Source organism: Pinus tabuliformis, chromosome 2_2 (assembly GCF_031772625.1).
Source record: "Pinus tabuliformis cultivar Carrire ecotype Pingquan chromosome 2_2, CPIR1, whole genome shotgun sequence".
Taxonomy (NCBI): Eukaryota; Viridiplantae; Streptophyta; class Pinopsida; order Pinales; family Pinaceae; genus Pinus; species Pinus tabuliformis.
Window position 1 is genome coordinate 768,834,224 of NC_142300.1, and position 144,179 is coordinate 768,978,402.

Below are 144,179 nucleotides of genomic sequence, written 5' to 3' on the forward strand. Positions count from 1 at the left end.
AGGGGGAGAAAGTAGTGGAGAATCTGTGATGGAAAGGACTTTGGTGACCCATCCCATGAGATGTGTGGAAGGAGCTTGAGGTTTGGCCATATGTTATCAGGAAATATAGTGTCTATTCAGAGCTGCTAGTCCCACTAAGACGGGTAGCTATCTTAGAAACAAATAGATTAAAGTCACTTATTTTTCCTTTACAAGAGAGAGAGATGAGAAAGAAGCAGAGAGTACCAACCTCAGTCTTCCACTTGGCTCCTTTCTTGTTTCCTTTCCCCTTTGACAGAATCTCACCACTGCTTCCTTACTTGACCAGCTTCAAAGAGCACCAATAGATTCACAGCAACATAATACCATCAAAGCATAGAGATCTTTCACTGTAAACAATATAGGATCAGATATATATTGACCATATAAATGCATATAACAACACAATGTTCAAGGATACACAAGAATATGGAGGAAAACTCAAATAGCTTTATTAGTAAAAGTCATAGAAGAGAGGATTAAAACCACTTGGTCTGACCCAAATGCCATCCTCCTAGCTTGAAAGCCCTCTTCACCTCACACAAAGCAAGATCACCCAACAATGTCTTCAAAGAGAAACCAACAGCACCTCTTTGCAAATTACCAAATTCCAACCTCTGGATCTCTTGGATGAGGGATCCATTTATAGATATTTGCAGGGGGGTGAGTCAGCTTCTGGGATTTTGATTAGTGTCATCTCTCTGGTAGTTCTTAGTTCCACATGGAGATTTTAGATCTCTTACTCATCCCTAGGTGAACTCAGAGAGGCAAGTGTCAAATGAGCAGTTTCTAGAAGATTCTCTGGGTTTCCACCTAGCAAACTTCTTGTGCCATTTGTCTGCTCTCGCTCATCGCACCCTATAGAAGGGCTTTCCAGTATGCATCACACTTTTTGCATGTGGCAGGTGAGATGCATCGCACCTTTAGCACTGGGCAGTCTGTATGGTCCTGCTTTGACCAATTCTGAGTAGCTTTTCATGGAGAACTTCTGGGAGATGATGTAATCAGTTGACCTTGCTCCTTTAGGGTATGAAACAACACTTTTAGGGACTTAGAAGCCCTTGGTTTATGGACATATTTGATTAGGGTTGCAGTGCCCAAATATGTCTATAATAGTTGCCCCCTAAAGCATGAGGTCGTAAATCTTTTGATGTTGGGTGAAATGCTTTATAATGAGGATATGAGTTTTTTCGCACTAGAAAGTGACCTGTAATAAGATACAATAAAATACATTATCTTCATAATGTTTTCATGATCTGGCTGAGGCGGGCATTCCCATGCTCAACTTGGTAAATTCATTTCATGTAAATAGGATAGACAACCGTCTGTGTGCAAACTGATGATTCTGGTAGAGCCATCATCCCTTAGTTTGGATGATTATCTGTGCAACAATGATGTACATTTGATGTCTTTATTTTCCTTATTATATCGCAGCCTAGATGGATGAAACTAGATCTGGGGTATTCTAAACTCGTTCGATCTTCACCTGGAAGTACAAGTCGATCCATGTGAAAAGATGTTCTGATGCCGAACATGGAAGGCCATCGCCTGATTACTAGCCAATGATGTAAGTTGTTAACAGACGCGAGAGGAATCACCGATGATGATGATGACCCTCAAGGTACTGTAGTACAATTCACGTGGTGTGAATACATGAGTTGATTTCGAACACCACGCAAAATCTTTCGGTCGAAGGCCATTAGTGTAAACCTGTCGTCGGAAGTGAGAAACTTGCCATTGAGGCATAAAAACTTCAAAGTACTGGAAGGGTTGTCCCTAGGTCAGCTTCTTGGATAATGAGTTGATGTTGACAAGAAGTGACCTGTCGTAGGAGGACATTAATGGATCCCTCATCTACGACAAGGAATGGAGAAAATGATTTTGTAGATGTGAAAACAATCTGATGATACAATATTCAGGATGGCGGTCATGAAAGAATGAAGCATGAAGGTATTGCAGCAGATGAGACACAAGCTAGGTAGGTGAATTCTTTGAGCGACTTCTCCTGAACATATTGGCAACACTAAAATGGATTGGTAGCATTAACCCCAAAAGTGGATGGTATGGTGGACCAATGGTGATATCACTGGTGAACGGAATAACCCAACCCGACTCAATCATGGTGATGGAGTGAAAGTGTCATGTTCAAGAGCGACCTGCTACCAATAAAGTTTCTTCAAGTTTTCTTCCCAATTTTCCCCAAACATTTTTGACTAGTACCTCTTTATTTTTGTCAAGCTTGAGGAGGATAGCATATGCTTGTTCTATAATTTTCCCTTCGAGCAAACCTGTCGCTATGTTTTAATGAACCTAGCGACAGTGAAACTCGTTCTTGTCTGAATGGACAAGTTTGTCGCTATTGTTTTAACGAGTTTAATGACAAGGATAACTCAGTTCTTTTCAATTTTAGAGAGTCTGAAAAGAGATAGAAAGAAGACTCCAATATTCCTTTTTCGTAATGTAATCCATTAAGTCTTAAAAAGTATAAAAAAATGCGAAAGGGATGACGTTTCGATAGTTTTAATGAGCCGAACAAGACAAACGCTCGATCTTTTTGTGTAATAATCCCTCCAGTCCAAAAAGATTAAAATCTAGAGGAGGGATAGCACTTCCAATCACTTTAACGAGCTAGAGAGGCCAATCTCTTGGCAACATTTTCATTTTTTACAAGTCAGATGAGAAGAGCTTAAAGGAGACTCGCTTTTTGAGGAACGAGTGATGTTTTCAGATAGCAGCTAGTTCCAGGTAAGGTTTGGAACTTTGCAATCACGTTAGTGTAAAAAGGTGGCTAATAGGATCACTCGTCGTAGTTGTTCCTCAAAAAGGGGTAAATAATCAAATGGAGGCGAATGATCGGCAACAATAGAGTGGAGATGATGGTAAGAACACGACCAAGGCTCAAAAGCTGATGATAATGCATTCATGATGGTTATTTACCGGAGGTGGGTTCATTTCTTAATGAGCTTAAACTCTTGTGGAACATATTCTCATTGTTAGGTTTAATTTTTAATGAGCTTGAACTTCACATAAAACTGCTCGTGCCAGTGGTATAATAAGGATGTCTCATTGATAGGTTCATTTTTTAGGGCGCTTGCACCATTCAAATTTATGCTCTGACTCCTTTTATTATGTAAGCTAGGAATAACCAATCCTATGAGTTTAAAGGGTTAATAACCTACAAAATAAGAAAATAAATGGTCGCTTTTCACTTTCACGTAAAAAGTTTTCATACCCCTAGGTATAGAAAAATAGAGTTTCCGAGGTTACCCCTCAATTTGTAGACAAAACACTTGTTCTATCGGGAAAGGCCTACCTTTCTAGGTTACCCTTCAATTTGCAGACAAAACATTTGCTCTATCGGGAAAGGCATACCTTCTAACAAAGGTATCTTATTTCGATCTAATCCCATTTTCCTAAACGGACGGGTGTGTCAGACCAGTCATATATCCTTTGTGGAAACCTACCCTATACCTAAAGTTTTCCTGCCGAAGCAGGCCAGGGTGCATGCCCCCTAGGTTTCAGTCTTGACCACAGAATCACTCGCGCTCATCAGGTGGACAGACTAGAGATTGATGAGACATTCCTTGTGCAAAAAGACCTGTTAAGGATGGCATTTGACTATTAGCTATGTGTGAACCGGGGAATGAAAGCTGGTCTACGAGCTGGACCACTCTGCCTTCATGTGGAAAACACATTACTCGAAAGAGTGAGGAGATGATGGCTCCCATGATATAAATGTAGTCGTGCCCAAGGAGTAGATTGTAATCTAAAGGTCCTTGGACTACCATTACATTCAGATAAATGGTTTTCCTTCTCAAAGTTATAGGAAAACTTGGAAGGATCCCTAATAGTCGACTGGTTCCTTTATCGAAGCCTGTCAGCTATCGCATCTCAGGCAAAAGCGATGGAAAACCAAGCAATTTCCAAGCATTTGAGGAAAGGATACTCATAGAAGCCCATTCATCTATGATGGTACCAACCATGACCATTTTGTAAGTTTGCACTATGATTCGAAATGGTACATTAGATGGTAAACGGGGTCTGCCTAGTAGATTCCAATCGAAGGAAACGATTACGTCGCTTGGAGGTGGGACCAAATAAATGTTCGGATACAACTTTGATGAATTCCCTTCCTGTGGTAAAGGAATGGACAGATTACCCCCATGTTCATCGAAGTCTGTGTTTACGAAAAGAATTTGAACGGTGTCGTTCTCATTCTCTTCGGTGACTGTATCATCTGAAGGTAAATCTTCTGAAGTCAAGATGGGGTTGATTGCCGTCTCGACTTGTTGACTTTGGTTTGATGTGGACTCAGAGGGTTTATCTTCAATTATAGGTGCTTCGACCGGCTCCAATGGTGGGTCAATCGGATTTTCAACTAGTAATAGATTCAGCAAGAGTTTCTTGTACCCAGGAGGAAGTCACTGTGGTGATACAGGAAAATTATCCAAGACTCCTTTAGCTTCATCCAGGAACGGACAACGGTGGAGTGCATGATTGCCTTCACACAGTATGCAAGGAAATTTAGATTTTCCTTTTTTTCCGGTGACTTCACTTTCACTAGTTGACAGTGCACTTTCAACATGATTGTCAGAGGTTGATAACACCCGATTGTGCAAGCGGGGAGACCAGTCCCTTAGGATCCATGGGATGCAAGGAAAATCTCGGTGATAGTGGTCTCCTTTGCAAATGACACATGGAGATTTAGGTTTGGATGGTGCAGTGTGTGGATTTTCGCTAGATGATGCTTGGTTTCCCCTTTTTGTCATTGGCTCCTTCTTCTTCTTCTCCTTCCCCTTCTTCTTCTTCTCAGTTACTTGGTTTTTAGTTTTACTATCTTTACCAAGCAAAGAGGAAGAAGGATAGGGAAAGACAAACGAAGTAGAATGTTAGGGGGAAACTCTGGTATCATCTAGCTGCTGATTCGATTGTTCGGGAATTACGGTGCTCTGAACGACAGAGGTCGAGAAAAGCCATACCGGCAAGCCAATTGTCAGTCCTAGAAGGGACAATGTGACCATATGAGTTGCACCAACATCTCCCCAAGAGGAGAAAGGACTAAGACTTCCCCCAAGGGGAAACCCTTGGTTGGTGGACTCCATTTTCTCAACCTAAGACCAATGTTGGAATAGTGATGTTATTCCGATTAAAATAAATTTTAGATGTTTTGACACAACTTGCTTTTTCACTTTTTAAGAGTCGAGAAAAAGCTAAATATGACTCTAGTCGCCTTTGATTTTTAATGAGCTTGAAGTGACAAGTGCTCAGATGGACCTTTTCCTTTAACGAGTCTGCAAAGGAACAAAAGAGACTGCTCTGGAAATCTAGATAGAGGGATTACCAAACCAATCACAAAACTGCAGAATACTTTCTATGGTACGGTAGTCAATCTTCCCGAATGCTGTGTTCAGTGCATTGCGATCGATAGTGTGGCAGACACGGCTTCCTAAGGATAAAGGATATATCCTATTGTGGTCTCCCAAAATATACTTGATGGTACATGGGAGCACAAGTCCATACTGGCACTTATCATCTCAAAGAGGAGGAATCACCCAACCTACGATGAGAGTGACAGTTACCAGGCTTTACGATGCTGGAATACATCTCTAGCCTAGACTTCTAGATGTTGTGCGTTAGGTTCCAAAGCGTTTTTATGTTCAATAAATTTATTTTACAGTTGATATTTCTTTAGAGATTTTCCTTTCAGGTTCACTGTGTGATGTAGATATACAATTCCTAAAATGCAATCTAAGATGATAAACAGTCATTTAATCTTCCTTTTGCAATGAAATTCCTAGCTACTAAGGAAAGAGAAATGAAATTCTTTCAGCATAGAGCAGAGAGCACACACTAGATGCACTGTCCTAAATCAAAATCAACAAGTAGTCAAAATGCAAATGCACATGCATGTATTTGTTTTCCGCTTTCTTAATGTGTGAATGACAAAAAGAATGCTAAATAAAAATCTGAATTATTTCTTCTTTCAAAGTGACAATACTAACGATTTTCTTTTCAAAAAATGACAGGAAGATAAGACGACACTTTGCAATTTTGAATTGAAAACTGCTTTCGACACTTGAAATACTTATAAATTCAGATCAAATACAAGAGTAATAGTACAATCGACTATCAAGAATAGTAGGATTCTTTTCTTTGACTGAAAACGACACTTGCGACACTTCCAAATCAAAAGACGACAGTTCGATTAAGCTACTTCTTTGTAAAAGAGAACTGTAAATGGCGCACAATACATAAAAACATTCACAATTATTTGTACAATAGAGGTTGGATGATGCAAAGAAGGGGGTTGCAATAGTGACCTCTCCTGATCATAGATAGCAAAACTCCCAAATAAAACTGAAGAGACTAAAGAAAAAACCAAAATCTGGAGGCAAATTTAGTCTTTTCTAATCATCGCACCTGTAACACAGGGAAACAGGGATGCATCCCACCTACTGCACATGGGAGGTGTGATGCATCCAGATTGCCAAGAAGAAAGGGTTCGATGGTCACAGGGTCAAGACTTTGACTTGGTTTTTGGTCACAGTTTGTAGTTTAGTCCAGGGATTTAGGCCAAGCAAATGATAGTCAGTAACTACAAAGTATAGGGCTAATATAATGAGGTTACTCAAGCTACCTCTAGGGCACTTAGGATGTTTGCAAGTCAATTGTTCAGTTCATAAACAAACCCAGAGATTGACTGAAGCAGTGTTGATCTACTTTGCACTTGCATAACAAATGTAGTTCGAAGGCTAGTTGGCTTGACTTCAGGCTCCATCTGTGGTTTATGAATCAAACAAATAGAGACAAGCAATCAAACTAATTCCTCCCCAGTGGAGTCGCCATTTTGTTATCGGTAAATCTAGTGTCTATTCAGAGCTGTTAGTCCCACTAAGATGGGTAGCTATCTTAGAAACAAACAGATTAAAGTCACTTGTTTATCCTTTATGAGAGAGAGATGAGAAAGAAGCAGAGAGTACCAACCTCAGTCTTCCGCTTGGCTCCTTGCTTGTTTCCTTTCCCCTTTGACAGAATCTCGCCATTGCTTCCTTACTTGTCCAGCGTCAAAGAGCACCTATAGATTCACAGTAGCATAATACCATCAAAGCATAGAGATCTTTCACTGTAAACAATATAGGACCAGATATATATTGACCATATAAATGCATATAACAACACAATGTTCAGAGATACACACGAATATGGAGGAAAACTCAAATAGCTTTGTTAGTAAAAGTCATAGAAGAGAGGATTCAAACCACTTAATCTGACCCAGAACCATCCTCCTAGCTTGAAAGCCCTCTTCACCTCACACGAAGCAAGATCACCCAACAATGTCTTCAAAGAGAAACCAACAACACCTCTTTGCAAATTACCAAATTACAACCTCTGGATCTCTTGGATGAGGGATCCATTTATAGATATTTGCAGGGGTGTGAGTCAGCTTCTGGGATTTTGATTAGTGTCATCTCTCTGATAGTTCTTAGTTCCACATGGAGATTTTAGATCTGTGACTCATCCCTGGGTGAACTCATAGAGGCAAGTGTCAAATGAGCAGTTTATAGAAGATTCTCTGGGTTTCCACCTAGCAAACTGCTTGTGCCATTTGTCTACTCTCGCTCATCGCACCCTATAGAAGGTCTTTCCAGTATGCATCGCACTTTTTGCATGTGGCAGGTGAGATGCATCGCACCTTTAGCACTGGGCAGTCTGTATGGTCCTGCTTTGACCAGTTCTGAGTAGCTTTTCATGAAGAACTTCTGGGAGATGATGTAATTAGCTGACCTTGCTCCTTTAGGGTATGAAACAACACTTTTAGGGACTTATAAGCCCTTGGTTTATGGACATATGTGATTGGGGTTGCAGTACCCAAATATGTCTATAACACCATCACTTGGAGAAAAGGATTGTGCATTTCCATCAATGCCAAAGGGGTAGATCGTTGGATAGTTGGAATTTTGTGGATGTCCAGTGGCCTTGAGAAGGCATCTACAAGTGTGTTGGCATTGATGTCAATAGTCATGGTGAGGAGTTTTTTTGGAAAGCTGGTTTGCCTAATAGTTGGCAGGAGTGTTGGCATTGATGTCAACCAGACAAGTTCAAATATTCGTTGCAGTAGATGTTGGTAGCTGTGGCCTGGGAGGAATCTCAAGGTAGTTTTGGGCTTCTTATAGAGAATAATCACAGTAGCAGGCTTACTGGAGAGGCCAGAAAATGATGAACTATAGTGATGGCTCAAGAGGAATGATTCCTATGGTAGCTACAAGCCTTAAGTAGAGGATCATAATAGCACCAGGATTAGTGGAAAAACCATATAATGATCAACTACTATGCTAGTCAGGATGGAATCTCAAGGTAACAATAGGCCTCATGCTAAGGGAACATTGTGGGTGTGTTTCCTAGCTGTCTGGAGAGCCAAGGAGCAGAAGGATGGGAGTGAGATTGAAGCTATCATTTGAGGTATCAGATGGTCTCAGTGGCTAATAAAACTCATTTAATTGGAAAGTGTTATGCAAGATCTTTCCAACACTATGCGGAAGTCTAGAAATGGACTTGTGGTTCAAAAGATATGTATTTCTGAAGTTTAAGGTAATCAAGGCCTTAAGCAAGGAGGAAGATCAAAGATCAGAGGCCTCGCATATCGAAACCCTCGCAAGTCAAAGATCGGATAATCAGAGGCCCCAACAATCAAACTTCAGAGGTTCTAAGGAAAAACACACAACACGTGTAGATCGTTGATCAGTGAATTGCGAGATCGATAGTCAGAGGTCTTGGCATATCAAAGATTGGAGAATCAGAGATGAAAACACAGTGGCATATTGACATATCGACAATTAGAGACTCCAAAGTGTGGCGCAAACAACTATTGTGAATCACCAACTAGCAATTTGTGACTTCACAATATTAGAGAACCAGGCTAGTTTCGCAATCGACATTCGACACTTTTGAAGAGTGTCATGGGTGACAAGCTAAGGCAAAATGTCAATCTATGAACATTGATGCAGCTAAATGCCAAGGATGGTGCATCCTATGCTAAATTGCCATGGAGGTCGAAATATTCTTATAAAGTAATTTTCTACAAAATAGGGAAGGCAAGGCCCTTTCTCTCTCCTTTAGGAGGACATGTGGCAGTGTCTAGTTGGCTCTTATAAGGATAGATGACAGCATCAGAGGAGCTTTGATAAGGACACATGGCAACATTTGATTGCTTTCGATAAAGGACATATGGTTGTTGACATCAACTTGATGTCGTGGTATGGAGGGACACGTGGTAAGTTGTTTCAATGTTTTTAGGTGGCCTAATGGGCCATATCTGGGTGACACATGCCACTAGTCAGAAAGTGCCACGTGGGAGGATTTGACATCATGTCGGCAATCGACGATTGACGATTGACGATTTGTGATGGAAAACACATTTTCACAATTTGGAAATTGCTGATAAGGGGTTTTCAATGTGGTAAGGACCTGGTCGTGTAAATACTTAAGAAACCAAGGGCACAAAGCTTTATAAAGGGTAAAAGGCCCTAGAACAGGAGTCTATAGGCCTTAGCACCTTCAGACTAAGCCCTAGGTCACAACCGTCAGTCCTATGGTAGGAAATGTGTGGAAAGTGCTAAGCAACAGGGGGCTAATCGTAGATAGATGATTGATGATGTATTATTGTTGACATATGTGGTACAAATGGAAAACACCAATAAGGGGATCCGATAGTGTTATCACCTGGTCTAGAAGAAACACAAAAAACCAAGGGCGCAACACTTTATAAAGGAAGAAAGGCCCCCAGCAGAGTCTAAAGGACTTATCACCTCAGGTCTTGGCACTCGGTCACAGCCCTTGGTCCTATGAAGGGAAATTTGAAAAAGGGGCTTGTACAAGAGGGGCCAAGGACAATCAGAGTTTGTTATTTTCATATGGATTTTTAGCATAAAAGAGACGATGGAGGAAAAGGCTAAGAAAGTGAACTGCGAAGTAAAACCTCTGATAATACACAATATAGAGTACTGAACGAGGCATGGGTTGACAACTGTAGGTTTGATTGCTGAGCAAAGGAACTAGTCGTAGAAGATATCTATGCATGCATTGTAGAAATAAATGAAGAATAATGATGCCATGCCTGATGTACAAAGAAGCCAGGATGGAATGTTTTCAAGCTCTGATAGCCTTGAACATGTGAGATTTGCAAACAGAGAGGATTGTGTCTAACTTGAGCAAGAAAGTGGACTGAGAATTAATTCTCAGTGTGGAGAAAATAGTCAGGACAGTTAGAGGCTCATTCTTAAGTGAATGCAGTGGCAGAGACCAAGTCTGATGTAGACAATAGAATGTAGGGCCATGTCGAAGTACAATGCACAGTAATGCCTAAGGAAAATGTTACAACATCAACAGAGGCAACATCGATTGGGGTGAACAGCATAGGAACAAAACCCAGAGCTCTAATGAGCAATGGAGAGGAATGCAACATAGTTGCAAGTGAGCCTTAAAGAAAACTTCTCTGTGTGTGCACTGCTAAGAGAGGAAAAGGAAGATCCAATTCTATGTGTAAATACTGATAGTGCCAAAGCAGAAGAATATACACTGCTAGAGAAACAAGTTGTGTGTGAAAGGCAAGAGTTTCCTGTGCAGTTGTGAGCTTGAGTTTACTTTGTGATCTATGAGCTATGTGTTAAAGGGTGAAGTTTCCTGAGCTGTGTGTATAAGGTTTTCTGTGTGCCTTAGAGAAAAAAATTGTGTGCTATGGAAAGAAGTGAGGCCGAGAGTAGATTAATTTCTATTGAGAGAAAAGAGCAGAGGGTTGAGAGTGATTGTTGTTGAGCAGAGCAGAGGGTTGAGAGTGATTGTTGTTGAGAAAAGCAGAGGGTTGAGAGTGATTGTTGTTGAGCATATCACAGGGTTGCTGATGAATGTTGCAGAGAGCTGCAAAGTGTAGCAGTGTGAGCAGAGATCAAAGATGATATTAGGCAGAGTTGCTGCCAAATCACATAGGACTATCAATTCTTAATTGAGTTTGGGTTGGTTCCTGCAGACAGGAAGTTGGTGCTTCCATCTCTAGTGGAGCTTGGGAAGGATTGGGGGTTGGTGCCTCTTGCAATTTGGTGCTTGAATAAATCCAAGGAGTTGCAAGTTGGTGCTTGCAACAAATCCATGAGGTCGGTGCCTCATATGGTGCTTCTAGTAAGCTAGACAAGTCTACAAACAGAGGGAGTTGGTGCTTCCTACTAGTTGGTGCTAGCAAACAAATCAAAGGGAGTTGGTGCTTCCTATGAGTGTGTGCTCATAAACATATTGATGTAATAGAGTAGGTGTTTCTATTTACATTAGTAACAACAACAAGCTTTGTATTTTTTTCCCAAAAGGGTTTCCATGTGAAAACGTTGTGTCTAATGTGTATGATGCTTATGGTTTGCATGCTTGTGTTTTGAGTTAATGTTGCTGCTACATTATAGATTGCTACTGGTTATATGAATGAATTCCATGTTTAAATAAGGAAAGTAAACTGGCATAAAGAAGTAAAAATTAGCCTTAATATTGATTCACCCCCACTCTCAGTATTAACATTGTTTCCAACATATGAATCACATTAACAAATTAGATTAAGATATTATAAAACACACATGCACATATATATAAATATTTAGACTGCTAAAGATATATTGGTTGGAGCCTTCGAAACTCAATATTAGCTAATATCCCATTGTTTGCACGTAGTAGGAGGTTAACAATTTGTTGCAAAGGATAATGTGAAACACTTTTATATTGTCTCATTCTTTGTATTCCCATTATTATTTACATTTGGTTGATATTTCATTCGTTTCTAGTCAACATGGTTGCTTCTCCTCTTCTTTTTAATTATATTTTTTTGTCTTTTTTTAGTTTATAAGTTCAATATTCTATTAGGTTTAGAAAATTAAAATCTCGACAACCATTTCAAGATTTATTTTAGTTGATGAAATGAGAGGGTTAAGGAGGTCGTTTTAACAATGAAAAGGGATATTAGTTTTGTTATAATTATTATTAATTTAAAAATTATATTTTAATTTTATGGAAATATTTCAAATTATTTTTAATTTGTTAAAAGTCTATGTTCTTTGGAAATAAGTAAATAAGTTAAATCTTTAAGAGTGAAAATATATTTTTATAAATTACTAATAAATTATTTTAACTGATGTGGTTTTCTTGGAATAATAGTGATGAGTTAGTTTACATTATCAATAGTAATAACAAATTATAATTATTTTTACCCATTAACAAATGAATTATGATAGAGTTTGCCACATTCTTAAAAAAGAAGAAATTAAAGTTGTACTAAATTACTTTTAAAATAAATATAAAAATAGTTGTTTGTGTTTTTGAGATTGAGGAGGTTGTTTTAATGATAAAAGAGGATATTGGCTTTGTTATAGTTATTGGTAATTACAAATAATATTTTAATTTTATAGAAATAGTGAAAATTATTTTTAATTTGTTAAGAGTTTATGTTTTTGGAAGAGTGAAATTCTGTTTCTTTTGTAAGTTATTAGTAAATTATTTTAATTGATGTGGTTTTCTTGAATGATGATAATGAGTTAGTTTACATTTCCAAGAGCAATAACAAATAAAAATTATTTTTACCCATTAAAAATGAGTTATGATAAGTTTTACCACCTTTTTGAAAAGAGAAGAAATTAAAGTCGTAATAAATTACTTTAAAAATATAAATAAATGTAGTTATTTGTATTTTACTAATTAAAAATTAACATTTACTAGCCTAGATCCATATTAACTGCTCATATACCAAGAACCAAGTATAAATAAATGTAGTTATTGTTGGACACCTAATCCTAAAGGGTTAGTGTGGAATTTGTATGGACAAAGCAGTCCAAGAGACCTTGGGATCTGAATCCCAAGAGTCACATATGTGTACTATAAATGTATATCTATTGTTAATAAAAATGTACTCACTGATTTATCTTTCCTATTGTTTTCCTATCCATGTGAGTTTAACATGGTATCAGAGCGGGCGAATTCTGGCCCTGAGCATATTTGAGTCACTGTTTGCTTGTGGCCTTTTTGTTGTGTTTCTCTCACCTGACCTATGCATTGACCATTAATGTTACGTGGGTAGTGAACTCTTGGTGATATTGCTGGTTGATTAATTTATGTGCTAGTGTTGAATTCGTTATATATATTTGTGCTGGCATATGTACAATTTTCGGTGCGTTTGAATGAATACAACAATGTATGCATTAAAAGCCCTGGCGCGCTGGCTCTGCCATCCCGACATTCCTGACCTCTGAAATCCGCAGGTCTCTCACTATTTTAAGATTCTATTTCTGACATTATCTGCATTCTGCCGTATTCTATTTATAATACCTACGCCCTATTCATCTGAATACATTTAGAATCCATACATTTCATAATTTTTGAACGTTGTCTGTCAGTCACATAAATTCTGCATAATTTTTTAGTGTCTTCCATTACCTGCGCTCTCTGGCTCCTGACTGATCATAAACGGTTCATAAAAGAAACGCTGTCCATGGTATTTTTAGCGCTGGCCTGTTCCCTTCTGCTACGCTGCTGCTGTAGCTACTCCACCTGCATACAAAACGCTCCTTCCTTGAATACTGCTGACCCTATCAGATAGCGCATCGTGTAAATATACTGAGTTTTTCCCATACGTTGCTCCTGGACTTGCCGCATCCTCTTGGACCAAGAAGCAAGACTGAATTATTGCAAGTATTGGTTACTGTGTTTGACAGCAGATACTGCAATTTACTGTAATTTTCTGCAGCATCAGGTAGTAGGAGCTGTAGTGAAGAGTTATCACAGAGCCTACGTCGAAGAAGTGTCACAGCATCTTCAATTGCTATTCTATCAAAAGCCAATTTGATTTTCGAGGAGAATCTGTGGAAAAACTAGCTGCTCGCGGGCGATCAATGCTTGTGACCAAGGGATCTCTGCGAACAGGGGGAGCGAAAGGAGCCGGCTTTGGCGCTGTCGTGGATTGAACTGCAAAGAGTCGACGTGATGCGGTAGGTTTTATGCTGGGACAATGTGAGCCAGCACTGCCCGTAAGGAAATTGTGCAGAAAGGGTGGCTCAATGGGATGGCGGAGAGCCTGGATGTTGGTGCAGAGGCCGCAAGGGACAGTCGGAGTGCAAAGGGGAGCCGGCTGTCGGAACTGAGCTACGGCGACGAGTAGTTAATAGTAAACGATGAGGAGCCTTAGCAAAATCCGAGCCTTTTAATTTCTTTTTTCTTGGAGAAATATTTGCGCCCTGAGCGCGGTTTAGAGCTGCGGAGCTTCCGATATAGGGAAGTACTTTTATGTCTTCGAGTAAATTTTGATGCTGGCTTTACCCTTACGAATCCTCCAGCTCGGGAGACGGGAATTGGTTGAGTTTTGTCATATTTAATGTAAAAGTATGGATTTTAAATCTAGATTTTCGACATAGAAAACAACATCGGGAACATTTAGAGTTCTGTACATTGTAAAGTTTTCCTGAGATGAATGTTACTCCTTTACAGGCGGCAATGCGGTTGTAACCGTAAGTCCAGGGGCGGACGTGATTATTACTGGCGTCATTTGACCTGGGCTCTTCATTGTTCACAGCCGGGAGCAAGCAGCTGGATTGCGGACAGACCGGCATTATTTCCGTCTCCTCAATGATCACTGGGGAGATACAGCAGAACGGAAATGGATGCATCTACAAGGCATTATAATATTCCCTTCCTCTGTTCTTTGTATTGCTTGCAGCGGCCGCCGCTCATATCTGTGAGAAAATTAAATGGCCGTGGGTTCAAAACCGTGAAGGATCCGACGGGGATTTAAAAGAGATCCAGAAACACAAATCGAGTTACGACGTTTTTGTCGGAGAATTGGGAAGTCGGTCTCTCAGTCTCCACGTATATTATTACAAGAAGCCGCAAAATTTGATCCCCAATTTGGCGGAGTTTCCCCATCCTCCAGACCTTGTGGGCCGCGACAACGACGAGCCTCTGAACTAGAACCGCCTGGTGCTGATCACTCTCAGAACCGCCTGGAGTGACCAATGCTTGGTCTAACCTAGCATTAGAGTGTAGGTCTTAAATTTGGCTCTTTGCCCCCATTAACTCCTGTTATTTTCCTACTCTCACTCAAAGTTGTATGTGATCTGTCTTCTCTCCACTGCATGCATACAGCTCTTTGCTCCCGCTCAAATTTTGTTTCAAATTCTTCTTGAATTTCAAATCTTTGTGCATCTGAGTACATCGAGGTCCATAAGCCAGAAAGGGAATGCACTGGGTTCTACCCCTGCATTAAATCAAGCAAAATCTCTGCAATGCATTGGAGTTATGGATTGAAGCAGCATGGGAATGCCTCTGTCTCTATGTGTGTTGTTTTTTGAAGGTCATGTGATGAATGGAGCTTGAAGAGTTTGACTGTTGCAGAAGGGAATAACGCTCGAAAGGGTCGTTGTTGCCTTGTTATATGGTGGTCATTCATATATATGTAAGTTGAATACCTTGCATTGAGTGCAGCGTGCATCCAATGTATTAGCAGTTCATTTCAGTCTCCATATGATGTCTCCTTCACGCCGTTCATTTTAGTCACCGGTGTTGGAAATGGCATTGTGAATGGTCCTGTTAATGGTGTTACGAAAAGGAATCCACCTCCTAACTGCTCAAATGCGAATGGAAATGGTAACCATGCCTAAATAAGACTGAACCGATTGAGTTTGGATTGTAAATTTTTGGTGCTTTAAGTTTGAGTGATTGTTAGCATCAATTTTTCTTTGATATTGAAATTAAGTGTTGCTTGCTCTCAAGCATTACAAAAGAGGTCCAAATCTACAATTTGCGGAACGTTCTGTACAGAAGATAGAGTGGGGCTGTGTGTTACATCAAAGATAAACTCTGGGCAGATTGCTAGTCTTGTACTGTGAGTAGATATTATAAAGTCTTGTACTTGGAGGAGCTCAAAACACAGTTATCTAGTTACTTAATTTATTGCTGCTGGCTTTCTACCATATCAGAATGAGTTTGTCACAATTTGGATGCCATTTAGAGACTATTTGTGTGGCTGTATATTCTTCTCATTAGCTGATACTAAAGTGTTGATATACGTTGAAGAGTGAAGGAGTATTTGAAGGATCCAAGCAAGTTTGCAGTTGCTGCTGCCCTAATTGTGGCATTGAACTTAAAACTCATTATAGTGCATTGTTTCTTTGATTCAACTGCTTCATAAAGATTTTGGTGAACTGATTGTAATCTTTTAAGCTGCACACTGATCATTTGCTGACATTTATAAAGGATATTGCTGTGTATTGTGAGTAGATATTATTTTTCTACATTAAGACAGATGGCCAGAATCAGTGAAGTATTAGAGTTCATGAAAACTCTTATACAATCTACTGTTGATGACACATTAAAAATCAGCAAAGGATCTCTCTCAGAAATTCAGACATGCTTATATAATGCCCAGGAAAAGATTGATTTTTTGCAGCTTGAATCACAGCTACAGCAAGAAGAGCTACATAGACATCATTCTGAACCTGTTTTTGTTCAGAACGTTGAGACAACCACCCATCAACAGCATGTTAATAATGTTACTGTTCATTCAAATAAAGCAGCAGTTGTACATGCAGATGCAGAAACTCAGTCTGCACTTCCCAAGCCCATCATCAGACCTTGGGAACAGCTTGTCCACAACAAGCACAGAACTGGTCTTGGATATGACAAGAGCTTGTCCTTTCATATTCCAGACTACTCAAAGCCCATTCAGTTTCAGAGTGCTGGATTCATTTATGACAGTTCACCTGCTCCTCATGACAGTTCAGCTTCAACTATTCCAGAATCTGCCCCTCTTCCGCAGCAACAACAACAACAACAGATCGTGAAATGCCAACACTGTGACCGAGTTGGCCATCTGAAAGATCACTGTTTTGATCTTCATCCATGTAAGCACTGTCATAAAACCAACCATTCTTCACACAGATGCTTCAGAAATAAACGTCCTGCAAGAACAAATATTCATCTTGGATGGATCGCTTCTTGGCAATGGGCATCAACAACCAAGAAGATATTCCAAACACATGTCAGAACTTGTTCCAGAGTATTGAACAGTCTTGCAGTTGAGTTTTCTCCATCTTCTCACCTTGTATCTGACAGGGGGGGAAATGATGGTCATCTACAAGCTTCAAAGTCACATCAAGCGAGCCTGAGCCACAACCTGCCACACCAGTTTCAGAGTTGCAGCCAGAGACAAAGATGCCCGTGAACAGATTGAGAACACTTCCTCTAGCAGAAGACTCCAGCTTCTTGCCAGTTTTGGAAGAGTTCAGGAATTGCATTAAGCATTCCAGAGTTGTTGGTTATCCTTAAACCATCACAGGTTGAGACTTCCCTTTTCAGGTTGAAGTTTTACCTTTTATGCGGGGTGAGACCTCCCTTTCATGGTTGAAGGTTTCCCTCTTTAAAACAATAGGATCACTTCCTCTAGCAGAAAACTTCAGTTTCTTGCCAGTATTGGAAGAGTTCCGGGAACTGCACTAAGCGTTCCAGTGTTGGTGGTCATCCTTAAACCACCGCCCTTTTTTTACCAACATTTCATAGAGCACATTCAGCCTAGTGCTGCCATGCAATTTTTTGCACATTTTGTATTACAACTCTCTTCTTGGACTCATACATAACCCTTCGGATTAAGGGGGGGAATGTTGAACACCTAATCCTAAAGGGTTAGTGTGGAATTTGAATGGACAAAGCAGTCCAAGAGACCTTGGGATCCGAATCCCAAGAGTCACATATGTGTACTATAAATGTATATCTATTGTTAATAAAAATGTACTCACTGATTTATCTTTCCTATTGTTTTCCTATCCATGTGAGTTTAACAGTTATTTGTATTTTACTAATTAAAAATTAACATTTACTAGCCTAGATCCATATTAACTGCTCATATACCAAGAACCAAGAGGGATTTGATCCATATTAACTGCTCATATACCAAGAACCAAGAGGGATCAAATTCCTTGAGGTGAAAATATCTTTTAAAGTGAAAAGAGATTTGATCCACCCTAGTATGGAAGATATGTTGTAATGTATTTTCATATTAAACATTTTGATTTGATCAAATTACATAAAAATAAAATAAAATAAAAATTAAATTAAATTAAAAAATGAAATTAATAATTAAAATAAGATTGGGTAAATTAGTCGATTTACCGTTCATAGTTTTTTGGCAATGATTTTCCCATTGTATTCTTCTCTAATATAGCCTATTTAAAGGCATAAAAATTCATGTTATATTGCCCTGCCTTGTTTTGTTAAACATTTTGACTTGGTCAAATTACATAAATAAAATAAAATAAAAATAAAAATAAAAAATAAACATTTTGACTTTGTCAAATTAAATAAAAATAAAAATAAAATATATTAATAATTAAAATAAAATTGACTTAAATTAGTCAATTTACATTTGGCGATTTTTTATCTCTAGGTTGTGACAACCCATGACTTTTGCCATGGTATTCTTCTCTAATGTAGCTTATTTAAAGGCATAAAGTTCCATAGGATTTACAATAGCCATCATTTTGTGTCATGTAAACGTTATCGATTTTCTCACTCCATGTTTTGACAACCCATGCCCTCAATTAAGAAAATGGATAGATTCAACAAATCTCAATTGAGTTACAAAGCAAGGAAAAAAAACAGGAGAAGGAAGCATGTTGCACTGGCATTCATTTTCATTAATTGAAGATTGCGATATCCAAGCTAAGGTATTCATGGTCAAGGAATTTTGACTCCTAAAAGAAAATCATATGAGGATATTACCTGCCAAGAGAAAGTTGGTTGTTTGAAGGTGTAATCGATAGCTAAAATTCATAGCCTAGAGGCCTATGGATCTCCTTCAGGAAAAGTTTCCATTCAAGTAGTTAGTTTTGTATAAGTTTAATGATAGTATCATATATAAAAAATACCTTTTTATTTAACAATAAAACTAACTCTAAGTTAAATTCTTTATAATTGAAGATTTGAAAATAAAAAATAATTTCTCTATTCACATCTAGGGCCTTTTTTCGTAAGATTTTTATGTTTAAGAGAGCTAGGTCATGATATAGAAATTTTGTCGTGGACCTAAGATTTTTTACAAAGACCATTTATCGACAAGGATTGTATGTTTAGCCTCAAAAACATAAGAGTTAGAAAATGTAGGAGTTAATTGTATATGTTTTTATATATTTTTCATTTTGTTATTATAATTTGAAGTTATTGAAAATGATTATAAGCAAAATTATTAAAAATTTATAAAAACATTGAAACATTTATCATTGGAATTAAAAAGTTTTATAAAATTGATATATGAAATTTCACAATTGATGTAAATATTCTACATTGATATCTGTAAAGATTCAAACATAATAAATGGAATTGAAGTAAGTATAAAATGTTACCATAGACTATTTAAGTTCACAAATGATATATGAAAGTTTTACCGATATGGACGTATCCAACTGACGGTCTAATTAAATACACAAATTAAATGTGATTGCAATATTTAATAATTGTCTTTTGCATCCAAAATGTGCTCTCCATTGACACTAGTGAGAGCATATCGTTGAGGAGAAAAGAATTAAAATGTTATTTTGAGTTTCCAAGAAGTAATGGATCCAAGCATATAACTTCAACCAATAAAATTCAGAATAATGGCGAATATTGATTCCAAAATAATCTCCAACATTTTTGTTTTCTTTTTTTTGTAACTTTTTCCATCACCTCAAGGAAAATATGTTCTAGCGGAAGTTATAATATAGGTTTTTAGTGTTATAAAATTGGCAAAAATTGTAAAAAAAATCCACTAAAACATTCGTTTGTGATAGGAAATATTGTAGCGGAGATTATAATGAAACTTTATCACAATTGAAAAATATGGGCATCTAGAGGTTTTAGCAGATGTTTTTCTGCGGTATGTTTCATGGAACAAGTAGAACTGTTGCGCTACATATATAAAAGAATTGAGATGCATACATAACTAAAAGCACAAGGTGTTGAATGCAAAGAACACTGGCACCTGAAATTTATATCATCTGGTGCTTATATATAAAAAACACATTGATGCGTTCTTTTAAGGAGCAACATTGGGGCACACAAAATATAATTGCAGTCCCAGTGATTTTGTTTAAACTCACTGTGCTAATGTGTATTAATTGTCTAAATTCATCAGTGTGTTAGTGGTATCAAATGACTGATATTGTTAATTTTAATAATGCATCGAGCTTGGAAATAATACTTTGTATGAATAGGGTGTTAGTTCTATGAGAACACTAGCGTGTTAAGAATTTCAATGCATGGGGGAATTAATTACAAGCAATACCGATGCTTGAAGAACTAAACGCCTTGGTGCTATCATTTTCTGAAAAGGCACCAGTCATGTAAAAAGATGTCATCAGAGTTATTTTATATAACATAACACACTGGTGCATTTTTATGTTATGGACACACTTGTTTTTTGTATGAGATTTTCTCTTTTTTTGAAACATCGACCTATGACAGTGCAATTATTGTAATATTTTAAATCTTCTATTCATTGAAAAATTGACATATTCATATAACAAAATTCATATAGATTAAAATTTTATTAGTACACTTGTACGTGATGTTTGGATTAATTTGTTATATTATCATATTTCACATCTCTTCATTATAATATTTAATCATCTATATATTTAATCAGTGGTGTAACATTTCACGGTGACATTGGATAACACAATAGAATAAAATAAAATGTATTTTATTATATATCAACAAGATTTTATTTTTCATACAAAATGAGATTGTTATTGGTAACTCCTTGTATTTCAATTGGGACACTATGTCCATTACATTAAATAAAATATCTGATTTTCATAGACAATTATTTCAAAAAATACAATAGGTTGCATTGATATCCAAATAGATCATTATTCTTTGCTGGAACTGTTGTTAATGCTTGAGTTACTTCCATGACTTGGGTTATTTGGAGGAATGTTTTGTTGATTGCATCAATTATTTTTGTCTTCTTGATCTTGTTCCATATGCAAACATAAAAATAAAGTGTAATGAGTGTATCTACATTGGTGAGAATAATGAAAATTGAAATAAATAATATACATCAATATAAATCAAATAACAATGAACCATAGCGAGAAGTGACTCATAAAATGTTCACATGGTTTCAAAAACAAGTCTCATCCCTTGTTGCAAAAATTCTTCCATTGACATAGTTCCATACTTTGTTTCCTACATGTTTTAAACCCCATTATAAATCATAAATTTAATATAAATGATTTTTTTCTTTTAACTATAAACTCAGAGAATTAAAACAACATAGATACTTACAAATTCCATAATTAATTTTTTATATCCCAACATATACTCACAACCCTTATTTAACCCAATGTCAACCAATTCTTATGATGACTCTTCTTTGTATGTTAGCACCTATTTGAAGACCTTCAAGTATGGTCACTATAAAACAACTTAAAATATACAAAAATGAAACCTTGATTTATTATAATGAAATATTAAAAATTACTCACAAACTTTGAAATCAACCCTTTTCTTCTGTGTCATCTTGATTTATGTGTTGAATGAGTTCCATTTAGATTTTTTTTTCTTTTTTTTCTTTTTTCTGCAAGAAAATACTTGAAAATTAATATTTAATGCTAAATTATTTTTTTATATGTACAAAGTCAATCATGATTACATACATTTGAAGCACATTGTTGTTGAGATGACTCTTCCTATGATTCAATTATGCCCATTTCTTTGACCATCTCCTTGAACATTTTTTTGGACATTCCTACTAGTATGTTTCGTATATCAATTAGTTGATCATTTAGGATTTTCATAATATTCTTGAAAAAAAGTAATAAACTATTTTTATATTGTTATATCTAAGACTTTTGTAATCCATAATGTATATATCAGTCTTTCGGATTAATCACATCGTTGAGATTGGGTCGATGTTTCGAACCATCTATTGTGGTTCATCTTCAGGACAAGGTGAGATCCTAACTAACAATTATGGGTCAAACCCTAGCTAAATTTTTTTATTATAATATTTAATATGATATTAAAATCACTATTCCACCTATAATATCGAGATATAATATTTATTTATCACATAACAGCAATGTTCCAGCTAAATTTATATTATCAAATTATAATATCGAAATATTAAACAATCTAACAAATTTCCTAACCGCTAACACTGAGCAGTGATGCATCCTTGCTAGTTATTCCCTTAGATCTATTGATTTCTCACCTTGTCCTGAAGATGAACCACAATACTTGGTTCGAAATGTCAACCCAATCTCAATGATGTGATTAATCCGAAAGATATATATATATATATATATATATATATATATATATATATATATAGATATTGATATATGAAAACTAAATATAACAAAACCTGTCTTAATAAATGAATGGTTTGTAGTAATATATACATATAATTATAGAAAATCATTTTAATTAGGAATATTACCTTTTGAATGATTCTTTTTTGTTGTTGCATGTTTTTTCTATTGCAAGTCTGACATGTCTCATTGAAAATTAATCTGGAAACACTTCTTGTAGTTTAGAAATAATTTGGTTCTTATAATAATCAAATCAATTTTTGTATTGTAAGTACAAAGTATGTTTATACGTTCACTCCACTAGATCCCTCATAGTTTTTTAAAACAAAATCTCCCTTTTGTTAACCTCCACCACCACTCTAAATGAGAAAAGGACCAACTCATCATCATTTACATGTTCTATAATTTTTCTTTTCCTATAATGACATTGATATTTTCCTTCAGTGTTGCTCCATATAGAAAATTAAACATATATGAATTAATGAAATGTTTGAAACATTTTATCTAATATTTTTAAGTATATTATTAATGGGAAAAAAAAAACTCATATTGAATAGTATTTTTTTCATTCACTTGATTCATCCTTCTACAAATTTTCTATCAGGATATTATGCTCTTCTGCACTTATATTAGAAATAATATTATCAACCTTCTTCATTTTGTGGCTTTGCATGAAACACACCAACCAATACATATTAGTTAAACTTACATATAGTTCAAACATATTAATTTTGTAAAGAATTTACAAATAACTTGTCTTCTCTTCTTTTTTCGATGTGTTATTATTGTGTCAAAAGATATTTCTGATACTGGACACCTTCTGAGACATTTTTTATCAATATACAACCTGTACCATTTAATACATAAGCCATTAAATATATTTTACAAATAAATAAATATCTTTTTAGCGAAAAAGAGGATTGGTAACCAGTGCATTTATCTAAATAAACGCACTGGTGTGTTTATCTCATTAAACACACCAAGCATTTAATTGTTCATCACTGTCATGGAAATTATTATTTTAAAATAATTTTAAGTTATGACGATGTGATTTCTAAGACTAAATTCACTGCACTGATTCAACAGTGCTATTTGGAAGAGGTGCATCAATGCATTATATTATATCATGAGAAATGATGAACAAACTAGACATAATCGACAACGTTATAATATATCGATGCATTGTGTTACAAAGGGTGCACCAGTGGTTACATTATACAGGGCACATGGATCTAACACAATAAGTGATTCCCCTACTTTACATGTCAAATGCCCTATCTAAAGTAAGAAAACAAACCCATTAAATCTAAAATGCTTAAAATGGAAAACACTAATTGTGGAGTGGTAAAGGAAGTTAAACCTTAAGGTAAAATCAATAGTAATTTTTTTATTATACAGGTTTTTCTTATTTTTTTCTTTGAATTGTGAATAAATGTAATTGAGATTGTAAAAAATTTAACATTAAAATTTAAAAATTTTGTTATACAGGATTTTGAGTGAATCATCATACCTTTCCAATTCTGATCTTTTTGTGGTTCCAAAATATTTTGTTGCTCCACAGTGCTCCCAATATGTCTCTCTTGCAAATTATCTCTCTTTTAATTAAACCCTAATAGAAATTATAAAAAAAAAATATTAGTAAAATAAACAATAAAATTTAAAATTTTTACTATGCAGGGTTTTGAGTGAATCACCATACCTTTTAGCTTCTGATCTTCTGAATAATTATGTTGCTCCAAAGTATTATGTTTTTGCACAGTGCTCCTAATATTTTGCTCTTGCAAATTACTCCCTTGAAATTTTAGCGAAAATAATGAAATAGTGAATAAATTTTTACTATTTAAAATACTTTATGAAATTAGATTTTGAAAAAGAAATTGATGCTCATTTTTTAATTTAAAAAAAAAATAAATAAATAAATATCCCTCTTTTTTTCAATTTATTTGACCATCGATGCATTCAATAGTCAAGCGCATTGGTGTGTTTATAAGCAAATCACATCGACATTACCTGGATGCAAATTTTTTCAATGCACTAACGTGATACAATTATTTTTTTCCTTCTTTTCCAAAATCCTGAAATGGTGTGGTTAATCTTTTTAACGCAACGATGCAATTTGTCTTTAAAATCATCAGTGCTGTAATTATTATAAGAGCACTATGATGGTTGAATTCATTTTTATTTTCTAAAATCTAGAAACAAGGGCATACTAATGCCACCTTTTTCTTAAATGCATCAGTGCATTTTTGTACAAGAGCACCGATATGATAACATATTTCTCTTTTCAAAATGCTAGAAACCGATACAAGTATTATTTAAATGCTTCGATATTGGTATTATTTAAATGCATTAGTGCACTTTTTTCTGATAAGCACATCAGCGGTGTTTAAAAGCTATATGAAATTTTATTTTCACATAAAATGGCATATTAATCTGAAATTGTCCTTGAGGATTCATCCACATGAATTACAATAGTTCATAATATACATTTTCCACTTAAAGTCGCCTTATTTTTGAAAAATGGTTTGAAAACTATATTGAAATTCAGGTTGTGGTTATATGGTTCTTGAGATTAATTTTAGATATGCACACAAAATTTTATTTCTGATTTTTCTCAAATGTAGGGACAAAATCTCAATAATATCAAATGGTCAATTCTTCAAATTCCAACTTGTTCCATATTGTTGATCAAAGTCCTTCACGAAGTTCTCCCTTTCCATCTCTAGTAAATTCATACTTTTTCTATATTTTTATTATATAATTGAATTTTTCTTTTTAATCCATGTACATTTGCATAAAAATGTATCCAAATTTGCAGGATCTTGATTCAGAATCGAGTTCAGATGCCAAAAATATTCCTCCATTTCAAAAACATCAGAAGATCTTATCAGGAGTAGCATATCGCAAGTAATTGGTAGATGAAAATGGATAGCCTCTTCACCCTACCAATTGTAACATGAAATATTCCAGCTATAATCCCTGATCAACGATGGTAATAATTGTTTGGTATAATGTAATTTCAAAAAAACAATTGCATTTATGTGCTTACTAATATCATTGATATTATACTAATGACGTTCAATATTTTTTAAAATTAGGATTCTAGTCATGATGAGCAATCCACCTACCATCTTCTAGTGCACCTCACTACAATGTCAAACAGAGAGAAGGTTGCATTAAGAGAAATACTTGGAGAGGAAGAATACAAAGATGGTTGAATCAACCACCTATTTAATTCCCACTACGTCTAGATTCACCAATTAGGAATGAGTACAACAATAGTAATTCTTCATCACAAGTTGACAATGGAGGAAATCAAATAGAGGTTGGTATGGATGATTACTTACGAGATACAACTGTTTTGGAGGCAATGTTGTTAGATGCATTCTAGAATTATGAGCTAGGGGATGATTCTCATATCAATGATACCTTATTCAAATGCCTGAATTTTTGCCTCCACCACCCCTCTCTTTAGACATAGTTTCAAGCCAAAGTCTACTCAGTTAGGGACAAAAATGTTATTGTACAACTTGAAAGAAAAGTTTGGCATGTTGAACGCATATTTCTCGACAATATTGAGGTAATTCACTTGCATGATCAACCAAGTCCTCTATATTTTGTGAAATCTTGTCACACAATTAACACTAAAAATGGCTAATATTATGAACATTAAATATTGACATTGTATAATTATATTCCCCACCATATTTAGGTTGTTCAAATATAAGGTTCTTCCGAGTTATTATGTCTTGTCGGGTAGCTGCGAAGAGGCAAAGTAGTTGTTGAAAATGTTGGGTGTTGAGTACATATCATATCATGTATATCAAAATGATTCTATTATATCTAGAGGATAATATGCATACAAAGAGATATGTCTAAAATGTGGGCATGACAGGTACCATAATTAAAAGAGAATGGGTAAATAACATGGTCCTCCTCATAAGATATTAAGGAACATTCCTATAATCTGAAAAATTCAAAGGCTCTTTTGTTACAAAGAATTAGTGATGTTGTAGGCATGGAATGCCTCACACAGAAGTGAGTCAGGAATTATGCGAATTATAACATATTCAATAGCCATGAAGCATATAGAGGATTCATAGCCTAAAAAATTCAAGGATGAAGTATGAAGTCTACGACTTAGCATAGCCATGGATGACATCAAACCATATTCCATCTAAAACACCAACTATTTCTTTTGGCCTATAGTAGTGAATAACAATATGTCCCCATGGATGTCCGTGAATAATGAACATCTTATGTCGGCTCTCATAGTCCCTGGTAGAAGACGAGTGAAGAATGTTGACATTTACTTACAACCATTGGTATATGAATTGAAGGAATTATGGGAATGGATACATGTGTATGATGTATCAAGGCCCATTGCAATAGAGAGGAGTTTTATGTTGTATGGCATATGTTCTTACACCATACATGATTATCAAGGCTTAGGAGTTTTCTTTGGTAAATTAATTTGTATTGATTTGTTTATATACATAACAATATTGCTTCACATATTAATTTAATTTTTTGTAATTGTTCTGATATTCATGGTCACTAATGTGTCGATCTATATACATTAATTTCACAGGTATTGTAACAAAATGATATCATGGATGCACATGTTGTGGACCTTGTTTGAAGGCTAGGTGGTCCGATGATGCAAGAGCTTCCTGCTTCAGAAAATCATTGTATATTAGGTTGATTATGGGGTGTGATGTTTTAGTTTATTTGTATATTTTTTAATAAATTGAGTGGAAATTTTGTGTGTAAGGTTTTAATTGTAAATATTCTCAATTATGAGAGAATATGAGTGATGATAGACTTTTAAAGATCTCATAGAGATCTTAGGGATTAGAGGATCCTATAATAGAGGATTAGTTGAGTAAATTGTGGAGTTAGAGGAATTTTAGGATTTCGTTGAGAAATCTATGGAGAAGATCATGGATCTAGAATGATCCATAATCTTCTAATTATTCCTATAAGCCTGAGATCAATAAAAGATGTAGAGGTGTGTGTGAGTGAAGGAAGAGAGAATAATTTCTATGTAAATATTTTATTAATGAATTATTTTTAGAGTTTATATGTAGATTTTTTGGTATTATCTTTTATTCTTTTTGTGTAACCTATGGCTAGATTTACAGGTCCAAGAATAGTGTGAAAATTTGTAGGTTTGTTGCATCAAAGTGGTATCAAAGCCAGATAATAGTTATTTTTTTTAAAAGCATGGAGAACAATTGGTAGTTTGGTAGAACCTTGGTGTGAAGGCGTAGTACTTGGTGCGTTAGATTCATGGCTACTGCATGAATTATGCATTGAGAAGTTGCGTGAATAAGTAGAGCACAGTGTGAGGATTTTTTTTTGAAGTGAGCACCAAATTGGCATTGTTTGCAAATAACATACGTTGGTGGAAAGAAAGGGTACCGATGCTAAGTTTTGTTTGTGTGAAAATCAAAGTATTGAGCATATATGTTTGATGCTACGTGGAAAATAATTTGTGCATGGATGAACTGACGGATATTTTGTATATAAACCATGAATCCAATGGTGTGTGCATTTGAAGATCAAGAGAGTTCCTTATTATGGCCAATCTAATTATAGATTCTTGGGGGTTCTTGAGTATTTTCAATGCAGGAAAAGATCCTTTATTGATATTGTTCCATCAATAAATCGGTTCAACCCCATTGAAATCGATCAGAATTGTTTTTAATATTGGCAAGCACCGAGTAGAGCACTAATAAGGCCAAGAATGCCAATATGTTGTTGGTGCCTTAATTATTGAAGCTCGATTCAGCTCACGCTTGTTGTGACGATTGGGTAACCGAGAAACACTATCAGATAAGTTTGTACAAAAAAACCATTGTCGTTGTTCATTTTGAGAGTCTCTTGCATTGTCTGCATGGAGAATGGCTCGAGGAAACCAGAGGGAATGCTAAGCTGATAAACGAGTTTAGAGAACTTGAAAAAAGACATATTTCTTTGTTGGAGAAAGAGAGACTCAAAGGAATTGAGTCACAGCAAAGAGGACTTGCTGAAACCCAAAAAGTCCATTGTGAAGGATTGGTGCTTGAAGCATCAAATGTGACCGAAAAGTTTTGTATTGTTCAAACTGATAACTTGTTTATGTATGCAGGCATCGTATCAGATGAGGAGTTTGTTGCTAAACCAAACTTAGATCAAAGGATCAATGAATGGGAAAAAGAATTGCAACTGCTGGAGGAATTGTTGAAAGCACCAGCAGGGAAGAAAAATCGTGATGAAGGTTGCAAAGAATCTGCAACAGAGGAAGAGAAGGAATAATTTCTTCGTGAGCCTAAAGTAAATGTTTATTCTTCATTCCATGAAATTGAGTTTTTAGATAAGGAAGCAGAAGTAAAAATTGATTACATATTTGAACCAGAATAGGGAAGAATCTTTCGAGAAGATGCTGGAAGAGATTTGATGCCTGAAACATCAAATGAGGGAAGAAATATTTATATTTTAAATTTTGATAATTTGTGTAAATATTTTGTTACAGGTGTAGGAAACCCATCTACTATTGATGTGAAGACAGAGGAAAGAAATATGACAACAAAACATCTTGAAGGAAAAATACTAAAGGATCAACAACAAAATAGAGTTTGGAATCCTGAAGGTAGCAAGTCATTGAGACTTGTAGCTGTCACATTACTACAGAAAAGTGATAGACCTCATAGACAGGAGTCTATGAAATTTTCATTTTTACATCAGGAGTTTGATGCAAGAGCATATTGCTTCAAAAAATCATTGTATATTGGGTTGATTAGGGTGTGTGATGTTTTAATTTATTTGTATATTTTTTAATAAATTGAGGGGAAAATTTGTGTGTGAGGTTTTAATTGTAAATATTCTCAATTATGAGAGAATATGAGTGATGATAGACTCGTAAAGATCTCATAGAGATCTTAGGGATTAGGGAATCCCAGAATAGAGGATTAGTTGAGTAAATTGTGAAGTTAGAGGATTTTTATGATTTAGTTGAGAAATCTATGGAGAAGATCATGGATCTAGAATGATCCATAATCTTCTAATTATTCCTATAAGCCTGAGATCAATAAAATATGTAGAGGTGTGTGTGAGTGAAGGAAGAGAGAATAATTTCTATGTAAATATTTTATTAATGAATTATATTCAGAGTTTATGTGCAAATGTTTTGGTATTATCTTTTATTCTTTTTGTGTAACCTATGGCTAGATTTACAGCTCCAAGAATAGTGTGAAAAGTTGTAGCTTTGCTGCATCATCTGACCACCTACAAAATCTAGTGTATGACTTCTCCAGGGTATTCCTCCCAAAAGTACACCCTTATAGAAGAGCGATATCGCTTTCAATGGTAAACCAAAGAGAACCTAAAGGCCCATAATAATGACACCAACTAAATTGATTAGAGCATAGGATACGGATAAGGAGAAGGAGTTTGTAGAAATGTTTGATTCAAATGTGGAGCCTATGTTTGATGATCCAAAATTCTTCAACAACTATGTTGAGAAATTTCCCATTGCGATGAAAAGGAAAATTTTCATTTATGAGCTCCCATATTTGGAGCATCTTAATATTTCCCACTTACTATATCCAATGTATATATTTAAAAATGTTTCATATTATTTATGGAGGTACATATCATCAAAAGAAAGTGACACATTGACTATTAGGAGAGATATTATTTCTTCAAAAACTAAAAAGAAACATTGGCCAAGATAAGAAGCTAGAGGAGAGGCTGGTCCCTCTTGTTATTTCAAAGAAGGTGGTGTCCGGTCGATTTTAAAGAAAGATGATATTTATTTGGAAAAGGAAGTTATAATGAATGTGAGGGTGCCTGATTTATATAGATCTTCACTATGACACTGTTTCAATATGGAAGACTGTTTATCAGGTGAAATCACATGACCATTTGAACCTTCTAAGAATGTGTATGTCAAAAACATGATTTTATTATTATTTTCTTGTTTTTATGTAATTGGATATTTTATAATTAATTTTTATATAATTTACTATTTATTGTGCAGTTTCATTATCCTATGCTCACGTGTGGTTGTGTGAACCATGACTTCCCCGAGGACCTACGACGTGCCATATATAAATTATTTTCATTTATACATTGGATCACATCAAAGGAAGTTCATATGGATAAAATTTCATGGTGTAATCAAGAGATAGTTGATATTTTTTGTATGTTTAAGAAGGAACCGTCGACGAATTTGATGGACTTGTAGGTTCATCTTGTAATTCACCTAGTAGACAAGGTTGAATTAATTGGGGTGGTTTCTTGTCATTGGATGTTCTTCTTAAAGAGGTAAATGAATAAATTGAAAGGATTTGTATGACAAAGGGTAAAACCTTAGAGGTTTATGGAAAAGGGATATATATCGTATGAGTCTTTCTATTATGAAAGTGAGTACATCAAGCAGATCGACAACACACTAGGTGTGGCAAATTTGGGACGAAGAAAGGGATGAAGACAAAAGATAAGGGGAGCTTCCCGAAGAAAATGGAAATAGTCTCATAATAAGTGTAAGTGCATTCTTATCATTTATCAGACTACTACGTAGTAACTATTCATATTGAACTTCATATTAATTCATATTTTTATCTCATACGTACTATATATATATATATATATATATATATATATATATATATATATATATTGGTTTGATTTCATTAGCGAATTCATAAATTGAAGCCATCAACAAATTCATTCTTTACAATACGTAAGTGACACAACTATTGGTCACATTGTATGAACAGAAGAGGAGGAAATGGGACAGTGATAGGAAATAATTCAAACGGTTGAATGGTAGAAGTATGCCTTATCATGATCATTTAAAAGAAAATATGCCAATTAAATGCCCTAAGAGTTGGGTCACTGATCAAGTTAGAGAGAAATATTGTGCATCTAGTCGTTACCTACATGCTGAATAGGATGCACTAAACATACAAATTGGGTGCAATAACTCGGTAATTATAATCTCTTTCTATATAGTTTTAACTTCATAATGCACCTTTGAATTGTAACACACACACACACACACATATTTGAATTATGCTCGAGTTATTAGATGCATGACACTACGATTTTTTCACTTTCTTATAGGTGTATTTGTTCCCATCTATGTGGGCATATGGACATCATTTTCGCACAGAGATTGTTGATGATGGATGCATGACACTAAGGTTGTGGAGTGAAACTCGAGTTTGACCAATCTAGTTGTGCTAGACACCATGATCAAAACCTAATGCATGGAATGTTAGGTTACGATGGAAAGATAAAAGAGATCATTCAACTGGAATTCTCTTCATTCCAATGTGTTATTTTTAGGTCAAAGTGGTGGGAAACCTTTGATTAGAATAATGTAAAGGAAGAGCACGATAGTGGACTAATATCTATCAACTATAGAAATATGTGGCATGAAGCTAGGGAGCCTTATGTTTTCCCAAAAAATTGCAACCAAGTGTTTTTTTACGTAGATGTGTTGGATAGGGATTGTTGGTTTGTATTAAGACACGACCCTAGATCAAAACATATTTTTGATAACAACAGTGTTATCATGCCAAGTGAGGATTATAATTAAGGTGATGACAATTAAGAGTGATATGTACTTGTGTTATTTAATCATTTATACTATTGTTGTATGTTTTTGTTTTCTTTATTTCGCTAATTATATTAGTTTTTTATTCATCTTGTTGGCATTTTATAATATAATTGGTAACATTCACAAACATTTTTACACACTTTTTTTGCAGTGGAAACATTTTTACACTTAAAACTAAGTATTTCCAATTGTGTACAATATCTATGATAATAAGGATTCAAGGTCACAATCCTTCTCAAATTGGAAAATGAGAAGAAAATAGTGAATTTAGAAACAACATTGAAGATTTAGTCTTGATTTAGATACTTATTGGTTTATTAATCAGTTCACATGTTTTTTCTTCTTGTTTAGTTCAAAATCAATATAAATCATCATGTAGTGATAACTCTATGAGGACTTTAACAATGAAAAATTTGTGTATTAATATGTAAGATTAAATTCTTGACATGAGAGGTAAAGTCATGTTTACTATATTTAAATTACAGTTCTTGCAACATTATGTAAACTAAAAGGAGGTCTTATGCATGTATAAAATGTTCATTACATTTTTGTATGGACCATAAGAGAAAAAAATGGGCTTACATGGATGCATGAGAAATTTTAATTTTTTCTTCATGGATAATGGAAGAGTTTTGACTTTTATTTTCAATTATAATTATAAATAGAAGTTGAATTAATAAAAAATTGGCTAAGAATTAAATGATAAATAATGTGATGGTGATTAAGAGACATTTGTTTGACTTCCAAATAGACCTGGTGATGCATTTTTCTTTCCTATTTAGATTATGTAAAATAAATATCTAATTTTATGTATTTATAAGTAAAATATTTAAAGTAGGCATGTATTTATCATTATAGACATAATGGAATATTAGTTAAGAGAAATGTGAAAAGATGAATCTTAGTGGCTATATCGTGATAAGTATGTGGAACAAATAATATTTTTGAGTTTTTCATTAAGAAATAATCAAATATATTATTTGTCAAAAGTTTAAATATATCATAGTATCATTTTTATATTATTTAACTAATATTTATTATTAAAACGAGTTAAATTTAAACCAATACAATACCAAATAAAGAACTAAAATAGCACCAAAATGTTCTATCTTTATTTCTAGAAAAACAGTTCACTTGCATCATTAAGGGAGAACTTCTAATAGAGCAAATCCCCAACTTCAAGTAACCTCACAAGCCTTATTTTACATTTCTTGATCCTCATCTTTAGAGAGAGAAGTTTCTAATTTTAATTGGTAAGAGTTGCTATAAATATTAAATTTAAATTTCTTGAAAATCTCATAACATTATTAATAAATTAAGTTCTATAAAAATAGAACTTTTTAAGTTATTTTAAATCTAAATTAATTATTAAAAAATGAATTAAGTTTTTTAAATTTAATAATAGATTGAGTGTATAAACCAATATTGAATTGGTTAAATTGTATTCTTGAATAATTTATTATTATTAATATTTTATAATAAAAATTGAATGATTTACACATCTTCGTCTTATTAAGAACTAACTAAATTATTTTACCTTCAATTATTTTTACCTTGTGAGTATTGAAATATTTTACTAATTTAGTTAGATTGATTATCAATGAACTATATAAGCAATAAAATAATATTTATCATAATTTTACAATTATAATTTCAACCATAGTAAACTTTATAATTCATAAAAATGTCTTTGCATTTTTTTTAAGTAAGGCATTTTGCATGAAATTTCATATATAAAAGTTCATCGAGACATAATCTATAATAAATATTATTTCATAAAATAAACATCATGATGATAACCATCTAATGACAAACATAAACATCATCTGATATACACGTTCAAATTCACTACCATCATCTAATTATATACACCTATAGCACACATAAATGTCATTAGCTAGCACACAAATCTGATAATCTAATAGGGCATCATCATTTTGATCACATCTAAAAAAACAAAAACATTGTAATCTAACATAATCGCCACACACATCCTAAAATTAATATACATATCCAACATGACCTAGTAATACACACATCAACACCAACATATAAATTAAATATTGAATCATGAACAAAAAAAATGTGTTGTTATATATATATATATATATATATATATATATATATATATATAAGTCAAATAAATCCAATAAAATATATGATACAACAAATTTAGTTACAGTGCCAGTTGCTTGGTATACAACAAAAAAAAATCAGAGGACATTGTCGTGGCCTGATAATAATATTCAACAACTTTTCCAAATTTGTAGGATGATGTCAGTGTCACAATAATATTATTCTAGGATTCCAATTTGAAAATTAAATTTAAATTGATTTGAATATTTAGAAAAAGTTTAATCATATTTTTTAAGTTTTGGTTTTTATTTATTTTTAATATTTTTTAATCAGTATGATGAGTATTACTGTGATGCTAAAAAGAATATATTATATACAAAAGTTAGGTAATAATAGTCATAAGGCTACATCATAAGGCATTGTGTGTGATATATATTATTAAAATATATCCTACCTAGAATGATCATTGAAGGCCAAGCGCCCAAGCCATATACATCATGTCATTGAAAGTCATGAGCCTAATCCATATACATCACATCATCGGTTTGAAGGACATAAAATTGTTGATGGTGTTGGACCAACCAACATGTTAGAGGATCTCCCTAGTAATAAGTTCCAACTAGACCTCAAACCATTTGGTGTAGGAGTCCCAACATTGGGTCGTATGGTATCGCCTTAACCGCAGTGGTGCACAGAGGCAAGTAAGATATCCCTATTGGTAGCAAGGGTGTGACATGCACAACAAGCCAAGGAAGGGGCATGAACGGTTCTAACACGTGAAAAGTGGGGTGATTGTGCCCCTTGGAAACTTGTGAAAGCATGTGTCTTGGAAGGGACACACGAGTGAAGATGCATCACACACTAGAAAGCGAATAAGCTAACAATCCAAAGTGATGGTTAAATCAACAAGACATCTCAATAAGATTCATACATACCTATATAGAAAATTTCATACGTGCATGCATAAGCAAACAAATACATGTATCATTAGAGTAAATAAGTTAGCTGAAATACAATAACAACATATTCCTAAAACGTGTTGGCTCTGTTATATTAAATGTGAAAGTTCCAATCATATAGTACAACAATGACCAACCACTAGTCCCCATAGCGAAACATTATAGTCAATGTCAAATTCTCCTCCAAAGAGATGTACTAGCTCTGCACTGTGGAGAAGCCAAGGCTCGTTACAATACTCTCCAATATTTCTCTAAGATACTCCAATCGGAAGCTTGGCTGACAAAATCTTCTACAATGAGTTATGAGGGACTATATATAGCAAAGGGTGGGGTGATCCTTAACATTACCCTTTGTGACTCTTCACCTACCCTCATGACTCTTCACCTACTACATCACTGTTACATTCAACTATCGACACTTGAACTTCCACTTGAAAAGATGTTACATACAATCTGCACATGTACCCATGTGAGACAAAATAAGCTTGAGAAAGCCATGCAAGACATCACTATGACTCAGAAAATAGTGGGAAGACCAACTCTTCGACATCCTCACGATGATCGACAGTAGCAAAATGATGCCAAGCTCGGTAGTCTGCGATGGTGTCTATGTACTATGTGGTGACATCTTTCTGGAAATTAACTTTTTCATCTGTTGCATCCGAGTACACTGCTCCCGCTCCTCTGTCCAACTCATCTAAAACATGCGCATAATTGTCTTAAGTGCGGCCAAACTAGCAACATACTGATGCATGGTGTCTACATTGATCACTAAGTTTGTGTTGGTGGTTATGCACATAAACTCGTCAAAGTACAAGTCAAGCTCCATTCATACTTATGCCTTTGTCTTTGCCTCGGTGAGTATCCCAATATATGGGATCAAATGTGCACACAACAACATCCATGCTTTTGAATACCCCTGCATGGGAAGCCTGCAAACTAGTGATGAGCTGTGGGAGTTCTTCATAGTTCCAGATCTGACTCTGAATGCGTGCCTTCAAATCGACTACTCTGGGCTTCATCATCTTGGGAAAGTGTAATGGGGCTCCCTTGTCTCTCGTTGTCCATGTTTTCATGTATTCAACAGCAGTATGCATGTTTGAAAAGATATGTGCTTTCCTAGCACATCGCTGCTGCCAACTATTGAGATGGACAACTGCCTTATGCATGATACCAAACTTGGAATATAATGCCCGCATGACCATCTCAAGGGACGATACTTCATCCAGTATCGCTTTCTTCAAATCTGCCCAGGGGGATGCTGTAATGAATTCTCCTCCCTACTTGGTCATCTGTAACTCCTTGGCCATTCGCTCATTCACATCTATCAAGAAGAAAACAATCAAGCTAGTGGCTTTAACATATGCTCTGGTAGAATCGGCCAATGTTGTTGGATGCTGAGCACGTCAGAAACGATAACTTGTTCTTCAAACTGTGCAGGAGATGTGTTGTCATCCAAAGTAGACACTCTGTGTGATTGCACAACTCAAAGTTGCAACTCGTCGAATGATATGTTGTGTTATGTCCTTCCAGATTGACTCCAAGGATCTCAGTATCTCCTTGGTCTCTTGGGACTTGCTTTGCTTCTGGATCCAGTGAAGCTGGTGAGTCAACCTCTTTGTGGTAAGGCATGAGGTCAATGTCTTTCTCTAACTCTTGTTACTCCATATTTGTATCCATCTGTTCAAGTACTCGTTCAATCTCTTGAGCAAAGTCCTGCTCCTGTGACTCCTCACCCTTTTTGCTATAACACATGTTCGAATGGATCTACTACCTGTACGAGCATAGTTTCATCTGTCTGCACATGTTGTGCCCCCTGTTGTACCTTTTCTTGATGCTCTTCCTTCTCCTATCTGCGCAACTCCTGTTCCTTTTGAAGTTTCTCCTTCAACTCATGCAACTCCTTCATTGTTTCCTCCATCCTCTATTTTTCTCTCTACCTTTACGAAGTCCTTTTGTCGCGCTATTGCCTCTTTGCATCTATTGCCAAAGTTGCTTTATGCACAAGTGGGTATGCTCTGAACTTGCAGATTTTTTTTGCCTCTACATTATCAACAATCTTTCTCTTGCCTTTGGCACGTGCCAATATGTTTACCTTTGTTGCTGCTGTTGTTGGCACTCTCCTGGATGTTGCATCACGCTGCTTCGCTAACCATTCCATAACGATGTTTACTAGTTCATTGGACTTGAAGAAGCTATAAAAATATCTCCATGGGTCTTCCTCCACCCAATAACATGCCCTTTGGATCCATAGAAACTGTACTCTCATGCAATGATCCTTCACCAAAAAATGCGGGTAATATAGATTATAGCTTCAGGTATCGAAATGATATTTTTTTATCTCCTTTGTTTCGGCATCCACATGCTTGAGATTATGTAACTCGTACAATCAGATCCACAATGGAAGAGATGTCTAAGGTGCCTTCTTCTTCCAGTGCAGCCTAGCTAACAATCTTACCGAGATGTGGTATGGCACTTCTTTCATGATGAGCTTGTCCATGGAAAACTTCAGAAAAACATGTGGAGGCTTCTCCATGTTGTACATCCATATGAAGGTGCTAGATGGTGAGGCATACCAATCTGTTATGTCGATCACTGCCTCCATCATTGCCTTCGACATGCAAGGTGGATCCTGCACAAATATCATCTTATACACTGGGGTGACAAAATGATTCGACAACTGTGTGATAACCCCTCTGAAGCTGCATTTGGAAAATAGTTTACAATAAGTATTGACAGAGGTTTCTACTGATGTCCATGCCCACTTCATGCCTAGGAACTACTGACGGGCACAGATTGCATCCAAGATGTAGGTGGACATGTAGAGTTCTGCTTGCTAACCTTTGGGTGATTGTCAAGCTCCTATTACCTGTTCCTTTAGCTTGTGAGACAACATGTTAGACCAGTTGCATGCTTTTCCTTCATTGGCCAATTGGTCTAATGCGATCACCCAACTCCACGGGAAGGTCTCCGTGCTCTCTTGGTCATACAAGTGACATGCAATGATAACAAAGTATTGATACACTTTCAACAATATCTTCATCTTGTAAATTTGGTTGGGTGTCATCTTGAATTTGGTTGGCGATCACCCAACTCCACGGGAAGGTCTTTGTGCTCTCTTGGTCATATAAGTGACATGCAATGATAACGCAATATTGATACACTTTCAACAATATCTTCATCTTGTAAATCTGGTTGGGTGTCATCTTGAATTTGGCTGGCTCCTTCACCCAATTCTTCAAGACATCCATGGAGTTGGCATTGCTGCTGGGTATGCTGAAGGGTGTCTCCATGGTGATCATTGGCTTTAGTAAGTGGTATATTTACTGATATTCCTGTGCCCTAAAGTTAGGAATCTTTGTCCCGCTGACACTTCTCAATGTCATTGTCTCGGGATTAGTGTGAGAGACGATCCAATGTATCATGTCTACTCATGGGAACATGGGATACCTGCATGCAATCTGGTACAAGAAAGACTTTTGAATGTTCACATAGACTTGGTGGTCTTCAATATCTTCCCAAAATGTGCCTAAGAATGCATCATTGACCTCTTGCCATTTCAAATTGATGTCTTTGTCTATCATCAACTTGGTGTCTTCATAGATCGGCAAACCATAGACACTCGCTCAACTGCTGCTCCAGTTGCAATTTCGTCGATGTCCTTTGACCCTACTCTCTTGGACACCATTGATCCTGAACTTCTTAGAGATGGATGAACACCTGGTATATCTGGAGATATGGTGAAATGCATGGCAGGGAATTTTTCAGTTAAAAACAAAGCAAACTTGAGGTATGACATGCAACATACTCGGGAACTGCTGGAAAGGATTGCACAATTTTCACTAGGAGGCAGGGTCACTAACTACTGAAACTGTGCAAAAGGTAGTTTAGACTATCGGTAGGTTGGTTGACTACTGGAATTGTACAATGTGTGATCTAGACTAACCTGCTAGGTGCTGAGATTGCGCAATGCACAATTTCAGCTGGCAAGTGATACAGGCCTTGGGACTACATTGCGTAATTTTTTGGGTCAGTAGTCACTCCCTCTCAGAATCACACAAAGCAAGACTGGAGGTCAATAACTATCCAAATTTGTGCATTTTCTGGGAGGAAGGTAGAACCTTCCCTCTCATAATTACGCAATACTATCCGTGTGAGGCAGAGCCCGAGCTAAGGTTGCCCAAACCCACTTACAGGCAATTAAAAGAAAATGAAGATTTTAATGCATGGTGAAACTGAGTGTAAGAAAAGGTGAATGATCATGCATGCAAACAATGAATGTGAGATTCGAAAAAAGGAACAACATGCATGTGTGTGAAACGAGTTGCCGAATCAGTGACTATTTGTGCAAAATAGTGTCATGCATTCGACATTAGTGAGATGCTAACGAAAATTGAAATGATGCTTGTACATGCTAACATGCATGCAAACGACAGCAATAGTTCATAGAAATCAAGCATATAACACTCACACAAGCCAAAATGAAAACAACGACAGAAATTTTGCAAAAGAAAAGTTAAGTCGACTTAACCAGAAATAGCTAAGATGGATGTGTCGAGGACTCTTAGACGTGTTGTGGGATGTTAGATCGCTAAGATAAATGTGACGAATGAGCTCTGAAGCATCGAATAAATAAGTTTGAGGCTCATAATGTGCATGCCACAAATCTAGGAAAAAACAACACTTGGAGGAAAGTTTCTAAAACGACCTTTGTATGTAACCTCCAGCTGCTAAAAATAGTTCCCTAAAATCTAGGGATACTTTTTGCATGTAGCTTTTTTCTGTTTCGGGAAAAAGCAGGCCATGCATGCAAGTCAAGTTTTCTTGGTCCCGAAGGGAACCAGATAACCTGAAGGCACATGCAATAACCTGCTTGAATGAGGGAGATTTTTGCGCAATTCCTTTGATGAAGTTCCGCTGGTTGTCCAGAGGGATTGCACACTTTCTTAGAGGAGTAGCTGACTTCTGCCCAGAATTGTGCAATTTCTGGACTGAGCTGCACTGCTGGGCCAGATTGTGCAGTTTTCACTAGGAAGATTATTTGAAAGGATTACGCAGTTTCTAGGCCTAGTAGACTTACAATCAGATTTGCACAATTTCTAGATGGAATTTGGGTTGGCTGTCCAGAGGAATTGCGCAATTTCTGGGAGGATTAGCTAATTGCTGCCCAGAATTGTGTAATTTATGGGCTGAGCTTCACTGCTAGGCTAGATTGCGCAATTTTTTAGAGGAAGGTTGCTTGACAGGATTGTGTAACTTCTGAGCCCAGTAGACTGCCAGTCAGATTTGCAGAATTTCTGGAGGGAAGGTTTGTTACCCTCCAAAATTGCGCAATTTTCTAAGGGAGTTGCTCAGCCAATAGCTGACCCAAGTCCAGGATGGAAACCTGTGAGGGAAGTAAAATAGACAATCATGCACAGACTGGAAAGCTTCTAGAGGACCAATGAAGCTCATGTCCTTGATAGTTCAAGACAGCTACTAAGATGGTTGGTAGGGAGGCTCTAAAACAAAGCTAAGAAAAAATTCTAGAGGGTGTTTGTAGCCGCTACAACACAACTATACGATACAACAGTGGCGTGAAAGGCACACCTACAATTTCTCACCGTGTTTGGTGTGTGACTAATAAGACCCATGAAACCTTGATCTGATATCTTTTCTCTGTACCATTTCCTTCTCATTTCACTCTTATTTTACCATTTGAACTGGTAATGTTTAAAAAAGCATACAATTTTCTTAGTTCCATTCCTAAAATCTATGGCACCATGATGGTTTGTAGCATGAACCTATGAGATCCAGATAAGAAACCTGGACTATGTATTGTAAGACAACAATTAGGTGTTATCCCTCTATCTAGCCTCCCATGGTTGGACCATATTGTATGGACCCGCCATTTTCTCCTGCTCCTGCTTCTGATCCCTTCACTGAAGTCTCTGCTACATGATTGACATATAAAATACATCAGCCTCATACATAAAATACATTTTTTTTATTAGATGAAAAATGCATTTATAAATATGGAAACATAACTTTCAATTAATAAAATACAAATAAAAATTATCGGTGCGCCCAAAACACAGTGATGCACAAGCTTTGGTGCGTTGTCAAACATAACCACACCGGAAACAGTGTGCATATATGTATGATGCACTGTTGTTGGTTCACAAATTTAAATTTTCATTGCAGTTTGTCACACTTATCCACTGGTGCGCACATATAACCTTTTCGCACCAGTACAAAATGTTCAGGTTATCGAACATATCGATCTATAGCTATATTTTTACATATTATTTTTGTGGTGTGTTTGGTAAATATAAATGCGCCTGACATAATGCACTGATGTATAATTTTTACCTTTCCTAGTGCATTTTCATTTATGAAACACACCGTAACAATAGCAATGTGTTACATTCACACCCGAACTACGGTGTACCCTATAAATTTATAGGGTGCACCACTATCAGTGCGAGCCGAACATATCGAGCGCACCACACGGGGATTTTTTTTCTTCCTAAAAAATGGAAATTTTAAGCTAATTTGCAATTCTAATCCTATAAAAAATTAAATTAGAGAGAAACATAGAAATTTCCTAGACATTTGGTCATCGAGGAGGCATTTTTGACACATAATGTAGAAAAACAAATTTTACCACAGTTTGAAAAAAACGGAAAGTCAGGTAGTGAGCATGGTACAGAAGGATGGTCAACAATAGAAGCACTGATGTCAAAGTTCTTGCATGAGGCAAGAGTCGCATTGGTGCTTTAGATATCTCCAACACTATAGATGGTAAAAATGGAATTTATGGCCAGGAGGGTTTTTTTATTTCACCCTCCTCTAGTGCATTACTATAACCACACTAGTATAGAAGATATCCAAGAGCACTGCATTTTTTTTAATTAAAAAATTTATAGTGGTACTTTTATTAAGATGCCTTAGGGCATTCTAATATGGGTACTGCACCTATGCTTTATTTTACTATAACACTGCTCTTTTAAAAAAATTAAAAGTCACCTAACAGTTTTCTTTAGGAGAAACCCCAGAGTGTACATTTACCGAACCATTGCATTGTTGGAAAATAGCAACGCATTTTTTAAAATTTAAAAACTATAGCGGTGCTCCTTCTTGGTATGCACCAGGGCATTTTATGAAGGGAACAGATGTTGTGGGTGTATATAGAACTAACAATTTTTAAAAGTAACATTTTCTAGTGCTATCAATTTTTCCAGCACCAATGCATTGTGTTATTTAGTGCATCATGTTTTTTTTATTTTATAAAAATAATTTTTCCATGATGCACCATGTTCTATGTGGCACCAGTGCTTGTATGGATAGTAAAGCATCGATGCATTTGTAGATTGTAGATGAATCATCCAAAAAACATCTGCTAAAACACCTGCCTGCCCACCTCTGCCAGTGACCTCCACTACAAACATATTTTTGGGCTATTTTTATAGGGGCTTATGCAAAAACCTCTGCTAGAAGGTCTTTTCCTTGTAGTGAATTGTTTAAATCTATCTGTAATATGGGTTTTTTATGAAATTTTTAAATTTAATTTTTACAAAATTAAAATCCAATTAGGAGATGTTAAATTAAATTTTTAATTTAAATTTACAAATATATTTAAATTCAAAATAATTTGATTAAAATTAATAAAATAATAAATAAATTTGTATTAATAAACATTTTCATTTTAAAAATAAAACTAGCCTAGATTCATCTTATCTCTGGATCTACCAAACTCCCAGAGGGGAAATCTCTTGAGGTTGCAAATCCCTTTTAGAGTGAAAATATATTTGATCCCTCTCATCGCCTAGTAGATTTAGAGTTAATGTGGATCTAGGCTGGTTTTATTAATAACTATTATATATCTATCTTAACTTATGATTTATCTAGGGTCAAAAATATTAATAACTAGTATATATCTATATTAACTTCAAATTTATCTAGGGTCGAAAGGAATCTAGGTGCAAATTTTTTCTCTAATTTTGAATTCAAAGACAAGTTTACATCTTGAGAGATGTGATGCAAAGTTAAAATTATGTGTACATGTGTGGAGAGAGAGAGTGCCCACACACATACATGTTAGACATGTTCAAAAAAAATAATAAATATCAAATTTTTATATGCTTATTAATTAAATTAAACAAAAATATTAATCATTGTTTTATTTTATATATTACAATGGAACTTAATTTACAACTATTATTTGTATTTATATATATTTTACATCTTTCTATATAAAAATATTTATTAAATATATGTTTTGAAATATCATGGTTATGAATATGAATGTGATATGCATATTACCAGCTTAGATCCATCTTAACTTTGGATCTACCAAGTGCTAAGAGGGATTAGTCTCCTTTCACTCTAAAATAGGTTTTCATGTCAAGAGATTTGATACCTCTTGATGCTTGGTAGATCCAGAGTTAAGATGCCTCTCCCCTTTCGTAGCTAACTTGTTCATGGAGGATTTTGAATGGCTTTGGCCTCTGATCAATTTCAACCAAAGTTTTGGAAATGATTTGTTGATGATACCTTCGGCATATGGCCTCATGGTAGGGATAATTTGGATCTATTCCCTTAGCATCTTAACAATCAATTAAGACCCATAAAATTCACTATGGAGTCTGAGGTTGACATGATCCTTCCCTTCCTTGATGTTGTTGTCTCTAATAAATTTGATTGTTCTTTCTCTCTCCAAATTTTTCATAACAAAACGCACACTAAGCAATATCTTCACATTGAAATTAGGGGAACTTTGAGGTCTAAAATGGGCCACCTAAGAAAAATGTACAACTAAAATAAACTTTATAAGAACCAATAGGATTCAATATGATGATGTCAACTATGGGGATGATTCACCATTTTTGGAGTAAAAAGGTAAAAAGTTTATAAAATAATAAAATAATAAAACTACTTTTTCAAGTCATATTTTCAACTTATCTCCCTAATTTTTTCTCAAATTTTGAGCAGGGGTACTCATTAGATGAAAATTTTAGTTCCTCATCCAAGGAGTACCCATGTTGCATACTTTCGATGGACCCTGCTATATCGAAAAATAAGAAATACATGAAAAAATGTGATTGCAATCACAATTTTCATGCATTTCTCATTTTTCATGTAGTAGGGTCCATCGAAAGTATTCAACATGGGTACTCCTTCGATGAGGAATCAAATTTTCCATCCAATGAGTGTTTCTGCTCGAAATTTGAATAAGCCCATAGGGAGATAAGTTGAAAAAATAGTTTTTTCTTTTTTCCCTCTAAAATTTGAGATTTAATCTAATATTATTTTATTATTTCCACTATTATTTTATAATTTCCTTAGGAGACCCTATTTATACCTCAAAATTCCCCTAATGGTCCCATCACTATCCATCCCAGAAGCTGGGTATTTTGAACACTCTAGATACTTGTGCTTTACGGGTTTATCATGAGAGTCATCTAGAGGGTGAAAAAACCCATATTCTTAATCTCTTTGAGAAGAATGGTTATAGAAGATCCCATGGTATAAAATATTTTCATAAGGTGAGCAAGGGTATAAAGATTAAGAAATAACCTAGAGAATTGGCTTCCGGTGTTCATCTTCCATTTATATGAGGGACTACTGACAAGATTTCTCGGGCTCGTAGGAAACACAATGTTGTTGCCACCTTCAAACCCTTGAAAACAATTTATAGCTCCCTACAATTAGTCAAAGACCCGGCTCATCCTAAAGACATGAAAGGTGTCTATTTGATCCCATGTTCTCGTGGGATTCCCTACATTGGAGAAACTGGTTGTTCCATTAATCAAAGAATTGAAGAACATGCAACTAACATAAAACATTGTAAGAATCGCTCCTCATATTTGGTTGAGCATGCTAAGAAGATAAAGCACCACATTAATATTGAGGATTCCCAAGTCATTTCCAAGATTGATCACTTCCATCACTGTAAGTTTAGGGGGGGCCATTGAGATTGAAAAAGGTCTAAGTTGGTGAATAGGGATGATGGTTGGAATATGATCCATTGTTGGATCCCCATTCTTTATTCCTATGTTTGTCCTTTTTAATTTTTCTCCCTCCTTTCCTTCTTGGTTTCTTTTTCTTTTTGTCTTTTTTATTTCCCTTCTCCTCTTTCTTTCTTAAACCTTTTCCTTTTGATCTTGTTAGAATTTGTTTGGTCTTCTTTACGAGCTAGTTTAGTGTTCGAAGCTAATTCCACATTAGCTATTTATAAATCGATGTTTCAAGTCTATAGCAAGACTCATCATCAAGACAAGACCTACAAAGAAGTGTGCAAAGGGAAGGAGATTAATATAGAATGGTATTAAAATGAAAGAGCCGACCAGTTAATAATTTTATTTTTACGAGAATTAAATTATCATAAATTTTTACCATATTACTTAATAGTGTAAAATTATTATAGATAACAATAAAGTGAATAATTAAAAAAATTTATTATTAATTATTATTATTAGTGTTAATTGATTAATTAATTATAATAATAAAGCTTACTAATAATAATAAAAATACTAATAATTATTATTAACCGTATTGTTATTCATTTGTTATTATTTAAGGGGATTTTATAAATTATAAATTTATAATACCTTTATTATTAGTGTTTATTATTATATTAAAGTTAATAATTGTAATTATAATTATCATTATTATAAATTATTATTATTATTAGTATTAATTACTTAATTAAAGATAATAACAAATTTAATTAATAATAATAATAATAATAATAATAATAAAGATAATAATCATTATTATTACCCTTATATTAATTGTTATAATTAAATTAAATTAATCATTGTTTGTTATTAATTTGATCATTATTATTAGAAGGGGATAGTGTTATCATTAGGTTAGCCTAGGCTAAGGTGTTATGATAGTTGAGGTGAGGAGATACTAAGGAGGAAAGGAGGGAAGTGGAGAGAGGATTAAGAGGGAAATGGATGTTGAGGAGAGGGAACGAATGAAAGGTCAAAAGTGTTAGAGGGGGCCAAGGAGAGAGGTTGCGAGACATAGATACTTGAGTTATTAGAGGGATCTAACTTCTACCAACATCCATGCCCCCATATCTAATTTGATTGTGAGGATGCTTTATAATTTGAAGGGTTTCACGAATCTTACACTTATATTGATGCTTTTCTTTGGCAATAATTTTTGTGTCTTCAAGGAAAACATGGTGGCATGTTTTTCCTGAGCGTTCTGCAAGAGTTGAAGGTCTAGATCTACCATTTCTAATGTCAACGCCATGTTCCTTCTATCTAATATTGAAGTATCTCCCTATATCACCAATTAAACATTCTCCACATGAACACACTACCTTGTAAACTCCTTTGTGTTGGAGGTGATCAAGACTGTCTTATTAGGGGTTTGAAAGAGGTATCAATGTTTTTCCTTCTAAGAACCTTGGCCATATTATCAGTGACTCGAATGTATGGTAGATAGGTCTTGTTAAGAGGTTGAGAGCTTATTAAATAGGGTCTTGCTTCATTTCCAGCTTGATCTCTTTTAATGGTTTTTATGATATCCTTATCTTTGTATCCAATGTTAGTAAATATCTTCTTCAAGTATTTTATCTCATCTTCCAAATGCTCCGAATCCGAAATCCTTAATGCTCTTGTGAAGAGGGTTTTGAGCACCCCCATCCTTTATGCTAGATGATGGTGCGACTTGGCACGAAGGTAGTTGTCTATGTGTGCTTTCTTCTTGAACACCTTGTGTCATAATGATCCATCCTCTTTCCTAAGGATGAGAATGTCCAGGAAAGGGATGCACTTATTTTATTGAACCTCCATAGTGAACTAGATGTCCTTAGATAAGTTGTTGAGGTGGTCTAGAAAGTTATTTAGCTCTTTGTCTCCATGCGGCGAATTCACACTAGTGTCATTAACAAACCTAATCTAGTATTTCAATTTCAAAGGTTAGGTATCTAGGGCTTTCTTTTCAAAATTTTCCATAAAAATATTGGCTACTATAGGGGATAGTGGAGACCACATAGCCACACCAGAAGATTGCTCAAAGAATTCACCTTGGAAGGAAAAGAATGTGGAATGAAGACATATCTCTGCAAGCTTCGCAGTATGAGAGTTTGTGACCTCTTTTATCACTAGGATAACTCCATCTAAATGATTTTTTGTGAAGAGTTGGACAATATCAAACTTAGAATTGTATCCCGGGGATCTAATTTTTTATTTTTTTAATATAATTTTAATTATTTTTAAAATTATTCTAATAATATTACTTTGTTATTTGTGTTTTCAAATTATAGTATTTTTAGTTATTTTCTTTAGGACTTTTATATTTAATTAATTTATTTTTATTAATTATTATTTATTTAAAAAAAATATTAATTTTTAATTAATTTTAGGTTTTATTTTTCATAATTTCTATATTATTTTAATTTATTGACTTGTAATTAATTTATTTTATTACCCTCTCTTTCAATTTTAGAGTTTTTTTTATTCTCTATTGTATGGCTTTTTATTTTATTGTTTTTCCCTTAACCTTAATGGTGAATATCTTAAAAATAAACAAATAATTAATTTAAAAAATTGACAGTTGGGAATTAGCATTGCTTCTCTATTATTTATTGGTTCTCTAGTTCAAGCTATCTTAGCGATTCAAAAAGCTTTGAGGATTTATAATTATAAATTTTATTTTTTGTTTTCTTATTTTCAGTGTTATGTAATTTGAGTAAAGTTAAAATGTTTTATTGATAATTATCATCATTAAATTTTTAATTTAATTTTAATTTTAATTTTATTTTGATAAAATTAAAATGTTTATAGGATATCAAATCTCTACATAGCGGGCTGCAAGTCTCTTGAGATACAAACCTCATTTAGAGTGAAAAAGATTAAGATAGGTAGATCTTGAGTTAAGATGGATCTAGGTTGGTTTAATTTCCATTTTAAATAGACTATATTCCACATGAACATTAAGGGCCAATACCATGGGTGAATATCTAGGCTGGTTTAATTTCCCTTTTAAATAGGCTATATTCCGCATGAATACTATGGGCCAATACCATGGGTGAATATCATGATGTTATTTTTATTTTAACATGATTTTTTTAATTTTTATTTTTATTTTATTTAGATCAAGTAAAAATATTTTCACGTTATTATTTTTATGATGTCAAAACCTACAACCAAGAAAACAAGGTGGAGAAAACATTTAAATACTTTCTTTTATCTACATTGTTCATAATTTTATTAATAAAAACAAAATTACAATATACAAAATTTGAATTTAAAAAATATTTATATCTATCCTATAATGTCTAACATCTAACACCTTTACATATATCATATGCTAGGTTATATATCTAATAATTTATTTTTTAGAAAAAATATCTTTAATTTTAATATTTAAAACAAATTTATACTATAACAAATTGAATTAAACTTCTTATTTTTTTATAATTTTTAACACCACTACAATAACATCTACCCCATATTGTTATTGAACTATTATACAACCAACCTAGTTCCATCTTAACTATGGATCTATCAAGCCAAGTTTAATTATTAATTTTATTTTTTAGTTTAATATTTTATTTTTATTAAATTTCATCGAGTCAAAATGTTTTAATTAATTTTTTTATTTTTTTTATTTTTTTATGTAATTTGTTGGTTTAGATTACATAAGATAACATGACATTACAACATCTCTTCCATACTAGGATGGAGAGTGTCTCTCGACCCATAAATGTAATAAAATTAAATTAAAAAAAATTATAAAATATTTTGATTGTGAAATGCATGTGGTATTGATGAGACATGGTAGGTTATCCATGGTAAAGTGGGATGAGTATCCATGGTTTAAAATCTTGTTATATTGTAAGCCTTATTTTGATTGTGAAATGAGAGATGGTTTTTTGGCATGTGGTATTGATGAGCCATCCTATTGGCCTGTTGTATGGTATAGTTAATAATATTCATGGTAAAGTGGGGGTGAATATTCATGATTGAAAATCTTGTTATATTGTAAGTATTATTTTGATTGTAAAATGAGAGATGATTTTTGGGCATGTGGTATTGATGAGCCATTGTATTGGTCCACAGTATGGTATGGTTAATAATATCCATGGTAAAGTGAGGGTGCATATCCATGATTAAAAAACTTGTTATATTGTAAGTGTTAAGTTTTTGTATGCTTATTAATGAAATTTAAATATGGTAACAAAATTATTATTTTAATTTATATGGTAAAATGGATCTTAATTTATTGCTATTAATTATATCTTATATATTTTAATGTGAGGTAGGGTGTAGGTGTATCTCAAAATTTATTATAATATTTTTTCTTTTAAATTTAATAAAAAAAAATTGTTATAAAATTAAATTCAAATAAAATATTTTGATTGTGGAATGAGATATTGTTTTGGGCATGTTGTATTACCGAGCCATGGTATTGGCCTATGGTATTGTAACAAATCCTATTTACAAGTTAATTATATCTATAGCAAAGTGGACATGAATATCCATGGTTAAACATATTGTTATAATGTAATTTTATTGTAAGTATTCAAGTTTTTATGTGCTTATTAATTAAATTTAAATTTCCATACAAAATAATTATTCTAATCTATAAGGTAAAATGGGTCTTAATTTATTGTTGCTACTTATATGTTATATATTTTAATGTAATATTTATATTATGATTATTTTTTAATCTAAAATGGTAATCGTAATTTATTAATAAAAGCAAAATTAAAATGTAGCAAATTGAATTTATTTATTTATTATTTTTAACTTTTTAGGGACACTGCATCTTGGACTCTATATTAAATGTAGCAAATTGAATTTATTTATTTATTATTTTTAACTTTTTAGGGACACTGCATCTTGGACTCTATATTAATTTTAACCGACATGTAAATGTTTACCAATATTTTACATGTTATAAATTGTACATATTAATATAAATTCCACATATTAAGCCATGTAAAAATATTTACAAACTTTTTTACATTACACCTACACATCACCCTTATACTAGGCTCTAGAGCGGCCCAAAGAAACCTTTCAGCAAACATACATGGTAAGAAAGAAAAAAAATATGGTAAAGATAGCTTATGGGATAGATTGCTTCTTCATCTTCTTGATGTATTCGGCCCTTTTTCTGTGAAGTCTCAGAATAAATGTTCCCACCTTCTTAACAAACCCCTCGATAAATAGATTATCCCAAGTTCACAAAATAGATTCTCTCAACTTCTTGACAAACCCCTGGCTAAATAGATTATCCCAAGTTCACAAAATAAATGCTCTCAGCTTCTTGTCAAACCCCTCGCTAAATAGATTATCCCAAGAGCTAGCTGCCAGCATATCTACATAATGCCTCACATTCTAAAATGAAATTATTTTATGTTTCCATTTTTCCGGAAGAACAAAAAATTCTTTCCTCCCACCCTTATTTTGGCCTTTTCCAGCACCCTAATTCACAACGGAGTTGATGATAATTATTCCTTAACCGAACAATAAGATTTTTTTACTCTCCAGGAGATATTGGGCTCCATGTACGATTTTGGTTCATGACTATGAGTGGGATTAAACACTTCAATATAGTACTTTTTCTTTCTTCCTAGCTCCTTATCCCAACTACGTTCCTGGAACTTATCTATAAAAAAATATTTTATCTCTTTATTTTTTATGAGACACGTGTTCAAGCAAATACCCCATTTACTAAACCATTTGTTATTTTGCTGCATCCAAGTCTTTTTCCTGTTACACAATATGTCATTAAAGACAACTTTTAATCTTGAATTTATTTGTGAAAACTTTACATATAGCATTGCAGACATTAAAAATTATGTTGGAGAGTTAAGTAACATAGGGTTGTTATCCTTTATATAACACATTAAAGAGTTGTGAATGACACATTAAAGAGTTGTGAATGGATTATGTTGGAGGGTTAAGTAACATAGGGTTGTTACTAGTTATATAACACATTATAAATACAGGACCAAAGATATATGTTTCTCCTTTTTGGGCTAGATATATGTTTGTATTTTTTTGGTATAGTTATCTTGGTCATAACCTTTTGTGTTAGAACTAAGTGTAAATAGTGAGAAAGTTAGATAAAATGGAATTCTGATCTAAAAAATTGTTTTATTTTTAGGATATTTTTTATAAAGTTAAATCAAAATTTTGTAGAGAAATTTGAGCTATGTAAATTATCTAAGTTAATTGTTTTAAATTTTTTTTAATATTAAATTTAATTATATATTTTAAATAATAATAAAATTACAATTTTATTAACAAAATTTTCAAAATAAATATTGAATAATTAAATTACTGCTTAATAAACTATAAACATCATAAATATTTTCATTTGACATAATAAATATTTTCTAATCACACTGAATAAAAAAATTAAAACATATCAATTATAACAATTAAAAAATGTATATTATAAATCATAATATGAAAGGTACGTGCTCCTTAATCGGAGGAAATAGAGATCTCTTAACTTTGATGGGTGGTCAAACATCTTAATTAGAGGCTTTTGTGAGTCGTGAGATAATTTGAAAATGTAATTTGAAAAAACAAACAAATATTGAATTGGAGTAATGAAATACATAATTATAGTTGAGTTAAAAAATAAAAAATATTTATTTAAATTAGTTTTTTTTTGTTGATATATAGTTTTATAGTTATGGTATAGAAATAGAAAAATTATCAAGTTTATCTATAGAAAAACTAGGTTATACCAAGAAGCATCATGCATTATGAAAATATGTTGGCAAAATAGAAATTAAAATATGTTGTCAAAATAAAAATTATAATGGTTTGTAATATGGGAAATCGAGTCTAAAAATGACAATAGAGTATATAATTGAGTTTAGATAATAGGTAAAACTATAAAATATAAGAACAAAACTGAAATCCATGATAAAAAAAACTTGAAATTAGGGTCAAATTTGTCCAATAATTGCATCCTTAGAGGAGTGAATATGTATAGGAAAGTCTTTGGAGGACCTAGCTTAGATGAAAGAATCTTGCCATCTTTTTTCTTGATTTAGGAGCAAAGAGTGATAAGAAGGAGATTTTGTTGTTCTAGAGTTTCCACTTACTTAAGGTATTCTAGCCTATGCACCTCCTTTGATAATAAATCATGATCCATGAAGTATTGGGTTTGATATTAAAACTCCACATTTTAAAATAACTTTGTATCTTGATAATGAATTGTGCCTAAATTAGGGACAAACTCTTTTACTAGAAAATCCACACCCTTATTTTATTTATAATCTCACCAAATTTTAACATCTTCTCAGTAGCTAAAACATCCAACTTTATCCTATAAGAAATGTATTTTTTGTGGCTATAGCTATCAAGAGCCATTCTTGAGACTAGAGAAACCTAAACCAAACAATCAAAGGGATCATGGATGAGCTAAAGGTGGAGAATAGACTTCTGAAACCAAGAGATCCTTACCAATTGTAAGAGATATATTAATAAGGATGCATCACTAGACTTGGATAGTGGGATCCATAGGCTAGATCACATGTTGTCGATGTTTATTTACCCTGAATTATTTATGATTTGTGTTGATATTAGTCTTTTCAGTTGGCCAATGCTACATTCAAAAACCTTTACTTGTTATTGCAGGCCCATACTGCTCATTAATATTTCCCACTAGGAACACATCATACATGACTTGGGGTTCCCTCTTTGCAGACTAAAATTAGAAAGTTAGGGTTTCCTAAAGATATTGAAGTTAGTTTTAAAAAAGCCATCTTAGAAATTTTGAAAGTTTCAAAAGCCTAAAATATCACAAAAAATGAAAGGAGCAAAAATTCCAAACTGGCTTGTTTGAAGTTGATTTCAATACCATTCATAAACACTAACTTCCATAGGGCATATCTATGAAATTATAGTGAACCAAAGTTTCAAATTTTTAATATAGGGACCTAGAGATATTTCCTTCACTCCTCTATATTTCATAGTTTAAAATATTTCATAAGAAAATTTATAGAAAAAATTCCAAGTTGATTTATTTGAAGGAAATGTTAGGAGCATTTAGGGACCCCAACTTCCTCAAAGTATATATATGAATATATAGCATACTAATGCCTAAATGTTTTACCACATGTACACAAGCATCTAGCCTATATCTTATCAAAGTTTCACCATCTAAAATAGCTAAGAAGAAAAATTATAGCAAAAATTCAAAAATGACCTATTTGAAGAAAAGTTAAGGAGCATTTATGAACCCTAACTTCCTCAAAGCATATATCAAAAAATATAGAAAACTAACGTGTGAAATTTTTACAACATGTACACAAAGGTCCACCTAGATATATTTAAATTTTCATGGTCTGAAACATCTTAGAAGAAAAATTAAACTGAAAATTCCAAGATGACTAGTTCACTCCACAAATCACATTCTTGCTCCACCTTTAAAACCCTGAGAATATTCCCCAACTTCTTTTGTGCACCTCAGATCTATTATTCCTTGGATGATCTTAAAATTCACTCATTTATGATTTATTTATAGTGTTTCTATATTTACTTGGGGTCCAACTTGTAAAATTTGTTGAGCCTTCTTGTGCCTTTTGACCGGGTCGACTTGATATACTAATTCATATCTCCTCATTATTTTTGAGTTAGAAGGAGTACCACATACCCTTGGAAAGGTCTTCAAATTAATTATTCAACCACATATATTATGCTCCCATTTGAGCTAGGTATTTAGAGCAAAATTTTCTTCAAAGATAGGTTATCCAAATTGGGCATCAAAAAGCCCAAAAATAATATTACCAACAATCTCATTCTTGTAATCTTTATCTTGATATATCTAGTCTCCCCTTGTCTTTAACATCAATGATATATATATATATATATATATATATATATATATATATAGAGAGAGAGAGAGAGAGAGAGAGAGAGAGAGAGAGAGAGAGAGTATTATCTACATAATATAAATTAATTTTTGTTCCCATGATGGGTGATAACCTTAGATTTGAGAAATAAGCTAACCATGTGGTCAATGGATTGGAATCCTTTACTTATGGTGTTGGTTAGGTGTCTAAGGGAATACAAAAAAGGTACTTTCGTAGTTGTCATTTCAAATGTTGAAGATATATTCATGCAAGCAGAGGGTGGAGTTTGGATCATATTGGATATAGGGATCCAAAAACCACTCACTTTAATCATGACAATGAATGCAACTATAGGGTTAATAAAGATTCATTATGGGGATTTAATCCTTAATTAGAGCTATATAGCATCTGTTAACTCAATCTAATCACTCCAAACCTAATCCTCTTACTTATTCTTGTTTGTTTATTTCATGTTTTTTGAGCACACCATTTCTTCTTGTTGAGGGATAGGTTGCAAATTGTGGATATCATGGATTTCCTCTTATTAGGGTTTTAGGCCACGAGGTCTATAGGGCCTTATCCAAGGATGTATTTTCTTTTTCCTATGGGACATTGGTGTATGTTTTCCCTATAGGCTCTCTCCATTGGTTTTGGACATTGAGGGTTGTTACCTAGTTTTTATTCTTTGGTATCTACCTTATAGTCATCGTGACCACTATGGATAGGCCCAATTATAGCAATAAAAATGTGCCCAAGAAAGGAAGGGGGAAATCCAATGTTGCAAGTTGGGCCTCTCCTCGACCTCATGTCATGGGTGTCGACTGGGTTGCAAGTAGACAAACATGTTGTAATAGTAAAGGATTATTCCAAATATGCAACAAGTGGTTCAAGGTTTGATTAACTTAGTAAAAAACTATAACACTATAGGAAATCAAACTTTAACTCAAGAAAGTAGCATGGAATTTTAGACTTGTGATGAGCTGTGAAACAGACCCTTTTTGCTGCAAAAACATTCCCCTCATTTTGACTAATTCCCCTCCTTTTTCTTATAAAATATGTTATGAAACCAACTCACAAAAAGATAGAAAAGATAGATCAATGCCTTAGAATTCAGCCTATTCGAGGGAGCAACCTCCTTTACTTTACACAAATGAACAATTCTTGGATGATTCAAATGACAAAACCTCCTTTTTATATATAGGAGTCTAAGGGGTCACAACATAACCAAGCCGGCCTAACAATAATAATATAAAGCCACAAAAATAACAATAGAGGGATTCTATGGGGCACAACAATAACAATATGGGGACAATAGGGGCATAACAATACTAATAAGGGGTACGACGACAATAGTAATGGGGGAATCACTAGTATTATAGGGACCTAACAAAATAATACTAATCCTATGATAACATAGGTTGCTAAAGGTATAATGCATGTGTCATTGGTTTTCTATCTTATGTTATAGAATATAACTAGAAATTAGTTAAGGATTAACCTAATAATATATGTTATAGACCACATATGGATGATCAAACAAACACCTACTGTTTAAGGATAGAAGGCATATTTGAACCAACATGGCACTAGAATATTGGAGCAACAATGAGCATTTTTACTTAGAAGTTAGCACTCCAGTGATGTGATAATGTGAGGGTGTTGGCATCAACTCCAAGTTGTTTTTCATACTCAAATCAGAAAGTTTAATTGTTTCTTATATCTCTTATATCTCTTTCCAATATGAAAGGGATGATTTGTGCCCTATATTTTGATGACTTAATAGTCAAGATACCTCAATGCACAATAGTTGTTGTGTCATTGAGGCTCTCAATATTTAATTTCATATGTAACTATGTCAAGTGTGTCTAGTCCTATTTTGGTAGTTGAGGTGAATTACTTGGAATATGTAGCCTTTGGGTTTAATTATTTGTTGGGACAGAGATTCCTCTATTCTATAAAAATATGTGTCAAAATCCACGATAAACATGTCATTGCTAAGACTTTGTTATGATTTTTCTTGATAATATATTGCCCATGGATGCACATTTTCTTCTTTTGAGCTTGTATGTGTAATTAGAACATTGGGTGTAGGTCAATCCAGGGGTTTGGCATGCACGAGATGAGGCCCTGTGCACATATTTATTTCTAGTTATCTCTTTATATGTGTGCGTGTTTGTTTCTTGCAGCATTGGTTTTGATTATTGTTTAGTAGTTAAGATCAACCAAAGTGATTTGTGTGGTGTGCTTTAATGTGATTGATGATTGAATCTGTTTCTCTATTTTTTTGGGCCAAGTTCTTTGCATCAGTGTGTTTGCAGAGATGGTCACACCATTGTTGTAAAACTAGTAGTTCCTATTTCAAAATCAAAAAATTGTTGTAGAATTAAGCAAAGTGCTGCAAAACTAGACCTTGATGGGAAACCTTGTCTCAATTAGGTATCGATCTTAAGTTTTGAACTTTAGTACTTGGGTAAACTTATAGTCACACCATTTGAGTAATTTGACCTCTCTATATCTATACTACCACCACTAGTAGAGTTTACGTGTAGGAATAAGAACTGGTAGGGGCTTTAGTACTTGTGCATATAGAACGAATTCCTTGCAAGTTAATAAACCTTGACTGATAATAAAATGAAGTAGGTGTACCATTAATTCATAAATGATATACATTCACATTGTCATTTTTGGTTCCATTTCCAGGGAGGAACTCAAAAGTATTAAAATTTCCTGTAAAATAGGAAACGACACTGGGAGTAGAAATGATGAAGGGGATAGTTAATTGACCGTTTCAGTAGCCTACGTCATGATATATTGAATTTAAAATCATGTCAATATAGGTAGAAAAACATGGGTAGGAAAAAGAAAAAGTCTGTGAAAACCCCAAAACATGGTGCAGTAGGAACCACACCTACTAACACTCTGGAATACAAGGAAGGGAAAATGGTGAGGAGCTCTTTTGTTCAGAATGGTGTGGTGATTCAACCACTGAAAGGTAGTGAACCAATGGAGGAAGGAATCATGTTTAATGAGGAGACAAAGATTTCTTTGGCATCTAACAAAGTCAAAACCTCTGAAACCATGGGAGAGGATAAGATGGGGTCGATGGGAAAATGGACCAAGGCAACAAGGCCCTGTTACTTTTGAGTTTCCTATCTGAGACCTAGATGTGATAGTACAAATGAAGAATATTCCTAGGAGCTCTCTTCTTTTCTGAACTTTCATGGCATTTCCAAGGAGGACCTTGATATGTTTCTTTTTTTTGAGTTTGATTTTCTTTGTCATAGTTCTGACTACTTCATAGATGCAAAAAAATTGAAATTGTTTCTTGCAACCTTTAAATATGAGACAATATGTTGGTTTATGGGCCTTAGAGGAAATTCCATTTGGTCATGGGATGAAATGAAGAAGATATTCTTCAAAAAATATCATGATTATCATAAATTTTGAGACATGAAGGAAGAAATATTTAAAATGTCCCAAGTTGATGATGAGAGTTTGGAAGATTATGCGGAATGATTTCAGTATACCCTACAAAGGACAAAGTAGAATTCCCTAGATCTCAACACCTTGCATACCCTTTTTCTTAAGGGAGTATGGGAGGAATTCCTTGAGACATTAAATCTCATAGGTGAAGGTGATGTCTCTCAATTTTCTTACGATATGTGAGTTGTGTACACAATATTCCAAAGGAAGTTTTAAGTACATTCGAAATTCTTAGGATGTCAAATTCTAGTATTAACAAATCTAGTGGAAATGGAGTAACTAAATTTTATCCAGGGAATTTATTATAAAGCTTTAAAAACAATATCCTTAGCACCCTAAGATCTCAATTATATGTTTTTCAAGCCAAGAAAAAGGAGGAGGTTGACTTCACTCTTTTTATTTTCTGCTCTAAATGTCGCAGAAAGCACCTTCTCTAAGAGTTCCCTTTAAACAATATTGAAACATGAAACATCTGTGAATAGAAACATTTGACCTAGGAATGTCCTTATCTTTCAGAGCTTAAGGCTATATTTCAAGAGGCTAGTGAGGGAAAATATAAAATTTGTTTTGTTCCCCAAAAGAAACCCTTTCCACCTCAATTGCATGGAAACACACCCCATGATTCATCTTTATAACCTTATCCAACCTTCAGTTTGTACCCTCCTATGCCTTGGCCCTAGTTTCCACCGTAAATGCAACCTCAAGGATGGGTCCTAGGATGGAGAGGGATATCTTCCTATGGAAACATAACATCACAAACACCATCTCAAAATTATCCACAACAACTTCAACTACCATAAAATCAATCCATTTAGTCTCAAACTCAACAAGAAACCTAGTTTCCAGTTAAACTAATGCCTAACCCAAATAATAAAGTATCTCAACCCAACTACAATAATGAGTTACCATTATGTCCCACTTATAATATGGATTGTGAGAATATTCATTTTTGTTCTAGGAAGGTGCTCCAAAAACAAATTTCTCCTATTATTCAAGAACAAGATGATGAGGAAATCTCCCCGGAACAAGTTTTTCCTTCCTCTACTGTTCAAGATGCAATAATTAATCAACCTATTAAAAAGGAATATGTCCCTTATCATGAGATATTAACTTTGGAAATAAACATTTGTACAGCTTGAATTTGATATTCTAGGAGAGTTAAGGAACTTATGTATACAAATACCACTCCTCCAAGACATTAGGGATGTTCCTATATATGCGAAAGCAGTTCAGGAACTATGTTTGAAGAAACAAAGAATAAAAATGAAGGACCCTAAGACAATATAGGTCATAGGGAAGTTATTTACTCAGATGTCTAGAAAGGTGTTTACAACAAAATATGTAAACCCTAGAATCCCAATTGTGATAGTTAATATTCATATTCTCCCTATAGAAAATATTTTTCTTTTAAGGAATGGTTATATTGATATTAAACAATCCAGATTCTGGTGAGAACCATTACATTCAAAAGAAACAAAAGTTCCACATCCCTCCAAAAGTGCTCTGACTAGATTCTATGAGATTTCAGAATTGTCTTCTCTAGATTTTCTACAACATTTTCCTTATCATTTCGCTAAAAAACTCCATTAATATTTACATACTTGCATAACATAAAAATACTACTTCTATATACTACCTATTTAGTTTCTTCTGACTCGCGCTACTTGATTTCTTCCATTTCTATCGTTGTTGCTTCCCTTTGCTTGCCTGGTTCCTCAGCATCATGATGCTCAACCTCTTGATAGATCTCCAATTGGATAATGAACTCCAGAGGGAGAGATTCCTACTTTCCATGCACACAACCATTTTCACCTCCCTCCCCGATGCTAAACACTTTTTTAGAACTGACACAACCACAATCTCGACCTTCTCCTCCGATTTCTCCACCTTTCGGTTGAGATTTGTTATCTTTGACATGATCACCTATGTTGTCCCTTAAACATTCTCCACATCCTTCCTCAAGCCTTCCAGTTGACCCAATACAAGGGTAAAGTAAGACCCAACCTCAAAGATAATTTTCCCTCCAATTCAAGATATAATGTCCTGTGCCTCCTACCTAAATGCACCAGAAGTATTCTCATAGGAGCCTCTAACACCATTTCTAGACAGAGAATCCATTTTTTTAGCACAACGAGTTTGTGAGGCAATACACATTGCATATGCCCTCCATAACCACCTTATTATATCCAATATCAAATCTAGATTGATGGCACAATAGGTCCCTTTATTTTTTATGCTCTTCAGAATTTCACTCCTTCCAACCAAAATAATTTTCATTTCTTCTTGTTCCAAATTGTATTCCCACGTGATCAAGTTGAGACTATCCTCCTCGACCTCAAAGAACAAAATTCCTTCATAGTTTCTCTGCCATAAATCTCAGATTACAAACTCCCAACTATCCTTATTCTTGTCTTCATTCCTCATAATTAACCACATGTAAATTGAAAGATCCAACATATCACCACAACTCCCACCGCAGAACAAATGGGCCAAGGTATAAAGGAAAGTAACCCTCCTGTTAGATGATTCACCCTTCTTAATATTATTTACATAGTTCAATAATTTCAATTTATCAGTGTTCATGGGATGTGACATATGGATGATGCATCCTCGTCCTCCCTAAGTTCACCTTGCTCCATGTTAACGACATGATTCGCCTTTTTGTTGATTGACACATTATTTTCCCTCCTGATATGATAAAATTCTATGTTGTCAAACTTATCTAACATCAAATAAATTCTTTGCATAGTTGGGTTTGGGTCAAGGTCCTTATTTTGAGACCATTTAACACATTTTTGAATGGTGATAAGAGAGTCTCCAAAAATAAATAATTGCAAGATTCCTTCTTCTACTACCAACATAAACCCTTGCCAACGTCCATATTCTTCCGCCTGATCACTTGTGGCTACTCCTAGACCCCAAGAATTTTTTTTTCAAAATTTTCCATCAGGGAAAAAATAACGCCTCCCATTCCAGCCTCCCCCAGATTCCCTTTCACTGCTCCATCAAAAAAGTGTTGAAACTGACCCATCATTTTCCTCCATTTATCAAACTAATCCCCAGGCATGAAAATGAGGAATGAAATTTTCATTTGACATTTAACTGAGCATACTTTTTTTTTTCTATAGGTTTTTTTACACTAATCTATTCCCTTTGTGTCTCCACATAACTATCCAAATTACCTGGGTCAAATCCTTTCACTGATACTACTTCAAATAAAAATTGGGAGGCTTTCCAAGCTGTAGATGAGACATTAGGATCCCTTCCCTTGAAAATAAAATTGTTTCTAGAAAGATAGACCTCCCAACAAATGTATTTCAAAATAGCATCCCAACACCTGGAAATAATTGAAGACAGACCATAATCCCACTGTAGATGAGAGCTCCACTTTTCAAACAATTTTGTCCAAATCATTAGAGTTGCTTGAATTTGACTTATTGGATGTAATGTCTCTCTCCACACTTCTAAGGTGAAGGAGCAGTGAAGGAAAACATGATATATTTCCTCCTTAACATTCCTTCATAGAACACACCAATATGGGTCTTGAATCTGCCTTATTTTTAGGTTCTTAATTGTTAATATTTTTCCATGAACCAGTTCCCAACAGAAGCTGTTTACCTTTGGTATACCTTCCTTATACCAAATCCTACCCCAAATGATCAAGGCTTGTGGGTGCACAATCTTCTTCAATAATATTTCATACCCTTCCTTCACCGTGTAATACCTCTATTTACCTCCCTTGCAAATTCTCTGGTCGAATCTATCAAAAGTAATCGATGCATACCCTTTAAGGACCTTAACAACCATGACCCAATACCTCTAAATAATCTCGAGGGAATTCTAGAAAATACCATCCCACATAATTCCCATTGTCATCCTGTTATCACTCAGGTTGTCCTTAAGCTCTGGAAAAGGATACGGCCGAGGTAACCATAGACCAACTTTGGACTGCAGGTTCTAGCCAACCTGCAATCAGAGAGGGCTCTCTCTTTATGATTTCGCTTTGTTTGAAAAGGATTTTAGGCTATGTCTCGAGTTTAGAGGGTTTTTGTTTTGTTTTTTGGTGGGAAAATTGATGTTTTCAGACAGAGAGGCAAGGCAAAGTCTGGAAGTTTCAAACCATTGGGCATGGAGTCGAGGAAGAGAACTGCTGGTGCATTTCTTCAGTCACAAGAGAGGGGAAGTGGAGCAAGATAGCTGAGCATAAAACAATAGTTCAGGTAAAAATGATGGGAAGAATGCTAAGTAATGAGAGGCAGTTAAGAATCTCTCAATCAACTTAATAGAGGAGGTAACAGAGCGCTACCTAGGGGCAGTAAAGAATCCCTAGATAATTGGCAAACACATGTGAATTGGGGTAAACATGAGCCAGGAGGAATTCATATTCATAACCAATTCAATCAGAGGAAAACATAAAGAAATAGCAGAAATTGAGCATAGAGAGTATTTAAACTAATTCTAGGCTATTCTTTCTTTCTGCTATTTATATAGTGGTAAACAATAAACAGAGGTAAGATGCACTTATTATTTCAGGTTGCAGCATAAGAATTCCATCTTCATATCTCCAAAACATTCATTTACAACAGACAGTTTTCTCTCCAAGCTTTCAGCAATCTTTGATTATAGAAAAAACACAGGTATACGACGCGAGTCTCTGGTGAAAATTCTCAATCAACCAACCCTTGTAACAATGTAGAGGGCGGTATATATAGGGAAAAACTATCTACAGATTTCCTTTATTACATCTTGACCTAATCAGGTCTGAAAGAAAAACGATTACTTAACCTAACCCTATCTAGAAATAAATGCATGAAAATATCTCAGGCTGCGCTGGGGCGGCCGCATCAAAACTGAATAACTTATGTAGTCCTTGGTGGCTTGGTGCAGGTGTTTCTGAAATAAATGTGCATGGGTTTCTGCTTCTTTTCTGTCCTGTGGCTTTGAATGCCTTAATTGTGATTTGAAGATAAGGATGGGCTGATGATGCCTGATTTGACATTCTGGGGGCTTCATTAATGTACAGGTGCTTCGAGCCCCTATAAAATCTTTGCTGATACTCGTTGGCGTCTTTTCTTTCTTCTGATACTCTTTGACAAAATCTGGACTGCTTTTCGGATGTGCTGCGGGTCTAATCACGCATTGATGGCTGCCGTTCGACCTCTGTATCCTCTGGAACTGTCTTCTGCTCCTTTCGGTATGCTCTGCGAAGAAAACGAGTCATTTTTGTGCCTTTCGGGCTTCCTGGGGCCGTATGATGAAAAGATTCCCTGAAGATTCTCCATTTTGGCCTAAAAAATCCTGCGATGAGCGATTTGCTAGGCGCAAATCGCTCATCAAAAACTGCCTCAGAATCGGATTCTGAGGCTCCGAAGTGCGATTTTTGCTCCTTCGCGCCGAAAAGTGCTGATGACGTCAGCATGACGGGACGTTGTACGGCAGGTGACGTCAGCATGACGTCATCATGTGCGGTCGGTGACGTGGCATGACACGTGGCAAGGGGCCACGCAGGCAGATGACTCAGCGACATGGTGGTAGGAGGCCACGCAGGCGGTTGACGTGTCGCGGTGACTGGGCAAGGGTGACGTAAGCGGAGACATGGCATGTGACGTGGGGCTTACGTCACAGGGGAGGGCAGTAAGCGGTATTATGGCGCACCGCTTTTTGGGGATGGTGGTTTCGTGAGGGGGGCCTCCGCCACAGCCCAACGCTTGACGCGTGGCGGGAGGTACGGCAGTAATACCGCCCATCTCCCGGACGCTAAAGCTCGGGCAGCTCGGGGATGGGACGGCCTGCCCACCGTTGATCTGCGGGGCGGGGGATCCTACGGTTGGCGGCAGATGCGAGGTGGCAGGTAGTTAGGGCGGGGAATATTCGCAGGAATATTCTATTTTTAATATATGCGCGGGTGGGTTTAAACTATGGGAATGGCGGAGTTTGAGAGTTAAACGGGTTTAATGAGCACGGGTTAGTGTTTTAGACTTAGGAAATGGGGCTTTATGGGTTTTAAATGAGCGGGATTAATATTTTATGCACAAAACTTTGGTTTGGGGGTGAATTAGGGGGTTTTTTAGGGTTTTAGGGCTAGGGGAGAGGTTATTAGTCTGACCAGGTGTCAGATTAATCCCTGTTATGACTCGGATGGGCTAAAAACAGCCCCAGATGGACCATTTTTTCCCGGACTTATAAAAATATGGCTATATTGCCAGGGAGGGAATATTTACATAGGGGAGTTTTATATACATAGTTAAATAGGGGGATGGGAAAACTGATAGGGAGTTATATAATACTGTTAGTAGTTAATATGAAGGTGACCAGCAAGCGCTAAGGTCAGGGACCTTAGGCTAAATTTGGGGAATTTGAGTGAAGGAGATCTTCACCAAGGTGACTGATATGGATGATGATGAAGCTAAGAGGAATCAAGCAGATCTTGACCTCTTTAGGGAAATTAGTAAGTGACTTGGGGAATTAGAAGAAGGGGAAGTTAGTGATGTCCAGCTTTGATCCCTTTCTGAATGAAAACTGCCTGCAATGTGGTCTGTAAAGATAAAACAGTTTGAAACACAAAATTGATCATAAATCACCTTTCTGCAACCACAGCTACCTACCCATCCTACTTTCCTAACATTTTTTCTTCTTTTCTGATTAGGGTGCACTTAGACTTGCATACCCAGATTTACATTTTTTTTTTTTGAATTTTTTTGAATTTTTCCTATCTAAATCTACACTTATTTCTGCCAGGGCCCAGATTAAACAGTTGGGTCCCTTTGATTCTCTACATATCTACAGATCTGCCAAGATTAAACTGTTTGGACAGATATCATTCTCTATATTCTAAACAGGAAATTGAAACCTAGGGAGACCAAGATTAAACTGTTTGGACCTCCCTTAAATGAAAACTCTTCAAAACTGGAACAACTCATCAGAAATGGAATCAGCAGTGGCATTTGGACTAGCACACCTCATGGCTTTCTTCTTTGGTCTCTTTTGGAAATATGGAACACTGCAGCTTGCAAAGTATGACATATTTGGCATGTAAAAAAGTCAATCATGAAAAATGATACCTTGTTGCAACAGGAGGCTAACACATCCCAAATCGAAACATATTTTATTTGTGTTAGCCTTTACACCTCCATCCACCTAGCTAGGGCCTTCACCTCTCGAGAGTCACACATTATCTCGCTGGGTATTATACCATATTTCCAAATTATGGTGCACCGTCCATTCCCCACTTACCACCCCAAATTTTCCAACACCACCGAGGTTGAGGCTTTAAAGAGCTTCCATATTTTAGTTCCTACCCCTTCCCATCTTTCTTCCTTTGATATCATCAATCGATTCTTATGGAAATATTTTCTTAGAAAGGCATGTTTCCACCATTCCTTATATTCTATCAATAATTTCCATATCAATTTGGCTCTATGGTCCAAATTCATGCATTATGGGTCTTTAATTTCTAATCCTCCCAATTCTTTTGGAAAACTGACTGTATTCCAATTTATCAATTGATGGTGTTTCTCATTATTTTTTGCTCCTTGCAACTAATGCTATGTGTTTTGCTTTTAGGAGCCAGGACGTTAGAGCCAATATATATGGGGAGGGAAGATAAAACATTTTTTATGAGAATTGTTTTCCATGCAACATTTAACCACCTTGCACCCCATGAGTGAATTATTTTTTTATTTTTTTGGATAAATGCTTCTCATTCCTCTCTAGAGGATGGTCCCAAGGAAATTAGAAGACCAAGATAGGGAAATTCTCTCCAATTTTTAGCCAGAGGGAATCCTAGGATATGGGAAATTTCATTCAAAGTCCTTTCAAAGCTTTTCCTTCTCAATATCAATATTTTCTTCTAGTTCACCTTACCTCCAGATAATCTTGGGTAGCAATATAAAACGTCTTTAAAATGTGAAACAATGATTTTGGACGATCATCCAAGAAGGAGAGTGTCATCTACAAATTGTGTATGGTTAATTTCCTTTACATTCTTGGCTATTCTAAGCCCTATCGGGTGTCCATTATCCTTGGCTTCTTCAATTATTCTGTTGAGGCTTTCAACTATGATAATATATAAAAGAGGGGATAAGGAGTGTCCCTACCTCGATCCCTAGGAGGCCATGAAGAATGAGCACAGACACCCATTGATTAGGGGGGCGAATACAAGACTTTATCCAATGAATAAAATCATGACCAAACCCTAGATTAGTTAATACAATGAAAATAAAGGAGTGATTTACCTAGTCAAAATCATTTTCCATATCCATCTCGATGACCATTCCTTCATGTCCCGCTTCCTTGCTAGAGTGAATTGCTTCTTGTACCAGGATGATGTTGTCCAATATCTCCCTGTGTTGCATAATTCCACCTTAGTTCTCCAAGATAAAGCAAGGTATAAGGGGTTTCAATTTATTATCTATAACCTTGGTTAGAATTTATAGGATGCATTATAGAGAGAAATAGGCCGAAATATGGAAAAATTCACTAGATTCAATTTTTTGGGGATTAGCACTAAGAAAGTTTAGTTTGTAGCCCCTCTAATTTTTTTCTTATCACAGGAATAATTTAACATTTTAAGGAGATCAAATTTGATTTGAGGCCAAAAGGGATGATAGAAGCATATGGGAAATCCATCAGGCCCTAGACCTTTGTCTGAATTGAGGGATCAGATTACCATCAAGACCTCTTCCTCCACGATTGGTTTCCTTAGGGTTAAATTTACAGATTAGGAGATAATTGATGGAATATACCTTAGAAATTCATCTTCATGTTCCATAGTAGCCTTCTCTTTTGAATATAAGTTCTTGAAATGATGGTAAGATTCTTTCTTGATATCTTTAAAATATGAAATTTTCGATTTTCCTTTTGGAACAAATTCTTTAACCCTATTACTTACTTCCCTTGCTTTTGCATGCTTGTGAAAGAAGGTTGTGTTAAGATCCCCATATTTTAGCCATAGGCTCCTGGATTTGAGCCGCCATAATCCTTCCTCCTGTCAGCTAGCAAAAAATATATCTTTAATCAGCTCTCTTTCCTTTCACAGATTTTAGTCTTCTATGATACATTAACTGTCAATTTGTAATGATTTTCCAATTGATCAATGATACATTTTTTTTACCAAAGGCTAAAATGTATCCTTCAGCCATTTCTTGAGATCTTGTTTAACATTGTGGAGCTTAGATTCCCATATGTAATATAGGGATCCTTGGACCAATATTTTCCATGCCTCATTAATGAGGTCCTACACTACTTCTTGAACCTAGGCTACATTAAAATGAAAAGAAATCATCCTGTAATTTAACGGTTTATATGACCACAAAATTATAGGGCGATGATCTGGGGTACCATTTGAAATGACAACATAAGGGAAATCAAGGCCTTTAAGGGGCCAACCACTATGCACCAAAAATATATCCAATATCGCTGCTATATGGGACTCCCCAATTTTTCTATTTGTCCAGGTATATTTACCAAACTTCGGAGCCATGTCTATGAAATGAAAATCCTATTCTATTGTAAATCCTCCATATGATCCCTAAACAAATCTCAGACCAATGAGTCCCCTAGTTTTTTCTGAAGCACTGAGCATTTATTGAAATCTTCTCATATTACCTAGTTTTGGTACCTCCCCCTTGCTCTTACCTCATCTATGGAATCCCAAAACTTCAGTTTCTACCCATAAAGCATGGGTGTATACACATTTATCATAGTGACTCTATCACCACTTACTTTATTATCTAGAACTATCATTATCCAAAATTGATGCTTCATACTCACTACTAGAGAGAAGTGGGAGGGTGACCAGAAGATACAAAGACCTCAAGAGGTACCCCTAGCTTGCTGAAAAAATCCCTTGCTTTATTTTCAAAAGGACCTGACCAATTTATGAGCCTCCTATTCCTCCATTTTCGTCTCTTGCAAAAAGAATCCAGGGAGACTTTTGTTTTATCATGTCTTTTACATCCAGAGACTTAGCAAAGATCCCTAAACCCCTAATTTTCTAAGATAATATAATCATATTAAAGTGGGGGTTTGAGATGACCCTCCATCCTTTCCAGATTTTCCTTTTTCCCCTTTTTTTTTAAATCTATGATATTATAGGCTAATTTCCCATTTTTTTACTCTACTCTGCTTCCTTCTCCCTTAGGGTTTGGTGTTTTGGTCTTCCTCTCTTTCAAGGGCTTTCAGACACATGACTACTTCCCTCATGTGACCATACAAAATTTTGAGCCATACGCCTTGTGATCACACTCGCTATCTCATTCTCCATGCACAAAGAACTATTTTTCTAAAGAGGGGTCTTCGGGTTAGGCAATATGACCTTCCCTCAAGAGGGTATTGATGTCGTCGGTCTATCCTTTGGAGGAGTATTCTCCTTCATTTCTCCCTCCTACATTTCTTCTTCTTCTTCCTCTCTTTGAACTTGTTCTTGTTCTTCTCCTGCGCATTTCTCGTTATCACTATGTTCTTTTTCCTTGTCCAACACATTAAAGGGATTAAATGATTTTGTTGTTGTGTTATTTCGTTTGTTCATTGGAAATTTATTTCCCACTGCAAAACACTTGTTTCCCTTCCTTCTCTGATTTTTCCATTTTTCTTCAGCTGGTTGAGGTTCCTCATAACCTTTGGCCAGGGGATTCTTTGAAAAATCCTTAGAAAAATGACCATATTCATGGGAATTTCAAAACTTGAAGGGGATTTGTTTGTAGTCCAGAACCGATATGTGCTTCCATTCACCTAGGGTTAGATTAACTTATGTTAGAATCCCTTTCTCCAGGTTCGCCTCCACAGAAATATTTTCATAGGAAAACTATGATCCCTTCGATTTGGCTTTATCAATATATTTCCTAGCCCCATTGCCAATCACCCTTCAACAATCATCACACCAGCATGACAATGGTAAGTGATGGAGCTTCACTGGCACAGGGATATTTGTTGGAACATCTTCGTCTAGGTTGAATTTCAGTGTCCACTTTTTCAAATACATCCCTTAAGACCCAAGGAAATAAGGACCTTTACATAATATTACATCTATATCCTCCCGAAGCTCGAATAAAAATGTGAAAACCCTATTTTCAACTGCAAAAATCGCTATATTACCTTTTATCTTAGCCTAAAAAAGTTCTCTCAATCCATGATTTAATCATTCTCAGAGAGGGTGACATGTTTGTGAATTTTCCAATCAACACCCATTCAGAATAAGCCAACATGGCTCACCTGGCTGGAATCAGTAACGAAATATCTCAAACTTCCTCATTTCTTTTCACAAATTTCAATTGATTCTCAATAGGTTTATGACACTTTGGTAGGGAGACTACCAGTGACTGGAATACCACATCCTATTCTTCCAATGAAATGGGGGGAAGGGAGGGGGAGAATCCCCCTCCATAGACACCATCAAAGATATGGTTTCTGCAAGGGTTCAAAGTGGAGCAGAGTGCGAATGAATTCAGTTAGTTTTCAGGACTTGGACTACTATAATTTTCCATATAGAAAATACTTTGATTGACCTAGGGGAAACTATTAATGTTATGACCAAAGAAACTATGGAAAATATTGGCCTATCAAACCTAAGATCAACCCCCAATGTTATCCAATTGGCTTATGGATCTATTATTAAACCAAAGTGGTGGAGGACATAATTATTTCCATAGATTCATGGGAATATCTGGATAATTTTATAATTATCCGACCTAACACTAACCTCAGAGGTTATCCATTGATTTTAGGGAGACCTTGGTTGGATACAACATATGCTTATATTAGCTATAGGTCAGGGAACATAACTATCTCACATGGGAACTCCACCAAAAATATTACATTGTACCCACCTACCATACCTTAACTAGAATTTGAAAACCCTTTATGGTTTGAAGAAAGTGATGAATAACATACCCAACATCTCTTGACCCTTGAACATGCCACTACCTTTAAGGAGGATACTGAATATAGATTGATCTGCACTACTTTAACCAATCCTCATGATGATCATCCTTTTCCATATAATCAATTCTTGAGAAGACATTTTCAAGAATCATGCTCACCTGCTAAGTTATTAAAACAATTGGATTTAGTAGCCTCATCAGACATTGATAATCAAACTCAGGGTATTAAAATTTATCCTGGAAAGACTCTTTATATCAATAGCCATCTAGAGCCTTCCCAAAAAAATCAATTGGTAGAAGTATTTCGAAGGAATAGTAGTCCTATTGCTTGGGATTACACTGGTATGAAGGGTATTTCTACTAATATTTGTACTTGTCATATTTATTTAAAGGAGTATGCCTGACCAATCACGCAACCTCAAAGGAGGATGAACCTCGCTCTAAAGGAAATTGTGAAAAAAGAGTTGCAAAAATTGTTAAATGTCAACTTCATTTATTCTATTTCCGACAATAAGTGGGTTTCTCCTTCGCTTATTATTCCTAAAAAGAGTGGAAAGTGATGAATATGAATCGATTATTGTGAACTAAATAAGCCCACTTTGAAATGTTATTTTCCATTACCTTTTACCAACCAAGCATTGGATATCGTGGCTGTGAAGATTTTTTTCTATTTTCTTGATGGGTTCAGTGGCTATAACCAAATTCAAGTAGCCTCTGAAGACCAATAAAAGAACTTTTACTTTCCCATGTTGAAATACGTAACTAGGTTCAGTCTTCATAATGACAAACGTAATCATGATTTTATTTATTTAATAAAAATAGAAAAATAAACGTATTATCATGAGTATTGAGGTATGGGTTTCATTCTCAAGAGAATTTATTTTGTAGGTAAAATAAGCCATTTAGTGCTCTTAGGTTTTTTATAAAGTCATTGAGTCATTTTCATGTATGAATGACCTTTTTGGGCATGTTACATATTGTAGAGAAAATTATTTGAGTCAAATGAGAGTTAAAATATCCTCCATGACCAAGTCAATCATGCAAGCATCAAGTCAGCCTAATGGAGCAACAAGTCAGCCTAATAAGAGGCTTAAGGAAGACTATATATAGGGAACTTGACCTCATTTGGAGAACACACTCACACTCACACAAGTTTGATCATAAACAAGAAAATAAGTGCGAAGAAGAGGAGATCGAAGGAAGAAGAAGAAGTTGAAGTTTTTGGTTTTTTTTTGGGTTACTTCTCTTCACATGTGCAAAGGAATTAGGGCACATATTCTTGCTGTAAAGATGAGTTGCAAAAGAAAATTTAGGTCACCAAAAGAGTTGTTCTGAAATCCAAGTTCTATAAGAGAAAGAATCTAACCAAGAAGAGAAGCGAAGTTGCAGTTGAAGTTGCAGTATAATTTGCAGTAGAAGTTACAGTAAAATTTGTGGTAGAAGTTTCAATAAAAGCTGTAGTCGAAGTTGCAATTCGAAATTGCAGTTTTTGGGCAAGTCAAAGTTGCAGTTTCTGGGCAAGTCAAGGGTGCAGTTGTAGGATAGGTCGAAGTTGGTGGAAAGAGGAGCTACTTAAAGAAGGAGTATTGACTTGGTCTTGGAAGGGTTCTTGGTCAAGGGTCTATGTCTTGGAATTCTTCAATTGAAGATTCTATAAGAATACGAATTTGTTGGGTTTTCCTCACAAGCTTGGAGAGGTTTTGGCCTAGCTGATTGCTAACATCTTGTGTCCTTTGTCTCATTTTTCTTTATGGTTCCTTAGTTGTTTGATGAAGAAAGAATGCATAATAATAATCAAGTACAAGAAGAACCTAATTAAGAAAAGTAGAAATTCCTCATAAGCAGTTGTCATTATAAGATAAATCATCTAACATCTCTACCCTAGATTTCTCAACAACCCATGTGGAACATATGCATACCTAGTACTCCCATTCAGATTGTGTAATTCCCTAACTACCTTCCAATGGGTTGTTATTGGTATATTTATCACCTAACCCATCATTTTGTCAAAATCTATATGGCTGACTTTAATATCTATGGAGATGAATTTGAAGAAGCCTTAAAGAATCTAGAAAAAGTGTTGATCTGTTGTCAAGAAACACACCTAATTCTCAGTAATGCAAAGTGTTAGATGATATGTAATCAAGGGATTGTCTTAGGACATCACGTTCCATGTGAAGGAATTAGAGTGGGCCCTTCCAAGATAGAAGTCATTCCAAAGCTAGCCACTCCTACTACACAAAAGGATGTCTGCAACATTTTGGGTTATGCGGGTAGATTCATAGAGAATTTTTACCAAGATAACATCTCCCCTCTTTCTTATTTTAACAATGGCAACATAATTTACCTGGAGGGAGAAATGTCTACAAGATTTTGATACACTTAAACAAAATTTGTCCACCACTCATATTCTTGGAGGTCCTAATTGGTCTCTACCTTTCCACATCCACATTGATGCTTCTGACATAGCCATTGGGGCTATATTGGGATAGAAAGAAGATCAAAAACCATATTCCATTTACAATATCATTGAAAACCTAACCTTGGGTGAATTGAACTGTACCGTCACTGAAAAAACATTCCTTACTTTAATCCATGCCATAACCAAATTTCATTGTTATATCACAATATACCCTAATTTTATGCACATTGATCATTCATCTATTCGACATCTCATGAATAAACCTATCTCTCACAGCAGAGTGGCTAGGTTGTTTCTTCTTTTACAATAATTTGACATTACCAATATTGATAAACCTGAAAAAGAAAATGTTTTCACTATTTTTTTATCAAGGCTCCATAATGAAGACAAGTTTTCTTCTATAGAAGATATTTTTCTTGATGAACACTTGTTTTATTTATCTACTAAAGTACCTTGGTTCATAGATATTGCTAACTACTTGGAAATAGGGAAACTTCCATTACATTTTTTGCCTAAGGAGCAACAAGAAGTCATAAGAGAGAGTTCTAAATACTCTTTGATTTAAGGGTATTTTTTATGAACAGGGCCAAACATGTGATTAGGTGTTGTCTCTGAGAGCATAAGATTTAAAAAAAAATTAAGGCTTGTCATGATGAGCCTTGTGAGTGGAAATTTGCAAATAAAATTTTATGACAAGGGTATTATTCGCTTACCATTTTCAAATATGCCAAGAAATATGTCAGAAGTTGCGACAAGTGTCAAAGAATGGGTAAACCAACACAATATGATGAGATGCCACTACAACCATAGATAATATTAGAGCCTTTTTGGAATTAGTCCCTTGACTTTGTGGGGCTAATTAACCCACCATCGAAGAAAAAATCATACATCCATGTATGTACTGACTACGTGACTAAGTGGGTGGAGGAAAAATATTTACCAAGGGAAATTGAGTAGGCAATGTTTGAATTTTATATGAATATATTTTTGTTCGATTCGATGTACTGTGAGAAATTGTTATGGACCAAGGAACTCAATTCATCTCAAATCTTATTCAAAATATCACCAAGAAATTTAGGATCAAGCATCATATGTCCACTCGCTACCATCCATAGGTCAGTGGACCTGTTGAAGTTACTAATAAGGTACTGGAAAATATTCTGATGAAAAAAATGCAACAACATCATAAGGATTGGGTGGAGAAGCATACAGAAGCCTTGTGGGCTTATAGGATCACCTAGAAAGATACCATGGGTTTCACTCCCTAAGAGCTCGTGTATGGGAAACGAGTTGTTCTCCCCATTGAATTTGAGATCAAAAACATTGAGAGCTTCTTTACAAGTGGGAATGGAGCTTTATAAACCAAAAAGGCAACGAATATATAAGATTAATGAGCTTGATGAGGTTTGGCAGGATGCCATTCATTAGATAATTGTTTCACAACAACAACACACAAAGTGGTATGATAGTTCATAAATAAAAATAAATTTACAGAAGGGGATTGTGATCTTTTGTTCGACTCTAGATACAAGGATTTTAAAGGTAAATTTTATGCTTGATGGTTGGACCCTTACGAGATTGAAATTGTATTCGATAATAGATATGTACGACTTTGTACAATTGATGAGGTTTGGACACTGTTAGCGCTTGAAATTTCACCTCAGGCTGAGAAAGGTAAACCTCAAGGTAACATCAAACCATTTAGCCTCGTAGCTAGCCCTACGGGGCAGGAGAAGGCTCTCTCCGATCTATCTCGTAAAATTTTCAATATATGAGATGACCAATAAGGTAACACTGATATTAGGCTAGTAAACTGATCAAAGAGTTTGATTTGGGATTTTTTGGGTTTTTGGTGGCAAATTGAGGAGAGGGCAATTTTGGGTGCGGGGATTGGACACAGTTTCTGCAGGGGGTTCCTTGGGGCGAGGTAGGAGACAGTGTTGATGCCTTTGATTGAGGTGGATGGTTAGGAATGAAAGGTGAAGAGCTAAAGAGAGCAAACAATCACTTTGAATTCTCTTTAGACAGTAGAAAACATTGAAATTAAACAAACTTAAAAGCAGAGCATGGCAAGCATGAATTCTTACTTTAACACTTCATTTGTTTAATGTGCAGAAGTAAAAGAAAGGAAATGAGTCACATAACAAGCTTACAAGTACATTGAGAAACACACCATCAACACATGAGTCCACAAGAATCCCAAAGAGCACTGCAAAACCCTGGTCTTCCTTAGCCAATAATTGCAGAGATACAGTGAATAATACAATGATAGCTTCTCCCTCAAGAGTCCAACCATGAAAATGAGCAGGAAAGTACATAATATAGATGATCTAACCTCTTTCCCTGCCTCCATGGGTCGAGCTCACTATCCTAGGAGCTATTTCAACCACTTCTAAACTAAGCACTACAAACTAGGCAGTCAAAACAACTTGCCTCTATAAACTTGGAAACCAATTCATTCATTTAATATTTACCCTTTTCATGAATGAATGTTCTAGAAGTGTTACATAAGAGTAAAAGTGTCTAAAAAGTACAATAATTACATCAAAGAGGATCACATTTCATCCCAAAAAGTCAAACTGAGTCAAATCTGCTTTTTCTGGGCTGTACAGTGCATTTTTGAAAAAATCTGCCTGACGGGTCGCGCGCCTTTGGAGCCACTTTTGGGGCACTTGCATGTGTCCAAATTGGGAAATAGTAGGCTTGTTGGAAAGGTCTATGAGTCTACTTTCCAACCCAACTGGAATTTTTGAATTTGGAGTTCATTTGCCCTGTCAAAAATCAAATCTCCCAAGATTGCTTTCTGCAATTCAAAAAAGTGGCAGAAAGTCATTTTTTGCTAGTGTTTTGACTTTCTGGAGGCCCAAAACTTCACCAAATGTCAAATCCATCCATGAGCATATGTAACTTTGCATGAAAAATCTAGAAATGCTGATTTTTGGTCAAAAAGAGTTGCCCTGATGAAGGGCCACGCGGGGGGTGAGACCCGTTAATGGGAAAAACCTGCAAATTGCCAAAAAAATGCCAAAATTCACCCAAAATTCTCAAAATTTCTTGGTATTTGTGCTGTGGCTAGGCTATTTAGTGCCTTGATCCTAGGGTGAAGTCTCAACCAAGATACGAAGGGGATTTGGCCTCTTTCTCCGTTTTAGTGCCTCGGTCAACCGCCTTTGAAACATCTTCATCTTTGCCTTGCACACATGCATTCTTGCCCAGTAATGGTTCTTCATGTTCCTCAGCAATTTCTTCTCTTGGTTGGCCTTAGCCAACAGCCTCTCCAAGTGTGTATTTACCTGGATGAGCATGGACTCTCGGTCAGCGGGCAATGGGTCACCGGGTCTTCTTCAGTTCAAGATTCGGTCACTACGAATCCTCCACAGCTCATCAAGTGCTTTCTCCTCCTACAACTGTTTGTTGCGCTGCTCCAGGTATGTGATGGTCCATTGTGCCCCCTCTAATCTCCTCTGCAAGGCATCATTTTCAGCTCTGAGATGCTGAATGATCTCCTTTGCCTCTTGGCTCGGAGAAATGGCCTCAAGGTCAACAAGCTCAATATCTAGAACTCTTGATGGCCCCTCATCAATCTTGGGCTGCTTGCCCCTCTATGTTGCCTGTGCTGCTGAAGAGAGCGAGGCCCCTTCCACCTGATGTGGAGATAACACTCGCTGAGCTGATGATGAAGGCGAGACCCCTTCCACCTACTGTGGAGATAGTACTCGCCGAGCTGCTGCAAATAAGGCCCTCGGGTCTTTCTGATAGGTAACCAGGGGTGAGGAGCTGACATATCTAGTGACAGGGATGTCATGCTGCTGGGATGGTCCTCCCTCCTCATGAACAACCTCAGGATCTGGCGAGGGTGGTGCTGTGAAAAACTCACGAGAGATGAACTCCTCCCATGAGATGCCCTGCTGAGCCAACTGATGCAATACTACAAGCTGAATCAAACCATAATGGTACAGGCTCCTATACTGCTGTGCCGAGCTCTTCCTCTGCAACATAGGCACCATCCTCTGAATGTTCTCATAGAAGAAAACAGGGATGTTCATCATCCTCACTCGGGTGAAGTGCATCAAGAGGTGAATATGATATGAATATACCTGTGAAAATCTGCCCTCACAGGTAAAATAGTGCATGATGAGCCTCATCATGGGAGCATACTCGCTCCTGAGAAACCTGAATGGAAACACACCTGCCAAATGTCTCATGAATGGTGGCCAGACAAAAGGCTCAAAGTGAACATTATCCAGCACCTTGCGCTTATTCCACACCTCCCCAACATTAGGTATCCCTGTGGCATGTGAGATCACCTCGGGTGTCAATGTAAAGTCCACCCCTGCAAGGTTGACATGTCCATCATGCAAGTGTAAAACAAATAGGCGAGCCAACTCTCTGTGGTGCTGAATCCGAGAGATCCTCTCACAGAACTCATAACAAGACATATACTGAAAACATGTGACTACCATAGGACAAGCCTGTAACTCTGCTAAAGAGGTGGGCTCCTCTCGCTTATGATGTCCACCCTTTCCACCCTTATGAGGCCTCCTCTGTACCTCAATCTCTGAAGCTGATGACTGGTCATCACTTTGCTCATAAGTTTCGGTTTCTGACATTGTTTTAAGGAGCAAAGTGGACAAACTGTACTGCTGTTTCTTCCTGTAAAAAGTTGATTTATATGCTATTTCAAGGGGACAAGGAACATGAGGGAAATGTTAGGGGAGGGACATTTTTACAAGGAAAATGGGAAAACATGTATACAGCAGGGAATTTAGGGCAATACACTGTAAACATCATTGCATATACATCATCAAATTCATATGTTTACATGGGCATAAGGAGAGATAGGGTTAGGATGTGATTTTTTATTTTTAAAGGGAAAAGGGGTAGGGTTTATTTTCTTTACAAATTTAAAAGGGAAATTGACATGTAAATATAGGGAAAACGAAATGGGAATGAAGAGAATAATTACAAGGAGAAAAACAATGAAACAGCAATAAACCCTAGCACCTTTTTACAAATTTACATACAGCCATATGGAGCATTTTTTCTTGCACAATTTGATCATTAAAAACACACTCATGATGTCTTTCAACTTAACCAGCAACCATTTCCAAGCTTAGAGAACCTACCTCAAACAATTTGGTGATTTAGAGGGTGCTTGAGCAAATTTGAAATGAGTTGGGAGGGAGGTTGCTTGACGGGTCGCGCACCTCGCCCAACGGGTCGCGCGGGCCTGACGGGTCGCGCCCGTTATGAAAATGCACTGCAGGAACCCCTCTGACGTGTCGCGCGCGCCTGGCCTGACGGGTCGCGCCCCTGTCTTGCTCCTAAATTCGACCAGTCTTCACTCAAATCTCTTGGATGTTCGCCCAATCTCTCTTGCAAGTGTCTTGGATGCACAATGAGAGTAAAAGGAGGGAGATTGGGTCTTTATAAGTTTCATTTAAAAAAAAATTGATGCTCAAACCCACTTTCTAATGTTTCTCTTTGACACTTTATAAAACTGACTTTTTTGGTTTCCTTTGTCCTGAAATTGACTCATTTAGTGCTTTTGCTTGATTCTTTTTGTAGGTAGATCATCTGAGGGATCTTGGCAAGGGGACCAGGGTTGCATACTATCCACTGAAGTCTTTTGAAATTTCATCACTTTTTACAAACATTTGAAAAATGACCTTGGCTTTAAAAACAAAGTTTTTAAATCCAAGGTGAAAATTAACTGTACAAGATAAAAAATTTCGAATAAACCTCTTTACAATCATCCCTCTGGCTTGCTGAGCACTTATTGACCTTCAAAAACATGACCTTGTAGACATTTTTGACCAAAACCCTAGACCTAGGAAATTGACCTCAAGAAAAGACAAGACAAGCTTTGAAAGAGCTTAATGACTAAAAAGACTTGATCCAGCAATGCCAAGAGGGGTAAAATATACCAGCTCCTCCATCAAGGTTATGGCATGCCTAATGGGATGCAAAAATTGACACTGATGAGACACCTACCTATGCAAATGCAAAGAGCTTTGATCGTTGATGGAGGGCTAACAGACCGACTCTAACAGACACCATTAATGGAAAATGAGCATCAATTGAAGTTGTATTAGAAACCCTAATGCAAGGAAGAATTTATTTAGGGGTTGGTAGAGAAATATGACATGAAGGTCATAGAGCGAGTGGGTACCCCAATCTCCTCTACATATCTTTAGTCTTCCAATCCATCCAAAAAAACAAGAAGAAAAGAAGAAAAAGATCTATCAACGAAAACCCAGCTTCCAAGCACTACCCACATTAGTAATGTAAGTGTTATCACTCAGGTTGTCCTTAAGCTCCAGAAAAGGATACAGCCGAGGTAACCACAAACCAACTTTGGACTGCAGGTTCTAGCCCACCTGCAATCAGAGAGGGCTCTCTCTTTCTGATTTAGCTTTGTTGAGAAGGGTTTTAGGCTAGCTATTGAGTTCAGGGGTTTAACTTCTATTTTGGTGGGAAGGATGGTGCTTTCAAGTAGAGAGGCAAAACATTATCTGGTCAATTTCAAACCATTGGGCATGGAGTCAAAGAGTAGGACCGCTGGTGCGTTTTCTTGGTCACAAGACAAACATGGAGCAAGGTAGCTGCATATGAAACAATCTTTTAAGCTAAAAGGATGGAGTGAAAGCTAAGGCATGAGAGGCAATTAAGAATCTCTCAAACATGTTTAGCAGAAGGAAGATGAATGAGCTCTGCCTAGGAGCAATTAAGAATTCCTAGTTAACAGTCATTCACATGTGAAAAGGTGAAACATGAGCCATAAAGGAATTCATATTTATGCCTAAGTCAAGAGGAAAACATTAAGAGACCACAGAAATTGAGCATAGAGTGCAAGCATGCAAGTTATAAACCAATCTTTCTTTCTGTGATTTGAGCATATATGAGATGAAAATAACAGATATGAGGAACACTTATTGATTCATACAGCAGCGCAAGAATTCCACATTCACATCTTCAACCATTAAACACAGCGCAGACCATTGTTCTCCAAAACGTTTGAGCAGTCTTTGATTATAGAAAAAGTATCAGACACATAGTGCGAGTCTCTCTTGAGATACATTAGCCGACCAACCCTTTCAACAATGCTGAGGGTGGTATTTATACAAAAACAAGATACAAAAAATATCTGAAGGATGAGTCATCAATTCATAACTTCTTTACCAACTTTTTTTAAAGAGCGGTTGATGAGAAAGTAAATGCTGAAGTAAAGACGGGTGTAACAGCTGTTTTTTTTCCTGTCAGTGAATATTGACTTTTGAGTCGATTTGAGTCTGCTGGGTTGCGTTCTTAGAAATCCGTGCTCTTAGGTTCGCCATCTCAGCGTTTTTGCTTTGTAACTGCTCCCACCTCTCCTGCGCGTTCATTCATTGCTCTATCCAGTGCACTCTGTGCCTTAACCTGGGCTTGCTGATGACCTGCAGCTGTCTGTGATTTTGTCATAAACAAAAAGAGGGAAAAACTGAAATCACCTGGGCAATACGGCCAGCATTGCCTGCCACCAATTCTCAGAAGGCCATTGATGTCTTTGTATTTTGACAATTGCTTCATCGGCCTCTGTGTACTTGTAATAACTAGGCGGAATCTCAAACAGATGATTGACCTCATGCTCCAGGTAAAATAGGCTTTCCAGTTTGTCGTAGAGCGTCTGTCCTGTAGGTGGCCCTGTCTCGGTTGCGGAACTTGATGCAGCAGTAAGCTGATTATTGACAAAATTATTGAGCCTAGTAGAATATTGGTCACATGTCAATAGTTTTCCAGCACTGGTCAGCAGGCTGGGCAATCCCCTGGTCTGTAATGCTGCAAGCCTTACGTCGAAATTGTCTACATCTCTTTGTATGTCCTGACATCTTGCCTCCAGAGTTTGCACCAGGCTTCTCAATGTGAGCACACTTTTTGCTGTCAGTATGGCATCTGTTTTGTTCATGATATGGAGTGCTGCCAGCTCTTCCCTAGTCTGATGATTTAGAAAATTGATCATTCTGTTGGCCTGGTCAAGCATGTTTCCTAACGCTGCCTTGGCTCTCTGGCTTTCAGTCTTAGCACGACCAAGCAGTTCCACCTGTTCATATATGGCCTGAATTGACCTCCATTGGCCAGTGATTGACTGATTTATTTTGGCCCACAGGATCTTCTTTATTTCAGCCAAAGTCTTATCCAATGACAGCTCTTTCTCCAAGGTTTTGATTCTGTCTTTCAGGGCCTTGATTTCTCTTGATTGCTCACCCACTGTCATTTTAGATTTGTCATATTTTGTTTCTAGCTCAGCAAATTTTTCTTTGGCTTGTTTAATCTCTGTCGCCTGAAGCTCTACTTCTTTGATAGCCCTTTTTAATTCGTCCATGCTCATGCCAGACTCAGGGATTGCTGTTGTTGCTGCTGTAGCATCTGTAGTTGATGTGGTTGTTGGAATAATTGGAGGGGTGGCCGTTGCTTGTGCTGGAGGAACAGCAACACCAGTTGGAAGTGTTTGAGGCGGCTGGGAGGTCGACTCTCCGTGTTTTTCTTGGAGTTCCTTCTCCAATTCCCCTTCCAAATCAATCACTCTTTGGTTTAATTTCATGATCAAATCCAGTTGATCCTCAGCTTCTTTTTCTTTCTGCAGTTCCCCTGTTTGAGGATGCTCAGTAGGAAGCAACCTCAATCTCTTCTTTAATGCAGCAATGTCGTCGTCTTTCTTTTTCATAAGGGTCCTCACACCCTTAGGATCTTTAGGATCATGTCCTAAGTCCACAATGATCTCCTCCAGTGTTTTAATTCTATTATCTTTGGCCGTGGAGGACAATCTTTCAAAATCCAACTGAGTGTTGGTATTCTTCAATGATTCTTTTAACTCATGGGCCAATGTGGCCTTTTCAGCAAGTGTAGCATAAAGCATTTCAGCTGTCTGCTTATGTAGCTCTATTTGGTCCATGGGGTGAATATCTTTGGACAAGACCTCTAGCCTTGTTTTAACAAAGTCTGCAGCCGACTGTGGCTGCTGCACCTTGGGCTTGAAGTGGGTCAAAAACATCTTTTCTTGCTTTATATCAAATGCTGCCATCAGTCTTTCTTGTTTGGCAGGTGTTGCCTTCAAGAATTGTTCATACAATTGTACTCTCAGTTGCTCGTTTTGAGCTTTGATTTCTTTGAAGCTAGCCTTGGTGCTGGCTGGTTTCTTGCCTTTTTGTGTGGAGGAAGATACCTCCAATCCGCGTTGTATATCTTGCTCTTGTTGTCTCTGTTGCTCTTGCTGAAAAGAGCTTGTTGGTGTATGCAGGCTTGCTTCCCTTCTTGGGCTTTCTATAACTTCTTCACTAACCTCCTCCTCAATTGGAGAGTCCCCTCTTTGCCTTTTTGACTCAGGCTGCTGTGTAGACCCACTGGCAGGTGTGGAGGCTTCCCGGTCTCTTTTCCTGCCTCTCTCTTCATGGGCAGGAGTTTGCAAAGGTGGCACTTGTAGTGCCTCTGTTTGTTGTGGAAGGGCTTGCCCTTGAGTTTGCTCCATTGAGGTGACCGGCTGTTCCCTGACCGTTTGCTCTGTTTCCATCGGTTCCTTCCCTTTGGCTATACCTATTGCTGATGTAGAAGCTCCTTGGGCAATCTGTGAAGATGCAGCTGTAGACGGGCCCTCTTCCACTTGGTATGGCAGCCTGAAATATACCTGGTCATCAGAATCCAAGTCAAGAGTCTTTTCAAGATCCTTAGCAGTTTGTTCCAAAATTTCCTCTTGAGTTAATTCTTCCACTAAAGTTCCTTGTACCCAAGCATCTTGATTAGCATATGGTTCGACTTGAGGGTTTTTGCAGTGGTCATATGGTGTCAATCTATACTTGACCCTTCTGGCATTAATAAAACCAAGCGGGTCATAAGGGACCCACCAGAAACTCCTCTTCAATTTAAATTGATCTTTGAGTATTAGGTCAACTTCTTGCCAACCATCCTTCTTGTTCATGATGAAGGGGCCTAGGCGGTCTCTGAATTTCAGTTGTGCCCTTTTCTTAGTGTTGTGGAAGTGAGTCAAATCTGAATTTACAAGTTGCCTGTAGTATTCTAATGCAAATAGCCTCATTGGCACATATCTCGGAAGCCTGTAAGGACACAGCTCACAGCCATAAATTCTGATGGCAGTATGGTTTTGATATAGGTACCAATTACCTAATTTGAAATTCTTAGACAACTATAAGATCTTTTGCATTTCATAGGTTATTCTAGGAGGAGGAACCTTCATTAAGAGGTAGGACACAGGATATAAAAACTGGTCAATGAACTCATAGTATGAATAAGGGGAGTCTTGAACTTGGTGGAAAACTGTTGACCAGAAGACAACAGACCTCCTTTCTCCCCTTGAATCCAGTTTCTTGATAGGGCATTGGAAGATGTCAGAATGATAAAACATGAAGAGATGATAGATATAGGAGGAATATTTGAAAATTCCCTGCCTATCTAGTCTTGTGAGTTGGTCATGCATTTTATCTGATATGAACCTGGCATAATTATACTTGACAGTAGGAGGTTGTCCTTGGCTGAAAGAAGACAATATAACCAGCACTATTTCATCTACAAGTTCAGTTGATGTGAATCCCAACACATAGGATATCATATCTACCAGTAATTTGCCCACCTCATTGAAATGATCATAAGGAAATGGAGGTGGTTCCTTTGGTTGGCAATCTACCCTCATGAATGTCTCAGCAACCATTTCAATCTTGGTACCAGGGAACCAAGAGGCTTCTTGCAGCAGATTATTTATGGAGAAGGGCAATAGTGTCTCAGTCTTTTTGAAGTTCAACATCTGGTTGATGGAGTCAGGAGTGGTGTAGAAAAGTATGCTTCGAGATGAACACTTGACAGCCCTCTGACTTGGTTCATAGTTTGCAGCACAAAGATGAATAATCTCAGGAAAAAGATTCACAGAAGGGAGGAAATAATAGGGCAGATTGGACTCCCATATGTAATACTTGTCAGTTTTGTCTAAGAAGCTGTTTCTCAGCTGGCAGTGGGTGCGTAGATGATTTCTTTTGGCAACAAAGTCTTGAATGAGGTAATTTGTATTAGCCAAGGGCATGGACTCCAATTCTTTACTTGGCGGGTTGATGGGAGTAACATTCAGAGCAGATGGAGTGGCCATTATGCAACTTTGAGTGCTTGAGCTGAAAGGAGGGCTAATGAAACAATTGGCTATCAAATTTGCTTGCAACAACTAGCAAGAGTAGGCAAACTGAACGTCAAATGTGATAGTGGTTGAACAGCTTGAGAGCTTATGCTGTAAAAGACCAACTTGGAGGAGTTTTGGGTCAACTTCCCTTTTCTTGGTGAATTCTCTGGAGCTAAAGACTGTGAAGAACAATGCAAGGGAGCAGAGGGTAATTGCAGTGTCAGTGGACAGATTTGAACAGCAGAACGGGGTAAAATTGGGCAATACTGAGCTGCTGAGCAATTTTTACTGGGGGGCGAGCTTTAAACAGAATTTGCCCGCAAAAGTGTGAATGGGCATAAGGTTTCTGAGATTTTTCTGAAGTGAGGGGCCTCCAGCAGGTTTAATGAAGTCTCAGGCGTAGCAGAACTATGAATTGGGGAACTTTACAGGTTTACAGTGAGTGTAGTGGATAAAATGAACGAGCAGGAGCGAAAAATAGGAGGATATGACAAATACCTGGTTCAGACTGTGCCGAAAGTGGACAAACTGGTGTGCAGATAGACGATGAAGATGAATTGCAGTTCGCAGTAGCTTGCTTGGTCGCTTTGAAGCTTCAGGAGTGAGAGAATGAATGGAACAGGGAACCGGTGCGTTCAAATGAACCCATAAAAATGAATTACAACGGTCATCCGAGCTCTTTTAAGCGAAAAAATTGACATTTGGCGCTTTTGGCGCTTTTTCGGGATGACGTCAACATGACGTCATCGGCAGGTCCTGGGGTACGGATGGGTGATGCGGCAGGATGACATCAGCTGATGACATCATCATGTACGGACGGGTTACATGGCGATGCGATGGCAGGGACACGGTGGCAGGCGACGTGTCATGGTGACTGAGCAGGGGGGTGACGCAAGTGGGTGACGTGGGGCTCACGTCACAGGGGAGGGCGGTAAGCGGTTTTGGGCGCACCGCCTTAGCGCCTGGGCGGTTTTGGGGGGAGGGGCTCCGCCACACCCCAGAGCCTGACGCGTGGCGGGAGTACGATGGCAAAACCGCCGAACTCCCGGACGCTAAAGCTCGGGCAGTTGGCGCGCGAAAAGGCCCGCCCACCGTAGATCTGGGACGGGCCAGATCTAACGGCTGGCGGGGCGGACAAAGAAACGGAGGGTTAGGGCGGGGGAATATACAGGGAATATCCCGTTTTCAATAATGCGCGGGGGTGGGTAAAAACTATGGTTCATGTATTGTGCGCCAGCGGGATTTAAAAATTTCGGAGAGATGGGTTTTGCGGGTAAGGTTTATATGCGGGGGGGGGGAGGTATTAATTTAACGTTTTAACAAAGCGTTTTTAAACGCTTAACTGTGGGAAATGAGTGCGGGGAAAACAAAAGGTTATCAGTTCAACGAGGGGTTTAACTGATCCCAGGGGAAAATGAGGAAAGGCTAAATATGAGTCCCAGATGGACTAAATATTTCCCTAGATTTTAGAATATAAGGCTATAGTGCCCGGGGGGGATATTCACTTGTTTTGGGATTTTTATATAATTTTGTAGTAAATAAGGATAGGGGAGTGGTTTAGGGAGTTATATAGTAGAATTAGGAGTTAGTGCGGATTGTGAGGTGAAAGAAGAGCAGAAGGCTAAGTTTCAACAGTAAAACTTGGATGTAGGGACAAAATAAAGTGAAAAAGTGATTTTAGACAAGAAATGTGGCTTCTTTTCATTTAAGAAAGCCAAGATTTTGACTTGATGTTTCACAGAGATGGAGCAGAATCAGGACTTTTTGGGCAGATCCCAAGGTCCTTAAGGGGATGTTAGTGAGGAACTTTGAGGGGGAGGAGAAGGGAAGTTAGACATGCTTCCAAAAATTCTGCCATTGATGAGATGAGTTGTGCTTGTTGAAGCCCAAAATGAATATAATCTCGTTTCTGCAACCCCAGGCTACCTACCCTTTTTACAACACCTAGCATTTTTTGCTACTTCAGGAAGGGTGCACTTAGACTTGCAAACCCTGATTTCTTTTTCTTTCAACTACCTTCCTATCTAAAAACTACCCTTATCTCTGCCAGGGACTCAGCTTGAACTGTTGAGCTCCCAAGATTCTCTACCTATCTGCACATCTGCCAAGTTTAAACTGTTTGGCCAGATATTATTCTCTATATTCTAAGACAAGCAATTTAAACTTTAGGGAAACCAAGCTTAGGCTGTTTGGCTTTCCTTTAACTGAGCAACCTTTCAAAAATGGAACCTTTGCAGCATGGAAAAGATGAACATTTTTGGCACTTCCACTGTCAATCATGAAATATGAAACCTATTGCAACAGGAGGCTAACAGTAAGAAAACCAAATTATGGTTGGCATCACTAGGAATCAAGAAATTCAAATTATGAAAAACCTTATGGGTGTAATTGGATGGGATTGCACTAGAAAAATAAGATTCTGGTTGGTAGATTTCGAAAAAAAAAAAAAAAAAAAAAGAAGAAAAAAGAGAAATAAGAAAAAAATATATACACAATAAAAATTGTTGGTGTGATTCTTTTTAGTGCTTCTTGACATCAACATAATTTATTTTGTAGGAAATATATAATTATCATTTACTTAAGACTATCCTTCAAGATTGAATCATAAGATGAAGAAAAAGAGCGATGGAATTATTTGTGGCATGCCTACCTCCATGGGTCAGGTACTCTTTGATTATTTCTTAGTTTCTTTTCTTAACATACATAGGAACTAATAACATGTAAAATTACCATACGCATGCATAATCATGTTTTAGAAATTAATTTTATTCCTCACTTATCTATATATTTGTCCCTTAGAAAGAACATGATTATTATATCTTTATCTATTTTCATGTTCTAACTACCCTTTTCACCTATTGTTTAACTTACCTTGTCCCCAATCTACTTATTCCTAACATAATTTTTCATATTAATCCTCATTATAAAACCTTATGCCTAATATGAATTTATATGGCACCTTACCCAAATATGCTTTAACCTAACCTTGTGACCTATCTAAATAAATTCAGAATTGTGTAAACCTATCTAAATGTAACATTTTATTCTACCCCATTCTCCCTTTCAATCATTTTCAGTCGCCCTCATCATTTAACGGTCGACCTACATGGCATACTATATCTGTGTTCAGATTTCATAATAGTCAAATAATTTCGTAGTTGTGCAATTTCACAACATGGGTTATCATTTTGTAGTTGTTCTATTTCAAAACATGGGCTATCATTTCACAACATGCCTCCCATGTGACTGACCACATTGGAATCAAATCATAATATCACAAATGGAATGACTGATAATTCATAGTAAAGGGTGGTAATGAGTATTTATATGGGAATCATAAAAGTCTTTGGTTTTAACCATTGAACGGGAAGGTTACAGTGGCATTTGAAACTAGAGGCAAGATAATATAAAAGCCACGATGAAATGATCAACATGCAAGATTCGAGAGTAGGATGGGTGGAACTATAGTGTGTACATAATCTGATAGTGTGGAAGCCATTAAGTCTAATCAATTTGCATGGTACATTTTCTTTCGAGCTGAGTAGATTTTATTTTTGGAGAATTTTCAGGGATTTGATACTCATATTTCATTGGAGTTCACTAAGACTTTTAATGGTGATAAGGCCTTGGTTCAGACACTTATTATTCCCATGAGTGAATAGACACTGACAACAAGTACCAACCTTCGCTTGACCGGTGAAAAATGGTATAAGAACCTTAAAATTTCGAATGAAAGATGACATCCTTTCGTGGAAGACCCTATGTTGCTACCTGACTTGAAACAGGGAGTCAAAAGGGAGCTTTTGCAACTGGTATGGTGTGATGTTTCTTATTTTGTACAAAAAATAATTACATGCAAAGGACATTATAGTAATGTTTACCATTACCATATTCATATTCTCATGCATATTGTCTAAACAAAACCCATGAACATGCCCTATTTCTTGTTCAAGAGTTTGACCAAAATGGATGTGGCTGTACAAAACAGGAAAAGCCATGAATTGGCACTCTTCCATCAAGGGCTTATAAATATTACTATTAAGGATGAGTTGACTAGGATTGGACTTCTATGGGGACCATTCTCGCAAGGAGGAAAGCTTAAGCCAAGGGAATTTGTCATACCTCTCACAAATAAATTAGCAGCAATGGGAAAGAAAGATTATGTTCCACAAACAAATCTTGAGCGATGTTACTCTACTTGCTCATTCCAACACAAAAAGGGTAAGCAAGTTGAGGGTAGTATTATTTATGTTACAGGAGATGATAAATCAAGATCAGATTTATAATTTGAGCCAGTGGATATGGACATGGGTGACATTGGTGTCAAAATTTTCCCACTTCAGAGTGAAAGTAACTACCCACTATAGGAGGAGACCATGCAATTTTAAAGGGACCACCAATGATAAGGTGAAGAAGTAAAGATCAAAAGGTAAGGCCGTCATGCCTAAGCCCTTCAAATTTTGTAGCCCTACTTATCAAACCCTATTAAAAAAAATAAGAGACTAATATTGCAAAATCAGAAATTAAAAGCTCAACTACAAAAACTTAGGTCCAAACTTCAAAATATGGACACTTTGTTAAAGACCATCGACAAGGTTGAGGGGAATGAGATAAGGATCAATAAATAATCCTAGGAGTGCGTAATATAGGCCCAACATCTCATCAATAGTATTCTCGATGATATCATTACCAACACTTATGCCTTTTTGTAGTTAAAACCCAATCTTCCACAATGCAAAAATAAGGATGAATTGCTTGATCTTGGGATAATTGATAAAGAAACCCACTAGTAGGTGACTGAAAATATGAAGAAAAGCTGGTTCACCATGTACATGGCCCAAGAATCCAAGTGGGGTGCTGAGATCTGGAAGTGGAAAGAAAAATCCTTAAAGAAGAGGAACTCAAGGTAACAACAGTAGACTTAACAATGCAGGGGCTTACCACCCAAATACCTTCAACAATTTACTATGTCTATTTTCATGAACATTGGGTAATTTTGTAGCTACAATAGATCGCAAAAGAGAAGCCTCATGGGATCTCACGACCTCAGGAATTTAAGGGCATGTACTTCAATGCTGAGAATTCAGACCAAAACCTACTTTGTGAGTTGTATTTTTTTAATTTTATCTCACCAAACAACTCAAGGTGGAACCTTAATCCCTTTGTGGGAGGTATTAATCTCAAGGCCTTAATTTCTTATATAAAAAAATGTTGCAATCATAGAAGGCTCAAAGTTTTATTCAACACCGGAAAAAGTACCCTCTTATAGGGCCAGTTTGTGATGACCTTAACAGATTGAGGATGAACTTGTTGTATATGTTTCTTGAAGGTATTTCTTGGTTGGGAAACTGCATTGAGAAACCAACTCAACCAATATTTAGGTTCAAGTTGGCCCTCGAACCAAAGGGGGCTACCTCAAGTGTTACAATCCTTTTTAATGTTCTTCATTGTCACTGGAAAACAACCTTTGTAGCACGATGGCCAGATCTAGGATTTATTGTATAGGTGGTTGTTGATGAGTCACAAATTCCTGCTCACAAACAAAGCCCTCTATTGCAGAGGCTTGATCAAAATTCCAGCATCTAGCTATGAAAAAATAACAGAGCTTGAAAGAGTTTGGTAGAGGAATAGAACAAAAATTAGATATTCAAGTATCCTCCCTAAATACTTAATCATCTAACAAGAACAACAATATATAGAAAAATTTCTATAGCCGACATTAATGCATTTAAGAGATGACAAGAGGTAATAATTTAATTATGTAGAGGTACTAATTTAAACAAATTGTTCAATTAGCTAATATCAATAATTATAATAACTTTTAAGGGGTTATCAAGGAGATCAAAACTTGACCTATCCTTACCCAATACTCCTATATTACCTCAAATGTATGTTGGAAAAATATATGTATCACAAAAAACAGACATACATCGAAAATAAATTTTAGCATAAAAATGAAGCCAAAAAATTTTGATCGACAGTTCTATAGAAGAAGTCTTTACGAAAAATATCAAGGTTTTGGCATCACAAGCCAACCCTTATTACAATGAAATTCAAGAATATATAGGAAATTATAATCCTCGAGTTGTTACAAATTTTCAAGAATTAAAATCTAACAATACACTAAAAATAAAATCATTCTCATGCTAATCAACAAGAAATTTGGAGTTGTTCTCAAATATTGTCTCCATATTTGATTTTAAGACTGAAGCTATCTCTTTGATGTCAATTTTCCTTGTAGAATCCAATTTTTTTGAAGTTGCTCGCTATAAATTTTTTAAATGCCCAAAAAATTGGAAATGAACTTTATTGCCATTAATTACTTCCAAGTGCTCTGCCACCTATTTAAATAGTTATCTTTTAATTATGTTTGTTGATCCTTTTGATGGAAATGAGATTTAGGTAACTTTGTAAAATGAAGATTTGTTGATTTATCAAGTGTCATTTTTCAAATACTCTACTTGGAAGTTTGAAACTAACCCTCGAATCTTAGGTTTATTATTTCACTGTTGACTCTTTGCTAAACAAAATGGAATTGGACTACCACATATGTTTGTTTATCTTCTACTGACAAGTACACAACCACCTTTTTAATTTAATTGTTTAAAAATTGCCTTATATTTGGAATGATCGTATGCTTGCCATTTGTAGTTATCTGATGCTTGAAATCTCAGTCTACCTCCTTTAAATCTGGATCTGATGTCCTTGTATTAGAAATATTCAGAGATGTTATCTTCCACTTGTCATATGTGGTCTGTTATTTTTTTTATCAAAAGGTTCCTTAATGATATGCTCAATACTTATTATCCTTTCATATGTTGAGGCAATACCCTAAAATCTGGAATTGAATTAAATCGAATGGTGATTCTCTGGTTCAAAATATGGAATAGATTTATTAAAAATAAAATTGAAGATGAGGTTGTAGATCTCGAATAATTTTAACACCCTAACCTATGAGTTGTCCATAAGATTAACAATCTTCATCTTGTCTCATTGAGAGTTTCTTAGTTACCACCTCATTTGCTTGCCTAGATATGTCAATCTTATTGTCAAAATGACCAATGTTGCAAAAAATTGCATTGTTCTACGTTTTACTCATGTGATCCACCATGATGATATCCTTGTTTCTAGTGGTGATGACAAAAATATTAGTAGTACTAACTACATCCTCTAGAGTCAAGATAGGAAGACCTTCCAGAAGAGAATGTAGGGCATAGATAGGATCAATTTCTGTAATAATGACCCAAGCTCCAACAACCTTTAGGGCTGCATCACAACCCTTTCCATCACCTTCTCTTCATTTTCAAACTTTGTATCTTGCAATGTAACTTCTAGATCTTTACATCTTCCTTGAAAATTGAAGAGCGTGCACAATTTTCAAATATTTTACCATGTTTCCATTGTCCACATAAGGAACAATTTTACCAGGTGCATTAACTAAGAAACACTCTAAGTGTTCCTAATATAAAAGAAGGTAAAATAATGGAACTCACTATGAAAAAATATCACCATTTGAAATCAATACATTATCATCAAGGATATGCTTATGACATTTTCAATGTTCCACCATTACTTCACATTCATCTATAATTGTATTCATCCAAAATCATGAGTGAAGATATTTGTTCCAATATAGATGGCATGTATGCCCAATAGGGAAAATCTTGTTTCCTATTTCTCCTAAATTGAGTACTTTACATAAAATATTTTATCAAGTATTTCATCAAATCTACATGCCAAATATTTAAGTTTCCCCGCTTTCTCTCTCTCCTCCATGGTTGAATAAAGTTGTGACTCTAATCTTGAAATATTTTGTTGCAGTTTTTGTTGTCAAACCTGATTGCTTTCAACATTAGCATTTTCCAATTGAAGCCTCTTTTCTATTTTTTCATTTTCCAAACTTAAGTAACTAAGTTCACCATTCAGTCTACAAATCTCTTCATTCAATTTGCATAGAATAAATTATTTTTCTTTCAAGATATTATGTACATCCTTAAGATCAAGTGAGGCATTCACAATTGGGTTGTTTGAGTTGGAACCAACAACATCTAATGTAAAAGTAAAATATTTATTTCCACTTTCATATTTAGCAGTCACAAGAGTATTTTCTTTCCTAAACTATGGTCTAGTTGTTCCTCCAACCTCTAATTCATTGACAGTATGTGAGTCTTCCTCCCATTCAATATGATCCTTGATTGTCATTCTTATGCTTCATACATCTTTAAGAGGGAAAAAAAATTTGGTTTACAAGCCATTCTAATGTATAAGTCGATACTTCAACAAACTCCACTATATCTTCCTTCCCATGAATAAGACCAATGCAAATAATGACAAGACTTTGAACAATTGTATCAAACTTTGAATTTTTCCACTGCAAGATATGCATGGTATAGCCCGACATATCTGAATAATTCCCATAGACATGAGATCCACATGTGGCATGTGTCAAACTATTTGAATGAATTTGATCTGTGGGCTTTCACTTGATAAAACCTTCGATAAGCATCAGTATTTTGTGAACACAAGCAATTAGTTTTGATCCAAGATGGGTTGTTCTTATTCTATTAGAAGATGAAAATGAAACCATTTCTTCTTTAGATGAACTCCCATTTGAATGGGATTTCAGGGAAAAATTATGTGAGACTATTCCTTGAAAAGAGCCACCATTCAAATCATCAGTGCTATTTATATTTTCTTTTGTTGTGGAAAATTGCTCAATAGTTGAACATTGAGACTTTACAGTTGCATCCTTGACCCTCTTCATGACTTCATCCACATTTTGATATTTTTCATGGGCTTAAAAAAACATTCATAAAACCATATGAATATTGGAATTATCAGCTTCATTAGTAGAACCCTCTGATCAAATGGCATATAAATTTTCTACTACAACTATGGAATTAATACTTCGTTCAGAAGTTCTAGGGATTTCTTCTAAAGGAACATTCCTCTCATCCAAAGAAAAAGTAATATTGTTTTCTTCCATCCAGAATACCCCGGTTCCACCCAATTTGCCTTATTTTCCAAAATGTGGAGTAGAACCATCAACCTTTTTAGTAGAAAATGATGCAAGCTGTTCCATTTCAATAAAATCATTCAACAAATAAAATTCCGAGGAATCAGATTCTTTACTTGTAGCTACATTTATGTACAACTAGTTTCATCTCCATTTCCCCTAAGATTCAAGGATAGTTTAAAACAATCGGTCCAAGGCATAGATAGTTTTCCTTTCCTTCTCAGATATAGTTTCTACAAATATGGGATTGTTGGTGGCATCTCTATTCCATTATATGTCAATTTCCATGATAAAAACATTTTGCCATCTCCTGACCTAGTAGAAGGATCATGAGGCATAACTAGCAATAGAACTGCACTTAATAATGCCCCTCATTCAAATCATAATCAATGCAGTATCTTCGTGAGAGAAGCCAATGAGCTCCAACCACATGGGTGCAAATGATGGAGATGGTGATGGAAATGATCTCATGACCCCTTGCGCTATGAATATCTGAAAACTTCAAATTTGCATCACTTTCTTTTCTTCTGCACCCATTGTATTCAGATTCAATCATATGGTGACACCCCTTTCGTTCCACTTTCTAAGTTTTTTGGGCATAAAACCATTCAAAAACCATGGGTCTATTATAAAATCATGGAGCCAAACCCCAAACACAATGCTCATTCCTGTGACTATAAATAAAAATCTCCACCCTACTATCCCTATCAATATTGTGGAATCTAATAAAGCAAAAAACATATTGCCCAATATTTTGCAAATGGATTCAAGAAAACATTTTCTATAGAATCCTTGTCACTACATTCTCTTTTACAAACAATTTTCAACAATTAAAGACGCTCTCAGTTTTATGGAGAATATGAGATGCCTTGCATATGAGACATGGCCACATAAATAAACTCATTTCCACCTTTAAACTTTTTTGGAAGAATTAGCCCATGAACTGTCATTGAAACTAGAACCAGATTGCAGGGGCAGGGGTCCATATAGTATATAGTATTCAACTGGGGGTGACGCAACTCTCCTCATAGTGCCATGTAATTAAAGGTTGTTTTGTAAAACAAACCATTGCAGAACTACCCCCCATGTTAAATGTCAAATGACCTAGGGGATCCATGATCAAATCTCAATCATTGATTTTTTACCATTAATGTCCTCCGTTGAAAACTGCTAATGCCTTAAACCAAAACAATGAGCTCAAGCACCTCAAGCTTTTGATCCTTTTTGTCATTAAACAACTATACTAAAAATAGTTTTAGCTCCATATATTTGATAGGGAACAATACATTTAGTGTTCTAAAGGTATTTCTTGACCTTTATCACTTGGAATTTGAATAACAAATTTGGGTGATTTTACCTGGCACGGTTAACATCTGTAACACCCTCCTCCCACATTTACCAAAGTTAATCGGTCCGTTGGGGTAAAAATGTGACAAGAGGATACTATGACGTGATTCAACTCCCCATTTATAGTTAAGGAAGTGGAACCAAGAAAACAAAAACATTATGACCTTCCACACATGCTACAAAACCTTCAAGAGCCAACCAACCCTCTCAAATGACCAACCCCTTAGACAACTTGACATTTCACTGATTTGGATCATCATCCACTCCCATGACAATCCATGCATGTGAATGGGGTCTCCTAGTCACTCCCAAAACAAGGCATGCCACTGACCCCAAATTCTATGCCACTTTTTGCGGGGTCAAAATTCAGGCCACTGCCCAGAACTTCATGAAAATTTAATAAATGATAAATAACAGTGGAATAAGGTTATTAATGCAATCATTGGTACAAGTACTTCATCTGACCTCTACTAGCCATGACAGGAATTTCATTAAACATGTCACAAATATGTAATCTACAGATCATAACAACATATCAAAGCATAGGGGTCTCATACTTATATGAGATTCATAAAGAAGCATTGTTTTTCTATCAAAATATTTGCATTATCATCTATTACGTCATATATTCATTGTAGGTTCATTTTCAAATGAAAACATGATGAGATCCATACATCAAGTATGTCATAGAACATACTCATAACCAACCTATAACCAATAGAAATAACAAGGATATAACAATCATAAGAATCACATATGAACCAATATATTTAGACATAAAATACCAAGGAGAAAGAGATCTTATTAATGAATGCATAAACCAACCAGGTTTGAGACTTCCATGAACCACCTGACCATAGATTGGATGAACTAAATGTTTCTTTCAGTCAATCGCCCCCATGCCATATTCCAAGCATGAGCGTGGGACTCACAAAAAAGCCAATCCAAGTTTCCTTAGGTTTTACCACAATCCCCACTAGATCACTAGGCCCTAAACAAGATGTAGGTTTCAACCCTGTACAAAAATTACCTGCAAAAGAATTTTTCAAATAGAAAAATAAACAATGGCGAGAACAAAAAACAAATATACATAAATATTTTCCCCTGGATCCCAAAACCGAGACTACTAGATTCATTTTTAATTATATTCCTTCCAATGTTACAATACATATATATACATGCCAAAGCATTCATAAACCTCAATCCATTAGCCTTGGATTAGAACATAATCGTAGTTCCCTTAACCGAATCCAGAAAATACCATGGGCAGAAAATCATAATTCCCAAAACCATGTGCAAACCCCATGCACAAAACCATGGATAGGTTTGCCCACCATCTTTGGGTCTGCCCCCTATCCTTGGGTCCACCCAACTATTATTGGGTCCGCATAAAAAAATTCCCGAGGCACTACCCCGAACCCCATGCGGGGGGGGTTACTGCTCCCCAATGACACCCCTGTTGTTCCCAGTGCAACATACAATGTGTGGTTATAGTCGTGGAAATAATATAACACACACCCAATATTCTCCCACTTGTTGTTTTCTTTCCACACAAGGGGTCACAAGAGAGCTTAGTCATTGCTCCAACCCTGCAATGCCCATTGTTTCTCTACACCAATAAAACTTCTCAATTCCCACAGACTTTGTCAATGCATATGGAACATCCTTCAAAGTGTCCACCTTTACCAACAACACCTTTTTGTACTCAACCATATCACAAAGTGATATTAAACATCAATGTGCTTTGTCTTTGAATGATCAGCAAGGTTCTTTGCCAAGAAGATTGCACTTTGGCTATCACAATCTATCCTTATAGATTGTTGTACCAACCCCATACTTGAATGCAAACCCTACGGCCAAACTTCTTCCTTCCTTTCATGAGTGGTCGCCATGTATTTTACCTTTGTAGTTGAAAGTGTCACTACACAATGTCTCTTTCTCATCCAACTAACTGCTCCTCTAAATAGGTTAAACACATACCCACTTGTAGATCTTCCCCGATCCAGATCTCTAGCCCAATTCGCATCAACAAAGCCATGAATTTCAAAAACTATGTACAATCCTGGTCTTCCTTGGTAACGCAAGACATAATCACTAGTGCCACGCAAATACGTGAAAACCCACTTCACTACTGTCCAATGCTCCTTCCTTGGTTTTGACATAAACCTGCTCAATACTCCCACTACATATGAAATGTATGGTATAGTACATAGAATTTCATACATCATGCTACCAACTTCACTAACATATGGAACACAGGACATGTCATCTTCCTCTTATTATGTCTTGGGACACTGTTTAGTAGATAACTTTACACCTGCAGGAATAGGAACCTTCACCAGTTTACTATCCTTCATATTAAACCTATGCAATATTGTATAGATATACTTCCTCTGGTTTACCATAGCTTCCTCTTTGCCCAATCTTGTTTAATTTCCATGCCCAAAATATAGTTTGTAGCACCAATATCATTCATATCGAATTTGGAGGGGAATTGGCTCTTCAAATCCTGGATAATTTGTTTGTCATTTCTAATCAACAACATATCATCCACATACAAGACCAAATAAATAACACAGTCACCAATCAATTTAAAATACACATAGTGATCTTTTTTTCTCCTTACGAAGCCAAATCCCCGTATATATGTATCAAATTTCTGTTACCACATCCTTGGTGACTATTTTAACCCATACACAGACTTTTTTAACTTGCATACAAGTTCTTTCTTACCCTTCACCACAAATCCTTCAGGTTGCTTCATATAGATCTCTTCTTCTAGATCCCTATGAATAAATTTTGCCTTCACATCCATCTGTTTGTCGAGTCCCAAACCTGCACTTCCCTATATACCCTTTCAACCTTCTTTTTCCATTTACTTCATCCACCAAGCTGTCAAATCATTGCATATTAGTCTAAAAAGAGCTTATGAAATGGTTTCCTAACTATGTTTATGACTGTTGTTTGATTTAGGTTTTTGTTCAAACAGCTGCGGAAACTTGTCACTTTCCACAGCCAGCTCAAGTTTCCGCAGCCATTTTGTTAAAGGCTATGTTACAGGTGTCCAATGGAGAAACCAGCCACATGGGGAAGTTGCAAGTGACGTGTACATGGAGTGTGTCCCCTCAGTTCAGCCAAATCACTCATAAACGGTCATGGTCAACAACGGTCAAAGGAAGGGCCAAACAAGGAGTTTTGCGGTGGCATGACTCTGTTTTGCCCACGTGAAGGTTTGTGTGGCACGATCCTCAGTTTCCGGAGGTATTGGCACACCTGTAGATCAGCCCGTGAACTGAATCGAGCAGCCACCACTCCATGGATTCAACTTTCATGATGACCATAACGCTAGATCTCAGGCCGTGGAGATTCACGTGTCTCTTGGCAGCATAAAATCTAGGAATTAGTTGCAGCATTTTCACTTATAAATAACGCGTTGGTATACGCTGGATAGTTAGCTTTTCAGATGTAATTTTGACTGTTGTTATCAACTCACTGTATTGTGCTTTACTTTGTCTTATTACTGCACTTTAATATATGAGAAGACAGCATTCCTGAATTCGATTTGTGATTAAGTAATTGACTGGCTGAGGTTGCAGAGGGCCCCTGTACACCAAAGCTCTATATAGTTTCTTACTTGCTTTCATTTATTGTTTTTATAATCATTGCTTGTATATATATTGTGTTGTTCTGATGTTCATTGCTTTCCATATTTCCTTTATGTTTTTTTTCATAACTGTTAGCTGATCAGTGCTTCTTTTACAAGTTTTTGTAAGCAGCCCGGGCAAATTTACATATTTTTGATAACTACTGACATGAGATCATCTTGTCCTTTCTGCTGATTTTCATTTACTGAGTTTAATTCCAGCATTGTCATTTCTTTCAGTTTTGTTTTTCTTATTTACTTTTCTGCCACTTAGACATCATATTACTCATCTGTTTATGGTTTCCTTTCTATAGCCAAGCGACTCAATTAGTAAGGAATCAGAATATTACTTGTTGTAGTATGATTTAGTTTGCTTTCCTGCAAGTTAGAGATTGAATTACTTATGTCATTTTCAAGAGTTGAAATATGAATGAGTAGTTAAATCTTAGTTTCCTTTTATGCAATTTAATTTCCTGCAATTTAGATATCATATTACTCAGCTTGTTTATGATTACTTCCTATAGCCGGAGTGAGTCGAAAGGTGAAGGGTCAGAATGTGGGTTGAAGTAGTGTGATTTAGTTTGCTTTGCTTTCAGTCTTTGAGTTGCTTTAAGTTCAATTTTTATTTTCTTTTTCATACAGCAGTAAGGATACTGGGCCATTGTCACTAGTTCATTGTTTTGGTACATTTATTTCCTTTTGAGAATTGATTTCATTACAGTCAGTTTGAAACCTTCTTTTTGAGAACTTTTAAGTTTGGAAAATCATTGTAGAAATCACCATTACCATCCATACCTAACTTTCAATTTCGCCATCTCATACTAGGGAATCCACAGAAGATAAACCCAAAAACAAACTAAAAAAAACTCAAAAACGACAAAAGACTAAGAAAACGGTTATCTTGCACATACAGTGCACTTCACTTCATCAATTTACGACTTCTAGATTGACATTTTAAATAGCAATTTAGGACACACTAAATTGACGAAACATTTTGGCGCCGTTGCCAGGGAAGTGAAACTATGTAGCCAATTTCTTTAAAAAAATAATAAAAAATTTCAAGGAAGGAAAATTGATAACGTCTCAGAGTATGCTCTCCTCTTGCACTTAGTATGACCTGGAGGATCAGAAAAGAGAAAGTTATTGGTTTAATAGTTTCTTGAGTATGCTCTCTTCTTGCACCTAGAGTGACCTGGAAGATCAGAAAGAGAATTATTAGCCCAACTTGAAGAAAAAAAAAAAAATGACATGCATAGAGCAAGAAATTCTAAGGGAAGGTTTTTAGCTACAGCCAAGAGTTCGATTTTCACAACTCCATCTACTTCAAGGAATAGACAAGAGACACCTCCATCATCTCCAACTCACACTCCTAGCCTTAGGATTCCTAGAATTCAAGAGGCAGTAGTTGAATTAGGAGACTCTCCCACACCATCCATCGAATCTGAATTAGGAAAAGATCCTTTCTTTCCTTCTACAGGGAGACACATTGTAATTGAAGAAGTAGAATCACCTGAGGAAGAAGAGGGAGAAATTCATCCTCGTTCGCCATTAGTAGAGGAACCAGAGGACTCTGAAGTCTCTGAGGAAGCTATCATGACAGAGGAGGTAGTTAACAGATTTGGTAGAGGTAGAGGTAGAGGAGGGGGAGGAGGAAACAATGGAGGAGGTAGAGGTAACAATGGGGGAAATATGGATGGAGATAACTCATTCGGATTTCCTATAGTCGATGAGGATTCTCGAGCAACAATGAAAAATATTTCACCATCTGTCCTCACAAACTTTCATGGGTTAAGAAATGAGGATCCTGAAACATTTCTATTTGAGTTTGAGGTCGTGTGTTGAACTTATGATTATCTGGAAGACTCTCAAAAACTCAAACTGTTTCCTTCAACATTGAAAGGAGCTGCTTTGAAATGGTTCATGGGATTACTCACCCAATCCATTAGGACTTGGAATGATATGAAACAAACATTTTTGGATAGATACCTGGACTATTGTATGCCCACCAATCACAAGGATGAAGTATTCAAAATGGTGCAAAGAGAGGATGAAAACTTGGAGGATTTACTTGAAAGATTCCAATACAACCTGAAAAGAGCAAAAATGAGTAACTTAGATGAGGAAACCTTGAAAGCCCTTCTATTAAAAGCCATTAGAGATGAATGGATAGATATTTTGAACATGATGGGAAAAGGAGATATATCTCAACTTCCACTTCATGATATAGCAGAGCTATGTGTCCATCTCTCAAGGGGAAAATCTAAAACTGGAAAAGGGCCTAGAGATCCTTCTCTCATTAGAGCAAACAAATCTGCAACTGGATCAGTAAGTAGGGCTGAGATTGGCAATATGCTTGATGAATTCAAAACTAATATCTTAGGGAGTCTTAGTGAGCAACTAGACACCCTTAAGATACACAATAAGCAGAAAGCAGAAGCTGAAGCTTTGGCCATCTTTTGCCCAAAATGTAGAAAGAAACATGCTCTAAGGGAATGTCCCTTGGATGCAAAAGTTGTAGAAACATGTGTGATTTGTTCAGAGAATCATGAGACCAAGGATTGTCCTTCAATTCCTCAGATCAAAGCTATCTTTCAAGAAGATCCAAATACAATTGAGTCTCTCTGTTTTGTTGCAAGGAGACCTTGGCAGGGGCAACAAAACCAAGGGTTTAACAACTCTATGAACTTTCAAACCCCACCAAATTGGAATCCTTGGCAACAACCTTGGTCCCAACCTCAAAATCCTTTTCAATCATGGGTACAAGGCATGCAAAATCCTTATGGGAGATTTGCTCAATTTTATCAATATCCTCCATCTTTTCAAAACTAACAAGCTCCACAACTTCCAAATCAAAATCCACAACTATCATTGCCATTTCCACAACAACAACCTTCTCAACAGAATCCAAATTCTCAACTCTTGCTTCCATTCCAACAAAAGCCAAATCAACTTCCTTCCCAGCCATTTCCAAACCCCAACAATAAAAACCCTCAAAATGCTTACATGGTAGAAGGTCAAAAATTTCCTACCTATATGATTGTTCCTCTCAATGATGTACAACTCAGATCTGGTAGAGTTTTAGATAAACCTTCTATAGATGCCCAAAAGCAAAGCATTTCTGCGGAAGATTCTCTTGAAGCCAATAAAGGTTCTGAAGCATCTCTTCAAAACCCAAGCACTCAAAAAGAAAAAGAAAAAGAGTTAACCCCCACAACTCCTATAGTTGAGCAACCTGCATCTTCATCCACACCTCCTTTTCCTTAAAGATTACAAATTGACAAAGGGGTGGAAAAACAAATCTTGTTGCCTGACTATGATTTTCTAGATGAATTGAAGAATGTCTGTATCAATATTCCCTTGTTACAAGCCATTAGAGAGATTCCTATTCTAGCAAAAACAATAAAGGAGTTGAGTCTTAAAAGACCAAGAAGGAAACCAAGAGATACAAGAAGAATCCACCTGGTAGGAAAAATTGCAGATATCATGATGGGAAAAATTACTATGCAGAAGTATGTAGATGCTGGTAGTCCAATTGTCAAAACACATATCAATGGGGTAGAAATTCCAAATACTTTGATTGATTTAGGGGTTGATATCAACATTATGAGTAGACAGACTATGGAACAGCTGAAACTTCCTAATCTTCTTTTTACACCTACTTTACTGCAACTTGCAAATCGATCAATTATCAAACTAGATGGTGTATTAGAAGACATTTCGGTCTCCTTAGACTCTTGGGAATATCCAGTAGATTTCATGATTTTAACTCCCAAGAGTAATTTAGGAGGACACCCTCTCATCTTAGGAAGACCTTGGCTAGCCACAGTTGATGCTTTTATCAGTTGTAGGTCTGGGGATATGTATATTTCTGATGGTAATTCGACAAAGAAATTCAATCTATATCCTCCAGCAAAAGCAATTATAGAAATAGAAGATAATGAGTGGGTTGATGATGAGGATACTATACAACCCGTCTTTACCATTTCTGAAGTCAGTGAAGATAGTCAAATTCTGAACACATTAGAAAACTTTGAAACATCTTCAGAATATGACCACACACAATTTCAGTTAGATTCTGACATTGAGTATCTATCATCTAGACAAATGTCTCTTTTCTCTATGGAAGAGTTTGGTAGTTCCGCCATTGAGATCTTTCCAGGTAAAACATTGAATATCAACAAAAACTTGGAAAGATCACAACAGGGAGAGCTAACCAAAATCTTGCAAAAACATTCTACTGCATTTTCATGGGAGTATACTGATATGAACGGTATTGACCCTAAGACATGCATTCATCACATCTACATCGAGGAAAACAGTAGACCAATCAAACAACCTCAGAGAAGGATGAATCCAAACCTTAGGGAGATAGTGAAAGAAGAGATCCAAAAACTACTCAATGTAAACTTCATTTATCCAATTTCAGATAGTCGATGGGTTTCTCCTTTGGTTATAGTACCTAAAAAGAATGGTAAATGGAGGGTATGCATTGATTACAGGGAATTGAACAAAGAAACTTTGAAGGATCACTTTCCTTTACCCTTTATCGATCAGGTACTAGATACTTTAGCGGGCAAAAAGTATTTTTCATTTTTGGATGGTTTCAGTGGCTATAATCAGATTCAGGTAGCACCTGAAGATCAGGATAAGACCACATTTACTTGTCCATGGGGAACTTTTGCTTACCAAGTACTTCCTTTTGGATTATGTAATGCACCCGCAACATTTCAAAGGGCAGTACTAGGAATCTTTTCTGATCTAATCCATGATTGTGTAGAGGTTTATATGGATGATTTTACAGTTTATGGTAATTAGTTTGAAGAGGCATTAGAGAATTTGGAAAACGTCCTTATAAGGTGTAAAGAAACAAACCTATCTTTGAGTCATGAAAAATGCTTTATGATGTTTACTGAAGGGATTGTTTTAGGACATCATATTTCAGGGGATGGGATTAAAGTTGATAGATCAAAAGTTGAAGTCATCTCCAAGTTGCCTATTCCAAATTGTCAAAAAGATGTTAGAAGTTTTCTTGGATTTACTGGATACTATAGAAGATTTATTGAGAACTTCACCAAAATAGCATCTCCACTCTTCAAATTACTTACAAAAGACTGTGAATTCAAATGGGATCCTGATTGTCAATCTGCATTTGAAACTTTGAAAACAAGAATATCTGAAGCACCCATTTTGAGAGGGCCAAATTGGAAACTTCCTTTCCATATTTCCACGGATGCTTCAGATATTCTTGTTGGGTCAAAAGGATTTAGTTCCTTATGCCATTTACTACACCAGTAAAAATTTGACTCCCACTGAGTTAAACTATACTGTGACTGAAAAAGAGTTCTTAGCTGTTGTTCATGCAATCAATAAGTTTAGACATTATATAACAGGCTATGAAACTTTTGTCCATACTGATCATTCTGCAATTAGATATCTAATGAACAAACCTGTTACTAATGAGAGAGTTACAAGATGGCTCTTACTTTTACAAGAATTCAATATTACTGTGTTGGATAGACCAGGGAAACAAAATACAGTAGCTGATTTCTTGTCTAGAATCCAAAATACTAATGAAGATTCTCCTGTAGAGGATAAGTTTCCAGATGAGTATTTATTTGCAGTAACTACTAAGACTCCTTGGTATGCAGATATTGCTAACTATTTGGTTACAGGAAAGCTACCTCCACATTTATTTCCTAGTGAAAAAAGAAGAATTATTCAGGAGAGTTCGAATTATTCATGGATTTATAATGAATTGTTTAAAATAGGGCTAGATTGTGTGATCAGAAAATGTGTTCGGGAAGATGAAATGCCAGACATCCTCAAGGCATGTCATGATGAACCATGCGGTGGACACTTTGCTGACAAAAGGACGGCCTATAAAATCCTTTCTTTAGGATATTATTGGCCTTCCCTTTTCAAAGATGCAAAATAATATGTCAAAAGGTGTGACAGCTGCCAAAGAGTTGGGAGACCGACTCTTTCAAATGAAATGCCATTACAACCACAGGTACTCATCGAACCCTTTGAAAAATTGGCTTTATATTTCATTGGACCCATTAATCCACCATCTAAACAGAAGAAGTATATATTGGTATGCACTGATTATGTCACTAAATGGGTAGAAGCCAAAGCATTGCCTTCTGCCACTAAAAATTCAGTTGTTCAATTTCTTTATGAGGATATTTTTACTCGTTTTGGTGTCCCAAGAGAAATTGTGACAGATCATGGAAGTCAATTTACATCTAACTTGATGGAGAAGCTGATGTAAGAATACAAAATCAAGCACAGAAAATCTACTCCTTACCATCCGCAAGCAAATGGCCAAGTGGAGTCTACAAACAAAGTTCTTGAGAGCATCATCACCAAAACTCTCCATATACACAGAAGAGATTGGGCAGAAAGGCTTCCTGAAGCCTTGTGGGCCTACAGAACTACATGGAGGAATACAACAGGACATTCTCCCTATGAACTTGTTTATGGGAAAGAAGTCCTGCTCCCCATTGAGTTTCAAGTCAAGAATTTCAAGATGGCAGTCCAGTTAAGGATGAATCTATCAGAAGCCCAAAAGCACAAAATGGAGCAGCTAAATGAGCTAGATGAGATCCGACAAGGAGCCATTTTAAGGATTGATCTAGTTCAACATCAAAGAGCTAAGTGGCATGACAGATACATCAAAGAGAAAAAGTTTCAAGAGGGAGATTGGGCGCTACTGTTTGATTCCAAGTTTAAAGATTTCAAAGGTAAATTTCATACCCATTGGCTTGGGCCATATGAAATTGACAAAGTCTTTAACAATGGAGAGGTAAGAATTAAGACCATTGATGAATTTCAGACTCCTCTTATTGTGAATGGCCACTGATTAAAAATTTATCATAAGCCACTCTCAAAAGAGGAATTTGTCAAGATGTTCCAAGAGAATTCTGCAATAAGGCTGGTAGAGAAGAATCCTTCTTCCCCACCAGCCTAGAATTTGTTTCTTTCAGTTAAAAAAAAAAAAAAAAAATTGTATAAGCCTGAAAACCAATCATAGATTGGCGGTCTTATACAGAAAATATAGAGTGAAAATCAGGAATACCTGACACTATATTTTCCAAAAAAAAAAAAATCTCTCCTCTCCTTCTTTTTCCATCTTCACTCCACCTCATTTGCCATTTCACTCCATCTCCATCTCATTCACATTTTCACTTCACTTCACTCCGCTTCACTTTCACTCCATTCCACTCATTTCATCAATAAAAGTTCCTTTCAGGACTATTTTTCACTCAGTTAGTTCTTTTCTAACTATCTTTGTTCAGCTAAGTGGGTGTTGTCCCAGTTTCCGCAGCTGGAAGCAGTTTCCGTAGCCAGAAACAGTTTCCACAGCCAGAAACGATTTCCGCAGCTACCATCACTCTGTTTTTCAAATTCACAGTCAAAATGTTAGTGCAATAATCATGAAAATGCAGGTGTAATTGAGAAAATGACATGAAGGCATGGAGCATCTCCAAGAGATCAAGAAAGAACATTTGGTTAAAATCTATGAGCAAGAAATGACAAAGTTTCCAAAGGTATGAGCAAAATTTTTTATCAAATAACAATTAAAGTCATGATTATGCAGAGTTATCAAACCATAAAAAGTTCTACTATGTGCAATGATTCGATATGATAGCTCCATTACCCACTCTTATTCCACGATATCACTCCACACACCATGCATTCATTTCTTAATGGTCTCATGATTGATTTTCTGGTTTAAACTCAAGTTGACTGCACTTTCATTTGCCACCTGCACTCATGAGATGTGACCAATCCCTTTACGGCTCCTCTCCACCGCATTTACCGCAGCCATCCATCAAAACATGTGATATCCCGTACACAGCCGTTAATTCAAAAAAGATCTCAACTCCACTCCGTTCACTTACCATTTCATTAAAGATCATCCTTTTCATATACATGCATTTCAATTTGTGAACTTATTTGCGGTTGCTCATCCTCTGTTCCGCCTATAATCTGAAGCATTCCCATTACCTGCTACCGATTGCAGCCACTGCATTTTACCATAAAACCTGCAACTGAGCTACCTTCCTTATGCTAAATCCTCACACGCAATTGCATCCTCAGTTGAAATTCAAAACAGAGGAAGGAATGGGAAAACTACTAAGGGCAGAGCCAGAAGGACCGAAATATTTAGAAGGTTACCCTCAAGCAAAAGATTTGCTGAAGAAAGCCAAATGGTTACGCTTCATCCAAAAGTTTAAAGGCTATAATAAAGAGGTAACCAAGGCTTTCGCACGATCTTTCGACAGTCAAATGGTGGAGATTGGAGATTTGAAGCTCACGGTGACTGAAACAACAGTAGCAGCTGCCACAGGCTTACCCCAAGAAGGTGAGCGATGGTTCAAAAACAAAAGCATGGATGAACAGGCATGGATAATTATGCTAAGAAACCTAGGTATGGACACCACTGTGTTTACTAAAGGAATTCATGTTCATGCATTGAAGGAAGAATGGGCCAGTCTGCTGTTAGTTATCCAAAAATTTGTCACTTGTGAAGGACGCTTTGGTTCAATGTACATGTACCATGCTAGACTGTTGATGAATTTCTTAGAGAATCAAACTCTTAATTTGCCTTATTTCTTACTGTTGAGTTTGAAGAAGATGAGTATTACAGTCCAAAAACACATAGGCAATATAGAACCTCATCTATATCATCATGGACTTATAAAAATTCTCATTGAGGACCAACTGAAGAAAAACAAAGATACTTGGGAACAATTCTTGATAAGAAACTACTTCCAAGAGCCATCTGAGGCCTCTGAAAGTAGTACACCAAAGACACCAAGAAAAAGTAGGAGAAGAGAAAAGACTACCATAGTCCAAGACTCCCCTACTACAGAAACTCAAGAAGTTGGTCAAAAAGAAGAAGAAAACAGAACTAAAGACAAGAAACAGAGAAAAGAGAAAGGAAAAAGGACCATCCAAGAAGTCTACCAATCACCTGAGCCATCCATAGAGGAGGATTATCAACCACTGTCAGAAATATTAATACATCTTTAGGCTGCTATAGCAAAGAAAAAGGAAAAAGGGAAACAGAGTATACAAGAAAAGAGTACTAGTCCACCATACTTAAGGAGAAGCACCAGGCTAAGAGGAAAAGGGAGTAAAACACAAATCAAACAACACCACTTCATCGACTTGTGTGGAGAGACACCTGAGAAAACTTCAGCTGGTCGTAGTCCACCTCGTCCTCAGCCAAGCATTGAAACTAGTCCTCCACAAGATGAAAGCCCTTCTCGGCCAGAGCTAGAGAGCAGTCCTCCTCCTCCACAAGATTTTGAACTCATTCCAAGAAAGACACCTGAAGTAGATCCCAATCAACAGGAGGTATATGACTACTTGGAATCTTTAGAAAAATCAGCTGTAGGTCCGAGTACCACTCTGCCACTAGATGCACAAGTTCAGTCCTTAAAGCAAGAGGTATTTGAATTAGAGGTCCTAAACAGGCATATCAAGCAAGAAAATGAAGCACTCAAGGAGCAGAGTAAAGTAGATAAAATTATTCATGATAACGCTATGCTTCATTTGGGACTATGGCAAAAGAAAAACAAGAAACTGAAGAAAAAGTGCAAAAAGTTGAGCAGAGCATTGATCAATCTCAAATTCAGATGTCTAATAAGGAAACCAAGGATGGTGGTAGCACCAAAGAAGAATAAAAGAGGGCTAGATGTCGTAGTAGAAGCTTCGGAACATATGGATTAGAGGGGAATGACTAAATTTTGGTTGCATGAGGACATGCAACACCTTCACAGTGGGGGTATGTTGAGTCCCAAACTTGCACTTCCCTATATACCCATTCAGCCTTCTTTTTCCATTTACTTCATCCACCAAGCTGTCAAATCATTACATATTAGTCTAGAAAGATATTATGAAATGGTTTCCTAACTATGTTTATGACTGTTGTTTGATTTAGATTTTTGTTCAAACAGCTACGGAAACTTGTCACTTTCCGTAACCAGCTCAAGTTTCCGCAGCCATTTTGTTAAAGGCTATGTTACAGGTGTCCAATGGAGAAACCGACCACATGGGCAAGCTGCAAGTGACGTCTACATGGAGTGTGTCCCCTCAGTTCAGCCAAATTACTCATAAACGGTCATGGTCAACGATGATCAAAGGAAGGGCCAAACAAGGAGTTTTGCGGTGGCACGGCTCTGTTTTGCCCACGTGAAGGTTTGCGTGGCACGATCCTCGGTTTCCGAAGGTATTGGCACACCTGTAGATCAGCCTGTGAACTGAATCGAGCAGCCATCACTCCATGGATTCAACTGTCATGATGACCATAACGCTAGATCTCAGGCCGTGGAGATTCACGTGTCTCTTGGCAGCATAAAATCTAGGAATTAGTTGCAGCATTTTCACTTATAAATAACACGTTGGTATACGCTGGATAGTTAGCTTTTTAGATGTAATTTTGACTGTTGTTATCAGCTCACTGTACTGTGCTTTACTTTATCTTATTACTGCACTTTAATATATGAGAAGACAACATTCTTGAATTCGATTTGTGATTAAGTAAATGACTGGCTGAGGTTGCAGAGGGCCCCTGTACACCAAAGCTCTGTATAGTTTCTTACTTGCTTTCATTTACTGTTTTTATAATCATTGCTTGTATATATATTGCGTCGTTCTGATGTTCATTGCTGTCCATATTTCCTTTATGTTTTTTTTCATAACTGTTAGCTGATCAGTGCTTCTTTTACAGGTTTTTGTAAGCAGCCCGGGCAAATTTACATATTTTTGATAACTACTGACATGAGATCATCTTGTCCTTTCTACTGATTTTCATTTACTGAGTTTAATTCCAGCATTGTCATTTCTTTCAGTTTTGTTTTGCTTATTTACTTTTCTGCCACTTAGACATCATATTACTCATCTGTTTATGATTTCCTTTCTATAGCCAAGTGACTCAATTAGTAAGGAATCAGAATATTATTTGTTGTAGTATGATTTAGTTTGCTTTCCTGCAAGTTAGAGATTGAATTACTTATGTCATTTTCAAGAGTTGAAATATGAATGAGTAGTTAAATCTTAGTTTCCTTTTATGCAATTTAATTTCCTGCAATTTAGATATCATATTACTCAGCTTGTTTATGATTACTTCCTATAGCCGGAGCGAGTCGAAAGGTGAAGGGTCAGAATGTGGGCTGAAGTAGTGTGATTTATTTTGCTTTGCTTTCAGTCTTTGAGTTGCTTTAAGTTCAGTTTTTATTTTCTTTTTCATACAGCAATAAGGATGCTGGGCCATTGTCACTAGTTCACTGTTTTGGTACATTTATTTCCTCTTGAGAATTGATTTCATTACAGTCAGTTTGAAACCTTCTTTTTGAGAACTTTTAAGTTTGGAAAATCATTGTAGAAATCACCATTACCATCCATACTTAACTTTCAATTTCACCATCTCATACTAGGGAATCCACAGAAGATAAACCCAAAAACAAACTAAAAAAAATTCAAAAACGACAAAAGACTAAGAAAATGGTTATCTTGCACATATAGTGCACTTCACTTCATCAGTTTACGACTCCCAGATTGACATTTTAAATAGCAATTTAGGACACACTAAATTGACCAAACACTGTTCTACCTCAAAACAAAATGCAACAACAATAGATAAAAGTAATCTAATAGAAGATAACTTGGCAACAGGAGAAAGATTATCACCAAAATCATTTCCTAGCACTTGGGATTAACCGTTTTCTACCAATCGAGCTTTGTATTTCTCCACCTTGTCTTCTGCATTCATCTTCTTCTTAAATACCCATTTTCTTCCAATGGGTTTCCTTCCAGTTGATAAGTCCATTAGATCCCAAGCCTCATTTTTGTCCAAAAATGCCATTTCATCAACTATGGCTTCTTTCTAGATTTTTCCATCCTCTGAATCCACTACCTCCCTGATAGTTATGGGATCATCATCAGTAATAGATAAAGCCAAATTTGAACAGAAATTAGATGGACTATACCTTTATGGTTTCCTTCTCTCTTGAACTGATCTTCTCAAAAATAGATTTTGTGTTTCTTCCTCTTTTGATTCTTGTTTTGATGTAGGGTATGATTCTTCCTACTTTATCTCAAACTCTATCTTCTCAATTTACTTTGGTAGGAATTCATGTTTAGTAACATATTTCACCTCTCTAAACACCACATCTCGACTACACACAACCTTCCTTGTTTCTAGGTTCCAAATATTATAACCTTTTAAACCATCCTTATACCCAATAAAGATGCACCTTTCATATTTACTATCCAACTTGGTTCTTTTCTCCTTTGGAACATGTACATCTGCATCATAGCTAAATACCCTTAGATGTGTAAGAGAGGGTTTCTTACCAGTCCATACCTCATGTGGAGTCTTATCCTCCAATGGTGATAAAGGTGATTTGTTAACCAAGTAACATGTAGTCTCCACTGCCTCTACATATAATTCTTGTCCTAACCCAGCACCATTGAGCATGAGTCTTGCATTTTCCATCAATTTCATGTTCATTCTTTCTGCCAATCCATTTTGTTGAGTTGTGTATGGAGTAGTATTCTTCTGTGCTATACCACACTTCTTACAAAACTCTTCAAATTCATTCTTGCATAACTCTCCACCATTATCTGCCCTCAACACCTTGACCTTCTTCTCTATCTGATTTTCCACTAGAGCCTTAAATTCTTTAAACTTGTCAAAGACTTCAAATTTCTTCCTAAGGAAATATATCCATGTATTCCTTGAGAAGTCATCTATAAATTAGACATAGTACACAAAATTACCCAGTGATGGAACTGACACAAGTCCAAACACATCATTATGTACAAGCTCTAATATCCCTTTCACCCTCTTAGTACCAGAGGGGAAACTCACTCGATCCTGTTTCCCATATATACAATGTTCACAAAAATTGAAATTGAGAGAGAAATTAGACATACCTTCTATCATACCATTACCATGAAGTATTTGAAGGCCCTTCTCTCCAATATGTCCAAGCCTTTGATGCCATAGCATGGTATTTTCTCCAAGGACCACTAGGTTTTCTGCTCCACTTACAGGAACCAGAGAACTGTTGCCCTGCATCAATTCTAGTGCTCCCTAAACCATATTACAAGTATATTTATAGAACATTTTCTTTACACCTGCATCATCCATCTTTCTTATAGAAATAAGATTTCTAGCCAATGCAGGAATATGAAAAACACCAAGAAGTGTTCTAATCCTTCCACCTTCCAACTTCAGCTTGACTTTTTCGCGTCCAATGATTATGGCATTCCTATCATCCCCTAAGAAGAAATCACCATCATCATATTTCTCATATTCACATAACCACTCCCTATGGGGAGTGAAGTGAAAGGATGCACCTGAGTCAATCAACCATGCCTCATGATCTACATGTGTACTTGAAGAAGAAGCAAAGTACACATCCCCACCTTCATCTGAGGTGGTTTTCACCTCTACAGAAGGATCATCATCACATTCATTTTCTTTCTCAAGATATTTATATCTACAGTCCTTTTTGTAGTGCCCTTCCTTTCTGCATTTCTAGCATACCTTTATAGGTTTTCTTGGATATTTAGATCTCCCACTTGAGGACTTATTTTTGTTTTTATTCTGGGAGTGTCCTCGTATAGACAGGGCATCTCCATTCTGACTCTCCATATTTTTTCATCTCGTCTCCTTCGACAACAAGGATGAGACTATTTCTTCAAATTTCAAGGTTGTTGTGTTGCTACCTCTAGCAACAACCAAAATATCCCACGAATCTGGTAAAGAACACAACAAACTAATGCACTTATCTTCATCTGAAATATTTATATCAACAGATAAAAACTGGCTTACCATAGTATTAAAGGTGTTCATGTTCTTTGTTATTGAGTCTCCATCCTTCATCCTTAACTTTTTTCCATTGGAACAATTTTTTCACCAAAGACTTAGATTGGTACAAAGTCCCTAAATTGTCCCACAAAGACTTCGTCATAGTTTCCCCTGATACATTCAAAAATAATAAATTTGAGATACACAACCATATTGTGATCTTTTCCTTCCTATCCAACTTCACCTAGTCTTCTGCTAACATTATCATTGGTTTTGTACTAATCTTCTTCCACCAACATATCCTCCATCTTGCAATTCCACAACTCAAAACTATGACCATTAAATTTATCTATCTCTATCTTTCCATTGTTCACCATCTTCTTTCACCACAAGAATTGATCCCACAGATTTCCCATTGAACAGGGTCTACCACAGGCCCGAGCAAAACCCCTCAGCAGTAAAGGTTTCCCCTTGAAGCTAAAACTGCTCCGATACCAAATGTAGGTTTTAACATTGTACATACATTACCTACAAATGAATTATTCAAACATAAAAATAAACAATGGTTAAAACAAAAAATAAATATACACATATATTTTCCCCTCGATCCCAAAACCGAGACTACTAGATTGATTGTTCAATATATTCCTTTAATTATCACAATACATATATCTATATATATATATATATATATATATATATATATATATATATATATATACATGTTGAAGCATTCAGAAACCTCAGTCCATTAATTATAGGTTAGTACATAATCGTAGTTCCCTTGATTGAATTTGCAAAATACCATGGGAAGAAAACCGTCATGCCCAAATTCATGTGAAAAACCCATGCATAAAACCATGGGTAGGTTCGCCCATCATCTTTGGGTGTGCCCCCTATAACACACACCCAACACAAGCATCGATTCCACTAGATTTCTCCACCTACACAGTGATGAATTTTGATACTTCCTAGTCTCTAGGCTTTACCGTATATCCTGCCATTCAACGATTGAGGATTCATAGGCCTAATCGAGACTCCACCCTCCAAGATTTACCATATATCCTACCATTCATCGGTCGAGGATTCCTAAGCTTGATATAGGGAACACATCTCTAGGATTTATCGTATATCCCACCATTCACCGGTCCAGGGATTCCTACTCCTTGTGTTCTTTAGACACCACCTCACTCAATTTTGAAACCATCTGACAATCCATCTTAACCAAATAAAAGAGAACCCATCACACCATGGTTATCTAGAAATGGAAAGGCAAGGTTGAAAATCACTATCACACTTGGCAAAATCCATTCCAATGACAACAAGAGAACCAAGTACTCATATGCATGTACCATGCATGTCGAATCTATCAAGGAAATCACACATGTGAATTGGCACCTACAAGTAATCCTGTTATAGTTGCTTGGTCCTACTCTTCCTTGCTTGATCTTTGCTTCCCTTTTCTTTCTTTGTCCTTCCATTTTCTTCCTTGATCCAATGCTAGAGTGTTCGAAGAATGCTCTAAGTGTCCAAGAGTGAGAGAGAGAGAGAGAAAGAGAGAATAGAAAGAGAGCTCCAAAACTGAATTGACAAAAAGGTACCCACTAATCCTTAGAAGCCTTTTTATTAGTGAGACCTATATTTCCTTCAATTTTCCATTGTTTTCCTTCATTTTGGTCCTCACATGCAACCTGTGACCTTTTACCTTCCTTTTCTCCTAATTTCCATTATTTTCATAAATAAAATGCCAATTAATGCCTCATGCATTTCCAAAGCCTTTGCCAATTTCCTTAGCCATAATAAACCAAATGAACACCCACACTAGGATGTTTTGCCCAACATTTAGCTTGGAATACATGTCCCATAACCTTGGTTATTATTTTTCTTTTATTAACTTTATTACATGGAATTTTTACCACGGTTGTTATAGAACCCTCCCCCTTAGGGGAAGAACGTCCTCAGTCTTTAATGACACCTATAACCAAAATGACTGTTGATAAGCAAAACATATTGCCCATAGAGCTCTATAAATTAGATTGATGTAGTATTTACAATGATCAACCTGCTGAGAGGAAAACCAACATGACACCTAACAACATAACAACCATAACAACATGATACCCATACTACTTATTGGAGCTTATAGCATAGATCATGGAAATATTTACATCCATATACATATGTACATATACCAAAACATCACACCTAAACATATGCCAAAAAAAATTCTCAACCAGCAAATAGAGAAGGATACATAGCCCACATCTAATCCGCCATCTCCCATGTAGTTTTATCGAGCCCAAAGTGCTTCCACTGCACTTTAACCTACTCGACTTTTTGGTTCGAGAGCATGATCATCTTTCTTTGCAATATAGATTGAGGTTCCAGTTGGAATTCTCCATCTATGTCCACCTATAATACATACTAGTCAATTGAATGATCAACATTTTTAACATACTTCTCAAAAAATGACACATGGAAAACATCATGGAATTTCACTGTCGAAGGCAGTGCAAGTCAATAGGCTATTGGTCCAATCCTTTCAAGAATCTTGAAAGGTACACAAAATCGAGGTGCCAGCCTGGCATATGATCCAATCCTCAAGGATCACTTCTTTGGATTGATGTGCAAATACACCTGTTCCCCAACCTAAAACTCATTTAACACTTTCTTTCAATCTGCATAATTTTTTTGAATGTCTTGTTCTGCCTTTATATTTTTCCTTATAACATGCATTTCTTGTTCCATCTCTGCTAACATGTCCCATCCTATCAATATCCTATTCAATGGATCCCTCCAAGTGATGGAAGTATTACAACGCTTCCCATACAATTCCTCGAATAGCCTCATCCTCAATGACTCTTGATACATATTGTTATAAGAAAACTCAACTAACGGAAGGTAGTCCTTCTATATCCTCTATTGATGCATCACATACATCCTCAACATGTTCTCCAATATTCTACTGACCCTCTCCATTTGTCCATCTATTTGTGGATGATAAGGTGTATTGAAGACCAACTCTATCCCCAAACCTAAAAGCATCTCCTTCCAAAACTTGGAAGTGAACTTAGCATCCCTGTCTGACACAATCTCCCTTGGAACACCATGCAACCTCACTACATCTCTCATGAATACATGTGCCACATCACTAGATGAATATGTAGATTTCACTGGAATGAAGTGCACTACCTTTGTCAACATGCCCACCAAAACCATGATGGAATCATGCTGTCTAGATGTCCTCGGGAAACCTGTGATGAAGTCTACGGAAATGACCTCCCACTTCCACTCTAGAATGAAATTAATCTATAGTAGTCCACCTAGATGCTTACATTCTTCTTTCACCTACTGGCAATCCAAACATCTAGCCAAAAACTCTGCCACTTCCTCCTTCATATTCAACCAATGATAAAACTTCTTCACTGTTGTCAATGTCTTATGGTATCTAGGTGCCATGAATACAATTTTGCATGGAATTATCGAAAGATAGTCTTCTTGAGCTCACAATCATTTGACACATATATCATGTCCCTAAATCTGGGCAAACCATTTGTTGTAAGATGATAGTCCACATTCTAACCACATATACCCTTCTATAACCTATGCATAAGCTACATGTACATGTCTGTAAGATTCGATCCCATAAGTATGTCCCATAATAAATCATATCTACTATGTGATTCACCTACACTCTCCTGCTAGGAGCATCTACAACCTTGTTCTCCTTATTCGTGATGTACCTGATCTCAAACTCAAACTCACTAATCGTGGCCAACAATCTAGCTTGTTTGGAATTAATATTCAGTTGGTCAAACAAGTATCTCAATCCACTGTGATCACTAATCAATAGAAACCTCCTACCAAGAAGATAGTGTTTCCACATCTTCAATGCATGGATGATCAATGCCAACTCAAGGTCATGTGTTAGATAATTCTTCTCATGCTTATTTAGTTTCTGTGACTCATAACATACTACTTGTCCTTCTTGCATCAGGAATCTACCAAGTCCTCTCTTGCAAGTGTTTTTACATGCCACAAACTCTTTGTTTGGATATGCAATCTTTAACACTAGAGAATTTGTCAACAATTGCTTCAATTTCTCAAAACTGGTTGCACATTCCTCTATCCATTCAAATTTATTACCTTGCCTCTACAGTGACGTAATAGGATATGCATGCGAGATAATTTAATGATGAACCTCCTATAATACCTCGCTAGCACCAGAAATGATCTTACCTCATCCACACTTCTAGGGCTTCCCACTCCATGATAGCCCTTATCTTCTTTGGATCTACTGCTATGCCTTCCTTGGAAACAACATGTCCCAAGTAGTGTACCTCTATCTAAAGGAAACTGCATTTTCTAAGCTTGGAATACAACCGATGCTCTCTTAGCAATCTCAATACTGTTGCTAGTGTTTGACATGATCTTCCTCATTTTTAGAATATATCAAGATGTCATCAATGAATACAATAACAAACTTGTCCAGATAAGGATGCAATAAACTATTCATTAAGCACATAAACATAGCTAGAGCATTAGTCAAACCAAATGGAACTACAACAAACTCATAATGCCCATACCTGGTCTTGAAGTATGTCTTGTAAATGTCCTCTTCCTTGATGTGTACCTAATGATATCCGGATCTTACATCGATCCTTGAAAACAATGTTTCTTCCTTCAACTAATCAAATAATTCATCAATGCTCGAAACAAGATAGATGTTCTTAATGGTTACCTTGTTCAACTGCCTATAATTGATGCATAATTTGAGAGTCCCACCCTTCTTCTCAACAAAAAAATACCAGTGCACCCTATAGTGATACACTTGGGCTAATGTATCCTTTGTCAAGCATTTCCTTCAACTACAACTTCAAATCTACTAATGTTGGAGTACTCATATTGTATGGTGCCTTTGATGTTGGTGATGCCCCTGGTACCAGCTCAATGGAAAAGTTCACTTCTCTATGAGGCAACAACTCTAGAATACTTACGTGAAATACATATTGAAACTATTGCAACATCATGTACCTGCTCAATACCTCCACATCCTCAACATCCTTACCTTGATCACTAGAAATATGCACTGCAAATAACACACACCCTTTTCTGTGACTGTGCTTTACCTACATATCTTTCACCATTCTAACTGATGTTTCCTTCTTCTTACCTTGCAAGATCCTTTATTCTCCATTTTCATCCAAACACTCAATGGTCATGTCATAAAAATCCACTTTGGTTCTATGAAGATACAACCAATCCATACCCAAAAGCATACTATATGATCCCAATGACAATACATTCAAATTCTTTGAGGTAGGCATACCATTCAACTTGAATGCACAAGTTCTTACCCAATGATACACTCTCTTCTTTGTACCTGTACCCAATTGCACTAACCAGGATTCTTCATGCACTTATTATTCAAAACACACTTATCCACAAGTTTAGGACTAACATAACTATAATTAGATCTAGGTTCAATCAAAATAGAAACAACTTGATCACAAAGATTAGCATCCATCTCGATAACAACTTTCTGGTGATCTACCTTCTTGTTATCCAGTGATGCATAGATCTGTGGAATGTTATGCCCAACCTCCCCAATTGTTTGTGCTTCTTGTGCACTGTAAATTTGAGGCCTACCACTGTTGTTGGGAAAAGTATCTATTCAGAACGCCCCTATCCCACTCTAAGGTGTGATAGTGCCTTAGCAACAAACAAGGAAAACTACTTGAGTATTCTTCTTTATGAAATGTAAATGAGGAGAAAGGATGTAACTAACCTGTGTCTTTCGCTAGTTTGTTGATCCAATCGCTCCTCTCTTCAATAGCTCCCAGCTCCCTGCTCCCTTACCGGCCTAGCTTCACCGAATTCCTGCAAGATCACAAGAGAGAGAAACTACACGAAGATATAGATATACATTCATAAAAAGCTCAGGATCAGATTAAGCTAAACATGCAAATATAACAAAACATCATTGATATACAGCATGTAGGAGAAACTCAAATAACTTTATTGATATGATAAGAAAGTCCAAGAGGAGATACAACCAAGTGAGTCCCAATCCAGCATCTACCTCCCAGCAAAGGAATCCCTTCCTCTCCTCCAACAAAGCATAAATCACCCAATGTACTAATCTCAATCTCAAACCAACAACAATTCTCTGCAAAGTACAAAATTCCAGCCTCCGGATCTCTGGGATGAGGAATCCATATATAGATGTAAGCAGAGAGGATGAGTCAGCTTATGTTTTGACTTGCGGCTTCTCTCTGTCAGTTCTTGCTTCCACTTGGAGACTGAGAGCCTCTTACTCATCACTTGGTTGAATTCAGTGAGGCAAGTGTCATTGGAGAAGATTCTGGGAGCTTCCATGGTCTTTCAACCTCATTGAATGACTCTGCCACTTGTCATTTCCCGCTCAACGCACCTGGGTAGTGCATTCAAGTGCGTTGCAACGCACCTAGCCAGTGTATTTGGGTGCTTTGCAACGCAGGCAGCTAGTGGAGCTTCTGAATTGATCCTGATTTGACTAGTTCTGAGTGGTTTTTGGTGGAGAACTTCTGGGAGAAGCTGTCATTGGTTGACCTTGTTCCTTTAGGAGTTGTAACAACATCTTTAGGGACTTTGGATCCCTTGGATTATGGACATTTCATGCTTAAAGATGTAAGGCACAAAAATGTCTATAACAGTTGCCCCCTAAAGTATGAGGTCGTTTATCGGGTGAAATGCTTTATTAGGAGGATCCGAAGTTCTTTCAGTGCTAGGAGGAGACCTGTAATAAGATACAATAGAATACATTATTTTTCATACTGTTTTCATGATCTAGCTGAGGCGGGCATTCCCATGCTCAGCTTTATAAATTCATTTTACGTACATAGGACAGACAATCGTCTGATGGTAGACTGATGATTCCGATGAAATCATCATCCTTTTGGCAGGATGATTATCTGTTCTGCAGTGCTGTACATGTCAATGTCTTTATTTTTCCTGAATATATATCGCAGCCCGGATGGATGAAACTAGATCCGGGGTCTTCAATCTCGTCCGATCTTCACTCTAAGTACAAGTCGATCCATGTGAGAAATGTTTTGAAGTCGAACATGGAAAGACATCGCTTGATTACCAGTCAATGATGTAAACTGTTAACAAGCGCGAGAGGAAACACCGATAATGATAATGACCCTCAAGGTACTGCAGTACAATTCACGTGGTGTGAATAAAGGACTTGGCATCAAACACCACGCAAAATCTTTCGGTCGAAGGTCATTGATGTATACCTGTCGCCGGAAGTGAGAAACTTGCCATTGAGGCATGCAAGCTTCAAAGTACTGAAGGGGGTGTTCCTAGATCAACTTCTTGGATAATGAGCTGATGTCGACAAGAAGCGATCCGTCAAAGGAGGGCCTTAATGTATCCCACATCAGTGACACGGAACGGAGCAAATGATTTTGATGGAGGTGAAAACGATCTGATGATATATGGTTCAGGGTGGCGGTCATGAAAGAATGAAGTATAATGTATGGTAGTGGATGGGACACGGTTGACTTCTCTGGATGACTTCTCTTGAACATATCGGTGACACTTATATGATGGATTGGTAGCATTTACCCCAAAGGTGGATGGTATGGCGAGACCATGGTGATGTGACCGGTGAATGAAACAACCCAACCCGACTCAGGCATGGAGTGGAAGTGTCATGTTCAAGAGCGACTTGCTACCAATAAAGGTTCTTTGAGTTTCTTCCCAATTTTTCCCCAGTCATTGCTGACCAGTACCTCTTTATTTTTGTCAAGCTTGAGGAGGATAACATATGCTTGTTCTATAATTTGCCCTTCGGGCAAACCCATCGCTATGTTTTAACGAGCCTAGCGATAGTGAAACTCGTTCTCGTCTAAAGACAAGTTTGTCGCTATTAATGTTTTTAACGAGTCTAACGACAAAGATAACTCGGTCCTTTTCATTTTTAGAGAGTCTGAAAAGGTACGTAAAGTTAACTCCGAAAGTCCTTTTTCATCATCTAATCCCTTAGGTCCAAAAAAGTATAAAACAATACAGAAGGGATGAATTTTCAATAGTTTTAACGAGCCAAACAAAACAAGCACTCGATCTTTTTGTGCCATAATCCCTTAGGTCCAAAAAGATTAAAATCTAGAGGAGGGATAGCTCTTCCGGTCGCTTTAACGAGCTGGAAGGCCAAAACTCGGCAATCTTTTCATATTTTATGAGTCAGATGAAAAGAGCTTAAAGAAGACTCGTCTTTTGAGGAACGAGTGATAAAAAGGGTAGCAGCTGATTCCAGGTAAGGGTTGGAATTTTCCAAGCACGGCAGTGTCACAAGGATGGCTAGTGAAATCACTCTTCGCAACTGTTCCTCAAAATGGGTAAACAATCAAATGGAGGTGAATGATCGGCCAATGGAAAAGTGGAGGTGACGATGCAAACACGACCAAGGCTTTAATGGCTGATAATGTTACATTCACGGTTGTTATTTACCGAAGGATAGTTCATTTTTTAACGAGCTTAAACGTGGGTTGAAACACTTGCTCGATCTTATGCTTATTTTTTAACGAGCATGAACTATGCGCTAAAACTGCTCGATAACATGGTCTTGTTTTGATTTTTTACCATAAATAGCTTTGCTTTTCAAAGATAGTACTGTATCTTCAATTGCTTCATCAAACTAGTTAGAAATGAACAACATTTGCTTAGAAATGAGATTAAAATGCTAATATTTTACTTTGAACTACATAAAAAGCAATTAAAAAGTGTTTTTACCTCTCATTTTACCATTTCATTTGAACTTGGTTTGTTGGAGCTTTGGAGGTGCCTCTTCCCCCTTGATTTTCATCAGCTGATTTCGGGAGATTCTGTGGACGATTCTCGGCGCCGTCTGGACCAGGTAGGAGCTAAACCTGAGCTCTTTCATTTCATGGTTTCTTTTCTGCATTCTGTGCTTCAGTCCCTGCGTTTCTGAGCCCCTGGGGTTTGATGGGTGCGTTCTGCCATCAACGCACCCTAGGCCTATCGAAACCTGCGCTGATTATGGGTCATCATGAAGGTGACTTGACATTCAATGCACCCATAACACATGTGTAGGTGCATTGGGCGCAGAAAGGAAAGATGTAGCACAGTTTTTAATGAAAATTTTCCCTGTTTCTCATCAAAATTAGGATTTAATCTACTCTCTTGTTTGTTTTTGCAGAGATATTGGAGCAGAATGACCCTTACATGGCGAGAACGAGAACATGAAGAAGAGGACATGATTGTCCTACATGATCCTGTTACAGTGAACGCGCTGCGGAACTGTGGTTTGCTGAAGTTCTTCCGCATCTCTAGCATGAGACAACAGATCAACCTACTGCAGTATTTGCTTGATGCTTGGGATCCTATCAATCAAGTTTTCCAGATTAGGGGAAAATCCATCCCCTTGACTGCAGTAGACATTTACTTCTTGACTGGCTTGTCGCGGCGGGGTGCCCCCATTTCTTTGTCAGGTTCGGCCCGAGGGAGTGACTCTGTGAGAGATTATGTCCGCTAGTATTGCAGGGAAGGATCTCAGCCGAGTAAAGACGGCAAGATCATCATCCGAGACGTCATTGACAGGTCCCTCAGGTCTATCCTGTTCACTTTTGGTAGGATGGCCGGGAGTGCATCTCTTCATGTAGCCAATAGGTGCTATATGCAGCATGCCTTGGAATGCCTTCAACCGAAAATATTCAACTGGTGTGATGCAGTACTTCTTGTGATGAAGAGTCAGTTGACCAAGATAAAGGACGGGAGGTTGAAGAACTTTGGGTTTGGTTCTATTTTGACCGTCTTTGCCTTGGAGAAAATACCACTAATGCAGCCGCAGTACATTGCACTCGACATACCTCCTCCTGCTAAACCACGTATGCAGAGATGGGTTGACCATATGTCTAGGCATGCTGGTCAGTCTCAGATTTTGTTTTCCGATACCTTCTTCAGGTGGTTTGATCGGCAGGAGATGGCTTATGCCGACTATCCATATGTTGGCATGGATTTTCGGGGTGATCCGGATTTAGTACTACCGGATGGAGAGCAGTGGGGCGCTATTGGTAAAATCTTTGACCATATCATTGTTTACTGTTTTTATTTATAATGTCCTTGTGCTTTATTCTATCAAGACTTTTAATCAAACTCTTGTGTTCATGCAGATGTTGGTCCTGTTCATCCAGTAGTCCGTCTGAGAGTGTCGGCCGCTGCCCCAGCAGGAGAGGCTGCCGGGAGGGTTATCCTTCGTGACCTTGATGTGGCCGAGACTCTCACAGCTGTGCAGGAGCAGGTTGAGAGCCTTACTCTCGGTATTCCCGATGTGAGGATCGACGAGCTACCTTTGCAGTTACAGCGACATACTACTGGTGTGCCTAGACGATGGACTCGTCTCTTGCGCATGATCGCACAGGCTGTGACTTGCTATCACGAGCATCATTAGACTAGGGTGCCCCCTAGAATTTTGAGTTTTTGGGTCATGTGACCGATTTTTTCTTGGTTATAGAACATTGTATGTAAACCATAAACAGCTATATATATATTTTGATTTTTGGGTTTTATTCTGGTTGAGCTATATGATCCACATGTGAAACATTGATGATGTGTTTTCTTTTTATGAATGTTGCAAATGTCTATCTAACACATAGTTTGCTAATGAGTCGGTTAATGTGTTTAAGTTTCTAGAAATATGATGGTATTGAATAAAATCAAATTGTCTTTCCAAAATCTTAACCCTTAGGAACATGCGATAAATAGCTGGGTTTCGGACGGAATATATACCATTGAGTTGTAGTATTACGAGTTGTGAGTCTAGCCTGACGATTATTCGGCGTATACCATGGGTGATGGCATCAGAGAGAAGTTCTATCAATGCGCTATACTCAGCGATGTTATTCGTTGATTGACCGATACATACACCTCTGAAACTTACTAACTCGCCACTTGGATCAAAAATGGCTCAGGCTGCGGAGGACAGGTTCCGTGAACTACGACTCGCTCCATCGGCATATCCAACACATGTCTCCAAAAGGTTTGACATCTGTAATAAATGTAAAAAGGTGGATTACTCGACCAAAATGAACACTTTAGCGAAAACAAAATACAACAAAAGCATATTGGTTACTATTTAAGCATAGTAACACTTGAGGTACAACCCAATACGAGGTTGCGCCAGTGGAATTCCGTCATAATCCATTAACTCGTAGGCTCCTTTTGCTAACACTCGTTTAAAAATATAGGGGCCCATCCATAAAGAATTAAATTTACCTACTCCCAATTTATCGGATTCTTGGTCGTAAAGCAAGACCAAGTCACCTTCTGAGAAGACACGGGGTTTGACATTTTTGTCAAACTGCGCCTTGACTCGTTTCTTATGGGCTTCGTTAGCCAAAGCGGCATCACGATGGGTTTCATCCAATTGGATTAATTCCAAGAAACGAGCCTCTGCTTCCAAAGTTCCGGGGAGGAGATCGATTGCAAGTTTAAGAGACGAGATTTCGCACTGGACTGGTAGGACTGCTTCCAGGCCATATACTAGTTGGAAGGGTGTGAACCCGGTTGCGTTCCTTACCGATGTTTGGTAAGCCCACAAGGCTGAGTACAGGATTAGGTGCCACATTCTTTTGTGAACTCCGATCATCCTCTGCAACATGCGCTTCAGGACCTTGTTGATCGCTTCAACTTGTCCGTTGGCTTGCGGATAATACGGAGTAGAGTTGTCGTGAGACAGTCCTAGTTTGGGAGCTATTTCGAGAATCATGTGATTGCGAAAATGTGATCCATGATCCGTGACTATAGCCTGTGGTACGCCGAATCTGGCGACTACATGATTGAAAAAGAAAAGGGCAGCTGTTTCACCAGTGTTATCTAATGTAGACATCGCCTCGGCCCATTTGGTAAAATAGTCAACGGCGACTATAATATACCCATGCCCCCCGGTCGAGGTGGGTTACATGTCATGAAATCGATGCCCGATTTGGCGAATGGCCCAACAGCAACTATTGGCTATAGAGGTGCGGGTGGTCTTCTGGTTTTGCTATCAAAAATTTGACAAGCATGGAAACTTCTGACTGCGGTTATGCAATCTTTGAACATTGTTGGCCAGAAGTATCCTGCTCATAAGATTTTTTGTGTTGTAGCATATCCAGATTGATGCCCCCCACAAGCTCCTGAATGACACTCATTCAGGGCTTTTTCGGCCCCCTCATGGGTGAGGCACCTTCTAAGAACTGTATTGATACCACGACGGTAAAGTGTATCACCGACGATCATGTAGTCTTTTGCTTGGTATCGTATACGTTTATGTTCGGAGTGAGAGGTGTTAGGCCTAAACTTTTGGGTTTGGAGATAAATTATTATATCTCCATACCACTCATTGCTTGTGGATATCAGAAACAAATTCTCGTCCACGATTGATTCTTCGGATGTTTCATCGTTGGACGACGATGGGAGATCGCATAATAATTCTGCAAAAACTAGAGCTTTCTTTGATTTGGATTTTACGAATTCCAGATCAAACTCTTGAAGTATTTCTATCCATTTTGAATATTTTCCCCCCAGCAATTGTCGTGACAATATATAAGTCATGGGGTTGCAATCAGACAGGATGGTAGTTTTCCGAAAGAGGACATAGTGTCGAAATCTTTGTATCGCTTGAACAGCTGCAAGCGCTAGTTTTTCAACATAAGAATATTTACTTTCTGTATCATTTAAGTTTTTACTTAAATAATATATAGGGTGTTCAATTCCATCGACTTCTTGAACTAAAACCATTGCGATGGCCGTATCTGCTACAGCCAGATACAGGTTAAAATCTCTTTGATAATCGGGGGCGTACATTAATGATGCTTTCATTAAGGAATCTTTTAAAGCATCAAAGGAAGCTTGCGCAACCTAATCCCAGACGAAGGGTACCTCCTTTCTCAAAATACGTGTATAACCTTTAGCAAGTTCGGCGTAATTTGGAATGAACCTCCCCAGAAAGTTTGCTTTCCCCTGGAGTTTCTGAATCTGAAGCAAATTTGAAGGTGGAGGCAAATTTATGATTGCCTGTACCTTGCACGGGTCGAGACGAATCCCATCCTTGGAGACTACAAAGCCAAGTAAACGACCAGAACTGACGCAAAATACACATTTGTGTGGATTGAGTCGTATCTTGTAGTGTCGGCAACGTAGAAATATCGCTCTTAAATGCTGCAGATGATCAGTCCGGTTTCGCGAATGAGCTGGAAGGTCGTCTAGGTATGGTTGAACGATGTTCTTGATGTCATGGAAGGCATAATTCATTGCCCTCTGAAACATCGCCCCTGCGTTCTTTAAACCAAAGGGTAATTTTCGATATGCGAATGTGCCCCACGGACAAATGAATGCAGTCTTTGACTGGTCCTGTGGGCGGATATTTATTTGATTATACCCGGAAAATCCATCCATGAATGAAAAGATTTCGCATCCGGCGCATTCATCAATTATCTGGTCGATGAAGGGTTTAGGGTAGTTGTCTTTTGGACAAGCTTGATTTACATCCCTATAATCGACACACACTCTAATTGTCCCTTGTTTCTTCATAACATGGACAATATTCGATACCCAATCGGTTAGAGGAACTGGGTAGATGAAACCAGCATGGAGAAGTTTTTCAACTTCTGCTTTAATGGCAACGGCTTTCTTGGGGTGCACCTGCCTGAGCCGTTGTCGTACCGGTTTGACATCTGGATACATCTTAATTTCACGTTCAACGATACTCGAGTCTATGCCTAGCATTTCACTGTATGACCAAGCAAAGACATCTCTGAATTCGCGAAAAAGAGTGTTATATATTTCCAGTTCTGAAGGAGAACAACATTTGCCAACATAAATATTCTCTACAACATCTATTTTAGTCGAGATATTTATGGCTGTAGTCTCTCCAATGTTGGATAAGTTTCGCTCGGAATCCACCGTATTTACAGTATTTGAAAGGAATTCAAAAACTGAAGGATGATAAAGGTCATCTTGAGTATCTTCTTCATATTCCGGAAGAAGGGAACGATGGTGGCAATCATTCCACGGTGCCCCTTCAATCAACATTGATTGTACAATTCCTTCGTCGGTTCCATGCACTCGCGACCAAGGATCTGAAGGGGTACCATATTCTCTAGACCTATCCACCCAAACGCTTGATGAGCGTTGATTTGGGTTAGCCTCCCATGCTAGAAACATTGATTTCTACAATATTTCTATTGGGTTTGGGGGCAAAACCATTACATGATCCATGTTGATATCGTTTTCTGAAATCTTTGTGGAAGATATCATATTGCAGGTTCCTATCGATGCTACTTCCTCCAGATTGATTGGAGGTGGAAGAGCGAAAGTTCCCATTAGTATAGTATCTTTCAGTAGGCCTACTCCGATATTCTGAAGTGAATGGGAACTTCCATGGATCATGGGAATGCTTCCTGTAACTTGAGAACCATTAGGGAGGAAGTTTTGTTGATCGACGATTGTAATCCCTCCTTGGAAGGGGAATGCAATCTTTCTAAAATAGGTCGACACAACAGCTGCCATGGCATATATCCACGGTCTTCCTAGTAGGATGTTGTAATCAAGATTTCCATCGATGACTTCAACATCTATTTCTACTGTTTTTCCCCCTAGTTCAACCTTCAAGTTATTTAGGATACCATATGGGGTATATGACCTTCCGTCGAATGCTTTTAATGTCGTCGAAGATCGCGACAAGGTTGGAGATCCTAAAGTTTTCCAGCAACTCATCGACATAATACATGTAGATGCTCCCTCGTCAATAATTGTTCGATGAACAGTTTTGTTGAGGGCTTTCACTTGAATAAGGAAAGCTAGTTGAGCTGGTAACTGAGGATCCTATCCTTTGTGGTCGAAGGATACAAGATTGGAATCCTTTGGATCAACTCCACCAATGGCTGATGTTACACTAAAAAATGTCACCATGACTATTCACAGTTAGTATGGCTCCATCCACTGTCATACTATCCTCCTTGGCAAGTCTCATGCCTCTGCTCTCCATGTCAAACTTCAAGAAAGAGAGAAAAGTCATTTAAAGTCAATTATCTCTGGTACGCAGTTTCTCTTAGCCTTACCTGCGGGTACGCAACCCAAGTTCACAATACCTGCGTACTTGTACGCTCTGTATGTAAAGGGGTGGGTGCGTACTCCTGTAAAGGTCAAAAGGCGCAAGCTTCACTCCAAAAAAGTTACTTGTGGTCATTTCTAGAGTCTTCTAGAAGCATGTTTGACGTGTATGAAGCGCCTCCAGATGGTTCATGTATCCCTACCAAAGAGGAACTTATCCCATCAATAGGGGAGCTATCCCATCCAAAGAGGGGCTTATCCCATTGATGGTGGACCTGAATAACTTCCTCTAGAGCACTATAAATACAGGCATTGGGCCAAAGGGAGGAGAGGTTGAAAGCTGAACATTCCTAAGGGTAGATGTTGCTGGAATTAGGACTTCCTAGTAGAAGCTTGTGAGGAGAGATTACCATCTTTACTTGTTTCTATTGGGAGGTGGGTGAGCTGATCAGAGTAAGGGAGAACTCTTGTGGACCCTGGGAGGAGCTTGCACAACACCAAGGCTCAGGTTGTAATGGTTCCTTTTGTTACCTTTTAATACAAATTAGTCCATTCTTCTCAACAATTTGTTATTTATGAGTTGTTTCATATACTCCTTGGTCTATATGTTAAATATGTTTTATCTTATGTGATATTCAGGTGCTATTTAATCGTTTGATTGTTAGTGAATGCAGGTTTCGAAGGGAAGGAGGAGCTCATCTAGATCAACGAAGCTAGACTACTACAACAACGTTGGATTACAGGTAGGATCTAAACACTTGATTTCTCATATTGTAAAAGCATATTTAGGGAAGGATTGCTCTTATTTGTCTTGTTTGTCATTAGAAAGTCTTAGGCTTTCTAGGAAGGTCGGTTGTGTCCGCACTAATGACTCTTTCCGCGTGACAAAATGGCGACCATACTGGGGACTCCATGAATGTGTTTGAGTTCTTTTTGATTTGATATTTTGGTCTGAGAAAAATTGCTTGTTTTCTGATTTTTGGTTGTCTAGCTGTGTATTTAGGTGGGTTAGCTTAGAGTCAATTTAGTTTTTTATTTTTCTTAGCTTTGCCAGCAGTACGCAGTCTCTGGTTTTAACACAGTGCGTACTTGTACGCACTGCGTCTTTGTGCACAGTGCGTACCCGCGCCTGTGTGAACAGATGACCTGCGTACCCCTGTCAATTTTGAGAAAATTTCAATTTTTGCTTTTTTCTCTTTAGATTTTGCTTTTACTTTGTTTTTACTGCCCAGATCCATCAGTTTACTGTCAAAGATCTTCACTTGAACTTGTCCCGTTAGTGTCGAGGGTTTTGGTGGAATTCATAGGGATTTTGCCTTAGGGTTTGGTTTTTAACTGGTCCTGTAGTGACTTTGGCGTTAGAGGTTGTCAAACTTTGGATCTCCCTGGTTTTGTTCAGTCCTCTTAGGAGTCGGGCCTGTCATAGAAGTCACCCTAGTGAGAGACCTACCTTTGTGTCTTCTCTTTGCGAATCTCGAAAAGTTTGTTTGTTAAAGCCTTGAATTCCATTCTTGAGAAAAAAGAACAAAAAGATTTCGATTTTGTTTTTTGGTTAGTTTATGATTCTGCATGAACTGATCCTTAGTTGCATTTTGACTAAGTAAAACATCCAGGAATCATCCTTGTAAGCTTTTGTCCTCATTATTTTTTGCTTTTAGGTAAATTTCCTTTTAATTTGCTTTTGAGTGAATTTGATTTGACTGTCTTAGATTTGTTAAATTCGATTTGATAAAATAGTTTTACATGCTTTATTAACATAGAAAAAACACAAAAATTCTTTTGGAAAAAGTTTTCTTTGGTAGCATTTGTAGACTTTTGGGAGAAAAAGGAAATTTCGTAGAGTAATTAGTGGTCATGAGTTGTATGTTTTGAAAAGATAAAGAGAATTGTTTCTTTGATTGTCTTTACTAAGAAAGTTGTTTTCTATAAAATTTGCATTTTCCAACTCTCTTAGTTAGGAGATTCATTGAAAAGGAAAAGTAGTGTAAATCATCTTAGGTGCATCTTTGTAGTGGTTGTGAGTCGAGTCTACACACCACCAGTTTCATCTCCACTACCTTTTGTCTTTAAGAAAAACCATAAAATTAACGCTTAAAGTAAAATCAACTTAGTAACTTTTATTTACTAGGCCTCTGAAACACCAATTTAGATCAGGCTAGTGTCTTGGAGTAGGAGAGTAATTAACTCTCCAAGACAACAAAACCAAACAAGTAGCTTATCTTGTGATAGAATAAATCCCATTGTCTCATTTGTACTCTGGGAAAGCTCCTCTTAAAGGAGAAGCACGAGCTCGTGTCCGAACCAGTGAGGGGATCAATCCTCCCTCGTTGGGAACGACGCCAGACACGCACGTATTACAAATGGTAAACCTCGGATTAACCATTGTCGACGAGCCAGGGGTCACTTGTCGGTAAACCTTGGATTATTTTCAAGGAACCGGCAAGGGGATTGAGCTTGATACTCTGCCCTTGCGTGCTATCGGAGTGTAGACTGTTCCCCTAGGTACATTTGTTGCGGTTGGTAACCTTAGTGACCATTATCTTTAGGATTCTACCGAGGTGACGGTGGAGGGAAGATCCCACTGTACCTGGAGCAGACGTCGGCTAGACTCACTTGGATTTTCCGGGGGGTTCACTTCACTCGAGACGGTTAAAGTGGAGGAACTTGTGCCGGTCTATTCATTAAGCAGGTTGCCGGGGTAACTGTTCCACCCACCACTTCTGTACTGAATCCGGCGATGTTGGGTTTCATCTCCAACTAGCGTTTTCGGTCTGGAAGGCTACTGTTTGTGCTTGGTTTGACGTCCTAGATTCTTTAGGCGTATGTTTCAAATTTGTTTGGTTCTTTAGAGACTTTAGGTGGTTTTCTTTGAGATTTTACTTTGTTTGCGTGTGCAGTAGTTAAAAGTTTTTAACTGTGGCGGAATTACCGAGACAGTCCCGTAGACTTCGGGGCAAGTCTCCTGAGGTTGTTTCTGTGGCTGAATTGTTGAGGAAATCCCGTAGACTTCAGGGTGAATCTCCTCAAGACGTCCCAAGTCATTACGAAGGTTTAAAGGTCCTTGTAACTCCTCCTAGCGGAAGTAGAGTAGGTTCACCAGAAGAAGGAGAGTCTTCGTTGGTAGTCCATCAAGATTACCAAGTCTAGAAACAGGTTATAATCCTGAAGCAGTTGAAGTTTCTGAGCTTGCTGGTAGTTTTTCATCTACTAGTGATATAGGCGAAGAACCTGAAATATCTGAACCTGTTACTCCAACTTCTAGTGTACCAGATTCACCTAGGGTAGAAAGAGTCATCACCGAAAATCTTCCTACTGGTTTGATAGCTATTGAAGAACTTGCTCCAGAGGAAGAATTAGGCGTATCTACCCTTGAAGATCAACCTACTATTGATCTAAGGGAGCATGAATCTATCTTTTACAGTCCTCCTAGAAGTACTACTTGGTACCTTTCGTTAACCAATTATTTAGACAACTCAGGGGTAGGTTTTTCTCCACCTCGTACTCCTTTTCCACCTGGAGGTATTTATACTCCTGTAAATATGTCTGGTTAGTCGTCCGTGTTCACTCAGTCTCCTGAATCTTTCTTACACAGCGGTCCTTCTGTTCCCACCGGGTATCAGTCACTTTCTGGTACCTTTGCGGGGGCATCTCCTCAACCCATTGATCATGGGTTATTAGCTGGAAACAATGGTAATAAACCATTGGGTGTAGGGGACATTTACATGATGTCAGGTTCAGTTCCCGTCTCTCAACCTCAAGGTGGTCAATTACCGCCTGGGGGGCAGCCTCAATTAACACCTGGGGGGCAACCTCAAGGTACACAAATTGTGTCTGGGGGGCAGCTTCAAGGTCAGTATGTACCCATGGTACAATACATGCCTCAAGGTCAACCCTAGCCTCAATATGTGCCCCAGGGTCAACCTCAGTATCAATATTTACCTCAAGGGTATCAACCCCCAAGGTATCAACCTCAAGGGTATCAACCTCAAGGTCAAGGTCAACCCCAGTATCAGTATTCACCCCAAGGTTATCAACCTCAAGGTCAGTACTCGGGTCAAAGTTATCAACCACCTCAAGGTCAGTCATATGTTCAAGGTATGGGAACTATGCCTTTCAGTTATCAATCCTATCCTCAATCCGGTTATGGATCTCAGTATCCTCAACCTGTTACGGGTCAATACCCCGGAATGATAGTGTGGGATCCATCACAGGGTCAACAGGTGTTGCAGCCAAGTATACAGTTGTTACCTCAAACTGGACAACCCGTAGTTTCTGGTTCACCCCAGCAACCGCAACCTGTCCAGTCAAACGTTCAAACTTCTGTAACTTCGGTAGTTACTCAGCCGCCAATTGCACCTAGTACTCCATCTCAAACGACTGCTGCAACTACCGCAACATCTACCGCACTTACTTCTGGAGTATCGACAACTCCGGTTTCTACTGTCTCTGCAACCACTCCTCAGACATCTTTACCATTGTCCGGATCTACGATTCAAACTACGGTCCAGATGCCTGTAGGGCAACCTGGTTTAAGCACTGTTGTAACAAGTCAACCTCAATTTACTTACCAACAGTACCAGGGACAGTACCAATTCGGTCCTGCTGTCCAACAACCGGTTTACCAGTATCAACCGTATCCTGGGTACACTTATCAACAACCTCAACAACCCCAGTACGGTCCGGTTAATCCTGGTTTTCCAGGAGGATATAATATCCCTAATGCGATTCCTGTTCCTAGTTATCCTGGATATCCTCCTCCTGGGACTGGTCTTGTGACCCAGAGTTTCAGAGATCCTAACCGGCAGTTACCGTTTATCGCAACTTTGGATTTACTAGACTTGACGCGCCTAATGAACGATCCAATTCAATATCTTCTGTTCTGGCCGCCAATGCCAAATAAGTTTCCCAGTGATATACCCAAGTTCGAAGGTAAGTCTGGAGAGGATCCGTCCAATCACGTGATGACTTACCACCTCTGGTGTGCTTCCAATTCTATCTCGGATGATTCGATCAGCTTACGTCTTTTCCAGCGTACGCTCATTGGTCTCGCGGCCAAGTGGTACATTGAGTTACCACGGGCCTCTTTTTACAATTTTAGCCAGTTATCTACCTCGTTCCTAACTCATTTTCAGTTGCCGGTCAGATACGATAACGACACGGAGCTATTAACTTCATTAAAACAGTCGACCTCCACCTATATTTCCGATCATATTCATGAATGGAGACGTCGAAGACGTTTAGTGAAAGTTTTTATCCCGGACAAAATCTTAGCTGAATGGTTTGTAAAATCATTATTACCGAAGATTACTGAAGATGTAGCTAAGGCCGGAGTAGTTACTGAGGAGCAAGTCATTGCTCAAGCCCAGTACCTTGACTTAGTTTACACTCAGTCGGGTACGTTGCACGAGAAGATCCTAGATCTTCCTAAGTTGAATCAAATCGCTGCTGCTCCTTCGGGGTCTCATGCTGCTGATGGCATGATTGGTACGGTGAATACTAAAAATAAGAAGAAATACTCAAAGAATTCTTCTCCAATAATAACCTTACCGAACTCCCCGACAGGAGAATCTTCTCCTGAAATTACTGCCGATATTCATGTTGTAGAGTCATCTACGGCTAAATCAAAAAACGGTGGTAAGAAGAAAGGCAAGAAGAAGGATAAAGCAGACAAGGCTCCAAAGGAGAAAAAAGAGAAGTTGGAATCTAACAACGAAAAGCGCAAACCTCGCTATCCTTGTTTAATATGTGAAGAAGATCATTTCACAAGAGATTGCCCTCATCGGGCAGAGGTTGTGAAAATCGTTAAAGGTTCCCCAACTCCTGCTGTTTTGAAAGATCCGTTTCCAAAGCAGGAGAGTAAAATGATAGGTTCTTCCTCGAGTGCCAGTGAAGAACCCATATTGATGATGTCTCATGTACAGATTGTGACCCGATCGCAAGATTATGGTAGTAAGAATCCTGTTGATGGTAAAGAAGCAGAATCTTCTCATTCTAATCCATCAACCTCAGCTCCCGGTTCCGATCCACTACAGATCGAGAAACCTAACTCGGACTTGGTAATTAAACCGCCCGCCAAGGGTATACTTCGAAAGTCTGCTTTCAATCCACATGCGAGAGCAGCTCAGAATTATAACATTGTTGAGGATTTAGCTGTTTCACCCTCAGCAATGTCGGCTTTGGAAGTGCTGCAATCATGCCCAGCACAACGAAAATTACTCTTGTCAGCTATAGGAGCTGTTGATATTCAGGATCCGAACCTGATAATATTTGATCTAGAAAATAGTACACCGTGCCTCCCTCATCAAATGGCTTTCCAGATTCCAGTGATAGTCAAAAACAGGCCCATTCATCGGACTGTAATTGATGAAGGAGCTTCTACGTGTATTATGTCGATTCAGTGTTGGAGATCGCTTGGTTCTCCTTCACTGAACCAATCCCCGACGATTCTTAAGGCCTTTGATGGCCGTGGGTTCCATCTGTTTGGCATTCTACAGGATTTGCCTATAGGGGTTGAAGGAAAAACCGTTAGTCTGGATGTGGAGGTGGTTGATGCCCCTCTAGACTACAACCTTCTTTTGGGTCGCAGTTGGTCTTATGCTATGACAGCGGTCGTGTCGTCGGTCTTCAAAGTTATAAAGTTTCCACATAATGGTAAGATCGTGATGATAGACCAGCTGGCTTACTTTTCATCCGACCCAGCCTCTTCAGAGAGTATCCAGCATGTCGGTAAAACGACTATCCCTTACAAGGATGTTGGTGTAGGATTAGTTAAAGATTCCGGTTTACTGGGAACTTTTCCTTTTCCTTCGATCAATGCAGACCCTTCATTCGCATCCATTCATATGATTACTTCAGACACTATTATTTACGATGATCCTTGGATTGTTCCATCTGAATCTGAGATAGACTCATTCGGTAATGTCATGCCTTTGAGTCCATATGAAATTTCTTATGAGGCCGTGCAGTCTTTTTCTGACTCTAGTTCAACCCAATTCGACCAAATGAATGTGGTCCGTGAGGAATCACTTTTCACATCAACCTCAGAACGGATAACGTTTCCCGAAATTGTGTCATCTGACGAACAACTTCGCGAAATCCTAAGTGTAGACGATCTACCATGGGAAGATCTTCATCATAGATCTTCATCATAGATCTTCGTTTTTACCTGAGGGTGATGACTTTGAAAATGATTTTTCATCAATTTTTACAGCTGAATATGTCAAGGACGCTCAGAATCCCATGAAACATCCTGATTCAGAGTTGAATTTGGGAAACATTTCCCAAACTATTGCCATCGACATTTCAGTCAAAACCGGAGTTATTGAAAACATTCATATAGGTGCCTCGTGTACAGATAACAAAATTCAAACATACAAGGTCCTATTTCAAGAATTCCGCGACGTGTTTGCCTGGTCCTATGAGGAAATGCCAAGAATTGATCCCTCCATTGTTGTTCATGAAATCAAGACCTACCCGGACGCTAAACCCGTTCGGCAACGTTTGCGTCAGATACACCCTAGGAAAGCGGCTGCGATTAAAGCAGAAGTCGAGAAGCTGTTGAAAGCAGGTTTCATTTATCCGATCCCGTTAACGGATTGGGTATCGAATATTGTTCCGGTTAACAAGAAACAAGGAACAATAAGAATATGTATCGACTATAGGGATATAAATCGTGCTTGTCCAAAAGACAACTATCCTACGCCCTATATCGATCAAATAATTAATGATTGTGCCGGCAGTGAAATATTTTCCTTTATGGATGATTTTTCCGGTTACAACCAAATCAATATTCTACCTGCCGATCAACCAAAAACGGCTTTCATTTGTCCTTGGGGGACATTTGCTTACTGCAAATTACCTTTTGGACTTAAGAATGCCGGAGCCACTTTCCAACGGGCAATGTCTTACGCGTTTCACGACATCAAGCACATTGTGCAACCGTATCTCGATGATTTGCCTGCTCACTCTTTACATCAAGCTGATCACCTTGTCCACTTACGCGCTATTTTTATGAGGTGTCGGCATTATCGAATTGGGTTGAACCCACACAAATGTGTCTTCTACATAGAAGTGGGACGATTGCTAGGATTTGTCGTTTCAAAAGCCGGTATCCGCGTCGATCCCTCGAAGGTCGAAGCCATCATCAAATTGCCTCCTCCTTCGAGTTTGCGCCAACTCCAAAGTTTGCAGGGGAAAGCCAACTTTTTACGTCGATTCATTCCTAACTACGCCGAGGTTACAAAGGGTTTCACCCGGTTGTTGAAACAAAACACTTATTTTTCTTGGGATGAGATAGCTCAGAAATCTTTTGATGCGCTTAAGCACGCGTTGACCATGCACCGTTGCTGCATCCTCCCAACTACAACCAGGACTACTTTTTGTATCTCGCCGCCTCCCACTCCACCATTGGAATGGTCTTAGTTCAGGAAGACGAATTCGGAACGAAACATGTGATATATTATCTTAGTAGGACATTAAATCCCACTGAGCTAAAATATTCGCATGTTTCAGACACGGAAACTGTGGCAGAGGAAACCATTGCGGACGAGTCTCTGTTTCTTATCAGCACTTTAGATCCTTGGTATGGGGATATAATCGTCTATCTCCAAACCCAATCCTTTCGGCCCAAAGCTTCAAAGTCGGAACGCCGGAAAACTCGATTCCAGTCCCAACAATACAGAATTATTGGAGATACTCTTTATCGTCGTGGGGCGGACTTGGTTTTTCGTCGTTGCTTAACTCATGAAGAGGCAGAAAGGGTTTTGAATGACTATCATTCTGGAGCATGTGGCGGTCATATGTCTGGGTATGCCACAGCTCAGAAGGTGTTGCGTGCTGGCTATTTCTGGCCGTCCATGTTTAAAGATTGTATCATTGCGGTCCGAAAATGCCACAACTGTCAAGTGTTTGATCGCAAGATGCGCGCACCACCTGCTCCTCTCCACCCTATAATTGTCGTTGGTCCTTTTACTAAATGGGGTATCGATTTTATTACTTGTAACCCTCACTCGGCCGTGGGGCATGCGTATATCATCCTTGCGGTTGATTATTTTACTAAATGGGCCGAGGCGATGCCTACATTCAAGGCAAGCGGCAAAACAACAGCGATTTTCGTATTCATTCATATTATTGCTAGGTTTGGTGTCCCACAAGCGATCATCACTGACCATGGGCGCCATTTTCGAAACATTATGATGACAGAACTTACAAGCCAGCTTGGTTTATGCCATGATAGTTCTACTCCTTATTATCCTCAAGCAAACGGTTTGGTTGAATCTATCAACAAAGTTCTAGTTATCATGATCCGACGGATCATTGGTATTCATCGGTCGAATTGGCACAACATGTTATTTTCAGCGCTTTGGGCATATCGAACCTCAGTAAAAACATAAACAGGGTTCACTCCTTTCCAACTAGTTTATGGTTTGGAAGCAGTGTTGCCCATTGAATGCGAAATCCCATCACTTCAAATGGCTATCGAATTACTCCCAGCTACTTCTGAAGAGGAGAAGCGTCTGTTATACTTAGCTAAATTAGATGAGACTCGATGTGATGCTGCTTTGGCAATCGAGACTCACGCAAAAAGGATGAAAGCTTAGTATGATCGTAACGTGACCCCTCGTAATTTTTCGGAAGGAGACCTAGTGCTATTATATGATCAAGCTAACGATAAATTAGGTGCTGGAAAATTCGTTCCCATGTGGCATGGGCCCTACATTGTCAAGCGAAAGCTGGCAAAAGGGGCCTATGAGCTGGTAGATTTTGATGGGAACTCTTTGGGTAAGCCCAGAAATGGACTTTACCTAAAGAGGTATTATGCTTAAATGATGGGTATGGAGATTTAGTTAGTTCTAGTTAGGTTAATTTTCTTTCTAGCTGGTATGTTTTCTTAGATTAGGCTGTGTGCTTAGTTTAAAGAGTGTGTTTTTGTCGTTATTCTGGCTTATCTTGGTTTTACTCTTGATATTGCAGATGTCGACGCCTCTCCAAACGTACATTGGATTTGCTGATGGTGCTTGTCGTAGTACACGGAATATCTCTTCCGCAGCTTGGGTTATCTATTCGCCCTCTGACGAGTTAGTTTCTATGCATGGGGTGAGCCTCGGTCAAACAACAAACAACATTGCAGAATACAGTGCAGTGATTGAATTATTATCTGAATCTATTTCATTTGAGATTCGGAGTTTGATAGTGAGGTTAGATTCTAAACTCGTTGTATTACAGCTTAATAGAGTTTATGCCATTAGAAATCCAGTGTTATTAAGATTGTTTTTGAGGGTGCGTCTCTTGGAACGTGAATTTGATTACATTGAATATCAGCATATTCCAAGGTCTTTAAATACATTAGCAGATGCAATGGCGTCTCGAATGTTAAATAGACATTTGTAACAATCATAAATGTAAATTTATAAACATTTCATCACACATGTTTAACAAAATAAGCCGGTAATAATGATATATATAGATAGGAGTGTGTCAAAAATATACATCGTCTTCGATCATAGGTTGAAAAACACCTTATGATCGGCAAAAATGATAAGTACAAAAAACCAAAAATGTCATATGTGTCTACAAAAGTGACTAGCCAATCACTGGTGGTGCTCTCTATACGAGACCACTGCCCGCGCTACCCTACACAGGAACCTCCTGAAAGGTCCTGGGACTGCGACCACGTAGCGCTGAAGTCGGATAGGAATGTCATCTATAGTGGTCTCTAGTATATCCGTCGTCAGACGCTCTAGATCCTGTTCCAGCTCGGCTAAGGTCTCTGCGGCCGCATCCTGTGGGGCCGGTGCTGGTACAGCTGGTACTCTCCTCTCAAAAACCCGGAGGTTGGCCGGACGCCGCGGACCTACATCTGCATTTTGAAAATTTGTGCTGTCAATTTTGAGACGATATATAAAAAACAAAAAAAAAATAGATAATTTAAAAACTTGTGAAAAATGAAATACATCTGTCGTCCCATTATTCTCCCTGTGGAAGAACCATGTCCGGATCATTGCGAAAATCCATTCCGGCATACGGAAAATCCTGAATCGCAAAGACCTGGCCCTCCAGCCAGTGAAAGTAACCATCAGGAAATCGAACAACTGCTGCTCCCTCATCAGGATGCCGGGCCATTACTGCAACCCATCTCGTCAACTTAGGCTCCCGAGGAGCCCCAACTGGAACTGTAAGATGCTGGGGGATCAGCATTGGAACTCTCTCTAGGGCAAAGCTCACAACTAAAGGCCCGTATCCAAAGGTCTTCAGTTGTCCTCTCTTTGCCCTGGTTAGTTGGCCCTTCATATTGGCCAACACAGCATCGCACCAGTTGAAAATGGTGCCTTGGAAGCAATCTATAGCCATCCGCATTTGGGAACCAGTGGTTATGTGCAAAGCGGCAGCGCCGCAAAGTCTGGTAACTGTGAAGGCAATTACCATGAGTTCAGGTCGGGATATATATTTGATTTCTATCCCCTTCTCCTAGTTTTGATTGTTGCACCACTCTAGTCGGAGACTAGCAAGGGATTGGCCACCCAGCCTAGTCCCGAATAGAGAGAGTTGCTCGCCCCTGTTAGGCAAGCCAGTGAGAAAGTATATGTCGGAGGACTCTATCTCGAGCTGGTTTTCTCCGATGTAAAAACATTGATCCTGAATATTCCACCTTTCAACCAGCCACTCTAAGAATGGCACCTGGGCCCTCATGCCAGGTATGGCCCAGTACTTGTAGAGACCGCATGCCTTTAACACATCAATAGAAGGTTGATGACCTATTGCGGCCAAATCTACGTCTTCGTGTTCTCTTTCACGCCAATCTAGCATGGTGAATGACCTAAACACCAAAAAACAATGATTAGAATTCATTAAACAAAATTTGGTTGGTTAAAATTGGGGTTTGGGGTTTCAAAATCCGCGTTTCACGGGGTACGCACCCCGCGTTCAGAAGACAGAGTGGCGGTACGCAGCTGTTCTGAAGGCGGGCTGCGTACCCCGACCTTTTTCCCATATACGAAAAAGTCGGGGTACGCAGGTCGCCCATGGGGCACCTGCGTCCCCCGAGAAACGAATTTTAAAACCCTAAACCCTCCAAAAAATCAAACTAAAACTTGAAATGAAATTCTAAACGGATGAAATTGAAGAGGAGGATGTTGTGAAATACCTGAAAGAGACGGCGCTCGATTCTGACGGTCGGATTCTCCGCAAAGTCCACGGGAAGTTTTCTTGTCAAAAGCCCTTTTCTCAACCTCAACAGTAAAATGGTAAAAATGACATGGTAAAAACTCTTTTTATAGGTTTTTTGGATGAATGAATGCTAAGTTTGTTTATTTTTCACCATGAAAGGACATTTTTCATTGTATTTTTTACCCATCTTAAACAGGTATGAGTAATGTGTCGTTTTTGTGCAGGACAAAAGGACTTTAGAGGAAAATCATCATTTTTCACGAACCAAAACATCAGAGTCATCTTTTAAGCTCTTTTCTGACTCCTAAAACATGAAAAGATTGCCGAGCGTTTCTTTTACACTCGTTAAAATGGAACTAAAAGACGGTCCCCTTATAGCTCTTTTCTGACCGTAAAAACAGGAAAAGATTGCCGGGTTTTTGTCGTTTCAAACTCGATACGGAAATAAAACGGCGTGTCCTTGATCGCTTTTTACTTTTCAGGTCAGAGACACTAATCATGAAAGTACTCCTTGGTCGCAAGATCAAGCGGTTCTCTCAGGTATTATTTTATACTTTTTCGGGCTTGGGAGACACAAATTTACGAAAAAGTTCCCCTTGGAGTCTTCTTTAGTTTTTTCAGACTCTCTAAAAATGAAAAACGCCGAGTTTCTCCTATACTGGACTCGTTAAAATTTCACAGTAGAGGACCTGTTCAATTACAAACAGGAACGAACCACTCCTTCTTAGGGTCCGAATTTAAACTAAGTTGGACTCATCCGAAGGATGAGCTTATAATCAAGCATATGTTATCCTCCTCAAGCTTGTAAAAAATAAAGAGGTACTTGCCAGAAATGGTGGGGGAAAATAGAGAAGAATGAACCGATTTGTTATCCTTTGTTACAGAAGAACCTTATCACTGCTCTTGAACACAACACTTTCCATTCACCTGGGTTGGAAAATCCTTTGCCTTAAAAGTTGATCAAACCACTTTGAAAGTCTTCAACCGTTTCCGGGTATTAACTTTGGGTCAATCGTCACCAAACCATCTATCGTGTCGTTATGTGTTCAAGAGGTCTCTGCAAATAAACCATTCATATGCAAAATACTTGTCATCCATTTGACCATCCCTAAGTCAGTCCTTACAGCAACATTTCTTCAACTTTAACAATGATTTCGTGTTGTGGGCTTGCCTGCAACGAGTCGCTTTCTATCGACATCAGCATATTATCTAGAAAGATGACTTAGAAATCGTCAGTACCTTGAAGTCTGCATGCATCAATGGCAGGTTTCTCGCCTTTGACGACAGTTTACATCATTGACTTTCGATCGAAGGATTCCGTGACGTGTTCGACATCAACTCATTCATTCACATTTCATGGATTGTACTGGGTACTTTGAGAACCATTGACATCACTGGTGGTCTCTCTCACACTTGTTAATGGTTTACATCATTGACTGGTAATCAAGTGGTTTCTACCATGCTCGACATCAACTCATTTATTCGCATGGATAGAATCGTACCAATTCGGGAAGTAGAAATGAAGACCCTGGATCTAGTCTCCACCATCCAGGCTGCGAGGAGTTTTGTATTCATTATACAGTAGACTAATCATAAACAGATGGCTGCGTCCATACTGTGTCTACAAAAGTCTATGATTGTGATGTACTGCTAAATCATTCTTGTATCAGAGCAGTAGTTAGATTGTTAGTTAAAGTTTTCAATCTGAGTATGGGAATGCCTACCTCAGCGATGATATTATCTTATATATGTATTTTGTGTTGAATATTTGTAGGTTCTGACTGGGTCCTCCGCAAGATACTCCTTGAAATGATAAAGTACTTCACCCTTCCTAAATCATAAAAACCCTAATCTACTACAGGCTTCGCACTTTAGGGGGCAATCTGTTACACTAAAAAATGTCACCATGACTATTTGCAGTTAGTATGGCTCCATCCACTGTCATACTATCCTCCTTGGCAAGTCTCATGCCTCTGCTCTCCATGTCAAACTTCAAGAAAGAGAGAAAATTCATTTAAAGTCAATTATCTCTGGTACGCAGTTTCTCTTAGCCTTACCTACGGGTACGCAACCCAAGTTCACAATACCTGCGTACTTGTACGCTCTGTATGTAAAGGGGTGGGTGCGTACTCCTGTAAAGGTCAAAAGGCGCAAGCTTCACTCCAAAAAAGTTACTTGTGGTCATTTCTAGAGTCTTCTAGAAGCATGTTTGACGTGTATGAAGCGCCTCCAGATGGTTCATGTATCCCTACCAAAGAGGAACTTATCCCATCAATAGGGGAGCTATCCCATCCAAAGAGGGGCTTATCCCATTGATGGTGGACCTAAATAACTTCCTCTAGAGCACTATAAATACAGGCATTGGGCCAAAGGGAGGAGAGGTTGAAAGCTGAACATTCCTAAGGGTAGATGCTGCTGGAATTAGGACTTCCTAGTAGAAGCTTGTGAGGAGAGATTACCATCTTTACTTGTTTCCATTGGGAGGTGGGTGAGCTGATCAGAGTAAGGGAGAACTCTTGTGGACCCTGGGAGGAGCTTGCACAACACCAAGGCTCAGGTTGTAATGGTTCCTTTTGTTACCTTTTAATACAAATTAGTCCATTCTTCTCAACAATTTGTTATTTATGAGTTGTTTCATATACTCCTTGGTCTATATGTTAAATATGTTTTATCTTATGTGATATTCAGGTGCTATTTAATCGTTTGATTGTTAGTGAATGCAGGTTTCGAAGGGAAGGAGGAGCTCATCTGGATCAATGAAGCTAGACTACTACAACAGCGTTGGATTACAGGTAGGATCTAAACACTTGATTTCTCATATTGTAAAAGCATATTTAGGGAAGGATTGCTCTTATTTGTCTTGTTTGTCATTAGAAAGTCTTAGGCTTTCTAGGAAGGTCGGTTGTGTCTGCACTAACGACTCTTTCCGCATGACAGCTGATAACAAAGCCTGCCTTTGGGATGGGCAATTTTGTAGCACCTCAAGAGTTGACATAACGGATGGCGATTGGGCCAAATCTTCCACTATGTTATAATGTTGCGCCGCTCTAGCGCGGGGATTAAACGTCGACTTGTGTACTACTCCCTTTGGCGGTTTTATTGTTAATTCAGGAATGATGGGTGGTAAAACTTCTGTCGAAGTTGTTGTCGAACTACTTGGTTGATCTTTATCCTTGTTGTTCGACAACTGCGGATTCCCGTAATCTTTGTTCCTTGTCGAAATCAAAGCATCATTTTGCTGCTTCGAAATCGACAACATTAGTACTTGCGACGGGGAAGCATTTCCACTTTCAACCAGATTTGTTCCTGGATTTGGGAACGGATCAGTTAACACAGCTGAGGTTTTCGAACTCTTAAAGAATCTTTTAAGCTCAGCTCTGTACGGACATTCTGCTGTCCAATGATCCTCATCGCATATATAACATGGATTTTTTGGTTTCCTATTTCCAGGAGGGTTTGAAGAAGTTTTTTCAGGAGATGACTCATCCTGTTTCTTCTTCTTCCGTTTGCCTTGCTTCTTCTTGCTTCCTTGTTGTTTGGTTTCTCTGCCCTTATCTGTCGATACGACATTTACTTCCGAAGCAAGAATTTCATCTTTTGCATTTTGATCTGAAATCTTACGGGCTTTCTTGGACGTAGCCTTTGTCGATTTCGCATTTGTAGTGCTAATCACGCCATCTCCGGCGTGAGAGTCATTGTTTGATTTAGGAGGAGGAGGAATTGAGAATTCCGGTCTAGGAGCGTCAGGTATTTTGTCGTAGAGCGTGCTAGACTGAGTATAGACCAAGTCTAGATATTGCGCACGAGCAATGACTTGCTCTTCCGTTATGACTCCCCCCTTTGCCACATCTTCCGTTATGGCAGGAAGTAACGACTTGATAAACCATTCAGCTAATAGCTGATTGGGAACGTACGTTTTTACCATCCTACGACGATGTTGCCACTCATGTATATGATCAGATATGTGAGTGGCCGTTGTCTGTTTGAAGTTGGTTAAGATTTCCGTTCCCGTTTCATACCTTATCGGTAATTGAAAATGGGTTAAGAAAGTCGTGGCTAAGGTACTGAAGTTGTCAAATGAAGCTCTAGGCAATTCAATATACCATTTTGCCGTTGGACCCGTTAACGTCCTCTGAAAAAGGTGAAGCCTTATCGAATCATCGTTTAGGGTGTTTGATGAACACCATAGATGAAATGTCATCACGTGATTCGATGGATCTTCACCTGGATTTCCATTAAATTTAGGAATATCTGATGGAATTTTATGAGGGATCGCTGGCCACCAAGGGGCGTCAGCAATTGGATCGTTTGTTAACCGGTGTAAATCAGGTAACTCTAAAGTTGCCACGAATGGTAACTGTTGATTCAGGTTAGGTGAAGCATACCCAGGATATGATGGAATTGCCTGAGCAGTTGGCCTTTGCATACCAGCATAATGTAGTTGATGCTGGTACGACTGATACGGTTGGTGGACATGACCATTGTAGAATGGTTGATTTTGACCGTTTTGAATGTACGGTTGTCCACTGTTCGCAAAGATCTGTTGCTCAAAACCTTGGTATACTTGTTGGAATTGTGGTTGTTGGTATTGCACCAGCCACGGTTGTGAAGCCATGTTCTGTTGCGCTATACTAACCGTTGGACCAAGGTGTGGGGTAATTGTACCCGTTTGGACCTGTGTCGCCCCACTAGTCGGCGATTGTGGTTGAGTCACAGGGTCAAGGGGTTGTTGCATTACAACCTGAGAAATCTGAGGTTGACATACAACAGGCAGCGTTTGAACTTGTGACACTGTCACAATGGCCGGTGTAGTAGGTATATTTGACACAGGTATGCATTGTTGCATCGAATACACAACCCTTGGTTGTTGGGGTAGTATAGGTACCCAAACACTTGATGTAACTCCAGTATAACCTGAATACTGTTGTGAACTCCCGTATGGATATCCTCCCGGAGGGGGTAATGAAAGGGCATACTGCCCCCCATACGGTGGCAATCTGGAACTCAAGGGAATTGTCTGCCCTTGGGGACTGGATTGCTCAAATTGACCTCCAAATGGATCAATTTGGCGAGCCTCAACAAAAGAGTTTCCGGGTATTATTCCGAAGGAACAAACAGGAACGGACCATACTGTCGAAATAGCCCCTGGATGGACTCCTTCTAGCGCTTGTGAGCTAGTCGGGACAGATGGTACGCCGGCAAACATTGTCGGAGTGACGACAGGGAGTTCTGCTGTCGCTGTGTCAGTCGACACAGTCCTAGATGTTGACGGTTGTTCAGACATTTTGAGTGTATCCAAAATATTACCTAGTGATTCTACAGGAACTTCCACTGGTGGTAGACTAACTTCTGATGTCGAAGGAAATAGAGTGACCCCGACTCCAAAATGTGTTGGAGTACTTGCTTGCAAATCTTCTACAATTTCTTCTATCGCAATCAAACCAGGTGGAAGGGGAAGACCGTCAGGTCCGTAAAATATTTCTGGTGCCGAAGAAGGGGTTGAATCGACAGCGACAGATGTTTGAAGAGCAAGACTCTCCGAACCGGTTGCAGATGGAACTGGTTCAGTAACACAAGTGTTTACTCTCAGACTAGGATCAATATCACTGTCCCTCTGTGGTTGTTGAACTTCTTCTGTAGAGGCAGGGTTTCCAGAAATGTTTGGAGTAACTGGAACCTCGGATGTTGTTGGAACACTTGTTCTAACTTTAATAGGAGATTTCGAACTGGTTAAACGAGTTCGCTTTGTCCGTACTGTTTTCAATTCCGGAGACAAAGACGGTTGACTCGTAAGCCTCCGCGAACGACGGGGTTTCAATTGACTTTCTTCCACGATTGCGGATTACTCGATCAACTAAAATACAAAAGGGGAAATATGTTTCCGAATTAAATGAATTTTAGACGCTTTGGACACAACTTGCTTTTTCAATTTTAAAGAGTCGAGAAAAAGCAAAAGATGACTCTAGTCTCCTTCGATTTTTAATGAGCCTGAAGTGACAAGTGCTCAGATGGACCTTTTCCGTTAAGGAGTCTGAAAAGGAACGAAAGGGACTGCTCTGGAGTTCTAGGTAGAGGGTGTGCCAAACCAATCGCAAAACCGCAGAATACTTTTTAAGGTACGGGCGGTCAATCTTCCCAAATGTTGTGTTCAGTTCATTGCGATCAGTAGGGCGGCCGACATGGCTTCCTATGGATAAAGGTTTTATGCCTATAGGGGTCTCCCAATATATACTCGACGATATGTGGGAGCACAATCCGTACTGGCGCTTATCGTCTCTCAGGAGGA